This window comes from Dryobates pubescens, chromosome 26 (genome assembly GCF_014839835.1).
Source record: "Dryobates pubescens isolate bDryPub1 chromosome 26, bDryPub1.pri, whole genome shotgun sequence".
Classification (NCBI taxonomy): Eukaryota; Metazoa; Chordata; class Aves; order Piciformes; family Picidae; genus Dryobates; species Dryobates pubescens.
This window is the reverse complement of record NC_071637.1, coordinates 4,967,187-5,111,365: the sequence shown is the minus strand read 5'-3', so window position 1 is coordinate 5,111,365 and position 144,179 is coordinate 4,967,187.

Genomic DNA, 144,179 nt, shown 5'->3' with positions numbered 1-144,179 from the left:
GTGAGACAAAAAGATTCTTTAGTGAGACTTCAGTTCTTAAAGTATCATGTCTGATTTCTGATTCCAAAAGGCCAGAATGGGACAGGAGGTGGGATGGGACAAACAGGACCCACAAACAAGTAGTTTAAAAATTCTGCCAAATGTTGTCCAATTTCTCCAATGAAATCAGAAGCATTAAATGACACAAAAAGATGACAGCAGGAAGGAGGGATCAAATGGGTTTAGATACAGCTCACAAGCATTTTTCTGTAAGGACTAAACACAAACAGTTCCAAAGGGTCTATCCATTTCTTTCTAGATGTCTACACTTCTTAATGAAAAGGGTAAGAAACAAAACTAGTCTTGTTCTGTAGGGGAGTCATCTTCCAGTTCCTTCCTCCAACAGTTGGAGGAGTGCTATTACATTGCATTAAAAAGAACCCAAACCACCAGGTTTGGGTTTAAATGTAGCTTTATAATGAACAGTCAAAAAAATAGGTGATGTCAGCTTAAGGCCACAGTGCTCTGTACTTAGGTTGACAAAATTCTCATCTTTGCTTTGTATTATTTTATGAACAGTGTGGTACTCTTGATCTCTGAAGAGATTCAGAAGTGCTAGGCAGCAAAACCCTGTTGTTCTGCTCTGCCACCCCAGAAGGAACACATCCCATGGCACCTCATGTCTAGTTCTTTGACAGCTACACTATTTTTTTCACCTAGCTGCGTCGTGGAACTATTCATGCAATGATGCAGCTGTAGATTTATTGCTTGTACATACATCAATCAGCCTCTTCCTATCCTCTGTATACACAGCCTGGTGCACCAGGCACACACAAAGAGCTTCTCAGTACACACCCAGCGGCCACCCAAGAAACATCTGCTGATTGCACTGGGGGAACTGCCTCATTACTCCCTCCTGGTTCTCTCTTCTTTCTGGCCACCTTTGCTTATTGTAAACGCTGACAGTCACGCTCATGACTTCCTTGTGTCACTGCTTTCACATTAAACACACAATGTAGCTTCTACAGAAGTGTGCTACTGTCCTCACTGGAGCAAGATTGGCCCAAACAGAATAAAAAATGGGATAGCAGAAAAAAAATTTCTCCTGAGACCCTGTCTATGACCTGTAGAAATTCAGTTCCACTGTTGTTTTGGACAAAAAGGGCCTTTGCAGATCTCAAACTCTGCAGATCAGAAAGAGCGTTATTTTGCGTTCAAAATCCAATTGCCAAAGCACGATAGAAAGTGTCCAACCCACATTCTTTCCAAGAATCTATCACTCATACAAGCACTTCAACTGTGGGCTTGCATTTAGGATTTATTTTAAAATACAAATAGCCAAACTCAATTGAAGGAGTGCCAGCAGATTTTCTCAATGAGCTATGTGCCATGCACCACGTTATCATCAGTGCTACACTGCACCAAGTTCACTTGTGCAAGGCATCCAGAGGATGTACACAGAGAACAAGAGGAGATCTGTCGATACAAACACAAGTCTAATCACTGTCCCTTGTCTAGGCTATATTTAGCACAACTGCAAAACCAGCAGAGATGGAGAGCAGATGCAAACACAGATCAATCAAAACACGGTGACCTAGGATGTGGCAGCCTGCAATGAAATACAATAGGTCCTGTTAAGCCATACTGAGCAGCTGTGTGTGCCATCATCCTGGGCAGTTTTCATGGATACATGGGATATATATTGAGGATATTGATTTGAAAGGCCACTTGAAGAGGATGACAAAACCGTCAGCTCAGCTGAGCACCCCTCGTAACGCACACACAGAGTCATCAGAATGCACAATATTCTCTCTAGCAAGAAGCGAGATCTGCCACGGCTAAGCTTCATTTTCTCTCAGCCACTGCAAGAATAGAGCAGCCACTCCTCTCCCAGCTCATCTGGAGAAAACAGCCTCAGCACAACCCTGATTTTTTCCTCCTTTCTGCTTATCAGGGGTTTCAAGTCAGCTAGAGGATTTTCTTGGAGGGCAAAATCTAAAGCACGGTAGTCATCTGTATTGATCAATAACCTACCACCCCCAGCACCCTGTTCCAAGTCAAGAACATGTTTTAAACCCCAGTAAATCCATAGGCCCAGCTTTATGAAGAAATAGCCCATTAACAGTATGGGAACATGCAGTAACTGAAAAAGCTGCTTTGCAGAAATCAATTTACAAGATGCATCATTATTTGGGCTATCTGCACTTTCTGCTTCAGTGGTCTGCAGGGCTATGTCCCACCCAGACATTTGCAGAGGCAGCCTGAGAGTGATAACACCTGATCTGCTCCTGCAAGCACGGAGGGCTGCAGGGGCTGCAGCTACAGATGGTTTAGGGAACTGGGGGCACTTGTTGTTTGGGAACTGATCTGGGCCTACTTAAAAACAGATTATTCGTATGTAGAGCCCTCAAACCATAATGAGGCATAGAACAACTCAGCTGTCACACTTCACTCAGTATAGCTTATTTAACCATGAAATACAAGAAACCATCCATCTGAATTCTTGCTCACATCTCTGAGAATTTTGGAACAGTTTGGCCCCCAGCACACCTTGGGCAGCAGATCTTTTCCATCCCATTCATTTTAAATTTAGACCAGGCATGGTAACCTTGTTTGATACCTCTGAAATAATAATAATAATATATTAAAAAAAGGTATGGCTATCTTTCTCTGTCTCATATGCAAAAAACATTCATTATTTTTGGTTCCCTTTGGGCCAGATCCAAAGGTCTTCAAATCAACAGGAGCTTCTCATTTGTGTCCATGGGCTTTGGAGCAAGCCTTTAATTATAATTGCATTGCCCCTTTAAGATGCAGGACCCTTGCATTTTCCCTGCAGGTTTCTGCTAGGAACTCCAGGATCTCTTAACATCTGATTAAATATTAATCCAGAGGTGGGGGCCTCACTCTTTTATGATCCTTTCCCTAGAAGCTCCTATTAGTAAATCACAGTCCAGCACAAGAGGAAATGTGGCCATTCCATTATCCTCAGTTCACAAAGGGGCATTAATTCTTAATAAACTGGCCTGATTATAATAATACTGGAAGGATGCAAAATAAGGGATAGACAGGATTACATCCATGGCTAAGATTAAACACATGTACGGTACAGGGAGAGGAGGTGGGGACAGAAGGGCTGAGAGGAGAGGAGGGGATGTAGACTGCAGCTTGAATTCTTAGTGACAGTATGCTGAGAAGTTTTTCTGTGCCTCAATCACAACTGGCTTGTTTCTAGAAGCAAAGAAAAAGTAAAGCCCAAAGGTTTTTTTCTTTTTAACTTTAGAGCAGGGCATCCCTGCTCCCAAGAAATGGCTACATCATGCACAACATTTCAGACTTGAAAGCAAGCAGTTTCCAGAGATTCGAGATAAAGCCCTGTATTATCACCCCAAAACTCTGTGTGACACACACACAGCAGTGTTCACATGTAAGGACCCTCAAGCCCAAGTTCAAAAAAAGAGAGAGGCTACTTCAGCACTCCAACAACACTGCTCCTGCCTTACTGCTGCTGCACAGGCAGTGATACTGAGCAAGGCGCGTGCTGCAGACCACACGCTATTTTATTCTTGCTGTCAAACCTGGGCTGCTGTGATAGCAACCTCTTTTAACTCTAATTTCCCATGGCTGCAAGTAACACTGCAAGGTCTCTGGGGCAAACCCTTGGCAGCAAGTTATGACATAGGAATCACTGCAACCTCTTCTGAAGTCTTGCAAAAGCCTATCTAAAATACCGAGCAATATCCATTTAACCGTGCCACATCCCACAAGTCCTTTCATATCCCTGCCAAATCCACTGAAGCAACTCACAAGACTCCACAAACACCTTTGTAACATGCTGCTGAAATACAGGAGTCATATCAACACTTATCAGCTAGCTCACATGGACTGGGGCTTAAAGCCCTCGATGAAGAGCAACACTGACTGTGGGCTGTCATTGCCAGCAAGTGGATTAGTGGAGTTCAGCTACCTCCATTCCCCTGCTGCCTTCCCATTAAAGAAATTTCTTTTAAGAAAGGAAGGCAAGGTAACTCATCTGCTCTGGCAGTAGGTGGCTGGTAAAAGAGAGAGCCTGGTGAAAAAAATGGCTTTATAACTGAGCCTGTAATACAGGGGTGCTTGAGGAAAGAGGCAATGTGAACACAAGCTTCTCTTGTCCAGGGCCAGCCCCCAGCCAGCCCTCCTCTCGCGGTGGCCTGCCCTGCAAATCATTTCAATACGCAACAAGTTTGGACTTGAGCATGGTCTCATGCTTAGAAAATTATATATAGGCATGGCCATCAATGGGAACAGCCTTCAGATGTTATCATATAAGAGAGCCATTCCTCTGACATGAGTGGTAGTGATAGCCCTCGCTGATTAGAGCAGTTAAAACTTTATAGCGCACCATAGAGAAAGGCTGTTACAGCCTCCAAGGATGGACACACAGTTTCTCACATGCAATTTCCACATTCAGCAGCTCCCAAGAGCGTTATTATCGTTTTACTGTAGTGACCAAACCATGCAATTCCTCAAATCCTTTCCAAATGTTAATGAAATCGAATAAACCATCACACACTTCAGGGAATTGTACAGAAACAGCAACCATTTAAGAGGAACCAAACACTGGCAAACCTCTCTGGAATCAGCCCTTCAAATCTGGGAAAGGCAGGATGCGCTTTTTACGTGGGGAAAGCCTCGGGCTGTTTCACATTTTGAAAGGAGTTTTGATAGGCATGTGAGAGAGATCAGCTGTAATGAAGCATTTGCTATCTAGTTATGTCAGACCTAAATTCAGAATTTAGAATTTAGGATTTCAGTGTTTCCACTGGTGCTTAAGCAACATCACTGGTTTGACTTCAATTATCCCGACATACTGAGTCTAATATAAGTAGTCTCCTGGTCACCAAAGGCACCAGAATGAGAAATATAGAAAGCTATAGAATAGGATAGAATAGGATAGGATAGGATAGGATAGGATAGGATAGAATTCCAGAATAGAGTTAACCAGGTTGGAAAAGACCCCTGAGATTGTCGAGTCCAACCTATCACCCAACATCATCTAATCAACTAAACCATGGCACCAAGCACCCCATCCAGCGTCTTCCTAAACACCTCCAGTGATGGTGACTCCACCACCTCCCTGGGCAGCACATTCCAATGGACAATCTCTCTTTCTATGAACTTCTTCCTAACGCCCAGCCTAAACCTCCCCTGGTGCAGCTTGAGACTGTGTCCTCTTGTTCTGGTGCTGGTTGCCTAGGAGAAGAGACCAACCCCCATGTGGCTACAACCGCCCTTCAGGGAGTTGTAGACAGCAATAAAGTCTCCCTCCCCTGAGCCTCCTCTTCTCCAGGCTAAGCAACCCCAGCTTCCTCAGCCTCTCCTCACAGGGCTGTGCTTCAAACCCCTCCACAGCTTTGTTGTCCTCTGGACACCTTCCAGCAACTCAACATCTTTCCTAAACTGAGGGGCCCAGAACTGAACACAGTACACAAGGTGTGGCCTAACCAGTGCTAAGTACAGGGGCAGAATGACTTCCCTGCTCCTGCTGGCCATGCCAAGCACATTTCTTAATTTCAGGGAATCTGGCATGCTGAAATTGCCTGGAATCAAAATAATACCAATTCAAAATGACAGCACAAAAAAACACTGATATAATTTTATTTTTTTCCTGGCATTTGTATTTGCAGCTGGGGTAACTAGCATGTATGGGATCATTTCCTCTTCTTATTGGGTTACCTATTAATTGCCTTTAGAAAATGCATTCCCACTGAAGTCAAAGCTCAAGTGAAGAAACTAAGAAATAGCTAGGACAAGATTATACTCAATATAAATGAAGAACTTCATTTCGTGGCCATTTGAGCAGTGGTACCAGCCACACTCTAATTGCTTAGTTTCCAGGATGTCCAGGTCACACCCAGAATTTTAATGTTTCAAGATTTTGGCTCTGCCTAGGGGGCAGGGACAGCAGTGTGACCATAACAGGTCTACTTGAGCCCTCTGGAGATTGATGCCAGAGGTATTAGCTCCCTGTATTTCAGCCACCCTAGGTTTAATGAGGCTACTCATGCTGCAGTCACATTTTAGAGTGCTGCACAAACGTATCCATCTGCTTTTCCAGGGGAAGATAAACAGCCAACATACACAAAATATAAAGATCAAAATAGCCACGAACCTTGAACCATCATCAAGGAAGAAAAGTAGATTTTATTTTCTCTCCCTAATTCTTCATTTCTTCCACCAATTGGGACTCATCAGGATCTGTAGGTTTTGCTGACCAAAACTACAGAATTTTGAGGTAATATGGGCCCCACTGCTCACCAGTACAGAACAAAATATCATCAGCTTCCTGAACGAAGCCTCAAACTCAGCCAAGTCACAGCATCATAGAATCATATTGATTGGCTAAGGCCTTTCTCATCATCAAGTTGAACCATTTACCCCTCACTTCCACATCTCCACTAAACCATGCACCCCAGTGCCACATCTACACAGCCTTTAAATCCCTCCAGGGATAGGGAGTCCCCCACTGCCCTGGGCAGCCCAGGCTAGGTCTTGACAACCTTTTTGAGGAAGGGGTTTTTCCTAACGTCTAACCTAAACCTCCCTCAGTGTAACTCGAGGCCATTCCCTCTTGTTACATGGGAGGAGAGACTGACACCCACCTCACTCCGCCCTTCTTTCAGGGAGTTGTAAAGCGCAATGAGATCTCCCCGTAGCCTCCTTTTTCTCCAGGCTGAACAACTCCAGTTCCTTCAGCTTCTTCCCACAAGACTTGTACCCTAGTCACCACTCATGCCAAGACACCATGATTTAGCCCTGAAGGCATCTTGTCATTCATTTCAGTGGACTCCTGAATGGAGCCTGGGAAAGTCAAATAGAGGTCTCTGCAAATCCAGCATGGTGCAAACCCACCCCATTCCGCATAGGAAAAGCAACCTGACAGTGTCTGTTGCTTTATTCTGTGCAGTTTCACATAACTTCATGGTCCCTTTAAAAGGTCACAACTATTAGACCATTGCAGCAGCAAGGCTACAGCTGTCTTCAACACATCTGGTCTGGAGGATTAAAATAGAGGCTACTGCTGTTCTGCAGTGAGCTTTCCTGCTCCTTATCTCTGGGTCTATTCAAGGTCTCATAAATAGCATTGGAAGGATTCCACTGAAATTGCAAATATGAGTAAACACAGATTTCACTCCACCCCAAAAAGATAATCATTCCATTATCAGTGCTCCACACTTATACAGAAGGAAATCTAGGAACATACCACACCCAGGATCTGTGGAGAACTGGTGCCCTCTTTTGTTGCCAGATTTTCCACAAGTAATTAGGATTTCATTTTATTGCTGTGCCTGCAATACATTCTTTTTTAATTTTCCCACTTCAAATAGCAATAATTAACTTCAGTTGCTTTTACCTGGCAGAGCCTAAAAATCCAAGATACAGCATCACTAAAATATTTGCAAATCAGCCTCAAAGTCATTAAGATATGGCTTCTAACTGCAACTTAACAAGCAGCTGCAGAGCCTCCACCACTGCTAATGGCTTTGTCTGAAATGCAACAGAATCCATGGGAACGTTCATCTTCACTTCAAAGGGGTGGATCTTACCAATATCTAAAGAGCAGGGATTATGAGTACAGGGACAGACTCTTTTCAGTGGTGTCCAATGATAGGACAAGGGGCAACAGGCACAAACTGGAACCCAGGAGGTTCCATCTGAGCATGATGAGAAAATTCTTGCTGTGAGGTCACTGAAACCCTGGAGCAGGCTGTCCAGAGAGGTTGTGGAGTCTCCATTACTGGAGAGATTCCAAACTCACCTGGACATTATGATCCTGGGCACCCTGCTATGTGTGCAAGGGTTGGACTTTCAAGAGGTGCCTTTCAAATCCCATCACTCTGGGATTCTGTGAATGATCACTGGTGTCCAAAGGCTGTGCTATGTACCACATGCTCTGGAAGGAAGAAAAAGAACAAGTGTAGCTGAGATACTCCTTATGCTCCACACATGGTTGAGAAGTCACACAAGTGCTCAAGCTAAGTCTTGAACAACTTCCAACACACTTCACGTTAACAGCAAGTAACTGAATTGTTACTACTGGTTATATATATATTGGACCCCACTCTACTTCCAAATGATGTGTGTTTTTATGACCAGCATCAATGAGATTGGCTTTTATGTGCTCTGATGTTTGCTCTGCCTTGCTATGCAGAAGGCAAATTCTACTTGGTTATTATAAAGCTGCACCTTCTGCTATTCTTTGGTGGTTGTGAAATATTTAGACACACAGACTGGAGAACTAAAGGATTAGAATGCATTACAAATTCAGGCATTCCCATAGTCTGGAGGATGTTGTAACTGACTTTTCAACAAATGATTTTGGGGGGGGGGGGGAGGAACAACAAAAAAGACAAAGTTACTAAAAATAAAGAAACCCACATGAAAAAGGCTGTCTGTAGAAGTCAATTCTGAATCAAGAAGTCATTGAGATGTGTAAACATGTATCAAGTAATCCAAAGATATGTAACTGCTCCCAAGGGATGGGACTGCATTAGGAAACTGACCTCAAAGCTATTTTTTTTCCACTGCAGAAGACTTCAAATGATTTTGAAATTTGAATTTACATTTTCTTTTGGTTTATTGTCACTGCAGACAACATTGAGTAAGATCACAGAAGTCAAAACCAAATAAAAGCAGCAGATGTGACAATTCAAGATTTAGATAAACAAACATGACTCATGTCCATATAAAGATCTTTTCCCAGCCTTTCTGTATGTCCCTGCTCCCTGCAGAGTGTTGGACAAGATGACCTTCTAGGGTACCTTCCAGCCCAATGCATTCTATGATTCTATGTGGGAAAGTGAAGTGTGTTACACTCAACCTACAGAATATTGAGTAAATATATCCAACAGATTACCAATGACCACCTATTTCTTATGCTCTTTTAGCCATGTTTCTAAGACTTCACAGGCATGTTTTGCTCACTACTGAACACAGGAGAAGGATAGAATCATTTAGTCTGGAAAAGACCTTCGAGACCAAGCCCAGCCACTAACCTAATGCTACCAAGACCATCACTGAACACAGGAAGAAATACTTAAAAATGGGAGTGAGAAGAGTTAAGTAAAGCCATAGCAGCCTCTGCTTTTTTCTCCTGATCACGTAGACAGTGACCAAAAATAGATCGAGAGTGTTAGCATCACTTGTGTCTTCTAGCTAATTGGTGTGGTTTAGATGCAGATGTTCTCCACTTCCATAAGCTGATTTTTTTTTTTTTTTTAATCTGTTATTGAAGACTACAAAATGTGCTGCTTTGGCATTTCTGAACCCAGCAAAACTTTGATTTGCTCCACTGAATAAGCTATCAAATACCAGTAAGGAGCAGTGGGTTTCTTTTCGACAATCTATTATTACAAGGATCTCCTAAATTCTGCTAAAGAGTCTGATGTCAGGCACTGAAAAAGACAACCATATTTGAGACCTGTCTCCTAGTAAGGGACTAGCCATTGCTTTAAAAATCAATAGCTAAACATTTATTAGAATCATAGAATCAGTCAGGGTTGGAAGGGACCACAAGGATCATCTAGTTCCAACCCCCCTGCCATGGACAGGGACACCTCACACTAGATCAGGCTGGCCAGAGCCTCAGCCAGCCTGGTCTTAAACACCTCCAGGGATGGGGCCCCAACCACCTCCCTGGACATCCCATTCCAGGGCTTCACCACTCTTATGGTGAAGAACTTCCTCCTTACTTCCAATCTGAATCTCCCCACCTCCAGCTTCATTCCATTCCCCCTAGTCCTATCACTACCTGAGATCCTAAGAAGTCCCTCCCCAGCTTTCTTGTAGGACCCCTTCTTATACTGGAAGGCCACAATTAGGTCACCTCGGAGCCTTCTTTTCTCCAGACTGAGCAGCCCCAACTCTTTCAGTCTGTCCTCACAGGAGCGGTGCTCCAGCCCTCTGATCATCCTCATGGCCCAATGTCAAGAACGTGCGCGATATGGGACAAGTGGGAAAGAGGTGACAAGACCAAGTTTGTTTTCACCTACATCTTCAAACACTTACCTAATCTCTCTGAAACTCTAGTCCTTGTAGTTGCAATGCTCTCAGTGTTTTCCACTTGAGTTGGCAGAAGAGTTTGCAAGTCAGGTGTTTTAGCATGCTGTATACGAACACAATGAAATAAAATGGAAATCTGTGAACATTTTGTTCTGACACTGAGAGCCAAATGAGCCCCATTCCCATTCAATTCAGTTTTCACATCAGTGTGGATATTACAGACATCACTGCAATATAATAATGATGTAATAGAGAATTACACCCTTCCTTTCACACTAGGCATTTCATGAGCTAACATTTACATTCGTGGTTATGTCCGTCAGCAGCGTGGCTCAGTGATTTAAAACAGATCTTTAAAGTGTGGACACAATCACTTGAACTTGTAAGTGAATGGGATTCACCCATCTAGACAGTATTTGCACTTAGAATCATAGAATCCATTGGGTAGGAAGGGACCTGTAAAGGTCATCTAGTCCAACCTCCCTGATCTCTAACTAGATCAGGTTGCTCAGAGCCCCATCAAGCTTGACCTTGAATATCTCCAGGGATGGGGCTTCCACCACTTCCCTGAGCAACCTGGTCCATTGTTCCTCCACCCTCACAGTAAAGAAATTTCTCCTCATGCCCAACCTAAATCAATCCTTCTCTGGTTTACAACCGTTGTCCCTTGTCCTAGTGCTGTATGCCCTTGTAAACAGTCCCTCCCCACCTCTCCTGTAGGCTCTGTACCCTTCAGGCCACTATAAGCTCTCCCTGGAGAGCTCTTCTCCAGGCTGTACAGCTTTCCCATCCTGTCCTCACAGGAGAGGTGCTCCAGCACTCTGATCGTCTCCTCTGGACCCACTCCATCAGATCCTTGTCCTTCTTGTGTTGAGTGCCCCAGAGCTGCCTACAGTACACCATGCGAGGTCTCACTGGAGCAGTGTCAGAATCCCCTCTCTCAATCTGCTGGCCATGCTTCTTTTGATGCAGCCCAGGATGCCACTAGCTTTCTAACTGACCTATTCAGAATGAATAGGTACAAGGCAGATAAACACCCACTTGCCAGTGACAATGATTGTGGATCACTTCTGAAGTGTGGCTCAGGCAAAAGACTGAGAAGCCACTTTTAGCTGCAACCTGTAACCCTGAACTAGTGTTTTTCAGTTCAAAGGGTAAGCTCGTTCTCAAGTGTGGATGCTTTTACTACAGCAAAATTGGGAGAGGGCTTTCAAAATGTAAGCAGTACAGTAGAAGTGCTTTGGAGCGCTTCAAAGAGCAATAAATAAACCAGTCAATATTTCTTTAAAAAGCTAATAGTAATACACATTTTGAAGTGAATAAAAAAAACCATTAAGTACAACTGCTACTGACATCAGTTCATTCAAAACAACCTACATACACTTGACATGGAATATAAATACAGCTTCTAGTCTGAGGATTGACATATGGGAAAGATTTCAATCAGATGGCTTGAAAAATACCCTCAGAACCTCCTGATTTCTGTGCTTCTAAACCCAAAGAGATAGTTGGATGCTTAGGTAACCAACTGCCTGCAGAAAACACTCAATATGCTTATACAGCCACCAAATTAGACATGAAAATTATATCTAAATTGCATAAAAAGCTGTAATCCAGATTCAGATCTCCTCTTTGAAAATGCCAGTGAGGATTTCACTTTCCAAAGCATCTCTCAGTTCCCATTCAGTTCAATTGTAATCACTTGTCCTCAGGACTGCAAAAAACCATGATCACCACTGAAAATGCTTGCAAAACTTTGTCCTTTGTCATACATTTATTCTATATGTTGAATTATGTGCCATAAAGTGGCTCTGTCAGGCATTCAGAGCACAGCTGTGATGAGCAAGAGCCCATGATTAATTCCATCCTTGCTCTCCACAAACTATTTGCCTTGTCTAATTAGAAAAAAACACAATAGAAGTTACAAACATTTTCACCATTTCCAATTGGCTGTCAAAAACACCAGAGGAGCCAAGTTGCCTTTCACTAGCTGCAATGAATAATGTATAGAAAGACAAAGTCTCAAAGCTTATCCCATTTTGCATCGTATTGTTCCCATTGCCTTTCTCCATCCCAATTTTATCTTTCAAACGCTGTTCTGGAACCCACTGCAGCACTGCTATGTGGGCCTTGAAAAACTTACAGGATTTGGGGTTGGGTTTTTTTGTGTTGTTCTTCATTTTCCAAGCTTCTTTTTTCTCTTCTCTTTTTTTTGGCAGAATCCAGTGAATAATCAATACTAGCAAATTGTCCTCAAACCAGCACTCCATTAAATGGCTAACAAGCACAACATGAAAAGGCATTGATGCTTTTAGAGGAACAAGCACAGGGGTAACTTTCTCACTTTGGGGATAAAATCTGGTTTAGAGGAACTAGGAACAGTTCAGCAGCATGAGGACACAGCAAACCTTGGGTGGAGGCAGACACTGAATGCTTTAGGTTGGAAAGGACCTTTCAGAGTCGTCTAGTCCAATCCCCCCTTCAGTCAGCAAGGACATCTGCAACTAGAGCAGGTTGCTCAGAGCCCAAACCAACCTCACGTGGAATAGTTCCAGGGATGGGGCATCTACCACCTCTCTGGGGCAACTTGGACCAGTGTCTTGCTACCTTCAGTGTAAAACGTTTCTTCCTCCTGTCTAGTCCAAATCTCCCTTCTAGTTTAAACCTGTCACCCCTTGTCCTGGTACAACAGGCCATGCTTAAAAAAAACTATCCCATCTTTCTTACAGGCCCCTTTAAGCACTGAAAGGTCACAAGCAGGTCTCCCCAGAGCTTTCTCTTCTGCAGGCTGAGCACCAGCAGACTTCAAGTGCATTAGACCACCCTTAGCACGCACAGACTCTATGGTGAACTGTTGAACTCCAGTAACTTACTCTGGTATCTGATGACAGAGATAATGTGCATGTATTTTGCATTTGGGTACATTTTTATCACCAGTCATAGTGATAAAACTGGAATAAAGCAAGCATGCTTCCAACAATCCTCTGATATATTGTTTGACAGATACTACCTTAAAGTTACCACAGGGAATAGCACTAAATCTGTAAGTCCTAAGACATACTCAGCTTTCTGTAAGTACTTTGCAATGTGTTTAGAAACCTGATTCAGGCCAAATTAAGCTACTAGAATAACTCCCTGGCTGTTACCTCCCATTCACTTCAGAGAGCTTGAGTAAAAGCCTTGGGTGCTTCAGTTCCGCCATTTAGGAGTCAACCTGAGACATGACAACCACAGCACTGTGGAACATGCATGCAAAATATCTTCATCACATTACAGAAGGATTTTCAAAACTCCTGTAGTAGCCATACAGCTTAATTATCATGGCTTTCAATGGTGGCAGTTTTAGGCTGAGCCAGATGGGGGTTGGTCTCTTCTCCCAGGCAACCAGCACCAGAACAAGAGGACACAGTCTCAAGCTGCACCAGGGGAGGTTTAGGCTGGATATTAGGAAGAAATTCTTCACAGAAAGAGAGATTGGCCATTGGAATGGTCTGCCCAGGGAGGTGGTGGAGTCACCATCACTGGAGGAGTTTAAGAAGAGACTGGATGGGGTGCTTGGTGCCATGGTTTAGTTGATTAGATGGTGTTGATGATAGGTTGGACTCGATGATCTCAAAGGTCTTTTCCAACCTGGTTAATTCTATTCTATTCTATTCCATTCCATTCCATTCATGAAATTACTTCTGTGCAATCTGTTTATACATGTATTTTTAAATAAATAAAACTAAAGTATCCAGCCTACCATGATCACTTGGCAAGGTAAAATTTAGGCCATTCTAGAGTATTTTTAAAGCTGTAAGTGCTACAAACCATGACTTGTGTTTGCCTAGTTTTAGCACAAAATGCAGCACAACCTGGGCACGTCTTCTGGTAGCAGAAGTAGACAAATGATCGGTCCTCATTAAACAATCCAGGCTGCACAACAGGTTTGCAGCCAGAGCTGACAGAAGCTACCTCTGACTTAACACAGGATCTCCAACAAAACACTGGAATTCCCCCAAACTACTCTGAACAGAAGGGGGATTTTCCCACTCCTATCTCACAATTCTCAACAACTGGCTTGTTCACACTGGGAGTCCAAAAAAAAAAACCCAAATCCTGGACAGACCTCTGAATCTGCTGCTGAACTCAGAGCCCTGGCAGTGCCCGAGGAACAAGAAGTGCTGATGCCGCACAGAAGCTGGTGCTGCCCCATGAGCCCTGCTCAGCTGAGACAGGCTGTCCCAGGGATGACACTCCTGAGAACAAAGAAATTGCAGCAAGCTCAAGTTTGTTAGACCAAAATCAAAAACCCTTCTCTTTAGAGAAAGTTTTTTTGTGTTTGGGTATTTTGGGTTGGTTTTGTTTATTTGTTTGGGGGCTTTCTTGAGATTTTTTTTTTAGTTATATTTTTTGTTTGTCTGTTTGCTTGGTGGTTTTGGTTGCTGGTTTTGTTTTCTGTTGTTGTTTGTTTTGTTGTGAGATTTTTTTGGGGGTTGTTTTGGGTTGTTGGTTTGTTTGTTGTTTTTTTCAAATAAAAAAGTCAGGAGATGATCCTGGTTTTTTTTTAGGCAGCCTGATCATGGAAATCTTTGTCTGCTGTAAAGAGGAGCCCAAAATGTTCCCAGAGTTCAGTGGGTTGGTTGGACCTGGGGCATTTTTTCAGCTCCTGGAGGAAGTCAGGACAAGCTGCCAAGTCTGGATCTTGACCTGCACTTTCAAAACAAACAAACACACCCATTCAGGATGTTTCAAATAACATCCATCCTTTGTTAGGGGAGAACATTTTCAAGCCCGATTTCACTTTCACAACTCGGGTAGCATCTGGGACTGCAAAAGCTCAACTGCTGTATTCCACACAGAGCAGCAGCAGAATGGGGGTTTTGCCTTTGGACCTCAAAGAGGTCTTCCAAGCAGACAAGTGTCAGTTATTTGGGCTTTCAGGCTGGCAGACTATACATCTGGAGGCAGGCCTGTCAGAGATTAGACCACAGAGCAGTTTACATCACTCTGTGACTTTCTGGAAAGCACAAGATAAAGCGTGAGTGAAGCTGCTCCCTTCCCTAAGAGAGGGGCAGCCTCTGCTGGCAGGTGGGAGGCAAAGAGGGCCGACAGCCCCAAAACCTGGGCCTTGTAAGGGTGTGAAAGAGCCACCTCAGTGCCCCAAAAGCAATCTGCCCTGCTTTATTATTTAGATGAAATTCTTGAAAACAGACACCAGAGAGAAATGTAACTTTAAAAGCAGGGAAATATCACAAGCCATATCAAACCACCCTGGAGAATGGGATCTAAAGGCACAAGCCTTCCCTTTTTTTTTTTTTTTTTTTTTTTTGGAATTCTCAGCCTTATCTAAAGAAAGATTTGCCATTTCTTTAATCTACAGACGAAAAGGAGCCAGCTGCACATCTGAAAATCAGCTGCGTATCGATCCCGCTCCTGTTAATATTCATGAAGCCATATCGTTAGACTGGAGATTTTAACACAGTGCCCCCGGACTCTAAATCAATTCCCATTGATTTCAATCGGCTTCTCCCATCCAAGCATCGACCTCGCCCCTCCCTTGGAAACATGCTCTCAAGGTCCTTTGAAACACACTTGCTGTATAATGAACTCTGAAGGATTGCATGTGCTTATTGGTATGTTCTTCTCCACCCGTTGAGCTTGTGAGGGGGTGGACACCATTATCTGATTTGATGTGAACATTTAAAAATCTGAACCTACGCCCCACAGGGCTCCCATCAGTTTCTGGAAGCCAGCATAAACTCTTCCTCTTCATTTAGGTTTGTTTGAAAAGTTCAAGGCTAATGTGGTCATCTAACAAAATTGCATTTCTTGACACTGCTGCTTGCAGAAGAAATAGATACTGAAATGTTCCTGCTTTCTGTTTGGCAGACTTCGGGGGACTACAACTACACCAGGTTCAGAGGAGTGGCAGATTCTCTGAGTAGAGGTTTGAAGGGTGAACTTAATTTGCTTCTCTCTCTGAAAACATTGGGTCCCTGGGTCTGACCTTGCTCTTTGCTGAACTTTCTAGCACCTGACATTCAAGTCTCTTCAGAGTGAGTTACGAGGAGTTAAAGACACTCAGCACATAAGCAGATACACGCCAAAGCTGAAGCTTCACTGAGGTTATATCTGGATACATTCATTATTCCCCATTGACACACAAAGCAGCCATTAGCTATCTATGCTTCCATTTGTACCTCATCTGCAAAATGAAGGAAAGCACATTGAAAAATTAAACCTTTTTCTATCAAAACATGCAGTTCTCTAAGCTTTTCTTCCCCAGCTGACAAAAACACCACAGCACTAACATTAGCAGTACTCAAGCACAGGTAAGCATTGGAAAACCTAGTTAGCTGGTGTGTGAAAAACAGGTCCCTATGTGAGCACAGAGATTCCTCAGCTTCATCTATAATGAGAGTGATTTTGTGCTCTGACATCAGGTGACATCACAGCCCAAAGGACAACCCTTTATATCCAATTTGTAAAACATGCAGCTGATTGTGTGCACGTTTTTCCTCCTGCTTTCAACTGTCTTCCCTTCTCCAATACATGCAGATTAATTTCCTGTGCCTACATCTTAGTTGTTTGCACAGAGGATCCAGAAATGATACATTTAGAATATATCAAAAAGAAAGATCGCAGGTGAAGAACACTATTATGACCAAATGACTTTTAAAACCCTGCATATGTGGCCTTTGCCATATATGCTAAGGTAAAAATGTCCAAGCTCAATGTAACATTGGTCTCTAGCTGCCCTGAAAAGGCTTTCATATGTAACTGATGAAGTTACACTTTGTCAGCTCAAATCACACAGCCACATCTTTGAAAACAAACGAATCAGTAATTTTGTAGCGAGAGAGACACATGTGAGATTCTCCAGATGCTCTAGCTCCAGACAGGGCTGGCATCCATCCCATCCAAACCAGCAAAACACCTTCACCATCCTCCCAGTACTGTATCTGTGATGAAGCTGAGTATCATGGAAGTCTACAACAGCCGGCACTAATCGGGGTTGTAAAAATAAATACACAAAGGAAAAACTAAGTGGCTGTTAGGTGCATTTTTAATCTTTAATTAATTTTTGGTTCCAGTTCTGATACTGTACATGAGGAAGTGAGGATGCTTCCCACCGCAGTCAAGAGTAGATGGACCTCATAGCTGGTGCTGGAGGACCACAAATGAGAATGCTTCTCGGCCACATAAGAAGCTATTTTAAAAGCTGAAGTTCCAGGACAACAAATTAAGGTATTGAGAACATGAGTACATGTTCTAATTTCCACAATCAAGGAAAGAGAAATGTAGAATAGAATCATAGAACTGTTTTGGTTGAAAAAGACCTTTAAGATCACTGAATCCAACCATTATCTAACTCTACCATAGCTGATGCTAAGCCATTCCTTCATCACCACATCTATGCATCTTTTAAACACCTCCATGGAGCGGGACTCAGTCACCTCCCTGTGCAGGCTGTTGCAGTGTTTGATAATAGGAAGGCTTACTGTCAATCTCTCTTTCTTTCTTTCTGTAGTGATGCTCTTTTTATCATCATCAAAAATAAAAGGTATCCCTTAAGATAAGGCAACTCCAACCAAGCCCTGCTCCCTCCAAGGTAGATCATGAAGTTAAACAGCTACACTGTACAGGAATGGTAGGTTTCAAAGCAGAGAGACCTATACCTGAAGAGGTACAGGTACCTTCTCAGCAGCTCAGCAACACACGACCCATCTGGGTTGGGAGACTTGCTGAGTTTAACTACACCAAGTTTCAGTGAGTGGCTATGAGCTGGGATAAAATATCTGGATCAATTGCCCATCCCACAGTGCAGACTAGGCAATACAGCACAAACACAAGCCCTGATATGGAGTGAGAACTGTTAGGAGCAAACCTGTTGGTGATATAAACCTGGTAAGCTCCAAACAGAGAGCCCCAGAATGACAACGTTTGTGTCATTGGCGTCACTGAGAGTGACTCACAAGTAGCTGTCTTCATGCAGTTTGACAAGCAGGAGCTTCAAGTAACAAATGGCTAGTTGGCAAAATATGTTCAAAGAAAGCCTGTCAGAGGGAGTAGAGTGTAAAGGGAATTGAGTCAGGCATATCCAGCTCTATTTTGACCAAATGTGGTGGTTTGAACGTAGCTGAATGCCAGGCACCCACCAAAGCTGCCCATTCCCCCTTCTCAGCTGAACAAGAGAGAGAAAATACAACAAAAAGACAGGGAAATCACTCACCAGTTACTATCACGAGCAAAACAGTCTCAGCTTGAGGAAATTAGTTTAATTGATTACCAATCAAATCAGAGTAGAATGAAAAATAAACCCAAATTTAAAACCATCTTCGACCCACCCTTCCTTTCTTCCCAGCTATAATTGTATTCACAATTTCTCTCTCTCTCCCCTTCTCAGCCACACAGGTCAATGGCAGGGGGCAGGGGTGTTGTGGTCACTTCCTCCAGAATGGCAGGGGTTGGAAGGAACCTTTGGAGATCATCTAGTCCAATCATGCTACCAAAGTAGGTTCACCTAGGACTAGACACACAGCAACGTGTCCAGGTGGGTTTTGAAAGTCTCCAGAGAAGGAGACTCCCCAACCAATCCTGGCAGCCTGGCTCAGTTCCTGAACCCAGCTCTGTGATTACATATATCCCTGTCACCACTTCCTGCGGTCCCAGGGCTAGATGCTGCTTGCACGCCCAGCTCCATCTCACTTTTCCTTCTCTCCGGGCACACTCCCGCACGTCTCCCTCCCTCCCGCCAGCCGTTTTCCCTTTCGGCGAGCTCCTTCCTGTCTCCCAGCGGCTTCTCCTATCGCGTTTGCGATCAGAGACGGCCGGACATGGCTTTGCTGAATGGGAGGAAGGCTCTGTAATTAACGGGATCCTTTGCTGTTTACACAAACACTTAAAACACACAGACAGCTGAAAGGTCAGCTCCAGCGACGCGGGGCACAGCCAACTGCCCACGAGGTGACTGTCACAGAAAGCCATTTAGCTGGAGTCTCCCTTTGCATGTTATTGCTATTCTGAATTCAAAGAAGAGCTTTCAATGCATCTAATCAACCTACAAGCCACACAACAACAAAGCGTAGCTGGTTCATGAGCAGGAGTAATCCAAGATGGGAGAGAGGAAGCCAGAGTGTTATTTGAATGCGATGAGTGAATTTCCATCAGGTTATGAATGGTCTTGCTGCCAGCTTCAAATGTTTAAAGAATTGTTTTATTAGCAGGAACCATTTTCTGCATCAAAGTTATGCTTAGGGGTATTGTGAAAATAAACTCATAGTCTTTATTTATGGGTAGGGTGAACTAAAAGATGATTGGAAAACTATACATAGACATCAGAGAATCAGGGAAAGGGTACCTGGTATGCTTTGTTGTCAAGTTGCCATAAGGCTCATTTCAAAATGGCCCAAATATTCCTGACAGCATGTCAAAAAGGCATTGTTTCGGGATATTTACAAAAACAGAAATGTAATGGAGATTTATTCTGAATAAAATAATAAACTGGAGTTTAATTACCATTAACTGGAATCTGGAAAAACCATCTGTTCTCGTTCAGACATCAACCACAGTGAGCCACATTTATGTCATCCATCTTCGGAACAACACTGGAGCACGGAGTCTAGCTTTAAGGACTTAATTAAGCATCACTCAAGACTACAAGGTAGAAGATCATGCAAAAACTTCCTTTACTTCAGTTTCTCCTCAAATAATTGCTGCCATTTATGACCCAAAGAGCTACACAGCACTAATGCCCAGCAATCAGACTTGACCAGCCTTAATATAAGAGTATGTTGCTGGAAGTTCCTGAGTCAGAGTCTTAGCAGAAAAAGGGAATTAAAGACAAATAAACTGAAACACCCTCCTTCCCCCCCCCCAAAAAAAAAAACCCCAACCAACCATTCCCTTGAAATTAATTCAAGATTAATAAAGATTTTAACATCTTGAGTCTTTCTTGTGCTGTGCTTCTATTAAGAGTTAAGCAGCCAAAGGTACCAATGGTGCACCGCAGAGAATAAACTAATTGCTGACATAAACTGGGAGGAGATTGATAAGAAAGAGAAAAAATAGAGAGATTCCTAAAATACCTTTGTATTCTCTTCAGTAGAGAATCCCAGAATGGTGAGGGTTGGATGGTACCTGTAGGGATCATCTAGTCCAACCCACTTGCTAATTAAGGGTCTCCTTAAGCTTATTCAGCTCAATGTTATGTAACACTTCTAAAGTAATTTTTAAATGCTTTTAAAAGGAAAGGCATCAGAAAATCTACATTTCACTGTGTCTGATGGAGACACAAAGTGGCAGCACAGAATCTTGCCTGCCTACCCACTTAATATGTTATAATTGGAGATGAGGAGGCAGTGTGAACATCTAAGCTAGGTTTGACAGAGGATATTAATTTCAGCTTTAGGTGCAGAGAGACCTGGGATTTAGATGCCTGAAACTGCCAAATGTAAAAATCTTTACTTATGGATCTCCCTTAAATCAGGTGTTCCAATGTTCCCTTTCAGGTGGCAAAGTCAGGCTGCATCCAGTACTGTGCAAACCTTCATAGTTTTCATTTATATCTTCAATTAGACTGATCTGCAGGTATATTAGGGTGATGAGACACTGGCCCACATTTCCCAGAGAGGTGGCAGATGCTGTATCCCTGGAAACTTCCCAGGTCAGATTGGATGTGGCTCTGAGCAACCTTGATCTAGTTAAAGATGTCTCTGCTGAGTGCAAGAAGGTTGAACTTGGTGATTTTTGAAAGGTCCCTTTCAACCCAAACCATTCTGTGATAAGAGCTGCAGAATGTAATATGCCATCCCCCCTATTTTCTTCTGACATGATAGAGCAAAGAACTTTCACGTTGGAGAGTCCTCCACACTGCTTTATCTGACCCAGGTGGGAAAAGAAAAGGAAGATGCCTGCCTCTGACAGATGCTCCTGGGTTTTGCATCCCTGCCACAGTGCCACGACAGGTTTTAAATTTTGATAATCCCTTTTTAGCCCTTGCAGACTAAGGCCATCACATGCCACAGCTCAAACAAACCCAGGTCCTGACGGCCCATGTTCATACAAATAGCCCAAACCAAGATGATTTATTTACAGCAGTTAATACAATTGGTAGTAACGACTTTATAGGCAACCTCTAAGTGCAGGCGAGATGAAAAATTTACTAAATTGGAGTATAAAAATTCATAAGAAAATGTACAGAATCAATATTTCATGGGACTTGCTTTACCTTGCCTTTACACAAATCTACTCCAGAGCTCACATTAAAATTTAAACCAGCTTCGTGCGACAAGTTCAAATGCTGGGGCTGCTTCATATTAGTTTAACTTCGGAGGGCATTTTTTTTGTGTTGTTTGTTTCATGAATTGGGGGGAAAAAAAAGCACTTAGGGAACTGCACAGTTTGAGTGCTTGTGTGGTGCTTTTTTCTATTTTCCTCCTTTCTTTTAAGAATAAACTAATTGCTGACATAAATATGGAGAAGGGGGAGAGGGGAAAAAAAAAGAGAGAGAGAGAGAGAGAGAGAGGGTTCTGAAATACCTCTGTATCGTCTTTAATGCAGAATCACAGAGTGGTGAGGTTTGAAGGGATCTCTAAGGGATCACCTAGCCCTACCCTTCTTGCTAAAGCAGGGTCACACCCACAGCAGGTTGCCCAGGATCACGATGTCCAGGTGGGTTTGGAATCTGTCCAGAGAAAAAGACTCCACAACCTCTCTGGGCAGCCTGTTCCAGTGCTCCAGCACCCTCACAACAAAGATGTTTGTCCTCATATTTAAGTGGAAATTCTTGTGTTGTGGTGTGTGCCCATTGCCACTTATCCTGTCACTAGGCACCACTGACAAGAGTATGCCCCCCATCTTCTTGCTCCCTGCCCTTTAGCTGTTGATCAATATTGAGATCATCACCTCTCAGGCTGCTCTTCTCCAGGTTAACCTCTCCAGGTCTTTCAGCCTTTTCTCCTCACAGAGGCTCCAGTGCCTTTAGCATGTTAGTGGCCTATGCTGGACTCTCTCCAGCAGTTCTGTCTCTCTTGAACTGGGGAGCTCAGAACTGGACCCAATACCCCAGATTTGACCTCACTAGGACAGAGTGCAGGGTAGGAGAACCTCCTTCGTGCTGTTGGTCACTCTTCTTAATGAACCCATACAGCACAGGAGACACTTCTTAAGTCCAACAGCAGAACAGGAAGAAAAAAGACAAGTCGGTTTTTGTAACTGCTCAGACTGGAACAACAACCTATAGGCATGCCCAAAAGAAAGCTAAGTGTCTGGCACAGCTCCATCACTCCAACAGCTCAACACAGCCTGTGAAACTCACCCACTGAGTTCAGGTGCTGGAGCACTCTTAAGAAACCCAGTTCCAACTACAACACATCATCCTGCAGAAAACTGAGGCTGTTCTTGCATGTTAGCTGCAGTGTGCCAAATCACCGCAGGAGAGGGGGATCTGAGACTTTAAGGAGTGCATTGTGAAGAGTTAATTTATTCATGTTCACTTCATCAGTGGGATCAAGATCTGGGCTAGCTTCAGAAGAATGAAAGATTTTTCACTGCAATGGTACCCATTTGAAATAGGTCCAAAACACCACAGCAGCATGTTAGTGTGGAAACTGCTGGTGATGTTTTATTGCATGGGTCATCCTGCCCTTTGCATCACCCCACCTGACCCTGATTGGGTGATTCTGCAGTTTCATGCACCTATTATCTTAACATAGAATCCACAGAACCAGAGAACCGTCTTGGTTGGAAAAGACCTCTAAGGCCATTGAGTCCAACCAATGACCCAGCACCACCATGGCCATTAAACCATGTCCCAAAGTGCCATGTCCATATGTTTCTTGAACACTCCCAAGTATGGTGACTGCATCACCTCCCTAGGCAGCCTGTTCCAGTGCCTAGAAGAAGATTTCTTCCTCTTTGAAGGTAACAGAAAGGAATGATTAAAAATCACCTCCTTGATGTTTACACATGTCTCACAAACAAGAGAGGGGAAGGATGAAGCCTAAATATAAAGAGGTGGGGAGGCAGCAGTGGGGGAGGGAAATCACCTGCAAGCATTTTGTTTGTGCCTGCATGCTCATATATATTCTGCTGTGGTTCACTGCAAATACAAAATGCTGAAAAAATCAGAGATATTCTTGGAGGACACAATGATCTTCTGAGGTGCCTAACATTCTGTGATACCAAGAACACCTGGAAAGTGAGATTCATGGTACTGTACTCTCCGATCCCACATGACTCTTCCCAACAGCTTGATGAAACATGGGGCCAAATGGTCAGTTTAGCTGTTCAACTGCATGTGAAAAAGGTGTCAATTGTATCAGCAACTAACCAGAAGAAACAGAAGTATTTGCACAATTCAGGAGCAAAAATGAGTTAAAAAAAAAAACTTATTCAGATATGTAAGCCTAAGGGCAATCTCAATTTTTCCCTGTTGACATTGTCCTACTGGACAAAACCAGTGCACATTCTGCCAGGTATGATGCTCCTTTAACAGGACCTGGTTCTTATAAGTATTCCTTTTTGTTTCCCCTTTTTGCTGGCACAAACAAATGCATTAAACAAAAAATGAAACTTTCACTTCCTGAAGTTAACAGCAGATTTCAGCATGTTAGCAAAAGTTGGTGATCACTTATTATTCTACTGTAATTCATTAAGGTTGTAAGAAATATTTAGATACTTAATTGGCATTTAACAAGATCACTACAGAGAGTAAATGAGACATTAAATCCTCTACTAAAATGCCCATTAGGTTTGCTTAGGAAATTAATTGATCTAATTTGCTTGCTGTAAACCACTGTGGTCTGTGCCGGTTTAGAACTTTGAGATATTAATGACAGACAAAAACAAAGATGTGGGATGTCCTCAGACAGAGTCAGACCAAAGGCTAATAGGCTGGTCACTGATATTTATGATCCCAGTGAGCAAACTGATAGGAAGCATTTATCTTAAACGGCTGCTATTCATCCCCTGGATCTCAGTCATGGCCATGATTCTCCTGGGCATCATCCACTCTGTAAGAAGGGCTCTCTGAAGGCTGCACAGAGCCATTCCCAGCTCTACAGCTGCATTTACCACCACAGCTTACAGCTTACAGTTCTGTTAAAGCCTGATCTCAACCTGCATCACCAAATTAAACTTTTAGAAATTCCCACCTGGTCTTCAGATGTCCTCAAAATCTGCCAAATGCATTTGTCCATAAAAGCTAATCCTGTTGGAGTCCATTTCCTCTCAATTCTCTTCAATAAACTCTTGTCTTTTAAATAAGGATATAGAGCAGGTAAGAAAATGCAACAGCCCTTGCGACTTACTGCTGCCTTCTGCTTCTCAGCAGTCTGAAGCAAACCCCAGGAGAGTCCTAACTCTTCTGCTGAAGCCTCCATTAGTATTTCACATCTGTACATAAGAGACACTCATATCAATCACAACACTGTGCCAGAGCCATATTCCTTAATTGTTAATAAAGCACCTTGAGATCTGCCAGCTTCCACCAAACAGATATTAAATACTTTTTCCATTTTCATTGGCTATTTCTAGACAATTTAGTGCTCATTTTTAGGAATAAAACATCCTCAGTGTTTATCCACTATTAAGGATCTATTTTGACCCCTTATCAAATTTTGACCAAGCTTTGGTTAATTCCCAAGAGATGGGGGTTCAGGGTCTGATGCTCTCATAACACCACCAGCAATGTTGGACTTGTACACACTTGACATTTGGGTTCAGAAGGCAGTTTTCAGACTGAGACTTATGGGTTTCATGAGAGAAGCCCCCAAACCCTCACCTCGGTCTGTATCTTTATCAGATCTGAAAATAGGTTTTAAAGACAGAGAGGTTAGCTATTTACAACCAGAATGCAATTTTTTTTCCATGGCTTTACAAACTTGCATGCCTCGAGAGTAAGGCTGGATTCACTGAGGCAGTCAATTGTCTTCCAGGGGTGCTGGTGTCCCACACATCACATCAAGTGCAACGCACAGCTTTGCTCAGAAATCAGCCACTCACAACTTCATCGACAAGCAACTTCTAACCACCACTGCTATGCCATAGACATGTTCCTAACAGCAACCTTCACATGCGGTCAGATGGCTCTTTAGGTTTCTTACTGCAAAAGGAGACGCTGAAATACAAGGCCAGGAAGGACAAAATTTTGCTGCCTTTGCTAGAGGAAGTTTGCCAATACATTTACCACTAGACCAACAGTGACAAAACCTTCGAGAGCTGACAAGGCCACAGGTACATATTTCTGTCAAGGACTGTTTACAATTCATGAAGGTCAGCTCTTCCTCTGGTGTAAATAAATCTTGCTCTACTGACTGCAGCAGAGACACACCAGTACACACCAGTGGAGGAACCAGCTCTTGCCATTCCGGGAGTGACATTGTTGACACTACAGTAGCAGCAGTTAACACAGATTCAAACACAGCCTTTGCTATTAGGGCAATTTTCTGTCTTCCACATTTATTTATTTTCCTCCTCCAGGGAAGCATCAAGGATCTACCACTGAATTTTTAAGATGGCTCATTAGTGTCTGATAGCATCACAGTAGCACCAAGTGCCTGCTATAAAGGATTGCTCCAGTTACGGACAAAAGCAAGGAGATGCTCATGACCAACAGGATATTGCCTGAAAAATGGTGCAGCTTATAACTTCTATGAAACACTCCACAGTGGTTATTTTCAGAGCAAATACATCCTTAAAAAGTCCCATACCTCCCAACAAAAAAACCCACTCAGAGTCTGCAAAATAATTGCATCCCCTCCACCAGTTTTCAACATACCATTTGGGATAGGAGACTTGCATCTAGCTGAGCCTGGCAGCTTTTTCTATCCACCAAGTCCTGCCTGTGCCCCACTCATCAAATGGCATCCCCTTTGCCTCCCAGGGTATTTGAGGGTTAATCTTTGTCATCTCAAGGTCTTTCCAAGATGCCAGCCAAGCTCATCATCAATTTGACATAGATGTGTTTTGGGGAATCTGGGTTGCTCTTTCTGGGAGCACTGTCCATTTGACAGACAGGAGACTGTGCTGCTGTAGCCCATCAGAGTCCTTCACTATGGCTTCTGCTGAAATCTCCAAATTAAACATTTAGAGCTGCAATTAAATCTAAAAAGAAAGGGGGAGGGGGGGAAAGGCAGCAAACATGTTTACAGAACTTCATAGCTAATTTATAAACTTTTTTATTCAAGTTCCCATTTTGTTTAACTACTTTCATTAGTAGAGAGAAGACATCTCTGATTGTGGAGGGCAAGGGATCAGAATTTGCCCAGGGACAGGTAGTGAAAAATGCAAAAGGCTGAGCTGACATCACTGGGGTAATTTTTGACATGTATCTAGTTTTAAACAGCTGCTCAGAAAATTAGAGACATGTATTTTTTAGAAGTTTGTCACTGTGTGTGTCTGTCACAAGCGTGCTCTTCCACAAGTGCCTCTCCTTCCTGGCAAGTTGAAATTCAGACTGAAATGTTTAGAGAGAGCAGGAAGGTGCATAGAGATCATAGAATCATAGAATCAACAAGGTTGGAAAAGACCTCAAAGATCATCAAGTCCAACCTGTCACCACAGACCTCATGACTACTAAACCGTGGCACCAAGTGCCACGTCCAATCCCCTCTTGAACACCTCCAGGGACAGTGACTCCACCACCTCCCTGGGCAGCACATTCCAATGGCTAACAACTCTCTCTGTGAAGAACTTTCTCCTCACCTTGAGCCCAAACTTCCCCTGGCACAGCTTGAGACTGTGTCCTCTTGTTCTGGTGATGGTTGCCTGGGAGAAGAGACCAACCCCCTCCTGGCCACAACCACCCTTCAGGTAGTTGTCAAGAGCAATAAGGTCTCCCCTGAGCCTCCTCTTCTCCAGGCTAAACAATCCCAGCTCCTTTAGCCTCTCCTTGCAGGGCTTGTGTTCAAGATCTTTTGCATTTCAGAATGATGCAAAGACGCCCCTCTGCACTCCTGTTTAACCTTTTTTGTTTGTTTGTTTCCACATTGGATATACAAGAAATACTTTTCAGTCCAGGAGGCAAAGAAACCCTCACTAGACACCTATGCACATGGCTGGATTTTCAGAGATGCCAAAAATAAACATCCACAACAGTCTCACAGCAAACGTTCTACCTCAGCTGGAATCAGTGAAGTTCAGGGCTGAACACAGCTCAGTGTGAGTTTGGCTGAAAATAAGTGGCTTGGGTTCACTGTGGTTCATGGGAAGTCTGTTTTATTTTATTTGAGCTTGCAACCCTTGAATTTCAGCATCTGAAAGAACTTGAGGCAGAAAAGTAGGAATCAAGTCACGTCGAGCCCCTGCACAGTCTGTGGTTTGTGACATAAGTTGACATAAAAATTTAGTGCAGGTTTTCCATCAAAAACTAGACTGAGGTTTGACTTCATGTGCACAAAAAGAGCTCAAGCATTATACAAGCTTTGGGATTTCAGAATAGAGGACTTCATGTTTGCTAGTACCCACACACATGCTTTCAAAACAATATTATTTGCAACACAGCTTGTGATTCAAGAAGCAGCGGTGGGATTAGGAGACAACCTGGGGGCATGGGAGCACCCACTGCAACTACAACGTAAGGAACAGGTCTGCAGCGGGACAAAGCTGCAATGAACACAAACACTTTCAGGCAAATAAAAGAACATCCTCATAATGGGTTTGTGTCCCTTTTTGGTTTGGCCTTTAACTACATAGCATCATTGGAGTCACCTTGACTCTCTGTGTCCCCCAAGCGAAGCAGTCCCATACACTGTACGTTTCAGCCAACATCAACCACTTTGGTCCCTGAGCTTCACCTGTGTACTAGAGCTGGGGCACACCTGGGGAGAACCAGCAACAGCCAGCAAGCAGGAATCAGACACAAAATGGAAAGCTTTGCCTTTCTTTCTCAGGCAGAGCCAAAGGGACATTTCCACACATTTTTCACATTCATCCACGTTTCAGAAAGCAGTCCCTGGTGTCCACCCATTTTGCAGTTCAGTGTTTACTCTTTTCACAGCCTGGCTGTTTAAATTCCTTTTTTCAGGACCTTGTGGATTCAGAGTCTCTCCTGGCAACTCAGCAAGCTCTGTCTGACAAGAAAACTGAAGTATTTTCCCAGCAGCTCTTATCAGGAAACAATGTGTCTAACAAGATGAAACTAGCTCTCCATTCTTGGAAGATTTACTGCAATTCCCCCTATGCTTACAGAAGCAATGTTAACACTAACCAGCTACATAGCCATGGAGTGTAAATACAGGCTCCTCTCCCAAGGAACAAGTCCTATAAATGCTGTCTGTGGTAAGCCCGTGTGGGTTCCTCCATCCTACCATTTGCACAATGATAAACATCTCCACAGGGGTCTACACACTGCGTTCTTTCAAAAGGAGATCTGCCTGGGAGAAAAGAAGACAGCTAGACCTTCCCCTGAAGAGTGTCCCTGTGTCACAACTCTCCATGGCCTAGCTCCAAACCTGCCATACTCATGTGCTCTTACCTGGACCAGAGATCAGGATATTCACATAGGGAACAGCCAAGGTGGGTGGCAGCTCCGTAAGCGACTGCAGAAGGGAGGCGGAGGATGGGAGGACAGTTGGGTTTCTGGGACCTTGGAAAATCACCAGCACAAAGGGAGGTAAATGGAAAAAATATGTAGATGCTCACCTGGCACCAAATCTATTACACTATTTATGACCAGTGTTCTTGCTGCTTGGAAGCGGGGATGCGAGTGATTATTGACTCCTTTAAAAATAGATGTCTGTTGCTAAATAAATAAGATAAATGCAAGTGTTTTCTGTTCTGTGAGATGTCTCCTGCTTTGGGCTAGGGTTTTTAATCCCATTTTAAACCGTAAAGCACAGGGGAAAAAAAGATTAGGGGTTAAATGAAGGCTGATAAACAAAGCAGAAACATCTCATTTTGTATATGTCTTGGTTCCAAATCCTTCTGAGATTTGTTTCTTTTTCTGTTTGAACACTGAGGTCTTTGTGAATCCAAAATCCCTTGTTTACACCAGCCAGAAGAATGTTAAATTATGGTCACCCTCATTATGCCATTTGATAGGGCCTAAACCACAGAATTAGGCCAGTTTAGGATCCTGAGTCTCCAGGGCAAATTAACTAATGCTATAAATTAAGAAGAACTCCACTTGTGCCAGTAAATACATCTTCCAAAGCAAGCAGCGAAACACAGCCCTGAAATATGTTGCTAAGTGCTTGTCTCTACTAGACTGCAGGGTTGCAGGAATTATAGGTTGATAACACTGGAATTTATTAGGGTCTGGATGGTTTCTGGATTTGTTAGGAAGCCAGGAAACATAGAAGCAGAACACGCATCTGGCTGGGGATGTTGGCCACAGCATGAGAGGCAGCAACATGGAAGCCACCAAACAAGTACTCACATGCAATTCCCAAGGTAAAAATTACCTGTTTCCACATTTGGATGCACTGTCATGGTCCTTGTCACATGCAGGCAGGGCAAAAGGACCTTAGAGTCTTTAAGAATATGGCCCAGATATTTAAGCCTCAGAAAGTGAGGGGAGAACTGGGCCCATGGTGCTGCTCGTGGAATTCTTGTTCCATTCCTAGTAAAAACCAGCACCTTCCCCCACAGTGTCAGCCTTCTCCCAAACACATCTGACAGCTCCTTCCACAGTTTGTGAGAATGACACCTGCTGAAACTTAAGCTATTAGTGCAGATAATAGAGCCATCACATGGAGAGCAGTCATGTTTTCCATGTTGTCAGGGTAATTTGTTTTGCCTTATGGAATAGGTTCTACCAAGCATAAATATTTATGCCTGCATGGATGTCAAATACTTTAATTAGGAAGTACATCTAGAACTCAGCTGGGTTTAATTGAATCTTTGGGCTAGCTAGACATTTCCAGTGCAGGTTTTTACTTACACAGATTTGAAGATCATAAAAAATCATTGCAACCCCCTAGCAAGAGCACTGTGGACTGCTCGCTGTGGTTTCAAACACAAAAAGTTGTCACAGGAGAAACCTCAGAGATTCTCAATTCAATTTCCAGGCTACCCATAGAATTTTTACATGCTTGGGGGAAAAATCCTGTTCCATCTCTTTGCCTCAGTTTCTCATTTTCCCCTTGGAAGATTGGCATGATTGTAAATTCATCTCTGCCAGCAGAACATGGATGGGATGTTCTGTGTCCAGTAAAACAACAGCAACTCTCAAAACAGCTGGACATCTCTGCACATCACAGAATCAATCAGGTTGGAAGAGACCTCCAAGATCATTGAGTCCTACCAATCACCAAATCCTGTCTAATCAACTAGACCATGGCACTAAGTGCCTCATCCAGGCTTTTCTTAAACACCTCCAGGGACATCAACCCCACCACATCCCTGGGCAGCCCATTCCAATGGGCAATCTCTCTTTCTATGAAGAACCTCTTTCTAAGATCAAGCCTAAACTTCCCCCTGCACAGCTTGAGACTGTGTCCTCTTGTTCTGGTGCTGGTTGCCTGGGAGAAGAGACCAACCCCCACCTGGCTACAGCCACCCTTCAGGTAGTTGTAGATGGCAATAAGGTCTACTCTGAGCCTCCTCTTCTCCAGGCTAAGCAACCCCAGCTCCCTCAGCCTCTCCTCATAGAGCTTGCACTCCAGATCCCTCCCCAGCTTTGTTACAGGTTTTAGGATATGAAAGTGCTGTATATCAAGAATAATCCCTCTTCTAAAGTCCAACCCTGCAAGGCTGAGAGCCTACAACTCAGCTGGGGATTTTGCAAGGGCCAAGTAGTTAGAAAATGACTTCATTTGGCAATGGCTTTGTGTTTGGGACATCTAATCTCTGAAAATTACAGAAAATTGTATTAAACACACTTCACACACTGTACTGAGTATCCATCATATGATAACAGCTGTCATCATACTGCCCTGGTCTGAATTTGAACCTCAAAGCTCTCAGTGAAACAGTGTTTATCAAAGATACAGCTACAGAATCCTCCAGACAGAGAAAGCTATCGCCGTGTAATCACGGTCTGTAAACCAGCTGATGACTTCAGTATGCCTTTGCTACTCCTTAAATAACCCCCAGTTCCTCTCAGGAGCACTAAAAATCCATCCTTTGGAAAATAAAGTTAAGACAGAGTATCAGTAAAAAGTTTGAGCGGTGTGCTGCTCACTTCTGCTGCGCTTGTACTGACCATCCCACATTCAAAACGCATTAGAGCACGTTTGGTCCTCCTGAGACCCCAGCGCCACGGGCAAAGCAAAGCCTCGGCAATTATGTAAAGCCACCGCACTCCTGTTTTATTTAGCAGAGAGAGGAGGCTGCTTTGTTTTGTTGGGTTGGTTTTTTCTTTTCTGTTTGGTTGGTTGTTTGGGTGGTTTTTTTTTTTTAATTTCTTACAGCCCTTTTGTGCTCCCAGATGTTTTAATTACTGAGGAAAGGGAGCGGATGATTCTGGCCATATGTCTCCATTCCGCATAAATAAATATTGTCGCCGGCCCAGCGCAGTTCCGCGGCGCTGTCGCTGATCCCGCTGACACTAAAGCTGTCGGGCCCGATAAGCATCTTCAATCCTTCAGTGAGCATGCTAATTCCAGGAGCACTGAGACTGATACCCCATGAAAATATTCAATCTAGAAACAATTAGGCTCATATTGCTGCAAAACGGTACCTCTAGGAATTTGGGTGCTCGCTCGATTGGAGCCTGGAGTACAAGCTGTAAGTGGAGACAGTGACGGAAAGGAGCAGGGAGCAGAAAGCAGGGGAGATGGGCTCTTCAGAGCTGCAATTACTGCACCATGTGCTGAAGCTGCTGTGGGTCATATCTGCCTTTTCTGGCCCGTTCACAACAACTTAATAAAGGGATTTAGCTACAACCGTGCTGTAACTTCTTCTGATTAATGCATGCAACATCAATTGTTTTTATTGCAGTGCGTTTTGAAATAAACAATGGTCAAGCTCTGTTTGTGCTAGACAGCATGAAAACACAGTTGCAAACCTTTCCTTAGCAGCTTTCAGCCTAAATAAACAATCTAATGCATCCCCCAGAAAAGAATACACAACCACAGGGACTGCGGGTGATTGCAAACAAGTTGTGAAAGCTATTGAGCAGGAGGGAGTAACTTAAGAGCAAAGGAATCAGCTAAATGAACTGGGGAGGAAGAGGAAAGCAAGGCAGGGCAGCCAGTGACAATGCAGTACTGTGAATAGCCCACTTTTTTTACTACATTAACAGCATCAGAACCTCTCAACAGTCCCAAAGCCTCCCACCACAGCCAGGAGTGGATGGGCCTCATGGCAGGTGCTGGAGGGCCACAAATGAGGATGCTTCTTAGTCACATGAGAAACTATTTAAAAAGCTGAAGTTCCAGAACAACAAATTAAGGTGTTGGTAACATGAGTAATGCCCTAATTTCCACAATCATGGAAAAAGAATCATAGACTAGAATCACAGAATGGTTTTGGGTGGAAAAGACCTTTAAGATCATCAAGCCCAGCTCATCTATCTCTTCCAAGTGTGATGCCAAACCATGTCCCTCAGCACCACATCTCTGCATCTTTTAAACACCTCCAGGGTGTTTAACCACTTCCTTGGGGAGCCTATGCCAGTGTTTAATACCTCTTTCAGTGAAGAATTTTCTTCTAATAGCCAGTCTAAACCTCTGGTGCAACTTGAGAATATTTCCTCTCATCTTAGGTCAGAGTCTCAACCTTCTTTTATTTTTTGTTCTGAATAAAGCTTCAATCCATACTCTGCAAGTTTCTGAATTGTAGCAATCACCACAGAAAGAACCACTGATAGCTGAGTTCTGCTGACACCACCTTTGATAGGAAACCTGCAAAGTCAAAGATGCAGGACTAGTCAGCCCTTCAAAACACATGATTCAGCTTCTGAGAATTCCTCTGGTTCTTCTGCTGATCCCTCAGAGATGACAGAACAAGAGACCATATGGTGCCACACCTGCCCTCCCTAACAGCACAGGAAGATGGGAGAACTTCTCCAACCAAGGCTGTGGAAACCTTGATGAAAGGGTCCTACCAGGCCTCCATTCCCTCATAGCTGTATATTTCATAACCTGCTCAGCTCTAAGCAATCTTTCTCGTCTTTGCCTCCTGACTTAACTCTGTCTAGATGGACAGATGAATCCTGATTTTCATTGGCAGCATAAAATCAAAGGTTTGTTTAATGCCATATGCATATAGAAATACTCAAGACTGAAACATCAGTGTAGAAATTCAGAAATACTGAACTAGGAAAAGGGACAAAATCTGCTGCTCATCCACTCAACAACACTGCATTTGTTCTCTAGGTCATGACACTAGAGAATAACTATCTTTGAAGAGTCCTTACATATGGTACACACCTCAGGAAATAGAATAGAATAGAATAGCATAGAATAGAATAGCATAGAATAGAATAGAATAGACCAGACCAGGTTGGAAAAGACCTTCGAGATCATTGAGTCCCACCTATCACCCAACACTCTCTAATCAACTAAACCATGGCACCGAGCTCCCCTTCCAGTCTCTTCCTAAACACCTCCAGTGATGGTGACTCCACCACCTCCCTGGGCAGCACATTCCAATGGCAAATCTCTCTGTGAAGAACTTCTTCCTAACATCCAGCCTAAACTTCCCTGGTGCAGCTTCAGACTGTGTCCTCTTGTTCTGGTGCTGGTTTCCTGGGAGAAGAGACCAACCCCCACCTGGCTACAACCTCCCTTAAGGTAGTTGTAGACAGCAATAAGGTCTCCCCTGAGCCTCATCTTCTCCAGGCTAAGCAACCCCAGCTCCCTCAGCCTCTCCTCACAGGACTTTTGCTCCAAAGCCCTCCCCAGCTTTGTTGCCCTTTTCTGGACACATTCCAGCAACTCAACATCTCCAAAGCCAATCTATATGGACAGCAGATAGGAAACATACATTTTCTCTCTTCAGTAAACCACCAACTCTGATTTTCCAGAGCAAACTCCCACCAAGATAACAGTCAAAGTAAAATGAAGTGAGATATTAGCCCTGGCCAGGCCATGTACACACATCCATGAAGCAAGCCAGGCAACTCAGCACTGTTTTGAAGTAGCAGAACAGACATGGTTGTTCTCATAGCCACCTAAATGTCAACACAAACACCTGAGGAGAAAGCAGGAGTCAGGATGTCCTTATTCAAGATATAAAGACCTGCCTCTGAAAGAACCTGAAGTATTACCTTCACTTAAATCCACAGTGAAGACTGCTTGCAAAAGTCACACGCCCTTTCAGCTTCCTTGTACTGAACCACATCTTGAGGCACAGAAGAAATCTGAGCACTTCTATTGCATAGGAACAAGGAGGAGTTCTTGGGAGATTATATGATATTTCAAACCATGATTAAGACCATGACAGTAACTGAGAAGGTCATGGCTAGACAAGCAGTAAGTCAAATCTGTTTGAAATGGGACAGCTCTATGAACAAGCAGGTAAAACCTGAAACCTGTGTGCAGCTTGACCTCCTCACATCATCACTACCAGTGTATTCAGAGAAATAAAGATAGAATGAGAAGGACCAAACAGTTTTATGCACAATACCCTGTGATGATAGCCAAATGACTGGGTGTGAAGTTATGAGCTGCATCAGACATGAAAATTCTACCTTTGTTATTGTGCAAATGTTAAATCTCCAGGAAATCATTGGTGATTTTGTCTCCAGCTGGGCAGCACTATTTAAAAATCTAAATGTTTTCAGCCAGGGCTAAACCAAGCAAGCAGAATATTTTTCTTAGGTCTGAACCACTAGAATGTAAATCTTGTTTTGTGCTTCTTGACGCTGTGAATGAGAGCAGAACAAGCAGCACCGAAACCCTGCAATGAAAGCTGCAACTGAGACACTTCTGACACAACCAGAATAGAAAACTCCAGCTGGGATTTCCAGTTTGCTTTTGCCAAAAGAAGAGGCTGAGATAAGCATCTGATTTTAAGGCTCATCCAAAAAAATAGCATATGGAGAAAGAATTATTTTCTGCTGAGCTAAAGCACAGGATGAAGAGTCTGGAAATCTGAATTTTAATCTCAGTGACAGTAACATTGTATCAAAAGTAAATCTACTGACAGTAATAACTGTAGAAGATTTAAGGCTGGCTTAAGCAAGGTCAGAATCAGCATGTAGGTTCTGGGCCCGGAGTTGCTACAGACTCCCACTGTGATCTTGGGCAAAATCCATGGAGCGATGGAGCGATTCCATGGTGTGATTTTAGGAGCCTTGAATTTTAGATGACTACATTAAGCAATCTCAAAGCAAGCGACCACAAAAAATGATGTGCTTAAAGTGCTGTGAAAATCCTGAGCTTAGCTGTTCTATGATTTAGATGTCTCGCCTTCTAAAAAAAAATTATCCTCGTTACAATGATGGCCATTTCCCTAACAGTGGCATCCTTCTTTAATTCTTTACTAAAAGCAAATTACTTTAAGATTCTCAGGAGGCAACACAGAAGCTCAAAATTATATTTAATTTAGCAGTACTTCTCTGGATGTATCAATTACCATTAATGCAGACGAGACAGACATAGGAGGGATGTAACACTTCTCTCAGAGAAAAAGCAAGCACGCCATAAGAAAAATAAGTCATGTTCCTTTCCTATTCCCTTTGAGCATTCAGCAAGTCATGACAAACTTCCCCCAGTTCAGCTCTGACTGCTCAGAATGCATTTTTACCCTCTTCTGAAGAATATATATATATAAATACACATGTTTATATGTATGGTACCTTTCCTGTTATAAACTGTGGCTACTCACAGTTGTGCTTGGAGATTATGTGATGGCGTCTACACAGACCTTACAAGTCTGTGTTTTAAAGTGAGCAGTTCATTGCTATGGTTTATATATCTAATTTATTGGTTTATTCATTTGTGACTAGGAAGAAAAAAACAACAAAAAAGAGGTGTAAACTGCAGTTCACCCCTTGCAAAGCTTGCCAGAACTCCAACTGCATTAAGCTGGGATGCTTAATTGTAAGCCTCACAAAACGGCATCCTTGTGATTCAGATACCACAGCTCACAAGAGAAACTTCCTTAAGGCTCCTAGTAAGCCTGAATCAAAAAACCACTTGAGAAGAGCAGTTATGAGCCAGTGGAGTAAAGCCCAAGTTGTGAGGCCAAGCATATTGCAGGTGAAGCATGTTGTGCTGCCAAACCAGAGGCTTAGTGGGATCTGTATTTGGTCCATCAGATGAAGAAGGGCAAGGGACAGACATGATTTTCCCAGGTAAAGTTCAGCTCCAGAATTTTGGGAGCCATTGGACTGGAACTCATGCTCCTCTCTCCACAAAACTGCCATGGACCACATGAGCTTGATAGAAAACCTCACTTCAAATATCTTCAGTCATTAATACCTGTGTGTGTATCTCAGCACATGTGAAGGCAGATGATGTCTTCTCTAGGAAGTACACTTATTCCCATCCTGCCATGTTTCTGTGATGCCTGCTGATGCTCTAATTATTATGTGTATTTCAGCTAGGTTAGCATTTGTGTATCAGGACATTTTTCAAGCCTAGAAGGAAGATGAAACCATCTAAAAGCTACCATCAAAGGTACAGCAGTAACGTCCATCCTGTGAGATGCAGAGAAAGAAAAGGGAATGATTGTTGCTACAGGGGGATTTTCACTCCTACAGCAATGTCAGTCAAAGATCACAGAAGAAGCAACTACCTTCTTCTTAGCTGACTGTAGTCCTTGGCCTAGTTTAAAATCCTAAAAGATTTCACTTGTAACCTACCTCAAAAGACTTTGAAAAGCATTGGAGGTATGAGGAAGAATTTTCCTATAAACTACAGAAAAGTACAAGTGAAATCTATTAACGCCATGAAAAGGAGCAGAGGATGGACTCAGAGGACAATATTCCCACCTTCCCTACAGTGTAAGGAGGTTGCTGGGGGTTTTTTGAGGGGCTTTTTTCTTTTATTGTCTTTTTTTTTCCTTTTTTTTTTTTTCAAACTGCTTTCCTCTTGCCAAGCTTTTATACCATAAATTGAACTACATCTCCTGGGACTATCAAGCACATTACAAACAAAGTCACTGTGTTTTTGATGAGCAAACAACTTCAAAGAGCACTAGCATGTTTATCTTGAACACAGGGGTCCCACCAGAGCACAGATGAACCAAGTTCAGTTTCCAACAGGACATCTCGCTGCCAGAGCTCAGCCACAAGCATTTATGAGGGGTGGGGGGAAGCTTTATCACCAAATCAACTTCAGAGTCATCATTTTTTTCTGTGTTACAAGGATGTTTCAGGATGCCACTGGGAGCAGAGTGAATATGACTTACTCTTAAACAAACAATAGCTGACTTCAGGAGGAAGTCCCTCAGGAAACAGCCCTTAAAGCTTGCAATGTATGTGCCCCAGCACCTGCCATTCCTCAGAACCCTCCCTTCACTTAGAGGTATGGAAGGTAACTCAAACATAGATCTACACTCAGAACAAAGCCTGAGGGTTTAGCCTCAAAACCAAAGCTCCCTAACACACATTCAAACAAATGGTGGTTTTGACTTTCTGCTAGCTTAAAATTTACTTATTACACCGCCAATAAATTAAATCTCAATAAAGCACAGAAAACCATTTTTCACATGTTTCCAGAGAAAGGAAATGTGAACTGTGAATTAAGTAAATGCTGTCCCCTGATGCAAACTGCCCTACCAGTCCTGCTCTATGACCCATTCTTTCTGGTCTAGCAACAGATTTTAGGAAGTTAAGACAGAAGCAGCCATTCATGGAATTATCCCCAGCTGTAGACACACAGATAGGGATTTCCCAACTCATACTCTCAAATATTTCCTTGCATGTTAGAGAGGTGGAAGTAAGAATCGAGACTGTTCCCGTCCTCTGACTCTAGAACAAAGACTGCAGATGTGTAATACCATTAAGTACACTGCTGGGGGAAGTAGTCAAAGGTTAGGCTGTAACATCAAGGGTAAGCAAATGAGTACAGTGATCAACCAGGTCTTGTCACAGGGTTGGTTCATTTGAGTCCCAAACAACTCCCTCTCTAAACAGACAGATGCAAATATCTTCTGAATTCATGAGGAAGATGGAATTTTGTAAGAAGCTGATGGCAAGGAGCTGTTTTAATTATTCTCCAACTCGCTGACTCCACCTTAACCAGAATATATTAAACAAAATGTATGGATGCTGGAGACTGGAATGCTGCAGTTCATAACTACAATTAACCATTATTAATTAATAGCTGAAAGATAAATGAGCCATGGGATCCATTTGTTCCTGGGTTGGGAGTGTTTAAATTCACAGTAGGACGCCAGCCCATTTTTCACAGCAGTGAATTAAAGGAAGTGTGAATCAAAGCTCACTGCTGTAAGATGAACGAGACACTTTCAGATTGGTTTGGTCCTCATCATTTAAATGGTGCAAGAAGAGATAATGACAGATGTACTGAAAATTCACTAGGAGAATACAGAGAAAATGACATTATTTCCCATCCAGAGAGATGCAGTCCCTGTCTCAGATCTTCCCTTCTTCTTACCCAGTTTCAACATTCCAGGGTAGATGAGGAAGATGGATTTCCCTCAGTCTGTACCATGCAGGTGTTGCTCTGCTCTCCACTTACACAGAGCCCAGAGTGCCAAAGTGCTCCTGGCCAACAACACAGTTTGCTCAGCATGCAAGCAATGCATTCATGATCTTGCTTACTTCTCCTTTGTGTCAAGGACACACTCTGTCTCACATGGGTTCTCCAAATGCAGTCAGGACTGATTTTGCCCTCTGTTGTCTATTTACATTCAGGAAATCCCATCCAATCCTTGACACAACACACATGGGTACCCTCTGTGGCTTCTTCAAGAGAATTACAAAGGGATTTTTTTCAGACTACATTGCAAGATAACCGTGTTTTTTCTGGAACTGTAAGGAAGATTGTCATTAAAGCCACAGGAGAGCAATGATTACCATCAGCAATTAATGTGACAGCAACCTGAGGCTTGCAGAGCCTGTCTCCTCATGTTGGAAAACCCAAGTGAGGTTGCCATATTCCCCAGCTGCTTAGAGCACAAAGGAAAGACTGCCCAGAGAATTACATTGTAACAATCCACAAGATTTGATTTCTAGTCCACATCTCAGAAAAGTGTTAAAATGAATTAATGAGACCCTATATTAATGTGGTAATACAAGATCCATTGTACAGAAAATGATTTAACCTTAGCAGGTTGTGAAATTTGGTTCCCTTCCTTCATTTCCTGATCAAAGGCCATCTTTCCTAAATGGATTTCATTAAGCACTAGAATCCATGTGCCATGGAAACTCCAGCATTTCTTCATTTCCTTTTCCTTCCCAACTGAGATGAAAATAAAAAAATATTTGTCAAGGGGAAAAGGCAGAGTAGAAAGCTGCAATAAAAGTTTTACTGGAGAAAGCAGAACATGTTTTATTCTTGTTAGTGCAAAGCATTTTAATATCCCATTAAAACCAGTTTAGATTCCATTCAACACTGAAGTGCATCTCCTTCAAACACTCTGAAGCCTCACAAGAGCTGGAGCTCAATGCTGCATGGCCCCCATTCTCCTGTAAGGACCAGGTTATACCTCCCCCTTGCAAATACCTTTGCTTTCTTGTATTTTAAACCAAAAGGCCTTCAGCAGAAATCTTCTGAATAATTTTCTTTCCAAAATTTCATTCTAGAAAAGAATCTCCAAATTCTCACAGAAGCAGTCTCTCCTGCCAAGTTTATGATCCCTTGATTCCTCTTGAGATCAGAAACAATAGATTTCCATGCAGTATTTTGACACTTTCAGATCCCCAGTAAGAACAAATATGAGATACAGCATCTATAGATAAGCACTGCTTTTTTCATACCTGAAAAAAATTCAGCACAGGCTGGGGTCAGAGTGGCTGAAGAGCTGCCAAACAGCAAGGGACCTGCGGGTACTGATTGACAGCTGGCTGAACATGAGCCAGCAGTGTGCCCAGGTGGCCAAGAAGGACAATGGCATCCTGGTCTGCATCAGAAATAGTGTGGCCAACAGGAGCAGGGAAGTCATTGTGCCCCTGTACTCAACACTGGTTAGGCCACACCTTGAGGACTGTCCAGTTCTGGGCCCAGCAATTTAAGAAGGACATTGAGACTCTTGGACGTGTCCAGAGAAAGGCAACGAGGCTGGGGAGAGGCTTTGAGCACAAGCCTTATGAAGAGAGGCTGAGGGAGCTGGGGTTGTTTAGCCTGGAGAAGAGGAGGCTCAGGGGAGACCTTATTGCTCTCTACAACTACCTGAAGGGAGGCTGTAGCAAGGAGGGGGTTGATCTCTCCTCCCAGGCAACCAGCACCAGAACAAGAGGACACAGTCTCAAACTGCGCCATGGGAAGTTTAGGCTGGAGACAAGGAGAAAGTTCTTCCCAGAGAGAGTTGTTAATCATTGGAATGTGCTGCCCAGGGAGGTGGTGGAGTCACCATCCCTGGAGGTGTTCAAGAGGGGACTGGACATGGCACTTGGTGCCGTGGTCTAGTAGTCATGAGGTGTTGGGTGACAGGTTGGATTTGATTTTGAGGTCTTTTCCAACCTTATTGATTCTATGATTCTAAATGCAGATCTGAGATGATGATTCTTGCAAGAATCTAGGGCAGAGTGGAGGGGAAGGAGAATCTCCCTTAACCTGCTGGTCACACTAATTTTGCTCCTCTTAGAATTATGGAATTGTTTCAGTTGGAAAAGACCTTTAAGATCATCAAAGGTTTGGGGCAGGCCAGTACTCTTTGGCCACAGTGACACTTTCATGCTCAGGCCAGCAAGGCAGAGGTGGGCACCACCATGTATGTGCCCTATGTGACAGGAAGGGCAAAACTGGTGAGACTGGGAAATGCTGCCCTACCAAAGCCAAAATATCCCTATGTTAGTAAGGGAGATAATTAGAGTGGCTGATGGTGCTTCCATGTACCTATAAATTTTGACTAGCTTAGGCCAAATTTTGCTACATTGGCTGGAGATAGAGACTGGAGCTGCTTTCTCAACCCCACAGCTTTTTCCAGTGAAATCAGAATACACTGATTTATAGCCTCTACCCCTGCAAGCAACAGTGAATATCAGTTAATGTTTGTGCTCTGTTGCTGGAGCTGGTCACTCTTCTGACCCCGAGTCAGTGAAACTCCACTTCTGAGCTGCACCAAGAAGAAGAAATGCAAACTAAGAGCATTGCAGATGGTTAACCTGGAACACAATTCTCTCCCCAAAATGCACAGGACAAGACAATGTTAAAAGGACACAAGCGAACGCTCTGGTGTTCATTTTTAACCTTGTTGCCTTACCTCCAGTAGCACAACCAAACGTAATTACAGCCAGCAGCAAAAGGAAAATCAAGATCACAGACTCAGTCCTGATTAAAATAAATAAATATGGAAAATATAGAAAGCATATGGGCACTGAGGAGCAGCATATGGATCACATCCTGAAGTACAAGGCCTACCATATGCTGACAGAGCCTGGTTCAAAGGAAAACCTCGCTCCCTCCTCCCAATGTCTTTGGCTAGGTCACGAATCAGCTGCCTCCCAACATCTTGTGCCATTGGGCAAGTTTGCTTCTGAATAATAAAGCAAGTTTCAGCTCAGCATGGGGAGAATCCCAGGTAGCAAACGGACAGATGGCTGGTCCTAGTTAAGCAGGCAGAGGCTGAGAGGAAGCATTCCCCTTTGCCTTCTCTTAGACCAATCCTTACATTGTGTTCCACACCAGCAGTATGTATCTAACCCTCTTTGCCTCCTGTTTCCTTAAGAAAATAGTTCTTAATTTTTTTGACCTCCTGTGCTGACCTGCCAGCCCTGCAGGGAATGTTAATGAGCTGTTAACATTGCTTGGGATATGGCATCCAACCAGTTAGTGGAGTTCTTCAGCCTCTTCCTACCAAAGCCCCCGTTTTCTCATGCTTCACTGGCCCTAACCAACCCCATCTGCCTGTAGATGTCTAGCATATGTTATGTGCCTGGCACTGCCCTGCAGGAAATGATGCCTTGCAGCTCTTTCAGTGTCTGGCATATGATAAGGACAATTTAGATAGCAATCAAGGAACAGGATTGCTCAAGTGTGGGGCTAGAAGAGGAAGGAGGAGAACAGTGATGACTGGGCCCAGAAGAGAGGATTTCCTGCCCTGCTTCAACTGCAGTGATGGAGGGAAGAGACAGACTGTCCTAGATGAATGCAAAGCCAGTGCAGGGGACTTGAAAACACCAGGAAACACAAACATCTACATTGCTGTATGAATTCCATGGGCATCATACACAGAATGCATTTGTAATTATCCATTGTGTCAGTATGATCAAGGGGAGCAAAGACAAAAGCTCCCTGCTCAAGGAGACTTACTGTCTTCAACAGATTGGGCCAGGGAGCCCTACTGGGAGTTGGCTTTTCCAGTGCACAGGAACAGTGTGTGCTCCAGGCTAGTAGATGCTGCTGACAGCAGCACTGATGCTGGCCAGCTGCAAGGCCGGCACATCTCCTCACCCCCAGCCAGCAGCCCCTGGGGAAATGGGCCCTGGGCTGAAACAGAAGCTGACCATATGGCCAAGGAGTGCAGGGAAAGGATGGACTCCTCTCCTGGTGACTGCACTGAAAGCCCAGTCTGCCCAGTCTCTGGCTTTTGGCAGAGGACAACAGTAAGTTTCATTTCTACACTGGGCCCACTTACAGAGCATACATCATGGCAGAAATCAGAGTTAGTCTTCCCTACTTGAAATGGCTTTCCACTTCAAATCACTCCAAGGCTGTCAAATTGGGGGAATTAAACAATCAGGACTCAGGACTAAAGCTTACAAAGCTATTTAAAAAAGAAAAAAAATCCACTTGAAACTAATAGTCACAAATCTTCTCTTTAAGTTTTAAATCACTAATTTGCTCAAGTCCTTACATTTTCTTTTCCACCCAGAAGAACCAGATATTCACCTTATTTTAGAATGCCAAGAACTTTGGCTTTAGGAAAAATACCCAGAAAAATCCAGGTAAGAGTGACCTTTAGCCACACCATCATCTCTTTTTATGACACTATTTAATGCTGATATGAGAAAACATGTTTCCTGTTTAATGCTGAGTATTCACATAGCTTAAAATTTGCATTAATATAGAGGGGTTGTTATTACCATTTCATTTCCTTGTTTACTTTGGAGTTGTTCTCAGAAAGAAAAAAAAAAGACAGAAAAATATGGACAAATAAGGATAGAAGTGGAAAAGATGAAAGCCTCAGACTGAAGCTTTTTTGTGTGTGTGTTACAAAAAAAACCCAACTTCCTCCATCCAACAGCTGCTCAGAGGCTGGAGTGGTATAGCTGAAATGAGGAAGAAATGTCTCATAATAGAGTCCTGAATCTTGAAGAGAGGACTGGTCAGAGGCTGGTGAGAGGCCTTGAGCACAAGCCCTGTGAGGAGAGGCTCAGGGAGCTGGGTTTGTTTAGCCTGGAGAAGAGGAGGCTCAGGGAAGACCTTATTGCTCTTTACAACTACCTGAAGGGAGGTTGTAGCCAGGTGGGGGATGGCCTCTTCTCCCAGGCAACCAGCACCAGAACAAGAGGACACAGTCTCAAACTGCGCCATGGGAAGTTCAGGCTCGAGACAAGGATAATGTTCTTCCCAGAGAGAGTTGTTAGCCATTGGAATGTGCTGCCCAGGGAGGTGGTGGAGTCACCATCCCTGGAGGTGTTCAAGAGGGGACTGGACATGGCACTTGGTGCCGTGGTCTAGTAGTCATGAGGTGTTGGGTGACAGGTTGGACTTGATGATCTTTGAGGTCTTTTCCAGCCTGGTTGGTCCTGTGATTCTATGACTCATACAGGTCTACACTCGCTCTGTACTTGAGCTCCTTTCCAGTTCTGTACACAGCACTTAATGCTTTGTGGAGCAGAGTCTGTTTCCTCACTCATGACAAATACCTCAGTGTACGAGGTACTACTCGAGCATGCCGAACAATGCCCATTCCTCTTCACAGACAGACTCACCTCCCCTCACTCTCACACACAGTTAACCAGACTGCCTTCACATGCTCACCAAAGCCTCCCAAAAGCAAAAAAAAAAAAAAAAAAGAAAAAGAAAACCACTCCAACAGAGCCAACAAAAACAAAGCTTGGTAATGTAAGGTGACTTACAGCTTCAGTGCTGTGGAAATTAATCCCCTAGGAAAGGTAACGCTAGAGCAGAGTTAATTTTGACACGAAAAGTTCACTGCCTTATCACGTTCTCCTTTGGGATAAGGTTTTCCACACACTTCAGACAGTTTCACAAAGCATATTGCTCTCCTACTCGTGAAAAGTTACAGAGAATAAAATACTGCAAAGCTGTCCAATTCCTGTTTATCAGAAAGAGCTGCTAGAATATATTTTAATATACTGACATATGAAACAGAGCAACCTGATCGTCATTTCTTGCATAGATCCATTCTCTAAACAAAGCCCCCTTTCCAATAACACACCATTAATTGGGAAGCAAAGCCAGAAATTCACATCACTAATGCAGAATATGTGAATTTGAAAGAGCTTATCCTAAGTCTATCCTCAACATACAACTAAAATACATGGAAGTCATAGGAAATGGTGCTGGCTTTGATCTATGACAGCTGTACAAAACTTAGAGTGTCCCAATGAAAAGTACTCACCTTCTGTTAGTAAACAACACCACCACCAAAACCCAGAGCTAATTTATTAAACAACATATTTCAGATCAGTTTTCCATCAAAAGTTAGATTCATACTAAAAAATGAAGAAAAGGATTTGGCTAAATGTGTATAATCTTACCTATGGCTGATAAGCTCACATTCCCTTATCTTTTTTTTTTTTTTGACTGTTAACAAGAGCCTTAACATTTTCACTCATTACCTTACCTAAGTTTAGAGAAGGAAAAAACCCAACCATTAAAATTATTGAGTAACTTCATTTGAACTTAAAATGTGTGTGTGTTGGATAAAGTTCTCTACTTGCTCCCAGTGAAGACACTCTGAGATTCAAAGGGTGGACATGTGAAGCAATACTGAGAGCACTGGAATTGGAGTTCTGGTTATGATTTTCTGTTCTCTTGTAGACTTGTCATAAAACCTTGCAGCAATGAAACATTAATCTTGTCTTAAAACTCAAATCCTAACTAATCTACCAAGCAGGATATTGCAGTAGCTAATTAAATTGCCTTGCAGATCCTCAGAAGGAAGAGGGTGCAGAAAAGCATTAATATTTGTAAATTACAGATTACATTCCATGAACAAACTCCCTGTGTTCAGACACACACACCCCCCCCCTGCACTGCAGAGGTGTGAACACCTCCATACATCTGCTGCAGCAAAGAGCAGAGGTTCACATCTCAGTGAATGCAAAACTGGAAAGATCTGTCAGACGGAGGCATAAGGAAACGAGCAAGTAATTGAGTGGAAGCAGCAACAGAAGTTGGAAGATGTCCACAGGAAAACTTAGTTCAATTGGAGAATCAATTCATAACCATATCTATCCATAAAACAGAGTGGTTTTGTCAGGGAAACTGCATTTCCTGGTTGTCATGGTCAATGAATCAAAGCAGCAGCAGTCCTAAACATTGTACTCTGATGTGAACTTCAAAAGTTTGAAGTATGCAGCAAGAAAACTTTAAGAACCAGCAATAGATAGGGAGAAAGCCCCAAGTACTTCCCAAATAAAGGAAAGACCATGTGGGCAAAGGAAGAAATATCCATTGCTAATCATACTCTCTTCAAGCCAGATTTGTGAAAGATGCCAACTAATTCTTACCCAAGGTAATTTGTGGTTGAGAAGGGAGTGTGTGTCTGTGTGTGCAGGAGTGTAAGGGTGCAGAGTGTCTCTTGTAATTCTGGTTAGGAGCAGTGACTGGGCAGGAGCCAGACCTGGATTATCTCAAACTGATCGAGAGCGCACACGTGTTTAGAAAGAAGGAGGAGTGCCAAAAATGCAGCTTCTCGCTCCCATAAAACATAAGGTGTTTTATTTCTGCATCAGATGTTTCAGACACAATTGACTTCTATTAAGTTCCAATGTAAACCACTTTGCTTTCCTAATGTAGCATGAACTTTAACTGTGGCCATTTCAGAGACATTACATGGATACCCTATCACCAGACAAAAGATTCATATTTGCTCTCTCAGAAAAACTCATTTTTCCCCCCCTTTTCTCTCTCACCCTGTCTAGAACCTGGATCTTTTTTCAGCTTCTCAGCTCTCTCATTTATATCCATACATATGTTAGCAGAATTTTCCAAAATATTTATTACAAATATGATGTCCTTGTTAGCAGACAGCCAAAAAGAGAGTTGGTAGTATTTTGTTTATAAGATGTAAACAGAGAGGAATCAAAATAGCCTGCTAACTAGAAAGTGTTTACTGGCAGAGAAGCTGGTGAGGGGTTTGGAGCACAAGCCCTATGAGGAGAGGCTGAGGGAGCTGGGGTTGCTAAGCCTGGAGAAGAGGAGGCTCAGGGGAGACCTTATTGCTCTCTACAACTACCTGAAGGGAGGTTGTAGCCAGGTGGAGGTTGGCTTCTTCTCCCAGGCAACCAGCATCAGAACAAGAGGACACAGTCTCAAGCTGAGCCAGAGGAAGTTTAGGCTGGATGTTAGGAAGAAGTTCTTTACAGAAAGAGAGATTGGTCATTGGAATGTGCTGCCCAGGGAGGTGGTGGAGTCACCATTGCTGGAGGTGTTTAAGAAGAGACTGGATGGTGTACTTGGTGCCATGGTTTAATTGATTAGATAGTGTTGGATGATAGGTTGGACTCGATGATCTCAAAAGTCTTTCCCAACCTGGTTAATTCTATTCTATTTCACGGACATTAAGAAAGAGAACATCCCTTCCACCACAGAGGTTAGCTAAACAAGCAGTATTTGCAGTGAGCTTTGCAGTTGTGTTAAAATGCTTCTGACAGAAGATTCATTGTGCTGCATTTCTGAGTACCGGAACATGCATCATGTTGCATTACTGATCAAAAGACAGGAGAGTGTGAAGGATTTCATTTCATCAGGTGATGACAAAGGCTGCTGATTAGTTGGCTGCTTCTGGCTCACAGACTAAAACTTGATCACAGGCTTTCTAACAGCAAATTAAAGGTGAAGCCAAGGAAAAGTCAGAATTTTCATCTGGCAAGGGTTCATGGGACTCTTTTCTTCAGTTTTGATTCATAAGCAACTTTGTGCAGCCCAAGTTCCAGGCCTGCAACTCAAAACCTTACATGTGAAAGCTGAATGCCCTGTTTCATGCAAAGAAAAAAAGTGCTGCACATTCCTCATGAGGACTTTGGTGACAGTCACTTCAGCCTCAGGTCTGCAGTTCCTGATGAATTCTCTGGCACATGTTTCACAGGGGGTTGCTTGCTTTTTCACACAACTAATCCCATTCCTTCTGCAGGTAACCAGAGAGAAACAGATCTATAATAAGCTTCTGCAAGGGCCCTTCTTAAGAAAAGTGAACAGAAGAACTGTAACTGCGGGGGTGGGGGAAGAAGGGGGAGAGAAAACCCCAACCCCCTTATCCTACAAACCATCATTCTACCTTCTCTCAATCTTTTTAACCTGTCCTTTAAAACATTGCTCCTGGGAAGTGCCATGAGTTATTTGGAGAAGGATGGCTGCAGTATACTCAGGCTGGCTTGTGCTGATCAGGTCTGGTCTCTCCAAACTGTGCCTCTGTGCTCTGCCTGCTTCCAGGCTTGTTCTCCCAGCAGACACGGGCACGTAAACCCACAGCAGCCATATTTCATGCCAACAATCCTGCAATGCCATTATTTCTCAGCCTGAGTTGCCAGAACCTTTTCAAGGATCTCCAAATAGGCCAGCTGATCCAGAATTAACTAAAAAGTGGCCTGAAGCTATTCAGGAACAAACAAAACCTCTGGAACAGTATTTACAGCCTCCTAAGAAGGAGGAAGAACTGCCAACAGGACATATGTAACACGTTCCTGCCCTCTGAACTAGGCTCTGCCAATGCAGTCCCTATCAAAACAGAAGAGGAAAATGATGTCCTGTCTTACAAGCCTGCACCAGCTGCAAGAGCAAGCAAGAAGTGAACCCACTGCGCACAATGGATGAAGTGTGAAATTAGTTCTGTCATCTCCACACACACCATGGTGAATCAGGCCTTCCTGAGGGGTTCAGCAGATGAAAATTTGCAGTTGTTTAATTTGAGAACAAGGCAATAGCTCACAGGACCCTGCCCCGCTCTTCTCCATTGGGCTAAATGGTCACAATAGAAATTAAGCTCAACAAATCTACTGGGAGAAGAGATGAAGATGGGTGGGGGGGTGGAAAGAAATGACCACTTCACCTTTTGCTGCTTTTAGTGGATTCTAATTAGGAAGCTGGCAGTGCCACCCCCCTCAGTGGGAAGCCCACATTATTAACGCTGGCATCAAAAGCAAGCCGACTGCAATCTGCAGGAGCGGCTGCCGAACTGGCACAGCCTTCCCTCCCGCTCTTGGCCGAAACACCACAACAGATGTCTGAAGGGTTGGTGTTTCTTTTCCTATCCCTACCCCCGCTTCATGTGACCTTATGCCAGAGATTACATGTACAAGTGCCAAGGTAAAGGTTCTTAGTGGGTCAAAGAAACATCCTTACGAGAATAGCCCTTTTAAACATCTCAGCTTTGAAAGGGTAGGTGAAGCTGTGAGCGAGCACACGGTCTGGTGGGGGACACAGAAATGTACAAGCATTCAGCTGTAATTATAGTAATCTAGTATAGTCAGTGCAAAAAAACAATGGCCTTTCCTCTCTTGTTATTCTGAATCATTTGTAGATGTTCATGTTTTAATCATATTTTCCACATGAATCAATACAAGAGAGAGAACGACAGAGAGATAATTACGTGCGCTAAACAAATATTCTACCTAACGGAGGTTGCACTGGGAAGGGCTGCTCGTAATTAATGAAGTACTGCCACACGCTTGTCAAGCACAACCAGCTCTTTAAAGGCAAGCCATCAGTTCAAATTGTGAGCTCACTGAAATTTAACAAAATAGGAAAGAAAATGATAAAGTTTTGCGCCATCTCTCCCAGCACCAGCTCCCGAGGAGCGAGCACAGGAGGAATGCAAAAGCTGCCCCATGTCCAGCCGTGCTGTGAATGCAAACAACAACCTCAGCTTATTCAAAGAGTGGTCAAGGCACAAAATCTGCCCAAAGAGATGTGGAATTAAAGGAAGGTGTTACAATTGCATGGCTCAAATGCCACATGTTTATTGCAAATCATTTCTCTGCCTCTGAAAGTCTCTTCCCTCACAGCAAGGAAAATAAAGTAAGATCTCCAGGGTGATAAGTAGGATTTTTAAGGATTCATGTTTCAGCAGTACCTGTTCGTGACTTTCTTCATATAGACACCTGGGGGGGGTGGGGGGGTAACACACTAACCCTGACCCCTCCAAAAAAATCAAAAATCCTTTTTTTCATACAGCTCCTAGAGTAAAGCAACACCTTCATCTCCCAAACTCACCAGCAGCACCCCAAGCCTAGAGCTTTCCCAATCCTTCCCATTAAATTCAACTTCCAGCATTCAAATGAGGGTTATATTCACTCCCTCACAGCAGCCATCTAGCCTGAATTATAATACACTACCAGCTCAAAGTGCCAAAAGCACTTCGTTTTCCACACTAGTTCTCCTATTTCTCAGCTTTTAAATACCTTCTTGTTCTTTCTCCACATTCATTGTGCAACACAATTTATTTCTGCAACACATCATTACAGCTAGAGAAGTGTGAGAGGAGGTGGGGACAGTAGACAAGCAGAGGTGTGAATGGGTGGTAACAGACTAAGTGCTGCAGTGAGCCACCAGTCAACACCTTAAGGTTTCAAAAGGAGGGGGAAGAGAAAGAAATGGATCTTCCTGTGCTTTCTAAGTTTCATGAGTGTTTGGGAGCTCTTGTGCCAAGAGCAGAACATGCTGCAGCTAGCCGCCCATAAAAGACAGACCTGTACACATGCCAGTATTAACACTCCATCATCTACCCCTTATGTGATGTAGCTCTCTCTTTATCTCCTTTCTTTTTGTTAAACTGCTTTCTCCACAAGAAGGAAATAGATTCTTTAGGGAGGGGAAAAGCCCCCACCATTTTACACAAGCATATGGATGTGCATTCCAAGGCACAAGGAAAAGCCACCAAAAAAACATAGGGAAAAGCTCTTCCCTTTTACATTCAGAGTCTTTCAAAACAATTATTTTAGCATTATTTTCCATCCAAAATATTCAATAGCAGCATTCATTTGAATGGGGAGCAGTCTGAAATTTCATAGAATCACAGAATGCACTAAGTTGGAAGGGACCTCTGGAGGTCATCTAGTCCAACCCTTCTGCAATAAAACAAGGACATGCCCTGAGAAGAGAAAAAACAGCTTAATACAATGACTACATCTTCAGTGAAACATCTGTACAGGAACAATGCACCACCAAGCACCATTTCTGTGGGTGTGAAGAAACTCAACTCTTACTAACTTCACTGAAGCTACAGCTTGCTCCATAAACCTGGGAGATGAAAAACAGTGTGAGAAGATAGGACAGAAACAGCCTGCTTGCGTGTAATGGATGAGAGAGAAACAACAGGGAATGGATTAAAAGGAGTATAATTTTTATACTCAGTTTGACAAACATCTCCAGTAAGATCACGAGAAGCTGCATCCAGTGTTAGCCAAAACCAAGGCCTGGATCTCCTGACAGGCTTATTTCCTGAGAGATTGGCTTTTATGAAAATCTCTACAGCTGTATTTAGTTTCAGCCTCACTGAAGTCTACTATCACCATTCAACTGCTTTATAAGCAGGTCACCTTCAAGAGACAGCACAAAATGCATTTCACACCTCCAGGACCACACAGGGAACCACTTCTGCTCATGCAGGGGGGGTTGGACTAGCTGATCTCTCAAGGCCCCTCCCCAGCCCCTAACAATCTGTGATTCTGTGATTCTCCCTGTTTTGCACAGTGGCAGTGTGCTGTGATCGCTACAGAACATTTTTCATTTCTTGAGTGCATCTCTTTTCCTGCTGCAGAGACTTTCTTCCCCTCCCCATTATCCCTGTGCACTGCAGAGCCACACAGATCTCTGCTCACTGCAGTGAGCAACAGGTATTTTTGTTTAAATGTGGGAATTCTTCCTTTCCAATTGGGCCACCATCCAACCTTTACACAGCATACCTTACCCAAGCAGGTGCTTCATATTGAGCACAGATGCCCAGAAATTCATCAGCCAATGATACAAAACTTTGCCAGCTCGAGCTTCCTCGTTACATTTCAGTTTCATCCTAGCTAATGCTGCGAGAAAACAGACTTTCTCCTAGAGCCTCAGCACTTCTGTAGCAGCCAGAAGTGGTTATGGCTGAGATGTACATGGACAAAAAATAAACAAATCCAGTGTATTAAAACTAAATGATGGCCAGGTTCTGTTTTCAAACAGGCATCTCCTGGCAACAGATGATGGATGCCTTCCTTACCTAGCACTCGGTGGCAGCCTTACAAGGGTATGCATATTTCTTTTTGCAGCACACACACAACACAATCTCAAAGTCTGATCTCTAGAAATGTATCTGTGCAAAGGAGGAAATGTACACAGGCATTTATTTGTACCTGCAAGCTGCAATCAATTACAACACAGCCACCGATGGCTTGTAGACAAGTGCACCTCTCTGACTGCCAAAGAGATGTTAGACATTTCTGGCCAAATACAACTGGAAGCAGCGCTGAGGCTCGTGTGCATATCCACACTGATATGCTGGCACGCTCCTTTCGGAGCGAGCCAATACCACATCATCCATTTTGCAGTACAAACATTTTTTGGGTGCTTGAGAAGACAACAGTGTGGAATTTGTGTAGTTTCAGAATTCCAGGGAAACAGTTCTCACACCTTAAGTGTAATCCCTCCTTCTGCAAGTGATGCCGTAGCAATAGCAGCCTGCGGTGTTGCCGGGGAGTGCCGCAGAGGCAGGAAGAGAAGCCAGGTAGATTTGTGGAGGATTTAGGAACATCAAAATATTATTTCAAAAATTATGAAAAAATATATTTCCACTGGCCCAGCCCCAGCACTGCTGGAAGGTTTGATTTACTCACAGAAAGAGGAGGTGGTGGTGAGGATGTAGCTTCTCTCAGTCACTCTTACTGAGTTGGAGTGGAGCTGAGGAATTGAACCACCCTCAATTTGAGTTTGTAGAGTGGCTGTTTGGGTTTATTTTTTTAAACTCCCCTCCTTTTTCCTTCTTTTCTTAATCCAAGATTCAGACAGGAAAGCAGCAGCACCGCTTTCCACTGAAGCCAGGGTGCTTTGGGAAACATCTCAACTGGCTTTTGAAATCTTATTTCCGGGATCTGGGAGAGCTTTCCAAAAAGTGCTGTGGCCCACCCACATCCAAACAGCACAGACTCTGGAGGAGTCATGGCCAGGTCCAGCCTATTGCAGGACACATGTGGGTGTGATGTGGGCCTCTGAGCTTTGGACATTAGCTAAAAAAAAGATAATTTTAAAAAAAAAAAGGAAAAAAGGATGGAAATAGAACTTCAAAGGGAAGTTGCTGAAGCACTTCAGAAATTAATCATGCCTCGTGGAAAAGATGATTAGCGGCTTCTTGTGCTCTGTTTTTAAAGCTATTGATCTTGGACACAGGAAGGAGCTTTTATATTCTCCACAAGCCACAGATGGTCAAAAGGGTCCTGAGAGGAAGAGACAAAAAGCAACCACAAGGAACCTCCAGAGAGTAACAGAACTCAAGGTGTGTCCCAGGGATCTGATAATACCACCAGAATGGATGCATTGGAAAATCAGATACAGCAGCAGCAGATTTTGCTGCTTTTTCTTTCTTTCAGCTTTCTCAAACCATCATCTAAGCTTTCTGCCTTTGAAGCAGTTAAGCTCTCTAAGCCATTTTCCAACACAGTGAATACATCACACCAGAAACTCCAAATAAAATAATTTACCAAGACTTTAGTGCCCATTTCTGATCTAGAACCATGTAGCTTACAAGCACTGAAGCAGAAGTCACAAGACACAGACAAGAAGGGCTTTCATCTAAACCAACTATTTGTTGATTGGAAATGATGGAATCTCTCTGGCCAGTTTTGTGGACTTCCTGAAAACTGAATTTTCCACATAATAGACAATTACTTCAGAAAACACAAATGATAATCCCTAAATTTCCTCCAGCTTTCTTTCCACCAAAAGAGCCTTGTGCAGGGTCAAGCTTTCTTCTGGGAAGCATTGACCACTCTCATCTCCAATCAAAATACAGTTAGAAATAACTCCTAGTTCTACATAGCTAAGATCATACATGCTACTGGTTGTATTATAGCAAAGCACATACCTTTTAATGAACTTGAAATTACATTAGGTAATAAAACTGTGACAAAGTAAACAGAGCAAAATTGCTCACCCAGGAAGTAGCAGCGCTTGCTCACAGTAAGTCTCTCTCCTCTGAAGTGGACTTCCCATTGTAGCAAGGGAAGGTGTCATCAGGGTGGTCAGAGATCTTGCTCTTCACACTCTTTGGAAATCCAGACACTTCATCCTGAAATACATGAAAGCTTTTTGTTTTAATACCTGTGTGTTAGCAGACTCATTCTGGCCAAAATGACAATGCAGACAATTGCATCTGTCCATCTGCTCTTAAATCTCCTCAGTTTTATGCAGCCAGTTCCCTGGTGGCAATGAAGAAACAACTGTAAAGACACGACTGAAAGAATGGATCAGCAGAGAAACAAGTAGCAGGTGCTTGGTTGAGGATGGAAAATGGGGGTTGGTTATTTAAGTTGGCAAACATTCCACCAACTATGTCTTCAGGAAGGAAGGTAGAGTCTCCAAAATGCCTTCACAGAAAATAAAGGAGACGAAGACTCCAAGCAAGGAAGTGTTCCCCTGATCAGAACTCTCTGCAATTGATTCCAAGAGCTGAGGCAGCATGGGAACTCTTGATGACTATATTAACATTTCAACATTTCTTTGCACAGTCACTGGAACCACATTATTAGCAAGGATCTAACAGACTTATGCTCCACTGTGGAACAGCATATCAGGAGAGGGGAAAGGAAAATACCAAAAAACCATAGTAAATTCTTTCTTATTCTGAAAATAGCCATTTTCCCCCCAGGAAATACAGCTTGGTGCTTACTGTGCCCCAGCAGAATATGTCCCTACAGAAGGAACCATTTGAGAAGAAACATTCAGACAGCTAATGCTTTGTTTGTATGTTTTTAATGTATCAAGAAGCAAATTTAAGGAAGCTGTTGTGTTTGACCCTACAGGTTGTACCAGGGTCAATTCTTCCTACTTCCGGGGCCAAGGAAAACAAAAGAGATCATCAGTCAGAACTTGTTACCTGCAATATTTTTTAGTTGTTTAGGAGCAGAGAGATGTGGAGAAAGGAGAAACTGGAAGTTCCAGTCATCTTGGAGCACAAAAAAGCGCATTGAACTGTGGGGTACCACAGGTTAAGACAGCCTAGAGTCCCAGTGGGGAAACAGAATAGAATTTTCCTGCAATGTATCTGAGATGCTGTAAAGAAACTGGGGTGCAGCAAGCATAAAACAAGTCCCTAATTGCAACATGTGAGTGAACAAGCATCAAGCATCTGCTTCTACTGCCAAGCAGAGATATGAGAAATTATTCTTATTGTAAAGTAAAATGAATTGCTTTGGCTACTTCAGTGGCCCTGTGAAAATGTGGTAATGTAGGTAGAAAAAAAATTGCCAAAGGAGTTCTTTTTCTTCACAGAGAAGTGCTGTGTAGAGGTGAGGGCAGGGAAGCTGGGAGACTCACAGTCTGTTCCTGGTGCTGTCATCAGCTCAGGGCAGCACAGTGAGCCTGAACATCTTGAAGGCTAACGTTACTCATCTGTCACACAAGGATTGTAATCACTGCTGGCTACACTGCTGGGTACTGCACAACCCAGGCAGGGAATGACTGCAGAGTCTTCTCCAGACCTCTACATGCAAGTGCCACCGTAACAGGAATGGGATCATTACTTGTCATAACTGAAGGGCAGGCTCTGAACAGTCATGTAAGTTAAATACCTTTTTAAGGATCTTTTTGTTGCTGTTGGCTTAAGACTTGAAATCTTAAAATCTTTTAAGAAATTATTATCTCTCCTACTAATATGAAGGTGTCTAAATTCTCTTTTAAATGACTAAGAAATGGCATTTACTAATTTGGTACTTACAGTGATATAGAACTGATTTAAACTAAGAGTTTATTGCACTGTATATCTCTCTCCACATGCTGGGGAATGCCTACAGGTGTGCCTGTTTGCTTCCAAAAATACTTCCTTGTTATAGCATCTTTTGGATTTCTTCCCTTCTACAACAGACAGCAAATAACAGCAAACCTTCTCACAATGCTTTCAACACAAAATACAAATTAGCAATTCAATAAACCAGTTTTCTCCTAACTGGGGACTAAAATGCAAACAAATACCCATCTGATTGCAGGCCATGCCAGACCTTTCTACTCCAGCTGACATTTCTTTTCCTTCCTTTTTGACACTGGACAATCTGTTTGGATCAGTTTTCTGTGATTCTTATTCAACAGACTCTTTACAGCACCCCAGTTTCACTCTATATGAAAATATGTAGATTGTTATTATTCATACATCAGTTACAGAGTTGACTTTTTTTTAATGTGTATAATTTATTATTGATTTATTTATTTATTTAAACCACTATGGTGCTGCCTTCTGCATTCACTCCAATCCTGAGTTAATGACAGCCCCAATCCTGTTATCAGATCCCTCTATGTTAATTTGTTATTTCAGGTCAATGTCAGGCAGGGTGATCCAGCTGCCTGACCAGGAACAAATTTCTCATCACTGGTACAGAACTAAATGAACAACTCCCAGGAGAGAAGCAGCACCAAGTGAGTACTCCAGCCTTTTCATCTTCCTTGATCACAGCACTTTTGGTAGAGTATCTCTCAGGGAAGGTCTGAAACAATTAATTAGGAAGCACCCTGGAATGTGAACAACAGTGTATTGCTGTCATTTGAAGCCAGTCTTTACTAATGCCTCAAATTTCTGTTAGGAAAGGTTATATAAACCATGTTCTATTCTATTACATGTGTTTGCTTTGGGACTTTCTTCTGCAGGGGAATAAAACTTTAATGCAGAAGGGCTTTTACACTCAGATGTTGAATATCTACCACTTTACTAATACCTTACCTGTGTTGCCCATTGGTGTGAGCCCTTCAAAAAGTTTAGATAGGCTCTAGTGTAGGAAGCAAAAAAGAAATATTGGGTCATTTTTCACGTAACAAGAATTTCATTCTGAAGCCCAGCAGGCACTGCCAGCCTGATGCCAAGACATGTTACAAGGAGTTAGATGTTTAGAGCATCTATACAGGAAAAGGCAGAGAAAGAAAGAGACCTTTAGGCTGGATGTCTCAGTTTTTCATATGGGTGGTTGACAAGCTGGGCTATAGGGTAAACCATAATGTGCCAAGCACCACAGAGCCTAGAGCCAAGAAAGGGATAATTTCAGGCAAGACCCAGTCTCTAAAGCCAAAACCACTGGCCTGAAAACTTTTCTCAGAAGGTTTGCTCTTCCCATCACTGCTGGGATGAATTTTAACTCATTATTGATCAAGGGAATTTTAAAATCAATTTTAATTAAATGAGAGATTTCTATCATGGCTTGTTCTGTGTGGAAGTCACATAGACAACATATAAATATATGGAGGCAGATCATGCAGAGTAGATTTGTAGTGGTTAGGCTCCAAATAAGTGAGAAAGGAGCCAAAGTTAGGTCTGAAAGCAAATTTGTTACAGTAAATTATCTGCAATACCTGTCTATTCCACTCCATTTTTTGCCTTTTCTATTGGAATTTAGTCAAGATCTGTTGGTGGGGTTTTGTGGGGGTGGTTTCCTACCGAAGCAAGTAGTTTAATAAGATTTTGTCTCAAACCCCAAAATGACTGGGAAAGAAATAAATGAGCCAGCTATCTGATGACTACTGAAAGTCAGTTCCTCAGCTTGCCACAAGCAGCCAGATCTTGGTAGTGTGATGAGGCCAGTCTCTCAGCTGAGCCTCCATCTCTACAGGCAACATTTCTTTCAGATCTCAAACCACCCATATTTCCAGGACAGACAAGTCTACTATGCAAGACATAACAGAAAGGATGGAAATAACAAAATGAACCAATGAAAAGATTGATCAACAGCTTCAGGTAGTCAAGCTAACCCACCTACATCTCTTGCTGCACTGGAAGAAGCCTGGGCAGGCAGTTTTCTCTCATGAGGAGCAAGGATAGACCTTTGCTCACCCACTCCCTTAGCTAGACTGGGAACTATCCTTGGGATTCCTGAGTTTCCTCAGATTGCTCCAGGCAGGGTAATAGTTTTCATCTTGTTACAGGTGCAGCTGGCCCTCTGACCAAATTGCTTATAGATAGGCTCTGAGGGAGCTCCACAAAGATCAAGGGACTTCAGACATGTAAACGCTTGTGCAAAGCTTAGAAGGAGCCAATCTGCATCTTTCAGCACCTACTTACTTTGAAGACTACAGTTCCTAGTATGCTGCCTCAGGCAGAGGGTCATCAGGCTGCCAGTGCCATGGGTCACAAGTTCAGTCCCCAAGCTCAAGCTTGGGTTCAACTGAGACTCTAAAGTAAATCAGTGGAAGATGACTTCATTGTATATAGACAATGTTGCAGAGGCTCATGAGACTCCAGTGTCATTTACCACTACCACAAGGCTTTTCATGTACCACAGGCTTCACAATTATTAAGTCATTAATGCTAATTCATTATTCATCACACCAAGCTGAGTCAGTCATGCCAGTTCTTTGGGTAAGAAATCAAAGAGCCAAAGGGTTAAGTGACTGGCCAAAGGTCAAAGAGAAAAATCAATGTGAAAACTGGATTTAGAAGTTTAAAATACCCAATTCATTGTTTTGTGTTTAATTCACTGTACCTCACCTAATCAAAGGCAACTAATAAAACAAGCAAGGTCCCACAAGGCTCCTCCTAGCCAGAACAGTTGAGGGGTTTTTTCAGCTGTAAGGTCTCTACCAAGCCCAGTTAGGAGCTACAAGGCTTCACTGTGTTTTCAAACACAATGCACGCTGCAGTAAATAGGTTATTTTACAGTCCTGGCCCAGTTTTCAAAGTGGCCTCAATCAGTGTTGTGCAAAGCATTCATGTCCAACCACAAAATTACAATCAGTCTTTGTTTGAATTCAGCCTGTGTCCCTGGCCAGCAGCGGTTAGGCCGAACTCTCCGGCTCTGTGAGCCGTTAGGCAAAGGTTTTTGCAACAGTTTTGCCCTGCCTGGATTTCTCTGAATATTTATAGGCTGCTGTTCTCCAGTGACTTTCATGTTCAAACTGCGTTGGCTGGTGGGGGTGGAAAGGGGATGTAAATAACAGATAGAGTCACATGTTTTCCACTAGCCCCACTTGTTTTGCTTCCAGTAAGAGACACGTGTTGCAAGAAAACAACTGCGAGGCTTGACTGTGGGACATTTAAATGAGTATAACAGTATTTCTACACACTCCAGTGTTTTCAAACATCCAGCTGTTGTGAAATAAGAGCCTACTGCTTGGAGACTCAAGCAGACCTGTGGAATTAAAAACTTGTAAAACATTGAGCAATACTACGAATGGGGATGGGAAATATCCCTTCAAAAAGTCACTATGAGGGCTGTGGAGAACCAGCAGAAGCAATCAGCCCGAAAAATCTGTGCTGTATTTTAACCTCCCGAAGCAGAATCCACAAAGCTTAGTGACCAGACAGAAAGGGACCTGGGGGTACTGATTGACAGCTGGCTGAACATGAGCCAGCAGTGTGCCCAGGTGGCCAAGAAGGACAATGGCATCCTGGCATGCATTAGGAATAGTGTGGCCAGCAGGAGCAGGGAAGTCATTGTGCCCCTGTACTCAACACTGGTTAGGCCACACCTTGAGTCCTGTGCCCAGTTCTGTGCCCCTCAATTTAAGAAGGACATTGAGACTCTTGAACATGTCGAGAGAAGGGCAACAAGGCTGGGGAGAGGCTTTGAGCACAGCCCTGTGAGGAGAGGCTGAGGGAGCTGGGGTTGCTTAGCCTAGAGAAGAGGAGGCTCAGGGGAGACCTTCTTGCTCTCTACAACTACCTGAAGGGAGGTTGTAGCCAGGAGGGGGTTGATCTCTTCTCCCACGCAATCAGCACGAGAACAAGAGGACACAGTCTCAAATTGCACCAGGGGAAGTTTAGGCTGGAGACAAGGAGAAAGTTCTTCCCAGAGAGAGTTGTTAGCCATTGGAATGTGCTGCCCAGGGAGGTGGTGGAGTCACTGTCTCTGGAGGTGTTCAAGGGGGGACTGGACATGGCGCTTGGTGTCATGGTCTGGTAGTCATGAGGTGTTGGGTGACAGGTTGGACTTGATGATCTTTGAGGTCTTTTCCAACCTTATTGATTCTATAATTCTATGACCACTGTGTGGAAACTCTACGGGGTGCTGATGTGATTGATGGAGAACACTGAGCTCATGGTGGTTACTGTTGTTGGTACTGACAGAATACTAAATACTGAGAAGAAATCAGAACAGCAATGTGGATTTCCAAATACCTTTGTCTGCTGTGCATATGGCATAAATATAACTTCCCATCAGAGAGACCTCCTGTTTCACAGGTCTGAGATTTGGTTTATGTTGTGGGTAATGGGAGTGTTTACATATTTCTTGGTTACTTTACTCCTGAGACGCAATCTGGAGCTATCTCAATTCTGAGGACCCCCAGGTCCACAAGGTGTAGATTTCCCACCCTCTCTACACAGGTCCACACATAATTGGCTGTTCAAGCGACACTGGCTTTTAGATGGCTTTCTGTTTGACACACAAACAAGGCCCATTTGGGACAGGAGGGAAATAAGCTGATGGTATAATCCAGATCTGGTTTTGGAGATCAAGTCCTTGTGGACAAATAAGTTCAAAACATTCCCAACAAGGGCTAAACAAAAAAAAGATCATAGAATTGTCAGGGTTGGAAGGGACATCAAGGATCATCCATTTTCAAACCCTATGCCATGGCCAGGGACATCTTACACTAGATCAGATTGCTCAGAGACACATCCAGCCTGGCCTTAAAAACCTCCAGGGATGAAGCTTCCACCACCTGCCTGGGCAACCTGTGCCAGTGTCTCACTACCCTCACAGGGAAGAGCTTTTTCCTAACATCCAACCTGAATCTACCCATTTCTAGTTTTTTTTTCCATTCCCCTTACTCCTATCATTGCCTGACACCCTAAAAAGTCCCTTGCCAGCTTTCTTGTAGGCCCCTTTAAGATACTGGAAAGCCACAAGGTGGTCTCCTCAGAGCCTTCTCTTCTCCATCCTTTATTCCAAAAATTTGATGGAACAGAAGTCTGTTTGTATGGGTGGCAACTCACTCTAAATGGAGATGGAAACTGTTGAAACCATCAAAGTTAACTGCTGGAAAGACACAGCCTAAGAAGTAAAGCAGAAGAGAGGAAGACATCTAACAAAAACTGCCTACAGAAAGCTGATCCACCCTAGCCACAGAAAAGTTTTCAAGCCCTTTGTAAAAGACTCAAATCTCTGAGGACTCTATGGAGAGTTTCTATCTCTAAGTGCAGGGTTGTTCTTTTTTTTTTTTTCCCCTAAAAGATCTCCAGCAATTCCTCTCTCCCACCAGGACAACACTAGAAGAATTTCTGGTTTATGGTACTTTCATACAAATCTGCTGTTCCAAACTCTACAAGTGTGCAAGGTCATAAGAGGGCAAAATATAAGGAAAGAGCATGTAATAGGCAATGCAGTTGGGTTTGTTTTGCTTATTTTCTTTTCTTTCCCAAAAGTTCTGTTACTTTTGGTGTAAGTGCTACGGGGGTGGATTTCCAAAGCTGACCACTGAATACTCTTTGCCTGCTGCTTATAAAACTATCTGGATAATTGCATTAGAGGTTCACAGAAATGTTCTACTGATGCAGACTATATTTTGTTTTCCCTGGCAGTCATGAATATACCATTTGTCCCTACAGCTTTTCAGTTTTGACTGAAAAGAGAAAACTTTAGCTTTGTATCTTTGACAAAAAAAAGACATTTTCTCTGGAAACTATTTTTTTTCTTTTAACAAGATTGTTACCTCAGTAAAAAACTAAACTTTCCATGAAAAACTCACAGTAGATAAAAAGACTTTCATTGTTTCCTAGCTCTTTGCTAATTTGGTTTTGAGCATAGGAGAGAGGGAAGGATCTTCCCAGTTTTTGTTGTTGTGTTCTGTCCATCCTTCCTGTATTTGAAGATAAGAGGAGTTCAGCGTTCATTAAAGCTGCCATACAGACTGGCTGAAACGTCAGCGGTGCAGCACATAGAGTAAAACATGGTTATATTACAGTGACCTTTCATGATTATCTTGTAGCCTGTCACAAGTTAAATGAGGTCGTTACTGATGTTACTTGCATTCCTCTTCCTTGGCCCATGACTTCAAAGACTAATGGGCCCCTTTTGTCACTGAATCCTTGTCAAAATGTTCAGTCCAATCAGGCCCCTAATAACTGCATGCAGGGCAACATTCACAGATGAAAAGAACATGCAGACACATGCCTTATACATAATTAATCCTTCCAATGAACTTCATGAATTTCAAAATTACACAAAGTGGAACAAATCCAACAGATAGTCTCCTGTGGGCATATGAGGTCATGTATCCTGCTAGGAGGCTGAGAAAGCATTATTCTAACATGGATACCCAGCAATGACTCACACAGCTTCATTAACTGATTTATTTTCCCTTCCTGCTGTCATCTCTACAGCTAACCTGAGGTCTGACAATGTTAATGAAGACACCAAGACAACTGTCTGTCATCCCAACAAATGAGCATCCAGAACTATCCCTGGAGTCAAAAGAAGTCCCATCCCTGAATGCTTCTAAGGCCAGACTAGATGGGGCTCTGAGCAACCTAATCCAGTGTGAGGTGTCCCTCCCCATGGTGGGGGGGTTGGAACTGGATGATCCTTGAGGTCTTTTCCAACCCTGACGATTCCATGATTCTAAGTCCCAGCCTTGCTGTAAGTGCTGCTGTCAAGGCGGCCAATTCTGTACCTGCTCAGTTCTAGCTGCTCGTACACTCAGGGTTCTACTCCAGGAAGCTTTCTTCCAGCAAACAAGAGTATGTAGAGTGGGGGTGGGCTGGAGGGAAGGATTCGTTCTTGGAAGCATGTAAAAGCAGTGGTTGACAATTTTCTTTCTAATGAAATGTTTGTCTAATTTGATCCTGGCAAGGCCTTGCACATGTGGCAGCCACATCAAAAGCATGGGCACTGGCACGAGGAGCAACATGGCCTGAAGTGGTTTTCTGCTCTGCTCCACGCCAACTGCGTGCACAAACCCCAGCTCTCACACTTACGTCTGTCATCCAAGCACTTATTAGCACTGTGCTAACCAGCAGCTCTCTTGCCTTTGTTCAGAGCCAATGACATCAACCTTATCTTCTCATAACAACAATAGTAGTTTACAGTAGTATTTTCCCCCCACCGTCTTAATTTCACATTGGTCTCTCCAAGTCTTATTACTGAAAGGTATCCATACATGCCAAATAGATAAGAATTAGTATTTTACATAGACTCTTCCCAAATTTTATGGAGTTTCTTTGAAACACAAAATAAAAACAAAAAATTAGTTTTCTTTCTTCAAAAGTAGATAAAAATGTTCTAGGAAACACAGGAAAACATCGTTCTCCATCCAGCTCTGTGCATGTCTTAAAGCCAACACACATCCACAAGTGTGAGACAAAGATCAAACATAAGATGTAAGAGGTAAAAAACAGAGTGAGGGTGGCAGTGAATTAGAGGAGGCTGCCCAGTGAGCTTGTGGAATCTACTTCTCTGAAGAGATTTGAACCCCATATCAACTCAATCCTGGGCAACCTGCTGTGGGTGACCCTGCTTTAGCATGGGGGTTGGACTAGATCATCCCCAGAGCTCCCTTCCAACCCTCACCATTCTGGGGTTCCATGAAAGCAGCCACAAAACAAGCTCTACACACAAGAGAAATTTAAAAGCTAAATTTCTGGTAGGCAAAAGAGCAGGAATTGATTTTTTTGAGACAGATTATCATAGAAAGAGAAGACTCAAAAGGTCAGCAAGTTCTTCCCCTTGCACAACAGTTGGATAAATATTTCAAGACCGCTCCTGATTGATTTCAATCTAATTTGTTGCTAAAAACGTACAGTGAAGGAAATTCTAAGCCTCCTTGGACACATCTTTCCATGCTTCACAACTTTCATCATTTATTTTTTTCCTAATATCTTACATAAATCAACTTGCAACTTTGCAGTAATTGAATCCAATTACTTTTTTACTTACTCCATCTGACATGGAGACAAATGCCAGTATTTTCTTTATAAGAACTTCTTACAAGCAGCTAAAGTAACCATCTCCTAAGCTCCCCAGTTGGTACTCATCCAGCAACGTACCAGAATAAGATATCTTTTTTCTTTTTTTGCAAGCACATACCACACTTGACTCATCTTTAGTCTGAAAATATTTACAAATTCCACATCTTTCCTGCACTTACATTGACTTGCCAGGTAATCACACATTTCTCTTCCCTCAGCGTGACACTTTCCATTTGGCTTTACTGAATTTCTTAGTCTTGAATATTTCTTCTATTTATCAGAAAGTTTTGAATTCCAGTATCATGCTAAAGGACATCTGCAGCCCTTCCCAGATTACTTTTCACTGCAAATCTCATATTTCATCTTTAAAATACGTAGCTCAAGATACCAATAACAGTGTTGACCATATGTGAGCCAAACTACAAGCCAGCTACAAAACTACTCCTTAGACACTGCCCTCCAAGCCTGACATCACACCTTTTCCAATCCTTAATTTCATGTCTATCTCCATCTCCCTGACACTAACCACATAACTATTTGTGCTCACTTCACAGAATCACAGAATTTCAGGGGCTGGAAGGGACCTGAAAAGATCATCTAGTCCAGCCCCCTGCCAGAGCAGGATCACCTACACCAGATTACACAGAAACTCGTCTAGGTGAGTTCTGAGAATCTCCAGAAAGGGAGATCAAAATTGCTCCCCTTCACCCACAAGGAAAACTGTCAAAATCCTTACTAAAATTGGGACTTATCACATATTTTTTATCTCCTTGCCTACTGAACTGGTTATCCAAAATAAAAGAATGAAGAACTGAAGAGTCAGTATTTAACTTGCAATATGATTTAGGCATTTAGCTGCAAGAGCAATCCACACAGTTATATCTATCCATTCACATTTTTCAACTGACTGATCCTACCTGGGTTGTTCAGGACTAGAGGGCCTAGAGGTAGCTCTAGGTACTTCTATCTCAAAGCACCAGAAGTCACATACAGTAATTGCTTCCTGAACATTCTTAATTAGTTATCAATAGAACTGTCTTTAGTGCAAAGCCACACAGACAGCTCTCCTCAATGAGAACCGTGGCATGGGGAGGACATGGCAGTAACAGGAACGGAATCTGTTTTGTGTGACTGTCTAGAGGTAGAAACACTTACCCATGAGTTAAAAGACATGAGCTGAAGATCTTTTCTACTCAGAAGAAAATGCAAGCCCACATCACCAAGCTTATAAACTCAAAGGCTGAGGATGAGACATGTAAAATAATCACCTGCCACTGGAAAATGGCAACGTGCACAAGACGAGTGTCAAAGGGAATGAAGGACATTGCCCCTCAGATGGAAGTTGCATTTCAGATGTCAGAGAGCTCAGAAGGCCAGTCTTACTGAAAAAACACAACCCAAAACAAACAAACAAAATCACAAGAAAGAAAGAAAATATGTTACAGCAAGATGCTTCTGAACCCCACTTCAATACCACAGCGTCTAAGGAGCTGTAATAAAATTTGAGGACCTCTTGAAAAAGAGCTGCTGGGAAGAGGCAGAGATAAAAAGCATTTTGTTGGAGAGATTGTTTTGCAGCGAGAAAGTAATGGCAGATAACTTTTAATACAAAGAGGAGAATATAGCTCCCACTTCTAATAGAAATCATAGGAATTTGGTTTGGTATGCACAAACCAGTTAAAACTATATATTTTGCCCTCAATAGTTAGGAGGCCAGAACTATAATCTGGAGTAACCACACATACATTTGCCCTGCAGCAATGGTATGTCAGTACAAGAGCATGGAAAAACTGTAGTTTATAGTAGTCTGCACTTAAACTTGAGGTTTCCAGTTTCTCAGTGGTTAGATCAGATTCAGACAAATAAATTCAGAAAACAAACAGCAAAATACATAAAACTGCAGCAGCAGACAGTTAACACACTCCATAGTTATTGGATTTGTCACCATTGTAATTTAAAAACAAATGTCTGCTGGTACTATATTTTGAGAAGTAAGGTTTATAAAATTGACTCCAACTGGCTATGAGGCTTCTTCAGAAAAAGGATGTTCTCAAAACAAAATCCACCCTCTGTGGAAAGGAGAAAGAAGGTCATAATCCTCCCAGAGGAGTCATAAACTGCCCGAGATAAGGGCAGGGAATCTGCTGAAAGTGTGCTCTGGTGCTCAGCCTAACAGACTGTTCCACTTGTTGTCTTCTCCTGCAGATGTAACCTTGAAGGACACAGTCATGTGCAGCTGACTCATGGCAATGCTTATGAAAAATAGGCAGAGAGGTTTTTTTCCTCTACATCCTGCACTTTGTCAGTGACTGCTTTAACTCATGCAGAAGCTTCAGATCGGTAGCTGAGAGCATACAAGGCCAACTCCAGACTCCATTGATATAGGCAATGGATGTCTGACCCTCACATCCTGAGGCATTTTCCTGAATCTATACAGAGATACTTGCACACTTGGCCCTGAGACTACTATTGCCCAGGGGCACTGTCCAAAGTATCTCTCTGATGCCTCATTTTGGTGGTATCTCTAGACTCCACTCAAGATATGGATCTGAAATGTTAAATGAAAAACCTCTCATTGTGAAGCTGGTGTAGCAAAAGAGATGAAGAAGTCAGTGCAAATCAAACTTCTGGACAGCAATTAAACAATCCAGCTATGCCTAGATCACTGTCCTCAGTCCAAGGAGCTCCTTGTGTCTTTGATGCCTAGGAGCCCCCAACAGCTACTGATGGGTTTTAGAGGAAAACTAGTATCATAGTATCAGTCAGGGTTGGAAGGGACCACAAGGATCATCTAGTTCCAACCCCCCTGCCATGGGCAGGGACACCTCAAACTAGATCAGGCTGGCCAGAGCCTCAGCCAGCCTGGCCTTAAACACCTCCAGGGATGGGGCCTCAACCACCTCCCTGGAAAACCCATTCCAGGGCTTCACCACAACTACTTCCACACCATTCAGCATCCTGATGAAGAATTTCACTTCAGTATGTAAAAAATGAAGTGCCAGTCTCTCCACAGATAAAATTTGTTACTAGGATCTCAGTATCTCCCATCAAGGAATATTAGCCTCAGAACTGGCAGGGCAAGTCTAATGACAAGGTAACATTTTATAGCTCTGCTGAGATGACCTAGGGGAGGGGTCGGGGTGGGGGGAAGAGAAGGCATCTTTCTCAATGGTTTGAACATGGAATCCTTGACTTCAGTGGTTGCACTTATTAATGACACACATCTTAAACTCTGTACTTTTCAGAAATTAAAAAAGCTTATGTCAAGCCAAGGTGAATGACTACTTTAAAAGCAGAGTTTGAACACCACTACCACCAGCAGCATTTTTTCTGAGGAGCTACATATAGACCTGAGCTCATATTACCTCCAGAGACAAATTTGCCCTTCTGTTGTCCCTCTTCTGTTAATCTTTAGGGTTAAGCAAAGAGAGGATTAGCTCCTAGGTTTCACCAGAGACCCTTGCAAACTGCATACCGGGGACCTCAGGAGACTTGCATGTAACGAGACAGCCAAAGTTCAACTCAGAAGAACAATAGTTTCAAAGGACCTTTTGAATAAACAAAGCCCACCACTACACACAGAGACTTACCAAGACCAGTCCTGAGCCTGGTTTCCACCCACAGATTCACATGAAAATCTCAGGAGCCTGTGTTTAGGAGACACTGGCTATTAGGCAACTATTTAGACTTTTGTGCTATGTTTATTTTGGGTGGAAAAGGTCATGTCATATAAGCAGTGACAAAATTACAATCTGGAAGCTTTGTCAGTACAACTCCTCTTACACCAGTGACTCTTGCTGGAATGGCTACGTTGGCCAAAAATCACAACCCAGCCCATCTCTGCCCATCATGTCTCTGTTAGCAGATGTCAGTACTGCAGCATGGGCTCTGCTTGCAGAGCTATAAGCACAGGTTTTCTGTTACAGCAAACAAACCTGCAATCAACTCTAAAGTCAGAAACAGTCGAGTGAAAAAAAAAGGTAAAAGAAACCAAAGTGAGTGGCTCTTTGCTTGCTTCCCGTTTCCCTAATGGTACCAGATTCATTTTGGAAGTAGCCACATGGAATAAAGGTGAATAGAATAGAATAGGCCAGGCCAGGCCAGGCCAGGCTAGGTTGGAAGAGACCTTCAAGATCATCACGTCCAACCCATAAACCAATCCAACACCACCTGAACAACTAACCCATGGCACCAAGCACCCTATCAAGTCTCCTCCTGAACACCTCCAATGATGGCTCCCCAGGCAGCCCATTCCAATGGGCAATCACTCTCTCTGTATAGAACTTCTTCCTAACATCCAGCCTAAGCCTCCCCTGGTGCAGCCTGAGACTGTGTCCTCTTGTTCTGATACTGGCTGCCTGGGATAAGAGACCAACATCTGCCTGGCTACAACCTCCCTTCAGGTAGTTGTAGAGAGCAATAAGGTCACCCCTGAGTCTCCTCTTCTCCAGGCTAAGCAGCCCCAGCTCCCTCAGCCTCTCCTCATAGGGCTCATAGATAATGAAAGCCTCCCAGTTTAAGCTGTCAGTATCTCAATATCCCTGGCAGGGATCTAACATTTGCAGAGCCCAAGAACTGGAGATCATTCAGCTGGAAATTATTCTATGTGAGACTAAATTCCTGCCCACTTGTCTTTGAGAAAAACCTGTGTGACTATTTATACAAGAGATGGGCTTAGTTTTATCTTCCAGGCCAAGTGCCAGTGCTCCTCATTAAGCTGTGCCTCTCAAAGTTCCTCCTACAATTACAGCTGAACCAAACTGCTCTCATAGTTGAAAATCAAGCTCATTTAAACTGTTTCAGTGCTCTGCTTCAGGGGTCCCTGTGCAATGGAGGGAAAGGGTGCAATATCCATCTATGTGTGAAGAAAGCAAGCAGCTATTCAGATTTTTCTGAGTTTTCCATAAAGCTTGAGGCTGGGCAGAGTGGGGACAAAAAGAACAAAGAGGTTTGCTAGAACACAGATAAGGAGTTTGCAACATTTACTACCAGAGAGGAGAGTGAGATGCCCTAGGATCACTTGTGCAGATCCATGGAACACAGACATGCTTTAACTTAGCATAATGCTCTATAAACAAGGTTATGAAGTAGCACAGCTGGATTTACTAGCTTTTATACCTCATTCACTGTTTTGAAGACTAAAGTAACTCCTGTGCACTGGATTAAAGAGGGAGGGGGAAGACATAAACATTACAATACCAAGTATTCATTACAATACACAACATTCTTTACAAGTGTTTGGAAAGCTCTGCTTTCTAAAAGCTAGAATAGACTTTGCAAGTCCATTCTTTACTAAAGCAAAAAGAAACTCTCAAATGCAGCCAGATTCTCTGTGCTGTAGTTTTCTATTACAGCCTTCAGCTTTCTGAGGTTCTGCAGAGCTCCAAAATAAAAAGCCTTTTTCCCCTCCCTCCCCCCCCTTTATTTGTGAATTCAGCTTTTTAGACCTTTTCCTGAAAGAGGAGGGCACCAAAAAGGCATGGAATGGGAAATGCTGGGAGCTCCACCTCAGGAACATATATAAACAGATTGCACAGAAGTAATTTCATCAATAAAATAGAATAAACCAGGTTGGAAAAGACCTTTGAGATCGTTGAGTCCAACCTATCACCCAACACCATCTAATCAACTAAACCATGGCACCAAGCACCCCATGCAGTCTCTCCCTAAACACCTCCAGTGATGGCGACTCCACCACCTCCCTGGGCAGCCTATTCCAACGGCCAATCTCTCTTTCTATGAGGAACTTCATCCTAACATCCAGCCTAAACCTCCCCTGGCACAGCTTGAGACTGTGTCCTCTTGTTCTGATGCTGGTTGCCTGGGAGAAGAGATCAACCCCCACCTGGCTACAACCTCCCTTCAGGTAGCTGTAGACAGCAAGAAGGTCTCCCCTCAGCCTCCTCTTCTCCAGGCTAAGCAACCCCAGCTCCCTCAGCCTCTCCTCACAGGGCTTGTGCTCCAGACCCCTCCCCAGCTTTGTTGCCCTTCTCTGGACATGTTCCAGCAACTCAACATCTTTCCTAAACTGAGTGGCCCAGAACTGGACACAGAACTCAAGATGTGGCCTAACCACCGCTTAGTACAGGGGCACAATGACTTCCCTGCTCCTGCTGGCCACACTGTTCCTGGTACATATTCTGCTCCTGCTACACCTCTCCTTGTGCTTTAGTCCCAGGCCATACAAAGAACCTATCCATCAGAAAACATTAGTTTCAGGGCTCTGGGAATACTTTAAGCCATCTTAGCACACTGGAGAGAGTCCAGCAGCACTAAATGAAAATGTTTCAAAGCTGAAATAGAGAAGGAACGAAAATCACCAGAAATCACAGAAATAGAACCCAATGAACTGTTAGGAGTAGTTCAGATTCCCTACAGGTAGAACTATGCCTTAGAGAAATTCACCTTTTCCTCTGAATTGGCACAGATGTAGTAAATCCTTGGAGTAAATCAGTTCTCAGTCTTCGGTTAGGTATTTAAATTCAAGCCCTAATGTTACTTCTGTAAGGTTTCTTTGCAACATTCTCCTTCTGAGCTCAGTTTATGAGACTTGCAACTTTGACATAAATACCTTCTGTACAATTTATTCTAGTGCATCAAAACTATACCTCCCATTCCCTGCAAGAAACAATCTGAAAGTCAAAGAGGTAAAGTAGCTGAAGAGATGCAATATGCAGGGGCTAGCCATGAATAGCTGCCAGTCCAAAATGACATTTCAGTTAGGGCCTTTCCTGGGTAAACAGGCATAGGCAGAAGTTTATGGGTTGCTGAAGTCAAATACAATCAACTTCAGCTTCTGAACATGCTTAGCTCCTGTGTATTTGAAAGATGACATCCGATAATGCCATTTCTGAAGTGCTCTCAGTTGTAGAGCATCCTCATTCCAACAGCCCTAACAGGAAGATGTTTAGTATCTCTTCTCATCTCCCATTCATCTGTGTTTTTAATGTACACAAGCCCAGTCCAGTTACCAGGAAGGCAAAGAAAAGGTCAACAAACTCCTTTGCTGCAAGTTAGTTTGTCAAACTCCATTCTCAGCAGCATGACTTTACATGTTAATGCGAGTGTTTGCCTCTGTGTCAATAGCCCCTATTGTGTGCATTTGTAACACAAGATTTATGGTAAAGCTTGCAACATTTTTCAGGCATAATAAGCATTTATTCACCATCCCAGGTCTAGAAGCAGAGGCCTGACAAGTAATTATTGACACATTGTGCAGAAAGAAAAGTGGTGGGCGAGCTGCTGTTGCGAATGGCAGCGTGGGTAGGGGAAAGGAGGGGCTGTGTCAAAGGAGTGACAGCCTTGGTGCCCAACATTGTCAAAGCCAACGTTGACTTGCACTATTCTGTGTGCCTGACTGTATTTGTGCTCCCTGTCACTTGGGTGTGACATGCCAAAACATGAGGAGTGCTCCTTTTCTCATGCTAATGCTTTGTAATGACAGCTTTGTGATCCCTCGGGCTGCGTTAGCGCTCAACGAGTCAAGGTGTGACAGCCAGTAGACCCTTTTGTCAACCAGTGCTGTACTGCCCTCATCAAACACCATATTTCTCCTGGACTAAAACAGATCTAATGCCAGAGAGAATACCAGCATTATTGAGCAGATTAACTGGGGACGGCAACTGTACGTGTACCTACACACACAGCCCTGAGCAACATCTTCCCTGGTTGCCTCCATGCTGACTTACCCTACTGAGCTTATCACAGAGCCTTCAATGCTCACCTTTCAGTGAAAATTTGCTCTGAAATTATTTTCCACAAGCTGCTTCCTTCTGTGGAGTTCAAAGCTGCTTTTCTCTGTTGCACAGGGAACAACTTGTTAGCTTCAAGCTAAGCCTAGGAAAGATACACAGAGGTTTGATGGTGTTTTGGTGTAACTGGTAAATTCTGCTCAGGAATGATTCAGCCTCTGGGCAGCACAAAGTATCAGCAATAAGTTGTCCATGGGACAGCAATGTGCCCTTGTGTCTAAGAAGGCTAATGGTATTCTGGGGTCCATTAAGAGGAGTATGTCCAGCAGATAGAGGGAGGTTCTCCCACTCTACTCTGCCCTGCTGAGACCTCACCTGGAATATTGCCTCCAGTTCTGGGCTCCCCAGTTCAAGAGGGACAGGAATCTACTGGAGAGACTCCAATGGAGGGTTACGAGCATGATTAAGGGACTGGAGAACATACCCTGTGAGGAGAGGCTGAGAGACCTGGAGCTTTTTAGTCTGAAGAAGAGAAGATTGAGAGGGGATTTAATAAATGTTTATAAATATCTGAGGGCTGGGGGTCAAGAGAGAGGGGACAGGCTCTGCTCAGTTGCACCCTGGGATGGGAAAAGAGGCAATGGATATAAACTACAGCACAGGAGATTCCACCTCAAAATGAGGAGTAACTTCTTCACTGTGAGGGTCACAGGGCGCTGGAGCAGGCTGCCCAGAGAGGTTGTGGAGTCTCCTTCTCTGGAGACTTTCAAGACCTATCCGGATGCATTCCTGTGTAACCTGTGCTGGATTCTATGGTCCTGCTCTGGCAGGGGGGTTGGACTTAGTGATCTCTGGAGGTCTTTTCCAACCCCTAACATCCTGTGATCCTCTGATCACCACAGAGGATTAGGATAGTACTAGCAAAGCAGCGTGAAGGTAGCACAACACCTACTGATGTTATACTTGGCTGTAAATTTTAAAATCACATTAACACCAAATTAATCCAAAAACCCAACCCCAAACCAAACCAAGCAAAAAAAAAAACACCAACCCAAAACTAAAAAACAAAAACAAGCAAACAAAGCCAGACAAACCCAAAAGCAAACCAATCAACCAACAACCCCCACAAAACCAGAACCACCCCTAGAACTATGCTAAACATGTGCAAGAAAGCTGAGCAAGAAAGGGCAGACTTCAGGCTACCTAGAATAAGCAAGGAGTTGGCTTCATGGGATTTGGAGTTTGCAAATGGCTTGGAGAAACACATGAGCTTGGCTGCTTACATGAAACTCATTCAGATGATTCCTGGGCTAGGAAACTTGCCAGAGCTAGCTTTTTCACAAGATTTATGATGCTTCCTGCTCCTTGTTCCCAGGCAGAACCAGGAAGTGAACTGAATAAAAATGGAAAACATTTTTTAGAGAAGTTATGAATCTCTTTTTCTAAGGTCAAAGAAGTTCATGGTGAAAATTCTATGTCAACTTCCAGATCTTTTTTGGTTGTTTTTTTCCCCCCCTGTCTTATCCAAGTTTTACCCAGCATCTGAGCGATAGATTATTGATCTGAAATGCTAAGGGTATTGATGAGAACGACTAAGAGCAAGCTAAGTACAATCCCAAATCAAAGTCATCGTATTAGAAAGCACAGGTTACTTACTGTAATTATTTCCTTTCCCCAGAGACACCCCTGGGGATGAAGGATCCCATTACATTAGGCATCCCAATACAAAATGACAATCTGCTCCATATAGCTTGGTCCAAGGTTTCAGCACACTACCCATGAAGGCCTAAGGAGAGAGTAAGGGGCAGACAGAGGGACTTGAATGAAAATCAGTTTATGATCTGGATTCTAACATCTCAGAAGCTGAGATTTTCAAAGCTGTGTTTGACATCTGGAGATCATTGCTCTCCACAGTGGTACCACCGGTTCATGAATTCACAGAGCCACATTATACTCTTTTTCCTGCTCTGTCACCCCACATGTCAGATGCAGCTGATCTCTGATCTGCTGAGCAGCTGAGTCAGGGAGGGAAACACAGTGGTACCACACAGCAGGAACCATGGTGCTCAAAGGACACTGCTTGAAGGTACTTGCCCAGCTGCAATGCAGAGTTGAAGCCCAAACCTACCACAAAGCCCAGTGAACCAGATAGCCATTCCTGCCATGTGATTTAACCCAGCACAGAGTCTCGCATGTGTCAGCTCTGAGGAAGTTCAGGTGTCTGCACTCACATCAAGCCTGAGGGAGCAGCCTTAGGAACCTAAAAAATATGGTCTTTGGCTCTAACCATAAGGAAAAGGAAGGGGTTTGCCCTCACCCTTCAACATGCACTTATGATTACATCAGCAGAGGCTATCCAGCAGTACCTGGGGTTTTGCATTCTCCCTTTTTGCTTTACCCACTGCCTTAAGATTCCTGTACATCACAGAATCACAGAATTGCTTTGATGGGAAAAGACCTTTCAGTTCATCAAATCCAACCCATAACTCAGTATTGCCAGATCACCACTAAACCACGTCCCTCAGCACCACATATACATAGTTTTGAAACTCCTCCAGGGATGGGGACTTCACCACCACCCTGGACAGCCTGTTCCAGGGCTTGGCAGCCCTTTTGGGAAAGAAGTTTTCCCTAATGCCCAGCCTCAGTCTTTGCCTGTGTTCTAGAACTGTGTGACATAACCAGGCTCCATGAGGTGTCAGGGTACTTGTGCCTCAGAGTGGGTTTAGGTGCTGATCTAAGTGCTGCTGAAGTCTAAAAACTTACTCTCCTATTTCCAACCAGATGATTCAATTACTCCCAGAGGATTAGAGCACCCATAAGAACTTTGATTTATTCTGAGGCTGAATTCAACTGGTTTGCCCAAGAAAAGCTTTATAAAGTTATGGCCAGATCCACAGTCTGAGCAGTTCAAACAAAGCAGCAGACTTCAATGTAAACTAGAAACAAGGATTCCAGCCACAGAGGAGCCCAAAACTCTTCCAGTATCTGAAGGCTGGACTATATTTTCTTGTGCTATTTCAGTCTTCACTCTTGACTAAAATTAGCCTGAGTCAAATTGTCTTTCTCTGCCTTCACAGGAGATCCTACTGTCCTTCTGAAATTCTCTCTTTATCCAAAACTATGCTCTGATCTTTGCACATAATAACTTGAAGTGAACCATTAGTATGCCTCTTGTTTCCACTCTACCACTATGCAAAGAGAAAATCATTTGAGGGGTCTAGAGAGTCTAACACTGATATTTTCAGCTTACTTTTTGCTGGCATTGCTAATTACCTTCTACTTCTAAGTTTGTCTCTGTCTTCATGGAGCTGGGGCTCCACAAGCAAAACCAAACAAATGTGGGCCATGTCCCTCCCTCACCTCTGTTTGCATGCTGCTGCTTTGTCCCTCTTAAATCTGAATTTCCTAGATAATATCTCTGATCTGCTAGAGATCTCAGGTGGCCAAGGCCACAGGCCTCAAACTCCTCATACTGATAGATTTTCTTGGAGAGGAAATGGAAGTAATAAAGAGGAATTGGTGTAAAATTCAGCAGGAGTAATACCATCAAATAGAGCTCATCTGGCCAGAGCCCACCAGGAGTACAAGATTCTGCAAATCTCCAGCAACTAATCAATGTGCTGATAGAAATCTGCTTTCAGACATTTGGAACTGCTCTGTTAAATTGCTCTGCTATTAGATATTAATTTTGCATTTCCAATAAGACCTAACCTTGCAGCTAAACCTGCCTCATGTCTGCCTAGAGGAAGGCAGGGCCAGGAGGGGAGGCAGTGGTGCAGGACAATGTTGTCCCAGGGAGAATTCAGTGTGGTCTCAGGGGCTCCAGCCCAGCCTGTGGTTGCAGTTGGTTAGGGTGGTATCAGTCAGCAGCCAGCATTTTCTGCAGACAGGCAGAAGGTATTTGCCACATTAATTTGTGGTTTAATCAACAAAAGGTTTCTTGTTCTATTTTCATTTATTTAATGCAAAGGTTCCAGGACAAGAGGGTGTTTGGCTCTAAGTGTTACTGGGGGTACTGCTTTTGGCAAGGGTTTCATCAACACTGGAACAGGCTGGAAAGAGTGACAGGCTTCTGCACCCGTGCTGTCACAGTCACATATCCCCAGGCTGCCTTGGGGCCAGCAGGAGATTCAGAACTGCCAATTTAATCAAAGGCACTATGCCCCAGAGGCACCTCACCCTACCCATGTGCAGAGAGAGGAGCTGCCCAGCACAGGAACCTCCAGCATGTTGTGCCAAACACAAAGGCTGCTGCTTCCTTTTAATGTGAGCCATTTGGAGCATCTCTGGTGCTTTTTTTTTTTAGCCCTCCTCTAAAAAGTGATGATAGTGATGGATGGGTAAGGTCCTGTGTGTGGCAGCCATGAGATACACAAACACTGCTCAGTGAGGGCAAGCTTGTGACGTCTACACAGTAGCACTGGGGTTTCAGCCCTTTGTAAAGGGAGATTGCTTTTCAGCAGGCTGACAGGGTGCAGCTGCTGAGCTGCTGAGCTCTTGGGAAGCTGTTCTGCTTCCTCTTGGCTATGGTCTCCCTGGGGACGAACAGCAGCAGGGTGAGCTGACATCAATAGCCACCAGATATGTGGACAAGAAGCACACATTGCAATTAATAGAGATTTGCAGGAAGTTTTGACAAATGTGCCCATCTGGCAGGCAGTTGCCTGTCATTGTTGGGCTGGGGGATGGATGGCCATGTCTGCTGGACAGGAGTGAGGAGTGGATGCAGAAGGGTGTGATGTTCAGGGTCCAGACACTTTGGTGTATAGTGCATCTGACCATTCACCTCAGCAACTGAACTTCGGCTTTGGTGGTGAAACTGCAGAAGTGATGGTTGAATACAAAGCCAAGGGAACATTACACACTGCCTGTATTCAGTTTGCCTGGCCTTAGACATCAGTTTAAAACTGTACAGGTGTTATTTTGAACTCTATAGTTTGAACTGGATTTTGGTGGTGCCAAAAGACACCACTGCCATCACCATGGTGCCATGGGATACACTGCAAAACTGCACGGAATAACCAAAGCAAAGTTTCCCCCAAAAGCTACAACCTCTGAAAGCAAGAGAGAGGTAAAGAGGGCATCCAGAATCACAGAATCAATAAGGTTGGAGAAGACGTCAGAAATCATCAAGTCCAACCTGTCACCCAACACCTCATGACAACTAAACCATGGCTTCAAGTGCCATATCCAGTCCCTTTTGGAACACCTCCAGGGATGGTGACTCCACCACCTCCCTGGACAAAGCATTCCAATGGCCAATTACTCTTTCTCTGAAGAAATTTCTCCTCACCTCAAGCCTAAACTTCCCCTGGTGCAGATTGAGACTGTGTCCTCTTACTCTGGTGCTGGTTGCCTGGGAGAAGAGACCAGCCCCCGCTTGGCTACAACCTCCCTTCAGGTAGTTTTAGAGAGCAATAAGGTCTCTCCTGAGCCTCCTCTTCTCCAGGCTAAACACCCCCAGCTCCCTCAGCCTCTCCTCATAAGGCTTGTTTTCCAGACCTCCTAGGAACCTTCTTTTTATTCTTTACATATTTTGTGTAAAATTATATATTTCAGCATGTAACAGATCCTTGTTGAACAGGCCAGTGAATCCTGGAAAGGAAAATGGTAGCAGCCACAGCACTTTGGCTATAGAGTCTTGGTGAATGAATGGCTGATCTAGCTTCAGGCTGATCCAGCTTCCACTAGGCTCAACATAAGGGAAGGCAATCCAAGGACATCCTTCCCCTCTCCTCATTATACGTTTCCTTTATTCAGCACATGCCTCCCCTCATGCCTCTATGGAAATATATATTAAATAGCCAAAGTTTTCCATCCATAATAATTCACTTGTAAACTTCTAGGAAATTCCATTAGTACAAGCTCTCCTTTAATTTAACTTCACAACATCTGGTGAACACAACAATAGCATCGCTCACACACCAAAAGCAACCAAAACCTTTCAAGTTGAACTTCTAGTAGGCTTTTAGGGAAGACAGAGGGAAATCATGGGAGAGCTGAATGCTGAGCAGCACACAGCAAAAGGTGCAAATCACCCCAAGAATTACAGAATGATTGAAACCACTTTGTACTGCTTTTGTCTCTAATCTCTGACAGCTGATATAACTGGTAGCATGAAGAAACAGCCCAGTTCATCAAAAGTAGCACAAAGCCTCATGTACAAAGGGCCAGTTATGCTCCCACTGAAACAGCTGACAAACCTCCCCTTGTCCTCATTGAGGCATGATTTAAATTCTAAGCCTTGCTGGTGGCATAGTTTGAAGGGCTGCCATAATGCTTTCCTTTACATCTTTAAGCTCCTGAACACATCCATAAGCAGAGAATATTCATGGTGGGACTGGACCCACTTCCACTCCACCCCGAGTAGTGTTGCACCATTGTCCCAGTGCTGTCCAGCTGCTGACAAGTTCTGTGTGCAATAGTTTCTCACTACAGCAATCATTTCATCATTGTGAGCTTAACCCACACCAGTCTGAGGAATTCCAGAGCAATGGCACAAATCAAGCTTAAATCTGATCCAACCTCTCAGCTCCACATTTCAACCAGTTCCTTTAAGAACTACCACTAAAATGACACAGAATATGAATTAATGTTTCTATGCTTATCTGTTCTTTTAGTGTTGTTCAGGCTTCCTGGCTAGGACAGTTCCATATACATTTAAAATATCAATCTAATCTGCCCAAAGAGCTATTGATTTATCAGCTCCATCTCGGTGTCTCTATTGACTGTCTTCAGAAATCTGCCAAATATGTCTATCCTTTCCACTACTTCTATCAGTCCTCTAGCTTCAATGTCAGCTCATCTATTGATCCAAAAGCAGTTCTGGTCTTCCAGTCTAGTAGCTCGCTCTCTCTCTCTCTCCTCTCTTCATATTGTAGATGTGCTCATAATTGGCATATAAAATTTAGGGGCAATACAAGCACTCCCTCCCCAACGACATTCATCTTAACAGCCCATTTCCTCTGAAATAAAAGGTATGCAATGAAACCAGAGAGGAAGGACAGGGAAGACAAAGAGAGAGAGAGAGAGAATTAATTTTTTTTTTGTAATATATATGAAAGAAAGTATATCTTCCCTTAGTGTACATATTCTTAATATATATTTCAGTGAGTATTTTGAAGAGCAGCTTTAATTTGCTGGGGGATTGAGTTTCTACTAGAAGTCAAAAGACATTCAGAACCTCCCTTGGCCTCCTTTGCACCGTTCCAGCTCTGCGTGCTGCTGTGTGCCAATCCCATCCTTCCTGCATTAGCCTTACTCAAGGCCCTTTGTCTAGAAATCTCTGGAGAGATTCATCTTTCTGTCTGCACATCACATTTGTAGATCAATTCTGAAATTAATTCTGCCACACTTCATACAAAACATGCAAAAACGATACTAAGTGACAACTTGAAGAACAGAGTCACCCATCCCACCAGCAACTGGCTGCTCTTGGGGAGTGTAATTAATCTGTAATTAATGATTATTCCCTGCTCACTAATGTGTTCCAGTCACCTACTGCTTGTCTAACAAAGTTCTGCAAGAGCACAAGGCGGAAAGGGGAGCTGTCATTTGTTTCCATCTGTGCTGCTTTGTGAAGCCAGTGACATCTGGAAGGTTGACACAGCAGTGCCACGTGGCAATCCCCACTGGAAATGAGCAGCTCCCAGTTACAGGATGCCTTTCATAGAGTATTCTGCTGATAACAGAGAAGTCACTCGAAGAACCAGCTGACAGACAGACAGACAAACTTGGCTTAACCTTTTTATCCAAATTCCATTTTAACATTAGGAGTCCAAAGTCTTTTGAAACGGGAATCCAGTGGAGCAGATTTTTCCTATGAACAAATGCTTCATGCAAGGAGACTTCGTTTCAAGGAAGCATTTCACAAACCTGCTAATTATTCTGCCTGCAAACACACAGAGAGGCAACAATCACTTGGGTAACCTCCTGATCAGCCCTGTTACTAGAAGAACACTTTGAGGAATGCTAAATTAGGCAACATCAGTGTAACACAGCAAAGGCTCTGTCCTATGATGTCTGTTTGGGAGATTAAATCGGCCAAGAAGCACCTGGAGCTGTTGCAATACTTTTTAAGGCAAAACAATAAATTTGATTAAATTCTGGGAGAAACATTTAGAAAAGTGGAAAATCATGTTTCTAAAAGCCATTGAACAATTGCTTTTACTGTACTGACAACCAAACAGCCAGGACTTAATATCTACCTGATGTTGTCAGGGAATGTACTGCATGTTCACACCACTTACTTGCTTGCTACTTCATGCAGATTTATAACTTGGGCCTCATATATTTGATCACAGGATGTTAGGGGTTGGAAGGGACCTCTGAAGATCATCAAGTCCAACCTCCCTGCCAGAGCAGGGCCATAGAATCCAGCACAGGTCGCACAGGAATGCATCCAGATGGGTCTTGAAAGTCTCCAGAGAAGGAGACTCCACAACCTCTCTGGGGAGTCTGTTCCAGTGCTCTGTGACCCTCACAGTGAAGAAGTACCTCCTTATGATGAGGTGGAACCTCCTGTGCTGTAGTTTATATCCATTGCCCCTTGTCCCATCCCAGGGTGCAACTGAGCAGAGCCTGTCCCCTCCTTCTTGACCCCCAGCCCTCAGATATTTATAAACATTTATTAAATCCCCTCTCAATCTTCTCTTCTCCAGACTAAAAAGCCCCAGGTCCTCCTAGGTGGCTCCTTTAGTTCTCCAGATCAGTTACCATTATGATACTAAAACTGGAAGTATCTTGAGGTTTCTTTAGGCATGTCAGCAACCTGCTCCACCATCACCACTCCTCCACTGAAGTCCAGAGACCCCTACAACCTAGCATATAACTCACCTGGACATCAAACTGACCCTAAACAGGGGAAAGCTTGACTGACATGATGAAAAAAGAAGTGGCCAGGAGATAAACATTTACATGTTTCTGTGATATGTTGAATTTACAGTGTAAGGAAAACAAGTGGTTAATGACTAAGCTGCCCTCTCTTCTGGGATCATAAGTCACAGAAAGTGGAGAAGGAATCCAGAAAACAAAAGCCTCAGAGTGTCAGCAAAATGGGAAGAGAAATAGAAAAAGAAAAAAAAAGGAATAGTAACTGAGGATTTTGGGCACACAGTCCAGGCAAGAGTCAGAAGCAGAAAGATGTGCTGTGCAAAGCTTGGCAGAATTGCTCCTGCAAAAGATTCCCTTTGATGGTTTATTTACAAACCAGAATTACAGTCTTAGATGTTCTACCTTGTCAAAACCTGCTCCTCTGGTCCTGCTGGGTGTGGGAGAGGGGGGCACAATGCCTGGTCTCACAAGAACACAGAGGTTCTTGGCTCTCCTCTGAGTACACTCAACTATGCGCAGAGCCAGGTCAGATCTCTGAAATGTTTCCATGTTTGTGAAAAGGTTTCATCAAAGATGTCTAAATATTTGCTTTTTTAAGTCTTTGTGGTTTATGGCATCTGCTTAGAAAACAGAAAATAACATTCTTTCCCCCTTTTGCAAGTGCACATGCTACTCAACTGTCAGACACAGGGGGCAGGACTGCCCACAGAACCCTCCATCCTACTCCTGGTTCTCCCCTTGGCTGATGACAAATGTCCATTGCAGTCAAAAGCAGAGCAATAGCAGCACAGCAAGGCAGGATGGCTCACCTCTGCCTGGGCCACTGTCCAAGTCTCCTCCATGGCACCAAGACCCTTTAGTTGCTTACAGTGAATCTATGCTCCCACATTCCATCCTATAATGAAAAGCTAACTGAGAACTGTTAAACAGATCATAGACTTACGCTCAGTAGGTGACAGAGAAGTTTGTGGCAGAACTGAAACAAGGTTTCCCAAGCCCGAGATTTAGTTCTGCATCATCTTTACATCGTGCTAGCTAAAATCCTTCAAGTCACTTCATCTTTCTGGCAACTCCAAAAAAAGTGGTGGTAAAACCCTGGCCCAGGCTGCCCAGGGAGGTGGTAGATGCCTCATCCCTGCAACCATTCCAGGTCAGGCTGTCTGGGGCTCTGAGCCACTCGCTCTAGCTGAAGGTGTCCCTGCTGACTGCACAGACGTTGCACTAGATGAGATTTAAAGGTCCTTCCCAATTCAAACCAGTCTATGTTTCTGTGAGAAGGGAATATAGTTCCTTGAGACACACAAGCAACAAAAGAGGCAGCTGCCCCTGAAAAAAAAAAAAAATGAAATCTTTGCATTATTGTGTGGATTCTGGGACTTGGTAGGAACATGCCCCAAGTGAATTACCCTGTTATTGTAAGGTAATGCAGCTAATGCTGCAAACCTGATTGGACATGAGTACAATCAATAGAGATAAGCAGAAGCAGCAGCCAGATTTGTTGCATAAATGAATTCTTGCAAGTTACTTGCTCCAGCTGCTCCATCAATGACAAAACTCCCATCGATTTCAGTGGGAAGTCGGATCAGGCCCTGATTCCTGACACTGCTGATATTGGGAGTCTGTTATAGAACAGGTGGTAGAGAAATAGTTAGAATTAAAAGAATAAATTGAAAGAAACCTCTTTCTCTGCCCCCAACTTCCATGCACCCCTGCCCTTATAACTAATCATCTCTATTATTTACCTTTCCCCCAATCTGTAAAGAAACAGAGGAGGGATGGTAGTGCCAGCATCCCCGTTAAGATCTCACCACCACCATTAATAAACTTAATAAAGGCATTGGAGTATTTCAGGCATGCAGTAGTTTACAGACTAATGGGGGGTTTGGGGTGTAATTTTATGCTCTTGCGTCTCACAAAAGTAACATATTTATTCCAGGGTCTTTATCTTTTTCTTTCTTGGGTGTTTGTTATTTTAAGCACTCAGTTATGGTCCTTCAGTGACATTTGCAAACTGATAAACACAGGGCTGCCCTCTTTACCAGCCAAAAGAGAGAAAGGCAAATTAAACCCAGGATTAATTAACTTGCACAGAGGAAAATATTTAGTCCCTGACCTTACAGCTCAGGTGTTATTGAGGCTGCCAAAATCTTGACCTGAGACCTGAAACTGCTCCTTCCACAGAAGCAGGAGGCCAACACAGACAACAGCCATGGGCTAAAGCCAGGAGTCACTTAGCTTTGTAGACATAACTATGAAGAGGTAGAAGTTATATCCCTGTTTAAAGAGGTGTAAACCTAGAACAGTTAGTTTCTCCAGCTTTCTGGCTTTGCCAATGAAAACAATTCCAAACTCTGAGTGCTTGCCCATCTTGCAGCAAGTAGAACGGCACGTTTGGATGAAAAAGAGTGTGAAAGAAGAGAGGATATTACTGCTACCTGTCCAGCTGATCACTCACTGAATAAGAAGGGGATGAAATAAAGCCATATAATCTTGTCAGGAGAGAAGAAAGAAAGAAAAAAAAAAGTCCTCAGAGGGGAAGTTCCAAATCACAGTTCAGAATACAGCTTCACAAAGAGAGTCCTGAAAGTACTCTTCTTCCACTTATAACCTCCCTCTTGCTGATGAAAAAGCACTTCTGTAGCAACTACAGACTCTGACCCTCTGGAAGATGAAAGTCAATAGTCTGTGTAGCTGCCTAACACAATGCAAGGACTAGAACAGGCGTGGAGTTAACATCCTCAAGCAAGAGGATGCAGCAGATGCACAAGAGGGGCACAGCACTGAAGGACCACCAGTGTGCTGCATGGACAAAACAAGACAACACTTTTTTTGTTGTTTGTTTTGCATGTCAGACCAAACCTTCATTAAAATGCATTTAGGATTACTGAGTCAAATGCTGCAGTTGATGAAAAACAAGCTTCAGGCAGACATTTCAATATAGGTCTGCATTGAGTAGAATCCCCATCAAATTCATTAGGAACTGAGTTTGGCTACAATGTGAGCACTTCTGAAAACCTTTTGACATTCAAAAGCACTTTAGAGGTAGTCAACATTAGAAACCTAAATTTTGATGCTTACTTTATTTGACATTTCCCTCGTACTTTTATTGGGTTTTCTTTTTAAGCTATCAGATCCTGCTAGGAAAGAGTCATCTGGAAGCCGTGTGAATGTGAAGTAAATGGGGTACAAAAAGAAAGGCCAATAACATACTTTGTACAATCCCTGGGGCACAAGGAGATGTGTCCAGCAGAATTTAGATTAAAAATAGCATTTTGAAGCAATATGAATAACCCAAACCCATCAAAAAGCAGTTACTTTAATTCACAGTTTTAATGTATTTATTTATTTCAATGAGACCATGATGGCTTTAGTTCATTACCTAGTTAATAAAGTGAATTAGATAGCTTTAGTGCAGCAGTTAGCACTACTGATCTCTATTTGTCTAGCAGTGCCCAAGGTCTGTTTGTCAAGAAAGAGATGCTGTGTGCACAGAGAGTTTCAGAAACAATCTGATGTGTTTATGATGTGATGGGTCAGGTTTTGATTCTTTTCTTCCCTCTAGGAAGTGAACAACAGTAAAAGCAATTCCCCTGTTTCAGAAAAACTGATTCCTTAAGGATTAGGCATCACCAGGCAGTACTTATCAGAACACATCTGTTTTTGTCACCACACACTAATATTCTGTTGAAGACTAAAGGGTCTGTTGGTAGCATTCTGTTGACTGCTAAATGGTACTCACTGCCTTTCCTCCAACATGGACTGCTTTTTACAGTGTACTGAAAGAACAGAAAGGTTGTGTTCCAGAACAGAATGGTTTGGGCTAGAAAAGACCTTAAAGATGACCTCATTCCAAATCCCTGCCATGTGCAGGGACAACTTCCACAAGACCAGGTTACTCAAAGCCCCATCCAGCCTGGCTTTGAACTCATTCTTGAACTCATGCCCCAGTTCTCTAGGCGGCCTGTTCCAGTGCCTCGCCACCCTGACACCCAGATGTTGTCTCGCTTGGAGCTTCTAATCAGTCCAACTACACCCTCATACTGGGAGGGAAATCACAGATAACCAACAGCATCTGGTAAAATCCCAGACTGCTTAAAAGAAGTTCCTACACAAAAGCCATGGAGCTGCATGACTTTCTACACAGCTCCTTGCAATATATTTTGACTTTTGTTTAGCTTCTAGAACTCTACATTTGGTTATACTAGAAAGCAGATACTTCCCTTTTTTTCCTGTAAGAAAGGTTGGAGAAAGGTTTTTACATCAGATACAGCTCACTGTGGAGAAATTGATTTTTATCTACTCTCTGCAGCAATGGACAGAAGTAGTGCTCTCCAGCAGGAAAAAGATGATACAGAAAAGGTCTTATATGGCATTATTTGGTATATAGGAAAGGAAAGAGTTTAGTCAAGAACTTGCAAATGGTATGACAGTCTTTGCCAGGCTGAATATGCATATTTGGTACATTAAGCTTGTTTCTTCAGACCCACTATTTACATGTTGTTTCCTTCTTTTTCATCATTGCACACACAACACATGAACAGTTCTTTTGCATTTACCTTTCTCTTGGGCATGTAAGAATCTGAAAGGGACTCAGAGGTCCTTGATGGAACTTGCACATCTTTGCTGTTTGTCTCTCTTCATGAGCCTCCTCTTTTATCCTAGACACAGAGAAAAGGGAGAAGGGGGGGAAAGAGGAAAAGCTCTCATTTATCTCATCTATCAGATTCTTTCGAACATTAAACAACATTAATAATGAATCTATACCCTATAGAGCTGTAGTTCCTACCAGGAACTATTGAGAGCGGATACAAATTCTCCCTGTGTCATCCATTCTACAGCCTTGGGTGAGTCCCTGCCGTTTCTGCCCCTCATGTGCCAGTTCATGAAGTCTCCCTTCTTCTACTTTCCCTAAACACTCTCATATCCACACACACCCATTTTGCCCTCTGGACCGAAGCAATGACCCATTCCTTGCGATTAAATTAGCGTAAGTAATAAGATATCATAGAGCTGATTGATTTCCCCAGCAATAGTTATTAACCAGCTCAATTCAGAGGAAAGCAGAGCCATTATTCTAAACATTGATTCCTGAACAGGACTGCAGGAGAGGAGTGTGCTCAGATATATGTAGCGTGCATGCAAACAGCTCTCAGTCCGAAACAAGAAAAAGAAGAGGCTCCCAGTCCCAGCTGTCTGCACAGAACCAGATTCCCCTAGAAACAAAAGACATGTGGAGTGATAAAAGATGTGCTAAAGTTGTCACAATTATGAATTAGGTTTAAAAGAGCACAGACTGAAATTCATTTCACCCAGGCAGTGGCTGTTTGGGCCTTCAGGCTAACCAGACTGGGGAGCTTCACCTATTTTTTCATGGCTGACTCTTGTTGGAATGGACACAGCTGGCACAGCTTCATCTTTCTGAGCCTCAGTCAGTTCATTTCAGCACATGATCATCCAAACACAAAGACACTTAGCCTCTGAAAACACCTAATTAAACATCAAGCTTACTACTCACAGACTTGCCCTCTTTTCTTTTGCACCCACTCCTCCAGCTTTGCCTGTGGTCCAAAACCTCTTGTCAGATCCCTCCTGTTGCTTTCAGCTTCCTTTCTCAGCTGCATTCTGCAGGATTTCATGCCACACATCACCACAATGTGGATGTCTGTGGACTGAATTCTCCATTTCATTACAAAGTAGCAGTGTTGACTCTTCAAATCAAGAACCCCAGACTCTTCTGTAGTATTCAAGGTCCAAGAATAAAATGCCAATCTTGTACACCTTATATTCAAAGCCCAGATCTCTGAAGATTTCTCTGAAGACCTTTTTCTCAATCTTTCAACATCATTATTTCACCTGCCTGGCACCACTGTGAGGAAACTCACAGTCACTTTGCTTGGAGTCCTCCACCCCACCAATTCACTGAGAATGGAAATACCCTACCAGCACATACAAGCACTTCTGCTGCCTTGATTCTCCTGCCATCAGGCTTTTTCCTGGGCTCAAGCATCCTTCTCTTTATTGACAGGGTAGAAACAACCTTTCCTTCTCAGGGCGTTGCTTTACCTCTGAGAAAGTGCCACTCATGCCCCAGCTTTCCAGGAAAGAGTACGCTCAGACTGGAGCACCATTCATTGGACTCTCTAGAAAAGCCTCAACAAGATTCAGCAAGAAAATTTCACTCTGAAAGGTCCTAAGGCCCTGAGAAGCAGGAGAAACCTTTCTCTTTACAGGACAGATATATTTTGTAAAGTCTCTCTCACACAGGGGTACACTGAACTCTTCCAAAGAGAATATGCAACTCTTGTTGCAACTAATGGTTGTCAGAAGGTAGAAGAAGCCAGAAAAACAAGAAGCATTAATTCATGGCACCAAAGAGTGCAGGTTTCCCTTCTCACATCACTCTTGCTGTTATCAGAACAGAAGAGGGAGGAATCTATCTGTAGGTTCATATCAAAGGCACAGAAACCACTCACTGGGCTGTGGGTCTGTCAGGGAGAGCTCCAAGGAAAAACTTCAAAAGTGGGGGGAGAGACAGAGTGATGCTGGTTCTGAAGAGCCAAAATACTCGCTAAGACCCTGACCACATTCAGAACGTGGTGGGGGTTGGTTTGTTTTTGTGCCAGGAGGATTTCATGGCAGTTTATAATCCTAGACAAGATTTTTCTTCCATTAAATATTCTGAATGTTTTTTTAAGCCCACTTAAAATTTTAGAATCTGTGACATGCTGTGGCAGAGAGCTTCATGGCTTAAATCTTCTTTCAGGAGTAACTTGTATCTGTTTCTTTGGAATTCTTTCAATGGCTTATCTCATTTGAAGCCTTCCTGGTTCTTGTCAGGCAGCTAGAAGTTACTATGTGGAGGGAAAGGCAAGTATGTTAAGTCACACAGAAAATACATGGTGTGGGTAACCTCAAGCAAGACAGACCAGTACAGACTACAGGGAAAAAAAACTAGTCATGAGAGAAGTCAAAAGGAAGCTGGGAGAGCCAGTGAATGAAACAGCCATACATTCAAGTGATTAGAAACACTAAACAGCAACAAATAGCCCTATAGTAGTTCAATTATACTGGCATCAGTTTCAGTTCTGGCCCAAATAGCTCTCTGCTCTTCTAGAATTCAAAATGAGATGTATTACACTTTAAAGAATCCGTGGGAGTGTATGTGTGCCTATGGGACTTTTTCAAGTCACTTATTTGTCTGAATGCCATTGATTTTTCTCCTAATTGTTATTCACTATGCTAATTTCCCTCACAAATCTCACATGCTATTGATCAAAAAGTAATAAACTCTCTGGCAAACAAAACAAGCATTATTGCAATGCTGGGAAAACATCATTTAATATCAATACCATATTTACAATTATCTTTAACCCAAATTTCACCCATAGTGCAATGCATAATCAAAAGCAGAGAGCTACAGGCAAAAGGGTAGTATTAAAAGCCTCCCACTAGGCTGTTTTGTAGTAGATTACAAGAAGAAAGGCTGAAACAGGACGATCCCAAACAGTACAAGATACATAGTTAATGTTATAAATTAGTGCTGCTGAATAGTGTTACCTCCCCAGTCTGTCTCCCTTCTTCTGCTATTTGGAGATAGTCACCGTGAAGATAAAGTAGAAGTAAAGGGAGCATCAACATCTGTGCCAAAATATCAACCTATGGAGGATCAAACCTCATTTCAATTGTGGTTTCTGCCTTCCTTTTTTTTTTTTTTTCCCCCCTTTTTTTTTTTTCTTTTTCTTTTTTATCTTTTTTTTTGTTGATAAGGACACACTGGATTCAATCCAGTTTCCAGTATATGTCTGCTGATCTTCCTCCTCTTGACCGGTAATGACAGTAGTGACTAAGCGGTAGCAATTTATGATCACTGCAGTCCTGAATTTTTGTTCCCAATATCATGAGATCCCTCAAACGCTCAGTCTTCCTTTTACCCCTATAATTTTCTGGGTTTTGCCTTTAGTTTCTTTGCTTTAGCTTGAAACTTAGTGCTCTTTTTCTTCTCTGATACGTTCTCAATGCAAACTCTCGGCAAGTTACTGCAAATGCAGTGAACTCAACCTGGAGTAAAACACATAAAAAAGGCGAAGATTAGGTCCTGCAGGAGCCCAGAGACAATCCCAAATTTGTGCAGTTAAGTCAGATCTTTATGAATCCAGCTCTTCTTTTGTTTCCTCTATCTCCAAAGCATTTCTTGGTAGAAAATCGACTGTTCACGCTTCAGCTCACTGTGTACATTTTTGATGAACTCAGATGGGAACTTCTCCCTGCACTGGAGGTAGTGCACAGGGTCTGATTGCTGACTGAGGAGAAAAAGGCATCACTGGAAGAGGATGTATAACAAATCTTAAAGGTTGGAGGGTCAGGCAGCGAGACAAGAACAAGCACACGCAACTGGATGCCAGGAGCAAGACACATATTTGTGGGGAATTAAAAAGCTGATTGAAATCCCAGAAGATATCTTTACTTGGCACCATGGCTCATCTTTATTTTAAACATGAATATGGTGTCTCATATTTGAGTCTCAATCTTCAAAATTCATAGAGTTTGGATCAAATGCTCCAGTTCAGTCCCACTCTAAGGGAATCTAAGGTTCCCTGATCTTTTTCTACACTTTTCTCTTCCTGCCCTCTCCGGACAGTTTAAAAATCTATATTAAACTGGGTCCAAGCACACTCAGATTCAAAGGTATTATTTCCAAGTTGCATATTTCCAAGAGCTACATGTCACAGAACGTGATGAACACAGAAATCCGTAAGCGTGGGTGGATTTGTGAAAGAAGAGCTTTTGAGTGTGGCCTGCCATTCAACTCTGCACCTGGCAAAGAGTGAAAACAATCCCAGCAAGCCAACTAAAACAAAACAAAAAGCAGGAATGGAATCAGCAATCTCAGGGCAACTCTTGCCACAACCCTCCTTAAGTTTCACGAATCCCACATTCCCTCCAGCTGGAAGAGCAGCCAGGTTTCTGTCACTAAGCAAAGCCACCAGCATTTGTGTGACCGGCCATCTCCAGAACGAGGATTACTGAGGTAATGGGCCGGTTCCCTCGCTGGTGTAACGTGGCATCATGCCAACCATGACATACCAGCGAAGGATCCAGTCCACGGCTTCTCGCACGTTGATAGGCAGAAATGGAATTATTTTGTCTCTGCAATTATTTCTGACTAATTTCTGCTATTATACCTCTTTGCATCCAGCACACCCCTGGAGAAAAGTAGATGATTTCTCCGGTGACACCAAGCCAAGGCGCCAATCAAAACAGAGGTTATTAATATAGCACTGAAAAATGTCCCTAATTAATTTCATAATAGTAGAAATTCACATTCTGCTCCTCACACACCCACTCCAGTAGAATTTTGAAAATAAGTCAATTTTGGGAAGAACCTGTAAATAGCAATCTCAATTGCATTCAGTAAATTGATGGCACACCCTTCCTTGGATGGCTCTGTTCGCTCCTCACTCCATTTGAAAACCAGATGTAGAGGAAATAAGCAGCCCAAGAATGGACAAGATTTAGAATCAGGGAAAGACTTCCATATGATACTGGTGAAAAGCCTTGATTTAGTGAGAAGATCAGGGAGGGAGAGCGGCAGAGAGTGCAGTGCATGTGTTCCTTTTTACCCTTATAATGCAGAAACAAAAGACCATCAGGTAAAGATGAATGAATACACATTCAAGAAAGAAATTTGCTTTCCTATGTTGTCCACAACTGAGTTCTGGAGCTGATTGCTTCATATAAAATATCCCTGGTTTGAGCATTTATAAAGATCCAAAAAGGATTAGTTGTTGGCATTGATAATCAAAACAATAAGTTACAACAAACCGATGAAAAAATAGGTTTGGGCACGTGCCAGGTATTAACTGCCTGAGATAAAAATACCTCCTGTGCAAAATGCAGTTCCACAGTTACAGGGTATCATGTAGGGTTTCTTCTGAAGTGTCCTGGCTGCCTACTGCTGGAGGCAGGATATTGGACTAGAAAGTTTATGGATCCCATTTGCGGAGGCAACTCATAATTTCTTAGATATTCCCAGGGCAATAGGTGGGGTAGAGTGATGGTGCCAGTCAGGGGGTCACTGAAATGGGTGCTGAAAGCATTCTGAACAATGACACCAGTGAATAAATGTTAGATAGCTGAGAATAAAACTTGGTTTGCACATTTGTTTTGATGAATAAAAGACTCATACAGTGGAGGAAGGTGAGGAAAAGGTGTGTGCTGTGCTGCTTCTGCTCAAACTGCATCCAGCACACAGACACACACACATGATTTCTAGCTCCTGACACCTTTGGTATGTGCTAAAATTAAATAAGAATTTGTAGCTGTTAAGCTAGTGAGCACATAAAGCCTGCTCATCTGCACACACCCTTCCCTGTTCTCCTCTACAGCAAAAAAAAATATGTATCTGGCTCTCCATTTCATATCCAGAAAAATGGTGTCAGGCTGCCAAAAAAGCAAAGAAAGGAAAAAGTAAAGATGGGCTGAACAGCTTTAATGTCCTGCAGAAAATTCAGAATGAAAGAAAACCTAAACTTAAATAAATAACATAAAATAAAATAAGATAATTTTTTTTAATTAAATAAAATTAATCAGAATAAATCAATCTAGTGGTATGGTGAATTTTTCCTTGAGAGTTGCAGTCAACAGCAGTGCATAACCTGCTGCTCCGAGTATTTTCCACAGTAGAGAACCTCAGTCATGTCCTTGTTCCGCCCAATTCAATATTTGATCAGCTAGGCTTCTCATTTCAGTTCAAACAGCCCACCTACCTATCTCTTTAAGACAAAAATGCTAACACAAATGATAAGGCCTTGGAAAAAGCTTGAAATTCAATGTAGAATCTGACTTTGGTAACAAGGCTTTCTTCCAAGCAGAGAGCAACTAGCTTTAACATGGACAAAAGCTCTGAAACACCACCCACATATTTTGCTCTTCTTTCTGCACCAAATCCAAGCACACCAGAATCATAGAATGGATTCTGGAAAGGACCTCCAAAGAGGTCCTCTAGTCTGACCTCCCCTCAGTCAACAGGGACATCCCCAACTAGATCAGGCTGCCCAGGGCCTCATTGAGCCTCACCTTGAATATCTCCATGGAAGGGGCCTCAACCACCTCCCTGGGCAACCTGTTCCAGGGTTCCACAACCCTCATAGTAAAGAGCTCCTTCCTAATATCCAATCTCAATCTGCTCTTCTCTGGTTTGAAGCCATTGCTCCTTGTCCTGTTACTGAATGCCTTTGTAAACAGTCCTTTTCCAGCCTTCTTGTATCCCCCTTCAGGTACTCGAAGGCTTCTATTAGGTCTCCTCAAAGCCACCTACTCTCCAGGCTGAACAACTCCAACTCCCTCCCCCTATCTTAGTTGGATGTGATGATCTTGAAGGTCTCTTCCAACCTGGTCTATTTTATTCTATCCTATCCTCATAGAGGTACCCCAATGAACTGATCCTTTTTGTGGCCCTCCTCTGGACCTGCTCCATCAGGTCCATGTCCTTCCTATATTGAGGGCTCCAGACCTGTACACAGTACTCCAGGTGAGGTCTCACCAGAGCAGAGTGGCAGAATCAACTCTGGATCTTCTAGCACCACCCTAACTGTTCAATGTGACAACTTGGATTTAGCTTCACAGTTTGATCATCTTCACTAGTGTTCTCTCCAAAATACTATGGGCTATAACCAACAACAACAAAGTTCACCTAGCCAATGAAAGAACCGTGAAAACTGATGCCGAGATTTGTATCTACGACATGACAGAAGTCCTTTTTGGTTTTCTCATTACAGAGGTACCTCAGAGTAGGGTAAAAACAACTGAGTGTTTCAGAATCACCTTCTTGATCAAACTTTGCCAGATACCAGTTCAATTTTTGAGCCTTCCTTAAGCAATCATGGACTCTCATTATGAGACACCAAATGAACGTGCTCTGGATGAAAACAGTTCATGATAACCACTGCTTTAAACATTCCTGTTGTGTGTCCAGCCACTGATGGGCATCCTTAAAGCTGGAGTTTGCTCAGCAATGTGGCTGTCACCTAGTCCCAGATGATGTGAAAAGCTTGACATAACAAGCACTCCCACATCTTTCTCAGCAGTTCAGAGAAATGGTTTTGGTTTTGTAGCACAGTATCCCAGCTGAAGAGAGAGTGTTGAGATGAACACACACCAGCTCTTCCCACTAGTGCCACTTTCATCATTAGTAAATGAATAATGGAAAAGTTCTTCTTTTTCTTCTTCCCTGTTGCATCACAGACAAACCTTTTTTCTTCACATTTGACACTTTGGTAGAATAAAGTAGACAAAAAGCTACTTAGAAACCCATGATTGGAATATTTTTTAAGGCTACATTCAGAAACACAGAGGATGAATTGCAGCTGGTGACATTAGTTCCCATTCAAGAAGCCCCTGCTAGTTTGAGGTGCTTTCCAGGAACACAGAAGATATCTGTCTTGTCTACCTGCAAGAGCATGTGCTTTCATCTTTAATCACCCAGGACAATACCTTGTTTCCTACATTACTGGGTGGTTAACATGGAAATCTCTCAGTTTTTCTTGTAAGATCTTACTTCCTCTGTACCAAGAATTACAGCCCACTTGCTAGAGGAAGTTCCCAAGCTTAGGTTAGGGAAAGAGTTTTGTACCTCCTATGAAGAAAAACCAACAGCATCTGTAGGGGAGAGAGACAGCATCTTTAACCTAGTAATAGTTCAAGTGCTCTCACAAGAGTTATCATCACTTTCCTCAAAGCAGAGGAAGAAATCAAACATGGATCTGTTGTTCAGGAAGCCACTCCCACCATAAATTTATCCCTTCCAAGAAATAAGCTGCTGTTTCCTGTCTTATCAAAACAGTATTGTTTTGAATGAAAAACACAAAGCCATAAAGAAGATGAGATTTTTGTCTACATCCCCATTAATTGTCATCACATGAGATTCTTGTTAGTATCCAGGACACGAGGTGCGCTGGCTCCATGAGCAGCAACAATGGAGTAGGTGTACTAACACAAGATAGAAAAGACTATTTTCCCAAGTGAGTATACATAGGGTTACAGCTTCTTCACTAGACCCATTCCTGAGGAACCCACAACCAGTATTGTCCCTTTCCCTACAAAAAATGTGAGGATGTCTTTATGACTGTTTCCAGAAGGAAGGCATTCACATCACCACACTTCACTGTCAGCATAAGAGACCACTTTCCAACTTCTGTAGGAGTCAAGGCAAGGGAACACATCCTATTGCTTTCACTCTACAACAGTGAACTAGACTACATGGGGCCAGTCAGAAATCGTAGTACTTCGGCTTCCCAGATTCTCTTTTCTACCTTGCCTAGAATCTGCAACAAAAGATAGGACAAGAGGAAACAGCCTCAAATTATACCAGGGGAGGTTTAGGTTGGACGCAAGAAACTATTTCTTCCCTAAAACACGTTAAGCCCTGGAACAGGCTGCCTGGGGCTGTGGTGGAATTCCCATCCCTGGAGGGATTTAAAAGACCTGTAGATGTGGTGCTGAGAGATATGGTTTAGTGGTGGACTTAGTACTGCTAGGTTAATGGTTGGCCTTGATGACCTTAGAGGTCTCTTCCAACCAAAATGATTCTATGACTCTGAGTCCACAGTCACCCTGGTACAGAGTTGTGTTGGGGTTTTTTTCTTACCAAACTGGTTTATTCTACTTTTCCACTCCCAGTTCAGTCCTCCTTGGTCAAAAGTTATCTTCCACACGGCTTAATAGCAAGAAACATTCCACAAAGGCTGCAGAGCATTATTTTGTCCTTAACATACTGGGAAATGAAGTGTGTGGGTTTTGGATTCTAGAATCCAGACCATCTGTTAAACCTATCAGAGGTTTGAATTCTAATTTGCTGTTGATTTAAAAATAGTCCCAGCATTACCCTGTCATTTTCTGTAAATTATATATTATTTAGTTTGCCATTTTTAAATATTATAGCATCGTCTTCTCTCTTCTCTTATGGTTTAATTTAGATTCCTTATCATCTGCACTGGTACCATTCTCCCCTCCCAGTTACTGATCCTCGCCTCTCTTCTATGCCAAAGAACCTACCAGACTTGAAAGCTGGCTCAGAATCCAGTGCTAATGTTGTAAGCTGAACACAGCTTCATCAGTGCTGCAAGAGGTCAGCCTTGTACAAAAAGCAAAGACCAGCAGAAGTTTGTTTATTCTGTGGATTCCATCAGTTTACCTAAATTCACCAAACTAATGCTATCTTGCAGTGACTTGCATTACTCTCTAAGGGACCTGCAATTAAGGCATCACTGCCACTCTACTAAACTGACATACTTTGGAAAAAAATTTCCTAGAGAGCCTGGATCTGCATTTTTCTAAATTAAGATGGATCTCATCCTTGGATATTGTGCTTGTGTCCTTTGGACTCAGATAGTAGCATGATGCAGCAGAGCTTGGTGAAGATCAGGACTTAGAATCACAGAATCAGTCAGGGTTGGAAGGGACCACAAGGATCATCTAGTTCCAACCCCCCTGCCATGGGCAGGGACACCCCACACTAGATCAGGCTGCCCAGAGCCTCATCCAGCCTGGACTTAAACTCCTCCAGGGACGGGGCCCCAACCACCTCCCTGGACAACCCATTCCAGGGCTTCACCACTCTCACGGTGAAGAACTTCCTAGACTCCTTTTCTGTCTAACCCCAGCCCGGGAAGGACAGAATCAAGGCTCACATTGAATATTCTTTCTGAAAACAGTGCTGTGTACAGATATTTCATTTCCTGGCACATTCCTACCCCCTCACTTGGTAGGAAAGAGTAGTTGGCCCAACGGGGACTATATGCATGCTCATTCTTATTAATTATTTGTAAAACACACGTCTGAAGCAGCCATTCTCAAACACAGCCAGCCTACAATAAATTTATTTCTCATTACTCAGTTGTATTTTGGTTTAGCTATCAAAACTGCAGCTGTCATGAATTTGTGAGGCTGCAGATGCAGCCACATTAAAAATGAATTGTGTACAGTGGGTTTCACACAAGCAGCTCCTGCCCCTATGAATTCACAAACTAAGCAGGATGATGAACAGAAAATTTGGGGGAGGGGGGAGCAAGGGGAGAGGAAAAATCAGGGAAATAGTAATCTGAGTTTATTTATTACTTTATTTAGTACTGATCTTGGAGTTATCCCTAAATGTGTAGAGCCAGACTACCTCTCAGGCACACTATAACCTAACTCTAAACATCTGTGTAACATTCACTGTCAACAGAACTGCTGCAAGCTCTCTACTTCTCGTGGCAACTCTTCCCTCCACAGCTAAGTTTTCCTGTTACAGAGGACTAAAACTTCAGAGATAATCACCAAAAACCAAAGGAAAGGGATGTTATCAGATGAGATGCAAACCCAGATCTACACCCCTCCACACAGAGATCAGCACTTCCCCCTTGTGCTTGGTACCATTAAAGATCTGACCAATTTGTCTCAGAGTTCACCATGGTTTGTAATTAAAAAACAAAACCAAAACAAAAACCTCAATAACTTTTAATACCTTTAGAATTCTAGATCTTAAGCCTTTAAAACTGCAAAGATCAAACACCACAGTTTTGTCATGGAATCAATAAGGTTGGAAAAGACCTCAAAGATCATCAAGTCCAACCTGTCACCCAACACCTCCTGACAACTAAACCATGGCATCAAGTGCCACATCCAATCCCCTCTTGAACACCTCCAGGGACGGTGACTCTGTCACCTCCCTGGGCAGCACATTCCAGTGGCTAACAACTCTCTCTCTCCTCCTATATGGCAGCCTTGGAAGAGACATGGCTATTATTACATAAAGTGTTTTGGGCATTACAACCTAGAACTACCATCTACCGAGCCTAGCACTGGGAATGCCAAAAATTACAGCCACTAAGCCTTAGTCACAGTCTCTGGACTGCAGACAGAAACTGATGCATCTCCCAGAAGTTCAAAATTATCACATTTTTTTACATAATTTTAAATCTCTAGCCACATATTTGAAGAATCTAACTCATTCTTCAGCCACTGACTCTTTCCACATCATAAAAACACAGTCTAGCTGAAGTACTTGTCCGCATTTAATGATGAAGCATTTGAAGTTAGGACCAAGGCTTCTAGGAAATGTACCACAACAAAGAGCTCACCATGGTGAGCTGCTCCTGAGCTCCAGCAAAGCTCATGTGACAAAATACATCTATACTGGCAAAATACATCTATACTGACAAATTACTAGGGAGAAAGCATCAATGAGAGAGTCATTTCGCCCTGCCAATTACTCCAGGGAATTAATGACCAAGGAGATCAACAGAAAATATTAGAGTGAAAAACCCAAACAAGAACAGAACTGATAATGAGACTGGAGAAAACAAGCCATGGGGTGGTAAATGGACAGTGGCAGAAACCTTCATAAACAAGAAAATGGGACATTACCACTTTCTCAGAGGGGTTTTAACTATCTTCATGGATCAGCTCAACATTCCAGCAGGTAATGGGCTGAACTTCAACTGCACCCTGAAGGCTAGTCCTGTGGAAGAAGCCACAGAGCCTGGCAGCCCTATTCCAAGTAACGCCATGCCCTGGCTGCTCAGCTTGCTGACATGCTGGAGCTGGAGCAGGCTCCCAAAGCTGCCCCCATCCTCAGCCCTGGGATTTGCTTCATGTCAGAGACAGACACAAGAGGGCTGTGGCAACACATGGTGGTGGCCTCCGGCAGACTCTTTAAACCATAAGTGTACATTAAGACTTTGTTTTGGCCAGACTCTCATTCGGGCGGTTTATTTTTACTACTTTTTAATTACTCTAATTGAAGGGGGAATATTTCCCTTCATTTCTCCCATTCAGCTGCTTCACCTCCTCCCACCCACTACTCCCTTTTGAGTCTCTGCCTGCAAACCCCACAGTTAGTCATAGTTCTGCCTTCTGCTGAAGGTTGGTTGGGCCTTCCCCCTCCCTTCAATCTTGTTGGAAAAGAGAACAGATGAATTTCATTAACTCGCTTGGCTTGTAGATTGACACACCCTACCACTCGTAAACACAGGGATTAGCTAAGTCCTCCTAATAAACAGTAGAGCAGGAGGAAAAAAAAAGAGGAGGAAAAAAAAAAAAAGAGAGGGAAAAAAAGATTATCTGTCCACTATTTGTTTAAGGGATTTTGTGTTTACAAAGGAGAGGGCAGCATTTGTGAGCAAACCTGCTATTTAGCCCTGACTGAAGGAGGGTGAGAGTGGACCAGAATGAGGAAAGAAAGCTCTCCTCACAACCACTTGAGCTTTCAGAGAGTTCCCTCTATGTAAAGGCTGGCAACCATGTCCCTGCATGGTCACCATCACAATCCTCTTCAGACCAGCAGCTTTGCAGCTCGTGCACATACTTAGCTAGAGCATTTTATTACTGGAAACTACACTAGAACCCAGACCTATACAGTAGCCTTGGGAGGTGATTAACTGGCCTGATTCTCTGTCTTTTGTGGATGCATTCAGCTACAGAGCACAAAGCAATGCTCCCCATTCTGGCAGATGAAAGAAGGTGAAATACCTCTGTGCTCTGCAATCGTGTGGAAAGGAGCAGGCTCTTCCAGAATAACTCAGGAAGCATTCAGCACCTGCTTTGTTAACACAGAACAGGCTTCCAAATCTCCTGCAGATTTTTTTCCCCCTCAACATTTGATACCCATTTTTCACATCCAATTATTAATCTGCATAGACTGAATTCTTTGTTTTCTGCAGATCCACCTGATTGTTTAAGCTCTGAAATAACACAGCAGAGAAAGAGAAGGAAAAATTAAGATCTGATTCCCAGATGGATGCTAAAGCTGGGAGAGAGGTGAGGGCGCACAAATCCTGAAATTGTAATGACTTAGTCTATTTCTTGTGCTGCAGCCTTTTAAAACAAACATTCAGAGCAGAAGAGCCAGGGTAGTTTGGGATTCAGTAGTGATTTCTGTGAATGACCCTGATTTATTCCAAGTTCTCAACACCAAAGCCTCACATTTCAATCTCTTCCCCCACCCTCTGTTACTCAGGAGTGTTGGCTTAATTTTACATTTCAACTCTGAGAGAAAAGCCATCCTTTGACAAATCTATCGCTACGGATATAGGGGAATGCCTTCCCTTTCAAATGCCATCAGGATATGCATTACAGGCACTCCCAGAAATAGCAAAAGAAGTTTCGAAAATAATCTCAGAGATCAGCTTGTACAAAGACAGTTCTATGGATAGCCTTAGGTTCTTCTGGCCAGGAGAATAAAACTCTCATAGGAATTTTAGTGGAAGTCTTTTTACTAGTAGCTTCTGAATTTCCATGCTCCCTCCCCCCTCCCAGTAAAGCAGCCCATTCCTCTTCTCAAAAGGTTTGCATTTGCTGATAAGGAATCAGATCCTGAAAAGGTCAGAGGCAGTACCAGCAGATTAGTAGGTGCTTCCACTGATTGCGACTGGGTTATGCAAAACACATCTCATTTCCTTTGAGCTCTCAAGCCAAGGTCTGAATACAGAGAGTGAGCAAATATAGCAGCACAGCTGCTTGAAGCTTCCTCCGATCCTCACTCAGAACGCACAAGTGGTGCTCCTGCACCAAACCACGCTGCCAGCTGATCCCGAGTTGATCAGAATGCTACTGTTTAAAATTGCACTTCAGCTTTTACATTTTCCCCTAGTGTATTTTATGGGGGTCCTTGGCAGTCTGATAAAATGCTGGGGAAGCGATAGCTTCTAAGCGCTGCTAACGTTCCCCTTCAGAGTTTTTTTTCCTGATGCTCTCCAGTGCCTCGTGTGGTCACTGGGGTTGACTGTCTCTAACTCCACTCTGAAAGAATCCTTTATTTGGCTCTTTCCTTGTTTCAATGGATTAGAAACAGACACATCCAACGCTTTTCACGTGCGTATCCCAGAGTGCTTAGCACTCCTTAAAATCAGATAAAATAAGAGAATGTAAATTGCAAAGCAAGGCAAATAAACATTCTCAACCACTCAAAGCCAGGGTGAGGAATCCACCACTAGATTCATTTGACTGCTTTATGTACTAGAGAAGCAAACAAAAACACGGGAGTGAAGGCCTTACTATCTAGATGGTGCATAACTAATGCACTAACTCACCTTGAGCAATTTCAGGTCACATACAGCCAGCTTAATTCATGGAAAAAAAGACAATTTTGAGTTCCAAGCTTAAGGAAGCATGTTAACAACAACGCAGAAACTCCCAAGTGAGTGTTTAAGATCAGCTACCAACCTCCTAACCCTGCGATGGCTTACTACGTACCCAGCTCGTTGCACTTCTACCACCCAGCCACTTGCATATGCTGTGAGCTGATGGCTTCTGCAGAAGTTCAGGAGAGATTTCCTCATGGGAAGTTCTGATTTGATTGTTATCAGAAAAGCACCTGTCACATTCAGCAAGTTTAAAATCAGATCATTAACATATGTTTTAAATAGTGCTTCTTGGAAGCACCTTGGGCATCAGTTTCAGGAAGCTTTCTTATGGTTACAACCCCCTCTAGCTCACAGGAGACTTCAGTGATAAGATTGTCCACCATGGACAGGTGTTCTGGTGGCAGTGATGGGAAGCATTTGTCTTTCTGTTGCTACACTGAATTCCAGCAGTGGCTATCAGATAATATTTACAGGAGCTGCTGCTCTAAGTGTGAAGGGATTGTATGCTCTGTTACTCCAGAGTACTGCGTGTCTCCAGTCCCCATTACTGTGTCACAGACAAGCAAAGCTGCTAAGCAGTCCTCCTTGAACTTACAAAGCTTTCTAAAGCAGCATCTCTGCATTTGAGCAGCTTTGCTCCAGCGAAATGGCTCTGTGTATTGACATAAAGCTTGCCATGCAGGAGACCATTTCCTCTTATTTTCCCCCCATAAAAAGTTAATTTATTTAAAAAAAAAAAATAAAAGAAGAAAGAGAGAAAGAAAGGGGGAAAAAAAAAGAAAAGAAACATTTTCTTGAGTGGTTGCAGGTCACTCTGGATCAGTGAGGTTTAACTTTAGTGTGTTGTGATGAAATATTAATACCCAGGCAGTGTGTTTATTTCTTCAAGCGTCTGGAGCCGTGGAGTGTTTATGCCTCCAGATTAGCAGGAAGTGTGCCCATGCATAGCAGCCCTCTACTTAGAGACTCCCAGATTTCAACATTTGAAGACTGTCCGTGGCAAATCGGCTGCGTTTGATTGTGTGTCAGTGCTGCTGCGAGACAGGGAGCTGCTCCCACGAGACTTCAACCCCATAACCAACCAGCAGACTGTCAGGTTAAGAGCAGCCTTCGGAAGGCATGCCTCGGTCCCTTCGTTTCCACTGCAAAGTATTTGGACTTATCTGGAGCAAACAAAATGAGGCCATAAACTTACCACCAGCAGCCAAGATGGTAAAAGGGTCCCAGTTTATTCTTTGTGACCTCAGATGCCCTCTGGTCAGGTATATCCTGCTTTACCTTTCAGCATCTAAGAAATTAGCCACTTTTGAATGAAAAACTAAACCAACCAACCAACCTCATTTTTCTGTTTTCAATAAAATGTATTAACCCATCCTGTGGTAAATGGGCACTATTTGGTGGGTTATAAAAGGCTTCCAGAGCACCACTTCTACAGCACAGCAAACGCTTGGAGAGGTGGGGCTGGGAGAATTGTTTGCACAGAAGGCCAGGACGCCAAGGGCTGAGCAAGTGCCAGGAAATCTATAGCCTCCCTCAAACCCAGCATGTACCAGTTCACTCCATAAACATACAGGACAGGAAGCCACTTGCCTTTCCCATCTGAAAGGTTAGCAGGGTCCTAAAGGAAGGGCAAGCGTAGGAGCAAAGGCAAACGTAGAGGAAAAAGGATACTGCAATGTCCTGCCCCAGTTTCACAGTCTGCTTGGGAGCAAATCCACTTCCCCTGTTCCTACAACAAGTGGAAACAGGATTTGTATTTTGGCTGAGAGTTTCCCTCTCGTCATTTACACAGGGCCATCTTAGAGTTAGGCTTTTTAGGTGGATGTTTCTCCAAATGGATGAGTCACAACACCAAGGTCCTGGCCCCAAAGCAACATTCAGTCTAGATTTCCTTGCTGTAGTTTTCAGTCCAATGCTGACAATTAGTGCCAAAGCAGCTAGAGGTGCTCAAAAGGAAATACAAGGTCCCAGACCAGTTTGGCTTTGCTGTACAGGAGGAAATAGAGGACAATGCAATTACTGTGCAGAGCCATTTCCCCACAAACAGTAGCCCAAGATGCCTTTCAGAATGAAATGCAAGATGTCAGCACGGCAATAGAAGAGTTACCAGACACAAGGATCTTTATGGGACATCAGGAATCTCAGGATGTGCAGAGGTTGACTGGAAAAAATGCAGTTCAGAAAGCTAAGGAGATGCTGCTTGGCAAAGCTGCCAAGGCAGTGGCTCACCCTAACAGCAATCAGATGTGACTGAGGAGTCAGAGGGAAGCCTGCATTTGTCATGGCAGGGACACACAGGTGAGCTTTCTGAGGAAGGCTGGGGTCCCAGAATGGCTCATTCTCACATAGGGGAAGATAAGACAGGCCCAGAGCAGGAAAACCATCCTGTCTGCTCACATGTCTGTGCTCATATTTGGTGCTAAAGCCTGGCATAGAAGTGACTGCAAAGTGGCATTCCAACTGGCTGAGCTCAGTCTTGTGGATGCTTGCTGATGAAAGCAGAGTTTCCTAAAACACTTGAAGATGATTCAATTCTCCAACTGCAACCCAGTCTATACACACTGGTGTACAGGATTTGTAATTCTAGTCCAAATATGTTAAAAAAATATTAAGAGACATGATTTAAAAAAATTTATCATCTCTGCTATGTTAACAGTGTAGGTCAATAAATACTCCTTTTTTAAAGGGTGGTGCTAACCTCCATGACATTATCCACACCTCAGTGATACAGAGCTGCAACATACAGAAGTGCAAATCTGAGAGCAAACAGAGCTGCTGCTGCGATCCAACAGAATTGGAATCACCAAGGCAGCAGCACAGTACCATAAGGGGGGAGAGGCTGGTTCTGTCCTTTAATAATTCTTTTGCATACCTGGAAAAAAAAGGGGGGTGGGAAAGGCAAATACTCATGGCCCTTTAAGAGTCTCCTCAAAAATCAAGCTAGGCATGTAGACAGAAACAGGCACAAAGAGATTATCTCTGCTTGACATAAACACTTGCAGTGTAAGTAGTGAGACACACACACACAGAGGAAAAAATAAATTAGAGAAGTCATAACAGTACTATAATAAAACTATAAAGCAGGAGAGAGCTCCAGGCATTTGACATGCATCTTGGCACTTTTAATGAGGGAAAACAAAAGACTCAAAGTGCATCCTCAAGAGCTGGTGTGGGTGTGCACGTGAGTGTGTGTGGAAGAGGGAGGGAAGGCAGTGATGATTCTCCAGGGGGAGGAGGATGCTGCTCACTGGGTCTCATCAGGTAGCAGTAAATCTCCAAGGCTGGGCACACCCCCTCCTTGCTCCTCATGCTACATTAGGCATGTTGTACTCCCTTTGGTTTGTGGAGGGTTGTGGTGCTAAATGAGCTAGAACAAGAGCTGCAGTATCAGGGGATCTAGTGACTGTCTCCACCAAGCAGCTCCCCTAAATGACAATTTCTTCACATCCCTCTTCCATGCTTTGGATTGTGTCAAACCAGGAGTCAAATACCCACCTGCCCCAACTCCTGCAAGAAATTTATGCACATCCTAAGTTTCTGGTTCTGTTTCCTGCATTCCAGGTTTTGGGAAAGGTGTCATTTCTCTCAGCTGTCAGTAAAACACAGCTTTGTGACTAATTTCTTCTCCTCTTCCTTACAGAGGAGCAGAGAATCTGCAATCTCCTACCAAATCACAAGACACATGGCAGCATTCCCTGGAAAGCAGGAATACATGCAAACACAATTTAAACCCGTGGGTTGGAGCATGACACTCAGGGCTGCTGCTGCCCTCTGGCTTTCTCAGCCCCTTCTGGAACCAGCTTTCATCCTCTCTCTTCCTCACTATCCTTCAGCTGCCTCTTGACCTTCCAGCATTTTAAATCGATTCATTTTCACTTTTTATTATCCTTAACTAACAGCCACAGCTCAGGCCACCACTGTAAGGTTTTCACACCTTAAAAGATCAAGAGCAAGTTCTGCACAAGCACACAGGCCATATGCAGGGGTATAGATGAGCAAAAATTCAAACCTAAATCACTTGTCAGTCATTCAGAACACTTCAAAACATGATTTCATGTCATATTGAGGTCACTTTAACAGTCACAGTTGTTTGCATTAAGGAACAGATATCTGCACTGATGAAAACACACCAAGAAAGCACAATTTGAACCTGACCTACAGGATGGCCAGCTTTGTATGCACTGTCACAGCTCAGAGATGTCAAAATCTAACCAGAAGGACAAAGCAGACTAAATAGACTTGTAGAAAAGAGGGATGGATAAGAAAGACTACAATAAAGGTCTGCAAAACCAAAGACCAGTAGAATAAAATAGGAATAGGAATGAAATAGGAATAGACCAGGCTAGGTTGGAAGAGACCTTTGAGATCATTGAGTCCAATCTATCATCCAACACTATCTCATCAACTAAACCATGGCACGAAGCACCCCATCAAGACTCTTCCTAAACATCTCCAGTGATGGTGACTCCACCACCTCCCATCAGTAACAACTCTGAGATCACCACCATATGAGAACAGTCAGGAAATGCTTACTCATTGGATCTAATCAAGTGTTTCATGAGGGCAGGTTGGCTCACAAGGACAATAAGTATTTTCTGGGATCCTAGGGTACATGAGGACCTGCAATCACAGCCATATTGCTGGAAAGGGAGCACCTATCTTGATGTCACAGGCTTTTGCAGCCAAGCTTGGTGTCAATCCAGATCAAAGTAACCAAATATACCAGAAACCCCCTGTCTGCTTTTCTAAACACAGACAGGCACCCTCAGATAAGCAGGGGAAAGTCAGTCAGCTGTGAGACACAGTGGGCAGATTCAACCTGTAACCTTCTGCATTTCTCCCTTGATCTGAGAATGCCAGGATTTTCCCATGCTCAGCACAAAGACCTTCTGGAGCCATCTGCTTGTGGGACACATGTGACATGAAAACTGGAAAGCCAAACTGCTAACCAACAACACTATCCTAGCAGACTTTTAATATAAGGGGTTTTGACATGTACATATCTATATCTCTCAGAATTTGCAATTTCAGGGAAAAAAATTACTATGAATCTTTAAAATGTCTATCTTGACTCTGGTACCAACCCAATTTCGATGATGCTGGGAGAGAAAAAGTATTCCATTGTTACCTTAATACCCTGTAAAGTTAATAAACCCCATCCAATAATCCAAAGACCCAGGATGGAGAAAGCCATTACAGAGGTTTAGTTCTAGTTTCTTCACAGAATCACCAAAGTTGGAAGAGATCTCAAAGATCATCAAGTCCAACCTATCACCACAGACTTCATGACTAAACCATGGCACCAAGTGCTATGTCCAATCCCCTCTTGAACACCTCCAGGGATGGCGACTCCACCACCTCCCTGGGCAGCACATTCCAATGGTTAACAACTCTCTCTGGGAAGAACTTTCTCCTCACCTCGAGCCTAAACTTACTCTGGCACAGCTTGAGACTGTGTCCTCTTGTTCTGGTGCTGGGTGCCTGGGAGAAGAGACCATCCCCCACCTGGCTACAACCTCCCTTCAGGCAGTTGTAAAGAGCAATAAGGTCTTCCCTGAGCCTCCTCTTCTCCAGGCTAAACAATCCCAGCTCCCTCAGCCTCTCCTCGTAGGGCTTGTGCTCAGGGCCCTTCACCAGCCTCGCACTCTTTTGGTGCTGTTTGTTCACACAGGAGAAACATTCTCTATAAATATCCAATTTATTGCTTCTCCTGATTTCTATAACCACCCATATGGAGGGCATTATGATAGCCCACCAGGACAAAAATGAGGAGAATGATTTACAGGCAATACTTTGCAGAACATAGAGTATCCCACCCTCTTGCTTCCTGACCATCTCGGTAAGAAAGTATTTGCTTGATTGCTTTAAGAAGTTCTTGGCCACACCTCATTTAACTTATTTTCCAGATCAAGCAGGTCAAGTCTCTGAAAAATCCCCTCAGGTTGCCTTTTTAAAACGTTGACTTGTTGCCTTTTAAGCAAACAAAATAGAAGTTTCCTTTTCAGCTGGCATGAGCTGGAGTCCAGATGCAGGGCTCCAACCCAAAAACAGCATTCACGAAAGGACCCACATACCAAGCAGGATGACTGATTTTTGCCTGTACTTCCCCTCCCCTTTTTTTCCTGCCTTGGGAAATATTTGGGATGCACAAGTAGACAGCCTTTTTTAGACATTGCCTGCTTCAAGGAAGAAAAGTGTGGGTGAATGGATACAATAGACCCAGCAAGTAGAGCTGTTTAATCAAAACCAGTCATGAACAAAAGAAAGCCAAGGAGCCCAGGAGGATAATTATATTTCACACATCAATTAACATTCTTTCGCTGCCACTTAAGAAATCCCATTTAATTGCCCTGCCTAAGTCCTGATTATATAAGATGTCACACAGAAGGTGAATTGGCTGCAGTGGAGGGTACCCTGCTTTACAAAGCATACAAAGCTGTATCAGTAAAGAGTCTGTCTTTCTAGGGTGTTAACCCTGCCTCTTCTCTTGCATGGAGATCACTAATGTGTTCTCAGTCTGAGCAGGATCACAGGGAGGGATCCAACATCTAATCTCAGACACCCTGCAATACTTGGTGTCAGCTCTTCATGTTCATATCACAACAGCAGCTAAAGGCTTCAATGGATCTTTATAAACATAACAAGACACTTTCTCCCTGACAATCTTCAAGGCAAGGAAACGGAAGCATGCCTTCAGTAGAGGCAGAGAGCTCAACCTTGGATAGATTGAGCAATTTAATTAAGGTCACAAGAGAAGAGCAAGGGAATAGAATAGAATAGAATAGAATAGAATAGAATAGAATAGAATAGAATAGACCAGACCAGACCAGACCAGACCAGACCAGGCTGAAAGAGACTTTCAAGATCACTGCGTCCAATCTATCATCCAACACCACCCAATCAACTAAACCATTCAACCAATCACCCTATCAAGTCTCCTCCTGAGCACCTCCAGGGATGGCGACTCCACCACCTCCCTGGGAAGCACATTCCAATGGCTAACAGCTCTCTCTGTGAAGAACTTTCTCCTCACCTCCAGCCTAAACTTCCCCTGGTGCAGCTTGAGACTGTGTCCTCTTGTTCTGGTGCTGGGTGCCTGGGAGAAGAGACCAACCCCCTCCTGGCTACAGCCTCCCTTCAGGTAGTTGTAGAGAGCAAGAAGGTCTCCCCTGAGCCTCCTCTTCTCCAGGCTGAAAGAGAGACAGTTTCCAGATCTTTTCTCCCATCACACTGCAAGCCACCTCCTTCTGGAGCAAGACTCTAACTTTTTTGTTGTTGTTATTTGCTTTTTACTAATTAAATTTCATTTTTCAGAGGCCATCCTGAAATGCCCTACACTATTCCCACAAAAGCACAGACCTGCCTCACACAAGCTTCCTTCACAGCAGCCAGCACCACTCTTGCACCAAAGAGTTAATCCAGGATGGTTTGTATCTGCCATTTCTTCTTCCTCCTACCACAACCTGTTGAAATCAACTTTGACTGTGTAATTGCATCTGCAGGGGCACTTCTACATGCACATATCTGTTGATTTGACATCCAACTCCTACTTGATCCACCTTCTCAACCTATTATGCCAACAAAACCTTCACATTTAAATAAGCCCCAAATATAGATTGGAAAATAAATAATATTTAATTAATTTAAAGCAAGCTAACATCAGGATACGTACAGAATTACAGACCTTAGTGCTCTCTACAACTACCTGAAGGGAGGTTGTAGACAGGTGGGGGTTGGTCTCTTCTCCCAGGCAACCAGCACCAGAACAAGAGGACACAGTCTCAAGCTGCGCTAGGGGAACTTTATGGTAGATGTTAGGAAGAAGTTCTTCACAGAAAGAGATTGGCCATTGGAATGTGCTGCCTGGGGAGGTGGTGGAATCGCCATCCCTGGAGGTGTTTAGGAGGAGACTTGATGGGTTGCTTGGTGCCATGGTTTAGTTGATTAGATGGTGTTGGGCACGATGATCACAAAGGTCTCTTCCAACCTGGTTTATTCTATTCTATTCTATTCTAATCCAGCCACCCAGAATAATTTATTATTTTTTTTTTAGTCTCACAGGAGAAATTAACTTCTCTCCATTTAGTAAGGATCATGAGAGCTCAGTTCCTCAGTGTGCCTTTTTGGGGGTGCTGTATCTCCGATAAAGGGGAACCGTATTAAAGATACAGCAGGCTGTAAGTTTTAAGCCATGCCATTTTCTCTGTCACTAAGAAACAATGGATTTTATCGAACAAAATAGTTCAAATGGATTGTGACAGCCACCAAAAAAAATATTAGTAAACAGGAAATCATGAAGATATTTTTTTTTTCCTGGTCTTTGAAGTGGTGACACTTCTTTTTTTCCCCCCCACCTAAACCCCTCCCCCCCCCACTAAATAAATTCACATCAACTGAAAACACTACTACTTCTTTTGATTAATTGCATGATCCTTCCACAAAGTATTTGACTCCTTAGGCAGTCTCACCATATGGACTTGAAAGTCTTCACGGATGGACTGCAGCTCCACCGTAGATCTGTTTTGAATCAGCTCTCTGCGCCGAGCAGCTACAGCAGGAGCTGTTTATGAAAAGGGACTTAGGAACTTCTGGTTTGAACATGCTGAGGTATTTTATAAGTATTTAATGGCAAATAAAATTTACTTGCCATTATCAAATAAGAATTATTGTCCTGATTAGGGATTTCTTATTAACATAAGTGCATGGCATTTCTTTTTTATAACTAAGGGGTTGCTCTTTTTAATCACCCTCACTTCCCCCCTCCCCACCCCCCCCCAAAAAAAAAGTAAATGTTCAGTTTATAAAACACATCTTTAGAGCACAGAGCAAACATTCCATAAAATTTAATTAGCCACAAACTCAGGCTAAAGAAAATACAATGTCTCCACTTCATTCTTGAGGAGAGTGACACAGAGAATAAATCTTTTATTCAAAGCCCTCTGGTAAATTTTTTCTGACAGGAGGGAGATTATAACTGAGGAGTTCCTTGCTCTCCTTCCAGCACTTACTCTGTGAATTCATGCTGCCTTCACAAGCTTCATAAAGTTTCAGTGTGTAGTGCAAGCCTGTTGAATAGAATATAATCTCCATGTTGCATCAAAATCAGTATTTTAAGCAGGCCAGCTGGCTGCCTTCCCAACGCTAAATCATGCCAGGCTCCCCGCTGCACGGCAATAGTTACACACACACACTATGCCTTTTCTCTGAACCCTCACATCTTCCTGCATAACTGCTGGGGAGAAGGGAAGATAGAGAGATGAGAAAGAAAATCACAGAGTTATAGAGAGGTAGGGGTTGGAAGGGACCTCTAGAGAGCGTTGAGTCTAACCCCCCTGCCAAAACAGATTCACATGGGGAAGGTCACACAGGAATGCAATCAGGTGGGTTTTGAAAGTCTACAGAGAAGGAGAATTCATGACCTCTTTGGGCAGCCTGTTCCAGGGCTCTGGCACCCTCACAGCAAAGGAAGTTTTTTCCTCCTGTTGAGGTGGAGTTTCCTGGGTTCCAGTTCATACCTGTTGCCCCTCATCCTATCACAGGGCACCATTGATAAGAGCCTGTCCCCTTTTTGGTGCTGATCTGCTCTCAGCATTCTCTTCTCCAAGCTAAACAGTCTCAGGTCTCTCAGCCTTGCCCCATCAGACAGAAGTTCTGATTTCTTAATCACCCTTATAGACCCTCTGTAGTATCTCCCCTGTCTCTGTTGAACTGAGAAACCCAGAACTGGACTCAGTTCTCCAAATAAGGTCTCATCAGGCAGAATGAAGTGGGAGGAGAACCTCCTCCATGCAAAAGTCATGAAGTTGCCAGTCCCTGAGCTAGTGATGCCAGATGGCATCATGGTTACGGCATAAACACTCACAACTATCACTGCATGAAATTTAGGGTGGTTGTTAGAGCTACAGTGCCTGTACAGGAAGAAGCAGAGCATGAGCACACTGGCAACACTCAGAGCAACCTGCCCCAGGCTGAACCTGATCACAGAAACCTGCAAACAAGGAGGGATCCAACAGCTGTGCTCCAGTGCCCTCCGCAAAAAAAACACAACCATCGTTCTAGACACTTCTGGGCTATACAGTGGTTTTAAATTTCCTGGTCATCCTACAACACTTTGCAACCATAGTAACAATAGGCCTGGGTATCTCATTGCTGCAGTTAAGAGTGAAGATCCTTCCCAAGTCTGACCTGTTTGCTGCTGGTTATGGTATTCTGAAGTCAACAGAAATTGAGTTATGCTTAATATTTAGCATGACCTAAAGGGATGTCTTTTAAGAATGAAGACAGAGGCTTTGGATCTGATTCACAGGTGTACTAAGGCGCATGTACTGTCTAATAAACTTGTATAAAGCATCATTTGAGGAAGCTAAAGCAAAAGATGAAGTTTTACCATCATTCGTGAGGGTGAATTAACAACAGAAGAGAGGGACACTGTGGCATTGCTTTTTTTACTGGACGAATGCAGACCAAATTTAAGGTGGTATCTGCCCACTAAACCATTAAAGCTTATTTTCATATGTAGCCAACATTTTTGTGGATGCTATTTTACATCTGCAATTTCCTCACTGAGACCTGCTACTCCTTGGCTTACCCTACACACCCCACCCCTCGCAGTCACGAGCTGTGTTGCTGTTATTTCTGAAAACAGACTGCAAAGGTAAAAATGGAGGTAAACCTTTCTTTGAGTACAGACCCAGATCATGGAAAGCAAATCGTTTCTTTGAACCTTAGGTACTAAGTGAGTTGTTAAATCCCTGTTGCAGTAGATTAGAAAGTGAGAATTTCCAAACCTGAGCTGCAACACTGATACTGGCAGGGATTTCATAGTAATAAAGTTTCTTTCCTCAAATACACACTAGAGTTTTACAGAGTACCCCATTAGAAACACAGACTACTGAAGCACAGCAAACATATCCCCATGTACATTCAGTGATGTTTTGTAGAAGATCTGATCAATCTCATCTCTCTTCTCATTTTGCAGGTGCTCCAAAACAAAAAGGTAAATGTTTGAAATGAAGGCTGAAATGGATAACAAACCCCACCAGGAATTAAGGACCAGCACAGTCACAGAATCGTTTAGGCTAAGAAAGACCTTTAAGATCAACTGTTAACCCAGCACTGCCATGTCACCACAAAAACATGCCCCTCAGCATCACTTCTCCACAGCTTTTAAACCCCTCCAGGGATCAGGACTCCACCATTGCCCTGGGCAGCCTGTTCCAGAGCTTGACAAGCCTTTCGGGGACGAAACTGTGCCCAGCCTAAACCTTCCCTGGTGCAATTAATCCCTACTGCCTTCAGTACTGCATTCACAATACTTTTCTACCTTCCTTCTCAAATGTAAGCACAGAGTTGCAGAAACTTTTAAAACAAAATGCCTCCAAATAAGCTATCTGAGCAGCTGAGAATGAAAGCAGACACCAGGCCCTTCCACACAAAGGATGAGAATACTATAAACCCAGGATACATTAGTCATATCTGTCAAAGCACTTAGAACTACACTAATCAGAGATATATAAGGAAGACAACAGAAAAAAAGAAGAATGGTCTAATAGCTGAAAGACTTCACAGGGAATCAGAACGCTTGTTTTCTATTTTCAGTTTGCCACAGACATCACAGATGATACCAGAGCAGTTAGCAATAACTCTTCTTCCCCCATTCTGGCATCACTGTCTCAAAACCCCCAAATTTTTCTCCCTTTACTATTGTAAAATCTGTTTTATTAACATCCCTATTGATTAATTTATTAACATCCTTAGTCATTGTTTTATTCTGTATGGATAAGTACATTAATAAGTTTTCAAACTACTTCTTAGTGAGGGGAAAAAAAAAACAACATACTTTTTTTTTTTCCTTGGAGGTCTTTTTAAACTCAAACTGGCCTCTTATGTGCAGCTTGTGTATGGGGACACACTACCTTCCAATTTGGAACAAGACTAAATTCTCCTCACTATTGGCTGCTCAGAAAAGCAGCCAGGGCCTGCTGTAGTCAGATCAAGGCCAGCAGAGGCTGGCATCGCATGCCAGGAGTCTGGACCGGAGCCCAGGCATGTTTGAGCTATTAGAGATCTAAGAATGTAAAGGGAGACAGAAGCAAAAGAAAAGAAAAAATAAATAAATAAAGGAAGGTGTTTAGGAGAGGGCTGGGAAAAGGAAAAAATATGGGTCCTGATGGAGTTTGGAACTTTGTTCAGTATCCAAAATTCAAAAGCAGCCCTTCTGTGGGTTGGCTCCTGCTTCTCTACAAACAAGCTGGCCCTGCTTATAACCTGCATTAATTTATAGAGCCACTGTCAGTGCCAGAACCCATGCAAATCCCTGCCCTGCTGTCTGCTGAGCCGTTTAGAGGCAGTTCATTTGGAGGGAATTGTTGGTCAGCCACTTGTCAATGATCTCCTTTCAACTACTTAGGATACCTCTCTCCCTCCCTACTTCTCTCTCTCCCCACTGCCTATTCTCTGTCAGAAAACAGTGCCGCCATCCTGCCTGGGACAACCCTGGCTGAGTAACCCTAGAGGCATCCAGGCTCACCACAGAATGTCCCTGACGTGCAGAAGGAGCTGGGTCTCATGGCCAGGATCCTCCATGTGCCCTGATAAAGCAGCGAGACACAGGGAGGAGAAACGCCCAGGAAAGAGAATGGAATCACCCCTTCTGCACCCTATGCACACTCTGCACTTGTAAGCCAGCTAAAAGCCATTGTCAAACACATCCTAGCTGGAGTGAGTTCAGTGTGATTCTAATTAACCTCCAACAATCTTTATTCATTATGCTAGAAAAAGATAATCTGTGTTACCTGGCACACTGAGGTCACAGCTGTTTGATTACACGACACTGTGCAATGACTGCCTGGTGGATTGCTGTAGGGACTGAGCTCTGCTTCCGAGAGCTTCTGTTCTTTCAGATGGAAGCAAAAGAATGTACTGTTTTAGCAGGTAGTTGTAAGTAAATGTATGCACCTTAGAGGCTAGCCACCTCCTGCGGGCACAGATGACTGAGGAATTACAAAGCTATCGTGAATGCAAACCTGCCTGAGACTGATTACCCACAGAAGTTGAAGGCCACTGAGTTCTATCCACTCCATGCAGAGACATGGACAGACCAAGCCACTTCTGTTTTAAATAACCAACAAGTGACTAGCCACTTCCATTTCCACTCTGCTTATAATGTTTATAACATCACACCCACAGATCACAGAATCACCGAGGTTGGACCCCAAAGATCATCAAGTCCAACCTATCACCACAGACCTCTTGACTAGACCATGGCACCAAGTGCCACATCCAATCCCCTCTTGAACACCTCCAGGGATGTCTATGAGGATCCACGTTATAGAATGCCATCTCTTTTTAGAGCATAGGTCTGGTTTTACTTTAGCACTCCTACCTTGCTGCATTCAGCTGGGTTTACACCAAATCTGTTCAGGTTTCTTGCTTGTCCAAACTACTGATTCTTTCTGTATTCTCTTTATAGGGTTTTGCCTTCCTTATGGTTAGTGTAAATACATACCTATGAAAAAGAAAAAAATAGTTCAGTGCAAAGGCAAAAGAGTCACTAAACACTAGGCAATGAGAGATGCCAGAGTGAGGACTGATTAGCAGACAGCAAGTTCACAGAATCATCAAGGTTGGAAGAGACCTCAAAGATCAGCAAGTCTAATCTGTCACCACAGACCTCAAGACTAAACCATGACACCAAGTGCCATGTTCAATTCCATCTTGAACACCTCCAGTAATGGTGACTACACCACCTCCCTGGGCAGCACATTCCAATGGTTAATGACTCTCTCTGTGAAGAACTTTCTCATCACCTCGAGCCTAAAACCTCCCGTGGCACAGCTTAAGACTGTGTCCTCTTGTTCTGGTGCTAATTGCCTGGGAGAAAAGACCAACCCCCACTTGGCCACAACCACCCTTCAGGGAGTTGTAGAAAGCAAATGGTCTCTGAGCCTCCTCTTCTCCAGGCTAAACAACCCCAGGTCCCTCAGCCTCTCCTCATAGAGCTTGTGCTCGAGGCCTCTCCCCAACCTAGTTGCCCTTCTCTGGACACGTTCAAGAATCTCAATGTCCTTAAAATGAGGGGCCCAGAACTGGACACAGGACTCAAGGTGTGGCCTAACCAGTGCTGAGTACAGGGGCACAATGACTTCCTTGCTCCTGCTAGCCACACTATTCCTGATGCATGCCAGGATGTTACTTAATTACATCTCCATTAATATAACATCAATGTTACGACCCAGGGCTCAACATTTAGACACACGACTTCAGCTGGATGCGTCCCTTTTTCAGAAGCATTCTTGTTCTCTTTTGTTTTGGGACCAACTTTTTAAGTGACTGAGAAGTGTCAAAACAACAACAAAAATCAAAACAATAAAATCTTGCACATCAGTTGTTTGCTGGGTGAATTCAGGAGACAGACATTTACACAGATCATCCCAAATGTTATTGTGGAATCATCAGATATAAGTCTAAACCACAATTTTAGGTGTCCTGTTACCTAAATACATTAAACTGTGAAAACAAAACCATTGATGGTAGCACAAGATGCCAGTGAGTCATCTACAGCTGCAGTACTGAAGAAATGCACAGAGAAAAATGAACAAATCACCACCAGGATGAGCTTTTCTGCTTCACCATTTACCAATCTAGACACTAACAAGAATCAAACTAGTAAAAATATTTGGAACTAGGACAATGCTCATTCTTTGGGATCAGGAGAGAATTATCTACTCTAGCACAAGCAGCAGATGCTGTTCCATTTAGGGCTCCAGTTGCTACAATGACAGTGTGAGGAAACCAACATCATTGCAGAACTAAATCAGGCTTCCAGATTACTGCATCATGTGTGGTCTTCATGGAAGCCCAGTTATTACCTCAGTTTTGCATGTTATCAATGAAGCTTTATAATAATAACTCTTTCTGGTATAAAAACATTTGAATTGTAACAAAGCCATTAAAAAGCCTCACCAGAAGCCATACACAACCACCATGCAGTGATCTTCCAGAAAGCAGAGGGAGAATGATGTGAGGAATCGGGGTGTGATGTCAACATGCACTGCAGCTCTAGGCTCACCTAAGCCAAAATCCATTTCCATATATGCAACCAATTCTGTTTAGCCTTAAGGTCCATGAAAAATAATCAGGAAAAGACTGGAAAAAAAGAGTCACCACACCACTGGAGCCCTGAGTCCAACATGAGGAGGAGACCCCAACAGGTTATGTTTAATATCTGTTTGTCTGAGGCATGACTCTCGAATGCCTCCTCTGCTGAAGCAGCTCTGAGAATATCCCAGGGATTCCTGAAGCATGAACAAGGATCAGAGGTAACACCAGGTATCTTCAGTCTGCTGTTCACAGACTTTTATGGTGGGATTTTCTTTTTTGTAAGTTTGTTTCTAAAATCCCAATCTCAAACTTAACCTCTTTGCCAGAGCAAGAGGTTTAATTTTAGCTGAATGATTAAATTGCACTTACATCAGAGAGGAAGCAAACCTGAATAAAAACCTGAGATGGACAACCTGCAACTAAAAATAGTCTAACAGATCCTGCTGTTGAGGTATGATTCTCTCTAGATTTCCATGATGAACTTTTTATGTCACAGATCTCTGGCTTCCAGCTGCCTCTGTAAAAGATGTTGGTCTCTGAGAGTCATACCTGCCTTGCCTATATGAATGTTACACTACACCAGTGCTTCCAAAATTACACTAAAACACAGATTAAAGGAATATATGTTAGATAATATTTAGTTAACTACCTTTCTTCCCTCCTGACTGCAGAAATAAACCTATTTCCATGAACTTGTATACAATGTATGTGAAGTAGTTATGCTTGGCATAGAGTACACCAATGCCACTTGCTCCAGAGAGACACAGGGGCAACACATTCCTGATTTCATGCAAAGCTGAAAATGCACTAAACCAGCAAAAGAGACCAAGCTCCTCAATAGATATCTGAAGTACTGAAGCCAGCAGATTTACTCCATGTTTTCCCCTTCCTAGGCTTAGCTCCCCAAGTTTTGCAGTAGTTCACATTAAGTCATTTGTCCTGATGCATTAGTGTAAAGTTCATGAATCTCTGCATGGCTTAGGGCATTTACACTTAGAAATTATGCAGTTTATTTTTGCCATTCACCTGTTCACACCTGTTTGCTACAAGCAGCTTCTTCAGAATTGCACCATTAAAGAATGTTTGATGTTTATTGAGTCCTTATGAGCAGCAGCAGCAGCTCTGGAAGATTTCTGTGCTTACTTTGCAGCCTTTGCATTGTCACAGGCTGTAAAATTCACACTTTGCTGAAGCAGTTGCGAGCTTGGACACAGCATCTTGCAAAACTGGATTGACAGTGTGAAAACACATCTGCTTCTGTTTTGATAACTGTCCTCACAAAATACTTCTTCCCCTTTCAAAAGCAAATCTTCCTACTTAGAAGAGAATGCAAAACCTAGCAAAGTTAACACAGGAACTGCAGGTTTGTGATTATCAACTCGTCTTGAAAAAATCTTCAAACATGGGCTTGGAAGGCATAATCCTCTAAGGAGCATAAACTGCACAATGAGATATCATTAAGGGCACAAATGGGGCATAACTTCAGCAGAGATCTTATCTCAAGTATCATCAATAGAGTCATTTCTTACAGGAAATTAGAATGAAAAGACCCAGCCTTTTTTTTACCCCCACATCCAAAAGTTCCAGTGCTCAATGTGAACTTGAGTTGTGCAGAATTTCAGAGTCCAGGTTTGAAACACACTGTAGCTGTGAGAAACCTTTTTTTCCCTTGCCACTTGGAAAGCACTGGGCTGTGTTATGTCTTCTTTTTCCTTCCACACTTTTGGGGGTTTGAAGTTTGCTGGATTGACTTTGCACAGTATTTTGGGGAGACCATAGTTTTTGACAGACACTGAGAAACAAAAAAAATCAGCCTAAAGCACATTTTTTTCCCCTGAGCACTGAATAAAACAGTGTCATAATGGAAGATGCTTTGCAGCCTTAACTGCACAGTGGTTGCTCCTGGTGCCTGCTCTATTTCATGGACCTTTGGAGATACAAGCAGTGAAGAGGCACACACAGATTACAGTTGATCTTATTTTCCTCTCTCTTTCACAAAAATTATATGGTGCAGTCCATCAGATGGGTTCCCTGGCTAGAGCTGTATCTGAAGGAAACTTTGTCCTCATGCTGCAAAAAGGAAACCAAAAATAGAGGCCTTGGCAGTCTGGGGCTTTCCTAGGAGCCTATTGGTAATGAACGGAGGAGAGGACAGGACATGGTGGCCTACTTTTAAAGGCTATTTCTGCCAAGTCACAAAATAATAAGGAAAAGAATTTATGGGATAACCAAATAAATAAATATCTTTAGGTTATGGAAATGATGACTGCTGACATCTCTTGCCCCTGTTGCTTGTGATCTATGTGAACATATACAAGACCTTAATTATAGACTTGCAGTAGATAATCACGCCAAAAGCATGCTCTCCGCCCAGCCAGGAACAATCCAAGCCTAGGAACTGAGCTGTATTAAGCAGATGTACCAAGAAACTGTGAACCCAAGGAAGAGGGTTACTCAGACACCAGTGTTTGTCCTGTTGCTTTTTAGGAGGGGCAACACATTCCTAATTGCATGCAAAGGTGAAAATGATCTAAAGAAGCAAAAGAAACCAAGTCACTCAATAGATATCTGAAGTACTGAAGCCAGAAGAATTATTCTATGTTTGCCCCTTCTCAAGACAGAAAGATTCTCTGTCTTCCTCATGAAGTAAATATTCTTTTGTTAATTAAAACCTGATACAGAGACACATCACTATCAAGGAAACTTCTCTCTCTTGATCAAGACTACATCATCTGGGAAGTCTGGCTTGAGACATCATGGGGGAAATCTAGTCTCAGAAATCACATGCTCCTGCTCTCTGGAAATCAGATTAAGCATCAATTTGTTAACTGAAGACCAAGGTGGTTACACATGTAACTTCTCTGAATGTCTCAGGCCAGAAGGATAGGCCACTTCCATACTTTTCCATGCAAAATGGAGTTCCTCACTCCTGTGATGCATCAGAGGCATAATTTGTGCCCTGGTGGGTTGAGAGATTTTCTTCTATCATCTCCTAGAGAGGACCAGTTACAAGAGAAATACTTGTGGAGAGCTCATCTCTTTCCCAAACAAGGAGCTAGACAGCAGTTAGATCACACCATTAAGACAAAGCAAGTTTCTAATGTGCTGCACACACAAGGAGAGCTAGAAAGGAATTTCCTGACTAAACATGAGGGATTTTGTTTTGGGTTTTGTTGTTGAGTTAATTTAAAGAAAATTAACTGCTCAGTGCCTCCCAACAGACAGAACAGGGAATATAAACCCCCTAAAAGGTCTACTTCAAACTGGAAATGATCTGAAATTGTCCTTAAGGTGCAGCCAGGCTCAAGTAAAGGAGATGTCCATGTTTGGAAGCAATGTTAATTTTTAAATAGAAAGCATCTGATTTTTCCAAAACACTCTTTACTTCTCTCTGTATGGGAAGATTGCATTTCTATCTCCTGTTAGCTCTTGTACTTTTACAGGCACCCATCCAGACTACTGGGAAGATACATTTGAGACATACATGCTATTACCCTTATTCAAGTTCTAAAAGGTGCTCACTCTAATTAAAGAATCATTATTCCCATCTGAGAGCTCACCTCTTGTGCAAAACTATTAAACCACTCACAAACGGTCAGTGAATATCCTAGAATGGTTTGGGTGGGAAGCAACCTTTACAGGTCATCTAGAGCAACCTCCTTGCAGTGAGATCTTAGAACCACCATAGAGTGGTTTGAAAATAAGAAGTGTTGAAAAATATGAAACATGAATTTGAACATGCAGTTGATACCTGCAAAATGATGTGGGGGAGGTGGGGTTGCACATCTTCAAGGGCTGAAAAACACAGTGCAAAAATTACCTTTGCAAACTTTGACACAAGCACCCATTTTTCTGCAGACCAAACACAGGCAATTATAAATAACTCTTCTAAAGAGTGGGCACATGGTAAATAGTGGCTACCACTTCCCAGGTGAGAAAACTTCTCTCTTTAAATGTGTACATCTTCAGTGAGAAAGAATGAGAAGAGGGAAAAAAAGGGGAAAGGGAAAGGAAAAAAAGGGGAAAGGGAAAGGAAAAAAGGGGAAAGGGAAAGGAAAAAAAAAAGGGGAAAGGGAAAGGAAAAAAAAGGGGAAAGGGAAAGGGAAAAAAAGGGGAAAGGGAAAGAAAAAAAAAGGGGGAAAGGAAAGAAAAAAAAGGGGAAAGGGAAAGAAAAAAAAGGGGAAAGGGAAAGGAAAAAAAGGGGAAAGGGAAAGGAAAAAAAGGGGAAAGGGAAAGGAAAAAAAAGGGGAAAGGGAAAGGAAAAAAAGGGGGAAAGGGAAAGGGAAAAAAGGGGAAAGGGAAAGGGAAAAAAGGGGAAAGGGAAAGGGAAAAAAGGGGAAAGGGAAAGGAAAAAAAGGGGGAAAGGGAAAGGAAAAAAAGGGGGAAAGGGAAAGAAAAAAAAGGGGAAAGGGAAAGAAAAAAAAAGGGAAAAGGGGAAGGAAAAAAAAGGGAAAAAGGAAAGAAAAAAAGGGAAAGTTTGTTCATGTTTCAGGCTGGGTTTGACTGCCGTAAGTGTGGTGTCTTGAATTTCTAGAGACAAAATGAATGCTTTGTTGTAAATCCATCATTTCACAGAATAAGAGATTTGCAGAAACAAAGAGTTCTCAAAAATGATTCAGTTGTGATACAATAGCATTTGCTAGCAAAAAAACATTCCAGAGGAAGCTTTATTTGGCACAATCATTTATTAACAGCATTTTACCTTAAAAGGGGTGCAAGAAAGAAAGCTAAGATCTATTGTTACCAAAGCAGCAAGACAGAGAGGGGAGAAACTTCAGCAAGAAGATGACAAAGAACATCTTAGATCTTTCACAAGGGTGAAAGAGCACTTTCTGAGAAATCCAGAAAGCAAACAATATAATCCCACCCTATGTACAGCTGACTGAATCCTGAGCTAACCTTTGAAATCACCAAATAAGAGCCTGAGGTGGGGTAGAGTCAAAGAAAAGTGAGACTGGGGAAGGAAGTGAAACACCTTTCTACCCACTCCAGATCAAGGAAGGACCACACCCTGGGCCATCCTCTGTACAAACAACAGGCCAAAAGTTCACTTTACCAGAGATGAACAAATTCAGACTCACAGATAGAGAGATGCCACCAGGTTTAAACATTTTTGCCAAAACCACAAACACAGAATTGATTTCAGTTCTCAGCCTTGCCTAAGGAATCTCAAACATCTTTTTAAGATGATCCCTCACTCCAATGGTACCTAACAGGCTTAAGTATTTAGTTTTACAGCCCAATGGGAAAAGTCAGAAGTAGCAGTGGATTTTTGACAAAATGGTTGAAATTTGATAGGAAGTGCCAAAGTCCATGTTTACTTCAACTTGCATAGAAAAGATTGTGCAGAGTATCGACTGCAGCTTGTAAGCTGGTGTCAGAAATGACACACAATGGCCTAGACCAAAAAGCCAGGGCAAGGAAATGAAACACAGGGAGAAACTATCTTCACACCATTGTGCAGCCAAGCTCTTGCCTTCAGAGTCATGCAATTTAGAGTTAAATAATGTAGCTGAACTGCCAGAAAAGCTAGCTAATGCTATGAACAGTAAGAAGATTAATATCTAGAGAGGCTAAAGCTGGTTGTATTTCACCACACACAAAGTAATCACTGGAGGGACCCTCTCCTCCACATTTACTACTGTGGGTAATCACCCTGAAGTAATTCCCTCTAGAGCAGGCTTTGACTTTCCTCTGAACCATCAAGTACTGGTCAGTGGTAACAGCCTTGTGCAGAACTGACTGGAGTGGCAAGTCCAAAGGCAAAACCATGTAGGTGCCCAGCGCAGCATGTGCACATCAATCAATCAGTCTTCACAGGCAGAGCTTTCTTCCTTTTCTTTTTCATTTTGCTAACAAAGCAAGCTCTTTAAAACTGATGGGGGGCAGGGGTTGGGGGGGAAGAAGGGGAATAAGTTGCAAAACCAAACACTATGAGCATCCCCTGCAACCACCCACATAGAACAGGTCACAGGATCCCACCTCCACTGGAGGAAAGTTGTGCTTCCCTTCCACATAAGTAAATACCATTTCGAGCCGTACCTTGAGGCTGACCTACAGCCTCTTCCTAAACAGACTCAATCTCAAGTGAGAACACAAGTGATGATGGATTTATCACTTCCCTTGGTAAACTGCTCCTATAGTTAATTAGCCTTACTGTTGAAGTCACGTCTCATTTCCAGTTTAGAAACATTTGCTAAAGGCCTCATACTATTCTTCCGCACGGTGCGCGTCTGTATGCGTGTGTTTGTGTGCACACCCACGCACGTGTTTGCTTAGAACAATCTCATTTTAATTCCTAAAGAAGGGCTCTTTTCCCCACATGCAAAGTTGTATCATCACTGGGGTCTGGGAAGTCACTTTTAATTCAGAACTGCTCCTGAAGCGTTACAAAAGATTGCAATTGAGTACCCAAAGTCAGACTTAAGGCTGGAGACACCTAAACAGAAGCAAACTGACAGCCAGCACAGCGTTCCCTCTGAAAGGCAGGGCTCACAAGAGGTGAATATTCCTTCCTACATTTTTAGGCACAAGATTAAATGCATATCTATATTTCATCAGTTCTGGCTGCATATTTGACGTTATAACTACTTGAAGCCACTGCTTGCAGTCATTAAATGCACACTTACACAAGTTTAGATACAGGCTGTGAGATGTCTTGAGAAAAGACTCTTCAGCCAATGTACGCTCAACACATTTGCATTTTTTCCATCTTCCTTCTGAAGGTCCTAATGTTTTTACAGTTTTCCTTTTGTGATCCTGTCAAATTTGCTATTATTGACTCCTTGAAGACCTTTATGAAGGCTGGAAGATACGGAGAGACATCAAGGGTACTAGAAGAAAAGCGAGTGCACTTCATCTCCATTCCTGCAAAGTTTCTGCTGTCCAGCTGCAGTCTCTCTCACAGACAATGAATCATATGCCTAGAAAGAAACTACATATCTGAGCAAACCACATTCAGTTACTGTCTCTGGTTATATATTAGGTAAACCCATCCAATCAAAGCTCCTCAGCTGACACAGAAGCCAGAGGAATTAAAACACAGACATGCAAAAATTCTTGTAAATTACTAGTAGGGTCATGCAAGGCCTTAAATATTGAGGAAAAGCAAAACAGTATCTTAATAATTGAAACACTGATAAAGTTTCTGCGTAGTCTAATAAAGCAAAGAGAAGCAGGAGGTGAAGTTTCCAAGTTTTTGTGGTCAGAAAGTTTTTCATCTGATACGAAAATGCTTGCGTGGCTCCATGTCCTGGGACAACCAGAACTCAGGGTCTGAGAGACAGTTCAGCTGGGGCTAAAAGTATTAAAGGATTATGGGCGAGGGGGAAAAATAAAGGTAAGCAAAACATTGTAAACTGTTGTGGTTGTATGTGGAGTTAGGCTTGTGTTTATGAAACATCAGAAGCAGATTATCTGGCAGCAGTTAGTCTGTGACTCGACTGGTGCAGCCTCTCTCATTTCTACGTGTCCCACTGCTTCCACCCCACCTTGGTGATTTTCACCAGCAGGTCAGAAACACTTCTCAAGTTCAAGCACACTGTGTGGAGATAGGAAATTATCAGAGGGCTATGGGGAAAGAATAAGTAGTGAAGATAAGGAGCCTTCAGCAGCACGATGTAATGAGAGATACCTCTGGTTGCTGTACCGCTGGTTGGGTGGCCAGAGCAATGCATCCCACAGTGCATCAGTCTGCCAGGGGATGCTGTAAACATGATTACATGAGCTTTGCATACTGGAGTTAAAGAGTGTCTTTGGGAAAATGATGGCATTATGTGCAGCAGCATGCAGTAACCAGATCCAGTCAAAGCTTGTGTCATCTCAGGTCAGAAATTACAGGGGAAGAAGAAACTGTGGGTTTTGTTTGTTTATTTGGTTTAAGTGTGCAGCCAGTGCAAAGATCAGTTGTCATATGGAAAACATCAGTTAAGAAGTAGTGGAGAAAGAATATAGTCTTAAGAGAAGAGTCCTCTGTGCCACAGTACAGAATCCACAGGTCCCCAAGCTCCTTTAGGGCTCCATATGACCAGGTTTAAACCAAATTCTCTACAGATCCTAGAAAAACTGCTTTGTATTACATCCAAATCCTGGCATTAGGCTGTATGGCTGCACAGCATAAGCCAAATGGTTTGCACTGGAAAGAAAGAAGCTCCTTCAGCACCAAGCTATCTGCCCTTTCCAAGAACACACAAACTTCCCACTGAAGTAGCAGCTGGTTCTGGCCCCAAGACATGAGGCTGAATGAACTAGTGGCCTGATCTAGTGACCCTAATTCCTACTGCGCTGGTGAGCACTCAGCAGAGACTACTTGGAGCAAGGCCTTTACCATCCAAGTGTGAGGCATATGATGGGAATGAGACATCATCTTCAAAAAAAAACACCTCATGGCACGCCCCTATTTTTCAGAATAGACATCTGGCTATCAAGTACATGCAGCTATGGACACCAGCCTGCTTCTTGTCACCATTTTGAATCATGTCTAACAATTATTTTAGAGATATCAGTGTCCTGTCCACAGCTTATAAAGCACTTCGGATTTAAAGTACAGAGTTTTATGGATGTTCTGAATGGGTCAGCATTGTTGTGCCTGTCCTGCCCTACAGTCAGGCTCCAATTCCAGTTTGCTGCCCAGCAACATGCTTTGACTAGACAGACTTTCCCTCTGTGACAGTTCTAGGACAACCTATACAGCTTCTTACACAGACAGACTTTGCCTGGACTTTCAGCACACTTAGATGCACATGAACATGTCCATGGGGACCATTATGGAGGTATCTGCCTCTTGCAGCAGTATTTGTCTTTCAGCAGCCCTTAAGGTACCGCTACAAAGCCAGCACTGAGTAGATAACATAGTCAGGAGTTTTGTAAAACAGCTCTGGTATTGACTGTGATTTAAAGGCAGCCTGAAGCCAGGCTGAATCTCTAGGAAAAAGAAAAAAAGGTGGGGAGAATGCAGCATACAGAGCTTCAGGAACACACTGACATTCAAACCAGCTCTTGAGATCACCCAGCACAATCAAGTGAAACCAGTGAGCCTCACCCTCTCAAGTGATAATCTATCCCTCCACCATTCCAGTTGGAGTCCAATGACTGTCCAGCAGCTCAAACATGCAGCTTCCTGTTTTCCAATTGCAAAGTAAGACTGCCAATCAAAAGTTATTTTGTGGGGGATTTTTGGGTGTTGTTTGTTGTTGGTTTTTATTATTTGCTTGCTTGGTTTAATTTTGAATCAAGTCTCACTGGAAAATACTCTGTAGTTCAAGTTCCTTTGATGTTATTTTTGCATCTTTTCCTCATGACGTGTAAGGAACACACAGGATCATCTAGCAGTGTCCAATTCATCCACTTCCCTGGTTTCAAAAGAAATAGATACTGTTCCAGTTTACCTGCATGAACATTTAGGCCTGCTCAGTCATAGGTATTCAGTTCTTTTTCAGCAGGGTTGGTTTGGGGCTCAGTGGATGGTGTGGCAGAAGAAGTTGAAATAAGAACAGATGTGGTGGCATTTTTAGAATGGAATGCAAATCCAAATGGAAACAATTACATCAACAATGGACAGATCCCCATCTTTACTTTCTTAGGGCACAGGTTATAGCCAGTATTTCAGTCCTTAGACCAAATCTTCAAGTGCTATAGGCTCTCATAGATCCATGCCGACTTCCACTGGCAGATTTGTCCATTGTACATGTGTCTGGGACTAATACACTTGAATGGAACGCCAAAGGCCAAGCAAGTTGAGGGAGAAACAAGTTATTACAGTAAAGGCACCCAGTCTGCAGGCCAGCTGAACAACCCTTGAATGAAATCCAGAAGAAAAAAAAGTTTGGACACAGTCCATTCGCAGCTCCCATGGGACTGGAGAACAAGCAGCAACTGCCAGATTGCAGTTCAACCTTGCCTTTATCTCTCCCACCTTGTTCCCGTTCTCAGAACAGCACCAACAAGATGATGAACGTTATTCCGCAGTGACCCCTGCTCTGCAGAAAGAAGCACAGCAATCCCTCCCACTCCTTTCATTCCCAACCCCTTTTCTTCTCAAGAATCACTTTGAAGGTTCATAACATTCAGCCCCGAAGGCAAGAGGGTTTTTCCAATGTAAATTTCTTTTGGTCACTGCAATATGAACAGAAATCTTGGGCAGCTCTGTTCTGCAACAGGGTTTTCATATTTCCTTTGCCTGCCCAGCTATTTATCATTTTCCAATAATCCCATGCCCCGGAGACAATAACACTCAGCAAATGGCCTTAGCTCCCCTCCCCCTGTCCCACACACACAATAATGTTTCCATGCCTGAAAGTCTGTCCATCAATGCTGATCGGAAAAAAAAGATGTTTATCTCTACATATGGCAAGCCACAAAAGTTAGAGATGGAAAAAGATCTATTAGATCATTGAGTCTGAAGCTCTGCTAGTGAGGGACAGAGCCCCCAGAGAATGCAGGATTGTTTTCAAACAGATGCAGTAAATTGTCCCTCACGATGCGGTGGCCAACTGAGATATTTCACATCCTTGACTTTGAGGTAGGAGATGCTGCAATATGGAAGTTTTTACTCCTTTCCCAATAGATTCATGACACTAAATTTGTTGTTGGTTTCTGCTAATGTGCTCTAGTTTCCAAAAGACAGACCAACCACAACCAGAATTCTTCCGTCACTGCCTGATCCTAATTTATTTAAGATACTTGCTGAAGTCATCACTTGGACTGCTCTCAAATGACCCCAAGCTAGGATCACATATGGAAATATGGAAAAGCAATATGTTGCAACAATCCAACAATATCCTTCCAATTAAATCCTTAACTTTGGTAGGTTCAGTCAAACACCACCTCTTTGCCCTCGTATCTGTCTGTTGTTGGGTTAAGGGCTCATACTCAAATTCAGTGCTCCAAAATGCCCTGTGCGCACTGAAACCAAACCAAAAGAGAGACTTCAGCACCCGTCTCTATTGATATGCAAGGGAGAACACAGCCAGGATCTTGCTGACGAAAAGCACAGGAGGAGGAACACCTCTCAGAGTAGCTCAGGTGTCTGAGAAAGCCACCAAAACGCCTCCTGAGAGTCCTTAATTGATGAACATTCACATCTAGTTGTACCTAAGGGATAATGACCTTTGGGAAAGGAATATTTCCAGCACAAAAAGTAGCTCCAAGGTCAGAAACAAGGCTCTCTGTTTGGATACAGCTCCAAATAGGTGTTTAAATTACAGAGCACATGGACTAGACATTCTTTATTATTAGATTCATTAACATATTTTAGGAATTAGGAAGTTCAGCTCAATGTTAAATCCAGAGCCATAACAATTTTATACAAGTGAGACACCTCATGGAAGTGAGTCTGATGTCTCAGGCTCATCCAAGACCATGTATCCACTGATCCCAGCTGAAGATACACGCAGAGACAAGGCACTCTGCATATTCTATGTCTGTGATATTCCACTGGCCTGTTTGGCTTAGGTGTGCTGGAGCAAGCTGGTACATTTTTAAAATGCTTTGTTTTAGTCAATGCATTTTTCCAGCAATAATTAACAGATAAGTAAGAATGAACAGAGTTACCTAAAGCAGGGGCACATTGATGCATACCTACTTAACCTAGAAATTAGTAGTGTGAGTCCTTTCACTCCCTATGAAAATCCTAGCTCTGACTTAAAAAAACACCATAGAACAAACAAAACCCCAGACAACCAAAAAACCCCAAACACAAACCACACACAAAACCAAACCAAAAAGCCTTAGTTAAAAGTGGATTCTCAAGGCGTTTAAGAATATGAACCTTATAAACATAGCCTTCTGAATCCAGACTACCCTGAAAATGAGGTGAGTACTCCTCTCTCTCATGTCAGAGGATGAATCCCATTTCATGCTGGACTCAGCTTCCTCAGCATCCACAGAATAAATGCAACAACTAAAGACCATTGCAGCCTTGCTGCCTTCAACACCACAAGCAGACCAACATGGCCTAACTTTTTCCCTAATCTAGGTACCAGTAGCATATGCATTGAAAAATAAAATCAAACTGCTCCACTGGGGAAACAGAAAACTAAATGTGACACATATGTAAGTCTCATTAGTTATCAGAAAATGTTCAGATTTGAGAGCAGCAAGGGCACAAAACACAGCATGGGGAGTTTGCCTGTGCTGGCTAATGCTTCACAAAAAAATCCTCAGATCATTCATTTCCCATCTTGTGTAAATTCCTTAGGATCTGACTTTATATATTGACATATTGGTTCCCAGGAATCTGGTCCAAAATTGCTCTCACATCTCCCCCTGCCTCCACCCAAACACATTTTAAAGTAATATTGACACAACTGCAAGCAGTAGCCTTGCTAAATTAAAATTGCTGTATATAGCCTGGGCATACAGTCCCAAGCTTACAGGGCTGTTAGGGACATCAAATACATTTTGAAAGGCTGTGGTTATACTGTCTGTGGCGTTAGTCAAGTAACATACTGCCTGTCTGGAGCTTGTGTAACAAGCACTAGCAAATAAAGTGCTCAAATTGCATTGCATCTTGCAGTCAAGTCTTTGCAAACAGAGGAAATCCTTCAGACTATGCCCCAACTCATGTCTCGAGGACAGAGTTTGGGCAAGTCACACAACTTGTTGTTTATCAGGAGGATTGCAAATAGCTTTGTGGTTTACTCTTGAAAACCCAGGACAATGTTCAACTGGTGCATCTGTGCCGGCACTGAAATCCCTTGGGATTTGCACATTAGGAACAGGTCTTCTGCAAAGCCAGAGGAATAAGATGAAATGAAATACCCAAAATTGAGGTCTGTTTATTCAGTACCAGATCCACTCATCCCTCAAAAGATTATTCAAGGCTTTCCAGGCTTGAAAAAAAAAGCAATGAAATCTCCATGCCTCATTCCCATTTGGCACTACCTAATTCCAGCTAGGAACAGGAGCAGAGCTGCAGAGTCACCACAAGTTGACTTCTTGCACTGATAACTGGCCTATGAAAATTCCCATTAACCTTTCCTATCTATATCCATATCATCTATAAATGAAAAATGAGACATTTCCTAGAGACAAAGACTGTTAGGGAAAATTGGGGGGAGAGCTTCTCCAATTAACTGCAGACACTGATACTTTCCTCTGAATTTATACACTTCTTTTTATATTTTTTTTTTTTCCAAGTGGACTATTCTAAAGATCTTTATGTTCAGAGAAAATGAAGTCAAAAAAGATGGTAACAAAAACCCATCAAGAAAAAAACACCCAGCAGCAAGACCTGAATCCACTGTAATAAATGACAGGGATAAAAAAAAATACAGGAAAGAAAGGTGGTATCAGGCTCTGAAAGAGTGAAATGTTTCAAATTTTGACACCACCACCCCCCATAAAGAAATACAATTAAAAAATCATTAGGTGACAACTTTGATTTCTGGAGCAGGTTATTTTCCCTTACAAGGAGAGCAAAAGCATCTCAGAGTCACAGGGTGCTGAAAAACAGACAAACAAAAAACAACCTGAAGTGGATCTATTACTTGTACCTCTCTGCCTGGCCCAAAAAGCAAAAATAAATACCTTTTGAGATTTCCAATCTAGTTTTACACTCCCCAAAGACTTGAATCATTAAAATATCATGTAAGCTTTTATTCAGACCAACTACTTTGAAGTCCATCTGTTTATATCAGAGCTGGCCTCAGCTAAACTCCTAGAACAAAACACACACACTGTGTGATACCAAAACCAGATCCAAGTTTTCGTGGTTGGCCCCTTTTCTCCCACTTGCTTCGAGCCCATTAGTCAAAGCCACCCTCCCCAAATGACGTGGGGGAGTCACATCCTTCATGGCCACCCCCTTGGGATCTCTAATACAACAACAGGCCTGGAAAATTAATCTCTCATTTTGATAGCAGAGAAGAGCAACAAGCTGCACTCTATTCTACACTTCTCTTTCACTCCTAATTCACCCTGGTACCTCAAGTCTGCTTTTCCAACAAGTATCCCACCAACAGCCAAATTAAAACACCTAAGAGAGCTTACTTCTTGTGAAGCACTGCCTCTACTCTGAGTTACTCCTCTGTTGCATCAAGTGGAACGAGCGTGCAGATACCCATCCCAGTCCACAGGCAGGCTTTGGGCTGCTCTACTCTTTGGTAGAGGGTATTGGGTTTATTCTCTGGCTAGCTTAAGCATGCCACAATAAAGAGGTTTAGAGCCACCTCTTTCACTAATTGCACTGGGTGTGAACTGAAAATGCTGTTTTTTCCAGTACTTTTCCCCTTTTCCCAAATACAGCCCTACATGTGCATCTACTCACGCATGCACACACGTTTGCCTTCAGAGGCTATTTCAAACCTACCCAACCTACATAAGGAGAACTTTTAAATGTATTTTCTCTCCCCCTTGATGTGGTGAGATTCACAGGCTGTGGAAAAAGAGGCTGGGACAAGACACGGTTGCATCTGGAGCGGGGGAGGCATTCTTTTTTGTGGTCGTCTGATGAATTATCAAAGGCAACTTGCAAGGAGTTTGGGGCCCAGAACTTTAAACAGATAGAGATTTTTCGTCTCTCCTTCCCTTTCTGTCTCCAACTGTCCTGGGGATTCGACTGAGTCATGTTACATTCGCTGTGACTTAAGATCAGTCGTATCTGGCTTTAATAATGTCTTTATTTTTTATTGCTGTTATTTTTGGCTGCCTGGGTATTCTTAAGAGCTTTGTTGTTGTGCTCCCAGCAGAGGCAGCAGCATGCACTTGGTGATGGGAGCAATGCAAGGACAAGATTGAACTAGAGACAGAGATGTTGGTGTGGAGTGTCTCTGGGCTTTGCTTAGGGCCAGCTCAGAGCTCACATGGAAGCCCAGAGAGGAATGCCAGGCATTCGCATCCCTTCACGCAAGATGACTTATGGCTCCCCACCTCAAACGTCTCCCCAACTGGGCTGCACAGAAATTTCTTTTAAAAGACATCAAGACATTAAGAAGAGGGAGGGGGAAGGCAAAGAGCTCCTGGGACATGTGAAATCCATGTCCAAATGGTGCGGCTCCGACTCAAAGCAAAACAAAAACCAACCAGCCAACTAAGGTCAACCTCAAAGGCTGCAGCTGACGGGAAATCCCTCTGGGGAGGTCCAGGTGTTAGGCAGGGGAAAAAAGCAAAAACCACCCAAACTTCCCCCATCCTTCTTTCCCCCCCTTTTTGGTAGCCATTTTTAGGTTCTGAAATTACATGAGCATGTCCCAGTAGAGACAGGAGAAAAGGGAAGGAAGAATTTTCACAGGTCAAGTTCTTTCCATTATGTGTTTTCATTTATTAATTCATTCCTAATAAAAATAAAGACAAGACATCTCCAGCTTTTTATAGGAGTGCAAATAAAAAGCCAAATAGCTTCCTGCCAAAGGTGGAAGGCAGAGAAGGAGGAGAAAGAAATGGAATGGCTTATTAGTGGCTACATTTCATCTTTCAAAGGATCATCTTGGAGGCCATCCCAGAAGGATCCTGCTGTGTTTCAATAAAGTGACTATGAGGATCGAAAGCCCAGTCAGAGGACCTAGAGGTCTGAGCCAAGAATGCAACCCATACATTAGGGATTTATTTTATTCAGGAACAGAAGATAAAGGGGGCTAGGGGAAGACTGCAGAAACACCTCATGGAGGCAAAATTCTGGACTGCAGTAAAGGGTTTTAGGGACTGAGGTTTTTTGCCTGTTTCATGAGTCAAATAGATAAAATATATCAATTACTTCCAAACTTCCTTGTGCAATTCAGTTTCACTACTAAACTCTGCAGATCTTAGCGCTGGGGATCTCCAAGAAGAGGCCTTGGAAGAAACAGAAGTGGCTTTTATCTCTCAGCATAGCTTCATTTCAGCTACGTACCAAAAACATTCTGCTAGCATTTATAACACTATTTTCTTCTTTGTGTTAGCCACGTAAAGCACAACGCCTGCAACACCTACAGAACGTTCCCAGAAGCCAAACTAACACAGATTTATATAAAAGAGAAGGGGAAGTTCAAGACAGGAAGGAAAATATACATTTCAAACATCTTATTGCAGAGTAGAAACATTGACAGGCAATTCATGCAGCCATTGCTCTGCCAGGCAAACAGCAGAATAGAATATTCTGAGGAGGGAAAAACCAAGCAAACAACAAGAGAAAACAAGAGACTGGGTGGAAAAGCAGAAATTCTAAAAATTCTGAACAAAGAGCTTTCCTTAAAATCAGTAGTGGGTTAGGAACACACAAATGGGCATGAGTGGCATCAGAGTCGTTACTCGTATATAACTGCTCGCTCCATCTTTGGGTTGGACACAGGCATTACTTGAAGAAGCCCAAAAATAAAGTTATCATGGCATTCACTCATCTCCCATCAAGCAGTTAATGCAGGCACAGTTCCCCACTAATCCAGATTCCTAAAAAGTCTCCAGTACTTGCATTCTCACTTTCCTTCTTGAGCCTCATGGCTGTTCCTCACCTTACTCCTACCATCTGCAGTCTTCCTCAGATAGGCACTGCACAAATGCAGGGCATGGGGACTGTCTAAATACACAGATGCAGAGGCAACTGGCAAAGCTTCTACTGTGGTTCATCCCCAAACCCATCTGAAAGCGCAGTGCTGGGTTACAAAGGGAACACAGACCGAGCATTTCCATGCCTTCACAAGCTCTGGATAGACTGTGGCAGATAGAGTGCAGCAGTTCAGACTGGAAGGTTTCTTCCCAGATGCTCAAGTCCCTTTCCATCTCCTGTTTATATGCTTTGCATCAGACTGAAAGCTCTCTAGAAAGTCCTGGTTTAGAAATGACACACACAGCATTTTGTTATTCTCAGAGGGTATGTGAAAAGTCTCACAAAGAGAACTCTGAAATCAGAAATACAGATTTTTCAAGTCCACAAGCACCACTTTTCCTGTCAATTTTTTTCTTCAAGAAAGTGGCAAGTACAAAAAGTCCAAGACAGCACAGAACAAGCATCAGGATGTACACCTCAATGCCAGTGCAAATCCTGCATGCATGGGAGGGTTTGTTATGCCAGAAGAGAGGCAAGAAAAGCAGAAAGCAAGAAGTTAGGAAGTCAAAAGCTATACAGCTCCAGATGACAATAATCTGGAGGAACACACTGATGAAACTTAAGAGCTTTACATTTGTATTCTGATGAAGCTGTAAGAGAAAACTACCATTGTGGAAAGAGCAAGAGCCTACTGAAGACCATCTCACAGAGCAGAAACTCCAGTGTTCTCTCAGCCCACTTGGCAAGAAATACATTTCAGCAAGGAAGAGATTGCTTCTCTTTATGCTGAACCTGATCTTTCATACCCACAGAAATTGTGCTCTTTAAGCCTTTTAGTTTAAAAGAAAAGCAAACACCCTGGATGCACACAGTTCAAGGGTGACACAGGTAAATGGTCATGGCCCAAAAAAATCAATTTCAGCACATCCTAAGTCATCTGTTTCCGTTTGTAGAACATCCTGAGCATCTTTGATGCAAGAAAAAGAAAGCAGCAAGAGAGGTAATTCGTATCTACTTAGCATTAATAGTTGTAGAGATACTATATGATTCTGGAAATCAGCAGGAAAAGTTACATGAGCTATTTACACTTCTCCTTATAGATCAGTGTTTTGGTCAGGACTTACATTTCTACAATCAATTAACATATTTTGCCCACTCATGATGAGGAAACCTTTGTTAATTTCAGACACAAAGTAGCTGAAAACCTGTTTAAAGCCTGCTCAGAAGAGGGGGATACTTCAGTCCATAACTTTGATTCAGGGAGTGATAAGAAAGTGCCTCATATGGATTAAATAAGGTAACCTCAGTGTTTTTCAGGACATATCATCACTTTGTCTGCATCTTCATTGCAAAAGGAAGGTGCAGCTTTCAAACACCTAACCTGGCTCAGGGAAGAAAGTCTGTCAGAAGGCTAGGTTTTATCCTGACTTAGCTGAGCAAGGTGAAATAAGTCTTGGCCTCCCCACAGTTTAATTCAAGTAAAACCCTCTGATGTTGAAACCATTCAACTTTACATCATTATAACTGTGTAAAGTTGATTATTCCAGAGTTTAAAAGCTGTTTCACATATCTCTTATTAATATCATCTCCATCTCAGGTGCTCAGACACATCACTAACATTTTCTCCATTCCAGGTGCTCAGACACATCACTAACATTTCTTCCCACATAAGGAGAAAGATAATTTTTACATCCCTGAGCAGAAAAACACCATTAACAGTTTACTACTCACCAGACTGAACTTTGATTCTGCTTCACCAGAGAAGTAGATTACTACTTCACCAACTATCTGGAGGAGCTGAGGAGGCCTGAGCCAGAAAACACTCAGATATTTTACAGAGAAACCATAAACAGTAGAGGATAGGGCATAAAGGATTATCTTATTACAAGTTAAGGTTTTGCACAGTGAAAGGCAAAGAAGCCCAAAACTTGAAATGCAGACAAGGTCACAGGATGAAGTGCTATGGGGTTCTGAATATCAACCTCATTTTCTCTTTATCAGAAATAAATTTCTGCCCTGCAGCTCCAGCTATGGCTGAAAACATCAGTAAAATGGGGTTTCCAGCCCTGTATGCTAATTCATGTCTCAAGATAAAATCACTGGTCCAAGTGAGAAGGAAACAGACCCTTGCCACAGCATCACGTGCTTTGGCAGGCAGAACATGGACCTGGATAAGGAATAATGCTAGAGGAGTAGCTTGAACTTGGATCTCTCAAAGGCAAGGAGAGCACCTTAGACTGTGCAACCTCAGATTAGAGAGACATTTCTTTTGGGGGTGGGGGGTGAGTGGGTAACAAGTTTTAAAATGTCTTGATGCCATTATGATATATAATACATATTTCTTCAGAACTCCAAAATGTTTTATGGGGTCATAATGTATCCTGCCAACCTTCACCCAGGGCTTTTTTTGCTAGCAGTGCTCCAATATCCTCCTAGATCGGACACAGATGCTGCACTGACTGGGAGAAGTCTATTTGCTGAATTAGGAATTACCACATCCTACAGCACCTGAGTTTTCCTTGGAGGCCTCCCAAGCATGCACTGATCAGACCCTGCATTGCTTAGTTAGTGAAATCTGACATGTTCTTGGCCAGCAGCGCAGCAGCGCTGGCCGCGTGTCTAGGAATATTCAACCTGCAAAGAGACCAGAGCCAGAAAAGATTTCTAAAGGACTTGGCAATTTCACTCTGCCTGTTACTGGTTCCTTCTCGTGTTCCTCTTACGCAAAGAGAAACTCCCCCAGACTAGCTCCGTTGGGTTTGGGTGGCAGCTGGGCGGGTAGGGGTGAAAATGCAGCCTGCTGAATACTGAGCGCTTCTGAAAATGAGGCTCTCCCTCGTTAACATGCCCAGGTTTGCTGAGCCTCCCGTATCAGATATCCTACTTCAAGCTGCTCTCTGTAGAAAACAAAAGTATTTCACTGGCAGAAAACAACAACCACCAAAAAAATATATGCAAAAGAAATAAAATAGCAATAAAACCGAAGAAAGCCCCCACCCCTGAGGAGCAGCTCAGCAGTGAATAAAAGCAGAGCCAGCTGGTTTACATGCTTGTCTTCCTTCACTCTGGTGTCACTGGTTGTTTCATTGTTTGTGAGGCTGGAACAGAGAGGGAAAAGCTGCATGTCAAGTATTGAAATGTGTCTTTGAAGGTCCCTTTTTCAGATGGAAAAAGCAGCCTCAGACTCTGCTCCCAAACCCCACTTTGGCCTTCAAAGTTTGACTAATCCTTTGTCAGAGTGGCATTTGCCACTTAAGGCATAAAGCCCATTTAAACACTCTGAGCAGGAGCCTGTTTTCGTATCTCCTCTTAAAAGCATATCCGCAGCAGACTTTCATTCATCCTGAAAGTGTGGGAAGGGGTTGTTTTGTTTGTGCCTTTATTTGCCAGCTAAAAGGCCAGGAATTCAGCTTGTGTTCCACTGAAAGACACAGAACTTGTAAAGCAGCAGCTAATGCCCCTGTGCTTCAGCAGGACCTGGAAATCACTCTGGGTCAAAGAATACAGCCATTCAGTAGGAAGGCAAGTGAGTCTATTTGCAATCACTACCCACTACAGGCTTGTCATTAGGCAATCTAAGTGCTAAAATTGTGGTTGGTACTTGGGCAGATGGGGTGCAAAATCTATAAGCCTGATATTTTTCATAACTCATCAACCCATCCAAATGAGGAAGCCATGCATTTACACATGAACTTCTTGAGTTTCCTTACCTTAGAAGTATCTGAAAAATGGATAGATAAATAAATATTAAAAAGGGGATAACTTCAAAAAGCTGTGGCTAGACTCAATGATCTTAAAGGTCTTTGTCAACTTAAATGATTCTAAAAAACAAAGCAACAAGGAACAGAAACAAAACAAAAAAAAACACAATAAAAGTAAACATGTGACATCTCATAGAGAACTTGAAGAGACAGAACATTTGCCCTATTCAGAATTTAGCTAGATCACTGGATTATGTCCTACTACTCTTGCAAAAGCAGGTGCAAATCTTTTGATTCTTCTACTGTACTCTGCTGCTCTGGTGAGACCTTACCCAGAGTACTGCTTCCAGTTCTGGTGCCCTCAACACAAGAAGGGCATGGACCAGATGGAGCAGGTCCACAGAAGGGCCATGAAAATGATTAGGGGGATGGAATACCTCCCCTACAAGGACAGGCTGAGGGAGCTGGGGTTGTTCAGCCTGGAGAAGAAAAGACTCCTAGGAGACCTAATAGCAGCCTTCCAGTGCCTGAAGGGAGCTACAAGAAGACTGAAGAGGGACTGTTTGCAAAGGCCTGCAGTGATAGGATGAGGGGCAATGGGTTGAAATTAGAGAAGAGGAGATATAGATTTGATGTTAAGAAGACGACTTTTTTCAATGAGGGTAGTGGAACACTGGAACTAGATACCCAGGGAGGTAGCTGAGGCCCCGTCCTTGGAGATACACAAGGTCAGGCTTGACAAGGCTATGGGCAGCCTGATCTAGCTGAGGATGTCCTTGCTGACTGCAGTGGGGTTGGACTAGATGACCTCTGGAGGACCCTTCCAACCCAAACCATTGTATAATTCTATGTTTCTATATAACTGCTAAGGATGGTGTATTGGCTAGCAACAGCAAGAGGACATCAGCCTCACCTGCAACAACAGCCTCTGTAGCTTGATTAAAGAGTGGTACCTCTAAGCCACCAGAACTGGGGTCATCTGAACATTAATCACAGAATCACACTAACCTGGTCTTTAACTGAAGCCACTTTGTCACAACATTTTCATCCAGTAGAACATGAAGTTGTGTACGAACAACAGTGCAGCAATGAGATTCCGAATGCTACAAGAACCCCCAGCCTCAGTTCAAGGTACCCCAGAATTACACCTGAACTCTGGCAGAATTGTGATGCAGAGACAAGTTAAGTTTCAAGACTTAGAGTCCCTCTTAGGTACCTCTAAAAGCCTGAGATCCCTCTAAAGTAATACTTGCTTCTATATCAAACTAAACTTCAGTAATTCCTTACCTGAACGAACAGGCTGCTGGTACTGTTATGCCTGTAAGTTTATACAAGACACAGATGCAAAATGCTAGAGACATTGAGCATGGGGAGATTCTGGATCAAGAAGAGGAGAAATGTTGTAGATAAATGTACCTCCACAAGAGAAGAATTCAATGGCTTTTGGCATTCTAAGTGTGTGCTGTCCAGAAAAAGCACAGCCTGTTCCTGCCTTAGCAAACTGAAATCTATGCAAAAAGTAAGGAAGATTATTTACAAGTGGAGAACAAAAGCAAGAAAGATGTGGTGGATCCCAAAGGATTTCCTTCAGGTCAGGAGTCAAGTTTGAGCTCAGATTTAACAGGAAATTTTTAGTCTGAAAAACAGACCATAACACATTTTTGAATGAAAACAACAAACCTGAACCTTTACCCACAGATAAAACCAAACCTGGAATCATTCTTTGATGAAGTCTGAAGTTCAGAAATTAAGGGGCTTAATCCATTCACCATGGAATATCAGAAGGTGGACGCCACACTAAGCACTGATGGAGCTCCCATTGGGAGGAGCCATATTGTTTGTGATCTGTCTGCCTTGTTGTGCCTCTACTTTTCCATACCTTTAGCCACAGCTATGCCTTCCTTCTACAGAGCCAGTGAAACAACTGAACGTGTATGCAGCAGTCTTAGCTCTCAAATTAGAGTATTAAAGCCAAGATAAACCCATACCCTTTGATAAAAGGCTCATCTGTACAGTCCTAAAAATGACACCTCTTCAAGTGCCCGGCCACATTCTTTTGCTCCTCACCCTTTAGCTGTTGAGCAACTTTGACAAGATCCACTCTGTCTTCTCTTTTCTAGGCCAAAATGCCCCAAGTCCCTCTGCCTTTCTTCATAAGAGAGGTGTTCTAGTCCCCTAATCATCTTCAAAGCCCTTTGCTCTCAAATAGTTCCCTGTCCTTCAACTGGGGAGTCCAGAACTGGACACAGTATTCCAGGTGAGGCCTCACCACAGCAGACTTGAGGAGAAGGAATATGAAAAAAATAGGCTAGCATTTAAAGAGGGGAGTTCCACATACCTAAAAATAGCAACCTAGCACCCCATTAAAATTTTAGGTAACATTTGATACTCTGACAGTGGTTTTCAGAGCTCCATCTCTGTAATACCACTGTAGTGTCTGATGTTTCTGAATGGCTGCTCTGTGATTCTGCTTTGGGGCTAATTGGTCCTCACTGTCCGGTGGATGGTGTTTGCTCACTTGTGGTTATAAGCTCTGAGACACAGAGAACAAGTGTTTCTAAAACTAAGACTAGAAACTTCAGAACAACAGGAACCAGTATGGCCAAGAGGATCCATTCTCTTTGGTCCATATTCCTTGCTGGAATCAAACATTTGCTCCTGAAACCTTCTACCACCTGAGACCTTTTCATGGGACATCACAGGGATCACCTGTTGGTTCATGAATACACAGCCTGCTGAAGCCCAGGCAGCAGGGCTGAAATTCCTCAGATTTTGTCTTCACGGTAAGGACGTCTTAGGTCATCTCTTAAGGAAAACATTTAACTCCTTTTAGTCCTATTTACTGCACTCCCTCTTTAGAATAGAATAGAATAGATTTAACCAGGTTGGAAGAGACCTTTGAGATCATCAAGTGCAAGCTATCATCCAACACTATCTAATCAACTAAACCATGGCACCAAGCACCCCATGCAGGCTCTTCCTAAACACCTCCAGGGATGGGGACTCCAACATCTCCCTGGGCAGCACATCCCAATGGCCAATCTCTCTTTCTATGAAGAACTTCTTCCTAACATCCAGCCTAAACCTCCCCTGGTGCAGCTTGAGACTGTGTCCTCTTGTTCTGGTGCTGGTTGCCTGAGAAAAGAGACCAACCCCCACCTGGTTACAACCTCCCTTCAGGTAGCTGTAGACAGCAATAAGGTCCTCCCCTGAGCCTCCTCTTCTCCAGGCTAAGCAACCCCAGCTCCCTCAGCCTCTCCTCACAGGGCTGTGCTCCAGACCCCTCCCCAGCTTTGTTGCCCTTCTCTGGACACCTTCCAGCAACTCAACATCTTTCCTAAACTGAGGGGCCCAGAACTGGACTCAAGGTGTGGCCTAACCAGTGCTGAGTACAGGGCAGAATGACCTCCCTGCTTCTGCTGGCCACACTGTTCCTGCTACAGGCCAGGATGCCGCTGGCCTTCTTGGCCACCTGGGCACACTGCTGGCTCATGTTCAGCCTACTATCAACCAGTACCACAAGGTCCCTTTCTGCCTGGCCACTCTCCAGCCACTCTGACCCCAGCCTGTAGCACTGCATGGGGTTGTATCAGAATGAAGAATCTCACCAGAAGATGTGCTGGAAATCCTTTTTCAGGGTTTCAAACCAGATTTCTGAAAGCCGTGGGAGACAGCTCCCCTGAGAGCTATAGGTCCTGATGTGCCCCATATGGAAGAGATGCAGTTATCACCTGCCCAGAGAAAATGTTATTACTTTTGTGACTCTTGACATATGAGCACTAAACCAGAGCATGTCATTGCTATAAGAGGCAGAGCCTGAACCTCTTGGGATATTTTTCAAGTATATCCAGTTGTCAAAAAGGTCCCAACATCCCATTTTGTAGATTTGACTTTCCCTAGAGGGAGAAATGATTTGCTGTTTATTCCATCTTGAAAACATCATGAACTAAAAGTCAACTATGGTAAATAAGTGCACCATTGACAAATATTTGCTCACAGTACCCAAAAATGTGTATCTTTGGAAGACATGAGGAGAACAAATGGAAGTAACTACTACATTTCCATATTTGAAGTCTAAATCTGAAACATTTCTTCTCCTTAAACCCAAGTGTGGAAGTTTTCCTGTTTACTCTTCCTCAAGCTATCTTTCTCAAGGTGAACCTTCTCTAGCAGAAGCATGTCACTTTGTGTGGCTAGCCCCATTGCTGGAATCTTCCAGAGTACCTGAAAGAAAGTTCAGTCACTCCCCCAAAACTTCACATTTTTTTCCAAGTTCCTTCTCCAAGATCACCTCCTAGGAGAGGATTTTCTGTGTTCTAGACTCACACTGCTGTACATATGTGTGAATGAGAAATGCAAGTAAACCAGGTAGAGCTATCAACAGAACATCCTCCTTGCGTCATTTGCTCCAAGAAATCCTGCACACAAGTCCATAGATACACATACACAGAGATGTAAATGACCGTGTACACCTGGAAAAAGAGTACTGAGAACTCTGCTCAATCCAAACTGCAAGGCAAAATGGAGGGAGGGAGGGAGGGAGGAAGGGAGGGAGAGAGGGAGAGAGGGAGGAAAAAAAAGACAGGAATGAGTAAAGTCAAGAGAAGGAAAAAAGGCAGATTCCTGCTTCACTGCCATCTTCTCTAAGCAAGCTCTTGTCAGCACCTAATAGTAATCCAAATTGGAATTGCACACATATCACTCAAGTATGAAACATGAGATAAACACAAGGGCAGAGATTGTCCAAACCACTCAATTTTGGTGCTGTGCTGCAACAAGTTTTAATCGAAGTTTTTGTGGTAACTTCAGAAACTTCAGGCAAAAAAAAAGATTGCACAATTTATATTATTTCAAGCCACCATTAGTATGTTCAATGATAAATATTCTAGTGTGGCTCAGTTGGTAGCACATTAGACCCTTAATGGGAAGGTTGTGAGTTCAAGCCTGCAGTGGGCAGTAGTGACAGGTTGGACTCGATGATCTTTGAGGTCTCTTCCAACCTTAGTGATACTGAATACTATGAATATATGAATCTCCCAAACTTTAAAGAGACAAGTATATTAAGAAAACATCCACATACAAGGCAGAAAGAAATGTATAAATTCATAAACCAGAGTAATTCAACTGATTGCAGGCCAGAGAAATATACCATGAAGGGAGGCCTAAGCCATAAAATTCTCATAACACGGACAGAGATCCTCAAGTCTCATTTGAAATCCTCGAAGCAGTGTTTCCCTTAGCAAAGAGGCTGCGTTAACTGAGCCCTAGGAAAGACCAAGCCTGGAATACTGAGGATGCTGCCAATAAAGCCTCAAGAATGGTAACCTGGAGCTGTTACTGAGACTTGAAATAAAACAGCAGCACAAGAAGCTCTGCAGATTACAAGCAGAAACCTGTTTGTTCTGGTGCTGGTTGTCCAGGAGAAGAGACCAACCCCATCCCATCTACAACCTCCCTTCAGGTAGCTGTAGACAGCAATAAGGTCTCCCCTGAGCCTCCTCTTCTCCAGGTTAAGCAACCCCAGCTCCCTCAGCCTCTCCTCACAGGGCTGTGCTCCAGACCCCTCCCCAGCTTTGTTGCCCTTCTCTGGACACCTTCCAGCAACTCAACATCTTTCCTAAACTGAGGGGCCCAAAACTGGACACAGGACTCAAGGTCTGACCTAACCAGTACTGAGTACAGGGGCAGAATGACTTCCCTGCTCCTGCTGGCCACACTGTTCCTGCTACAGGCCAGGATGCCATTGGCCTTCTTGGCCACCTGAGCACACTGCTGATTTGAATGGGAAGAAATGCCCAGGAACTCCGTTGCCTGTAGCAGAGTTGGCTTCCGCCATGCAGGCGTACACAACATTCATCAATAGAAATGTGCTATCTCTGAATATAAAAAACAACCATAAACTGCTCTTACTAGGTCTCCTCTGGTTCCCATTTAATTTCTTTTGTCTAATGTAAACTCACTGGGCTATGACTAACAGCTAACATAGAATTTCTAATTGTATGGCGTTATGTTATGTTACTACTGAAATATTATCGGAGCCAAGAGAGAGTGCAGCGTTCAGTCTTCCTGAGAGTAGAGAGGAATGGAAAAACACCATCAGCATCAAGTACATTTGTCAAGAGAGCAGATAAAAAGCCAGCTTTAATGGGAAAAATTTCTCCCCACATTTCACTCCCCTTCTTTTTCGATGATAGAAGTGTTACATAAACAAGTCAACGATATGTTCACCTTTCCAAGGGCTTTTGGAGAAGCAATTGGATGATATAGGACATGACTATTTTATTCTTTGGAAGATGCTCCTATATATTGCTGCAGAAATGGCCTAAAGCTTTACAGAGATATAAAGCCCGAAGCCACACGATTAGCCACAGACTCGGTTCTTGTTGCAGAATTATGTTCAGATTTACATTTGAAAGAATTATGAGCCAGAGCCTCTGTACAAAAAATAAAAAATTAAAAAGGAAGGGGGGGAAAAAAAAAATTAATTTACAGCCAGTAGAGATTTCCTTCCCTGGGGACTAAACCTAGGGAACATAAATCAAGAGCAAGGCCATCTAGCACACCCTGAGCCTGCAGATAATCTGTACCAATAGCTGCAAGAACTAGAATCACAGAATCACACAGAATCACCAAGGTTGGAAGAGACCTCAAAGATCATCAAGTCCAACCTGTCACCACAGACCTCATGACTAAACCATGGCACCAAGTGCCACGTCCAATCCCCTCTTGAACACCTCCAATCAGCCCATATCCTCTCAATGTGGGTGCTCGGTGCCATGGTTTAGTTGGTTAGATAGTGTTGGATGATAGGTTGACACAATGATCTTGAAGGTCTTTTCCAACCTGGTTTATTGTATTCTATTCTATCATGAGGTTCAAAAACTGACCAACAAATGACAGATGTGACAGTATCAGTTTCATTTGGTTACAGCTGGCTGTATGAGATGTTCTCCTACACAGCTGAGCAGACAGTAAACAACTTGTCCCGTGCAGACAGGAAGAAACCCTTCCACCTGCATGGAGGTTACTTCAGTCCCATTAGCAGTTAAGCATGGCCAGACCCTGCAGTGAAGGGAGGGGTGGATGGAGAGAATGAGATCCACGAGCAAGTAGCAGCCTTTGCATGAGCAAAACCAGTGACAAAACTGAGAGGAGCAGGAGGAGATGCACAGTGGGGTCCTCAATGAGGCATGGATAGAAATAATTTTCCTAGATAAAGAGGACTGTGTGAGCTTGTCACACAGCAAGCCAATGAATTGCTGAAATCAGAACAAATCTAAGAGAGATCTACCCACATGAGAGGAAAAAGAAAGGGGATTTATTTCATCCTTATTCTGTCTTAATTCAATTCCAAATTTTTATCTGAATATTGGCTGGTTTAAAGCATCTTTCTATTGTCATATTTTCTTGGTCCTGTCCAAGCAACAGGTATGAGCAAACACTGTTGAACTGCTGGGTGCTGCTGGTAAAGTTTTGGGAAAGTTCTCACTGTTTTGTTCTAACAAAGCTCAGTCTTCTTAGCTTGTAACCCATTTAAGAACTCTGAAGAAATATAAGAGCTAGGAAGACACTTAAAGCAGTGCAGACAGAGAGCTGTGGTGGTGTGTTAGGAATATTGTGTTCACTTCCAGCTCTCAGAACAGCCACTGCTGTGCTCAGCCTGCACCATGACCCTCAGCCAGTCACTCTATATTCCTGTCACTATACTTCCCTTCTCACACAGCAGATCAGTCCCATTAAGCTGCAACCTCTTCAGCACAACACTTATGTCTTACAGAGTATTTGTTCAGAGCTTAGTGTAAGGAAGCTCTTCTGTGGGCCATGGAATCCTTACACTAAGAGTGCAAATGCTGCTCTCATGCTCTTCCACTGCACAGACTGAACATCACCCCCAAACCTGCACAGTTCTGCTATATGAAAAGAGATCCCAGCTTTCCATGATTTTTTGTTGTCAGCCAAGAATGCCAGTATTAACCAAAACTAAAACCCTAAAATTCCATTTTCCTGACCTTTAATGTCATTGTCACCCAGCATGCACCTGGCAGCACCCAATCAACATCTTCCAGGACACTGTAACCTTGATACTATTGACCAGCACTGCTCTGATTTAAATTTCAAACAGCCTGCAATTTTGATTCCTCTTTCCCCCAGCTCTGAAAGTGAACATTATGGATTTTATAGGGAAGAGGGCCCTGGCCACACACTTGATTTGCACAAACTCTGCATACGTGAAAAGGCAGTCAATACAAACAGAATTAATTTTAATTAACCTTAATATGCTGATGAAAATGGTGGGGACTTTTCACAAACACAAAGCACATACAGAAAAATGCCTGCTTTGTTAATTACACATGGACACATCCAATAATACAGTCAGGGCTAATTATAGGACTTGTTTCTGAACTTAGGTGGTTACGATCAAGCTGAGGCACCACTTTGGTCAATAAGCACCTGCCCTTCTTTTGGTTAGGCAGGGCAGAGCCTGGTGCAAAGATCTTCAATTCTCCATCTCATCATCAAGTCTCTGGTGCCTTTTGGAGATGGGAAAAAAAAATTATTATAATTCCCCAGCCTGGAAAACCTTCAAGATGAATTGCTCCTGGATCACAAACATGACCAACTGCAGCTTCTCTTCAAGAAGTCCAAGAAGCCAAACTCATTCATGCAAGATCAGGAGCAACTCTTCAGAACTGTGCTTATGCTGATGTAAAACCAGTGAAGAGAGGCAATCATGAAAGGAGGCTCTGAAAATGCTGTATGTAATTAGCAGACAAACACCACCAAGTGAATTGAGATCCTTATTACTCAATTTAAGCCAAGGTAGACATGAGATTTAGTTTTCGGTCCACAATCTCTTAATGGATGTGGCCTAAGAGGAGAAGAGGACACTTTGGAAGAGGACACTTTGGAAGAGGACACTTTGGAAGAGGGCATTGCAATGAAGTCATTTCTCTGCTCATTGTTGCAAAAATTCCAAGCCATACCAATGTGAACTGGTCTAAAGTTCCTCACTCTTTAAAGGACCATAGCTAAGTCATTTCAACCAGCTGCTTTCAGATGTGCCTCTGCATTCTCAAGAAACACCTTTCTGTGCTCCCTTTTAAGGCTGACCTGGGCCCAGCTATGAAAAACTAAAATGGAACTTGTAAGGAAAGGGTGAAGGAGTTAAGCACTTCAAGAATAAAGCTTTTTTTTCCCAGTTGTAGATGGAAACACATAGTGCCTGGTCCTGAAAACTCGCTGTGAAAAATCTGCATGTTGGCCAAATTTCTGGCTATGGTTGAGAGGGTCTTTTGTTATTTCCCAAAAGCAAAATACAGGGAGAGAGGGAGAAGAGAAGTACTTTCTTAGCCTTCCTCAGCACTCTTCTCTGCCTTTATCAGCACAGTGAACACATGCAGAAAGAGCGCAGATGCAAGGTAGAAACCCAGGTACTCAACGTTTGTTTAGTTAAAAGAAAGATATTGCCAAACCAATGGGCTCAAGAATAATAGAGTTATGCCCTGAAAAACATAAGATTTGGGACTCCCTCTCTTTGCTTTCTACTTTTTAAATCTTCCAAGGTGCTTCTGAGTTCCATTCCTACATTTGAGAGCCTGCAGGCTAGGAATTTAAGACACAGCTAAGAATCTCATTAATAACATGAACCCAGGAACTGGTTTTTAAAGAGAATAGACAGGTAAAACAAAGCTTAAAGTCATGACAACTGGCACCAGTGCATACAATATCAATACCTAGCTAATGGCACCAGAATGATTACTGGTTAATGAGCTGGAGCACTCAACAGTAATGGGGAAAAAAATAAAAACAACAGATCAGAAGAAATGTTTCTTTTCTAACATGGCTGCTAAGAATTATACTAAGTTAGGCAGGGTCACATCCTGTTTACTTAAGTGGTGGTGGACTAACTAATGTCGTATGTAATGCCTTAAAAGCAGGCAAATGCCTGGTGAGACACCTTGATTTGCACCTACATAACCAAGCAAAAAGGAGTCCAAATAGAATATTTGTGTGGTTAAGGTAAACATGATGT